The sequence below is a fragment of the Gopherus evgoodei genome, unplaced genomic scaffold (assembly GCF_007399415.2).
Source record: "Gopherus evgoodei ecotype Sinaloan lineage unplaced genomic scaffold, rGopEvg1_v1.p scaffold_32_arrow_ctg1, whole genome shotgun sequence".
In the NCBI taxonomy this organism is placed as follows: domain Eukaryota; kingdom Metazoa; phylum Chordata; order Testudines; family Testudinidae; genus Gopherus; species Gopherus evgoodei.
The window spans coordinates 5,336,982-5,461,481 of NW_022059994.1; the positions used below are offsets into that span (position 1 = coordinate 5,336,982).

General features: G+C 47.9%; 5 protein-coding genes across 10 annotated transcripts; 2 read left to right on the plus strand and 3 right to left on the minus strand.

Moving 5' to 3' along the window:
- Positions 1-28,382: 28,382 nt before the first annotated feature.
- On the minus strand, positions 28,383-32,943 carry LOC115640896 (C-type lectin domain family 2 member B-like). Its single transcript, XM_030543986.1, has 4 exons — positions 32,754-32,943; positions 31,428-31,639; positions 29,125-29,228; positions 28,383-28,506 (listed from the first exon to the last, which is right to left on the minus strand). The coding sequence occupies exons 1-4, from the start codon at positions 32,941-32,943 to the stop codon at positions 28,398-28,400; spliced, it is 615 nt and encodes a 204-aa protein (XP_030399846.1). The 3' UTR covers positions 28,383-28,397.
- Positions 32,944-55,137: 22,194 nt separating this feature from the next.
- On the plus strand, positions 55,138-62,239 carry LOC115640851 (early activation antigen CD69-like). 2 transcript variants are annotated; one of them, XM_030543902.1, is made up of 5 exons: positions 55,138-55,595; positions 56,666-56,782; positions 57,651-57,859; positions 58,565-58,674; positions 60,466-62,239. In XM_030543902.1, exons 1-5 carry the CDS (start codon positions 55,418-55,420, stop codon positions 60,608-60,610), a joined length of 759 nt encoding a protein of 252 aa, XP_030399762.1. In that variant the 5' UTR covers positions 55,138-55,417; the 3' UTR covers positions 60,611-62,239. The 2 variants fall into 2 exon arrangements, with proteins under 2 accessions (XP_030399762.1, XP_030399763.1); XM_030543903.1 differs by having other exon boundaries at positions 58,565-58,678; positions 60,466-60,523.
- A 2,170-nt stretch (positions 62,240-64,409) lies between these two features.
- On the minus strand, positions 64,410-77,061 carry LOC115640856 (killer cell lectin-like receptor subfamily F member 1). Its single transcript, XM_030543912.1, has 6 exons — positions 76,884-77,061; positions 71,525-71,623; positions 70,817-70,990; positions 68,982-69,136; positions 68,481-68,593; positions 64,410-65,338 (listed from the first exon to the last, which is right to left on the minus strand). Exons 1-6 carry the CDS (start codon positions 76,966-76,968, stop codon positions 65,215-65,217), a joined length of 750 nt encoding a protein of 249 aa, XP_030399772.1. The 5' UTR covers positions 76,969-77,061; the 3' UTR covers positions 64,410-65,214.
- Positions 77,062-95,377: 18,316 nt separating this feature from the next.
- LOC115640882 (C-type lectin domain family 2 member D-like) lies at positions 95,378-98,755 on the plus strand. Its single transcript, XM_030543963.1, has 5 exons — positions 95,378-95,483; positions 96,134-96,232; positions 96,757-96,935; positions 97,609-97,712; positions 98,466-98,755. The coding sequence occupies exons 1-5, from the start codon at positions 95,396-95,398 to the stop codon at positions 98,617-98,619; spliced, it is 624 nt and encodes a 207-aa protein (XP_030399823.1). The 5' UTR covers positions 95,378-95,395; the 3' UTR covers positions 98,620-98,755.
- A 2,233-nt stretch (positions 98,756-100,988) lies between these two features.
- Positions 100,989-121,184, minus strand: LOC115640853 (killer cell lectin-like receptor subfamily F member 1). Of its 5 annotated transcripts, none has more exons than XM_030543907.1 (8): positions 120,076-120,903; positions 116,806-116,872; positions 114,080-114,200; positions 109,799-109,897; positions 105,880-106,029; positions 105,223-105,377; positions 104,436-104,548; positions 100,989-101,832 (listed from the first exon to the last, which is right to left on the minus strand). In XM_030543907.1, exons 3-8 carry the CDS (start codon positions 114,150-114,152, stop codon positions 101,709-101,711), a joined length of 714 nt encoding a protein of 237 aa, XP_030399767.1. In that variant the 5' UTR covers positions 114,153-114,200; positions 116,806-116,872; positions 120,076-120,903; the 3' UTR covers positions 100,989-101,708. The 5 variants fall into 5 exon arrangements, with proteins under 5 accessions (XP_030399767.1, XP_030399769.1, XP_030399766.1 ...); XM_030543909.1 differs by having other exon boundaries at positions 120,812-120,897; XM_030543906.1 differs by lacking the exons at positions 114,080-114,200; positions 116,806-116,872 and adding an exon at positions 121,156-121,184 and having other exon boundaries at positions 120,812-120,921.
- Between the last annotated feature and the right edge of the window lie 3,316 nt (positions 121,185-124,500).

Below are 124,500 nucleotides of genomic sequence, written 5' to 3' on the forward strand. Positions count from 1 at the left end.
AGTGGAGTCCGATCTGGATTCTGATCTCAACAACCCCAGTGTAAATCCAGAGTGACTCCAGTGAAGCCAGTGGGGCTGGATTCTGATCTCAACAACTCCAGGATAAATCCAGAGTGACTCCAGTGGAATGGTTCTGAATATGCTCCATTGTGAGACCAGCATTCAGCTCATTGAAGGCGATTACTCTGGATTTACACCAGTCTAGTGGAAAGCAGAATTTGGCCCGTTTCGGGCTCAGCCAGCTGCTGATACTGGAGGCAGGAACGCTATAGAGTTTCTGTTTCTTTTACACGCTGGGGAAATCCCCATGCACTTGGTCTGGCCAGGGTCCTGCTCATCAGGGGTTTCCCAGCCCGTGTTTCCCCTTGGAAAGGTGACGTTAACCCCTGCCTCACCAGTGACCCCATCACCTTACCTTACATTTCACAGCACCGATCAGCTCCCGGGGTCCAGTCTGTTGCTCTGCTCTCCCAACGCGAGCAGGCCCCAGTATAGGAAGGGGAAAAAGGGCACATGTAGGTGTCCCTTAAACTAAAGGCACGGTGCCAGGGCAGGCGCTTATGGGTGGGGAACATGTGCCTGATTAACTGATGGGCCTGCTACCTGCAGAGATGGGCTGTACCCTGGAACTCCTGCAATTAACCAGCTTGACCAGCGGGTGTCCCTGAAATCCAGGAATGACTCCTGGTTTCTGTAACCGCCCCCAGCCTCTGGCAGCTGGCCGAGCCTGAGACATTAGCCATGAAGTGCTTGTGTGCCTCAGGGGGACCAGCCCCCATCAAGCCTCCTCCCCCAGCTCTTCCAGTGTTCACAGTCCCATCTGCCCTTATGCCCATCTTCTGCCCTGCATGCAGATCTGGGCTTGAGGTCCCTCCGCTGGCTCAGGGCCATCTTCTAATGCCAGCTGGGTTGGACTTTTCAAAGTAACCAGCTGCAGACCGAATTTCGATCTATGAATCCCTGTGACAGCTGTGCTCATCTGGGACAACGCAACTCACAGAGAGCACTGGGGGCAAAGCATGCTCCGTCAAGGGGATCTGGCTGTGGAACAATCTTCCAGAGGAGACTGGACCCTGCCGGCATCTGCCCATCTTCAGGAGACGCTGGAAAGCTACTCCACCATAAGTGAGGCTCAGAATTTGAACACCCCGTTTATTCCCAATGCCCTACAAAAAGACTCTCCCTCAAGCAGGGTTCTGATCTCATAAAGAGAGAAGAGCCAGAGACACTGTGAAATCCACTAGGGACTTTGCAGTTGATTTTTTACAGAAGGTGCCCAGATACCATGGTGATGGGCAGCAGGATGCAACTCACCGGGCATGTCTACACTGCAGTAAGGAACCAGCTGCACCAAGTCTCTCAGCCCAAGTCAGCTGACTCGGGCTCACGGGGTTGGGGCTGCATGGCTATAAACCGCAATGTAGACATTCAGGCTCGAGCCAGAATCTGAGATCCTGCCCCCATCCTGGGGTCTGGGAGCCCAAGCTCCAGCCCCAGCCCGAACGTTTACACTGCAGTGTTATAGCCTGGCACCTCAAGTCACCTGACCCGGGCCATTCATGGCCGTGTCACGAGTCTTTTATGGCGGGGTAGCCGTACCCTCAGACGACCAGACCTGCAGAGTGCCGGCAAAGGAGGAGGTGGGGTTGTTAGGCTGAGGACAAGGAGTCGGTAGGTTTTTCTCTCTCACCTTCTAACCTTAACTCTGCCCCTTTTCACTCCTCTGGGAGATCACAGCATCATACCAGCCTCTGCCAGCCAGTAGCAATACCCACCAGATCAATATTACTGCCCAGTTAACAACTCTGGGTCCCAGGGTGTAGCTCAGGAGTGGGGATGGCGAGCAGTGCGGGGCACAGAGAGAATGACAGGTCTATTAGGGGAGGAGTGAATTCTGTTATAATCCCGCACCATTCCCAAGGGAGCAGCGTTAAAATTGGTGTGGCAGTTTCTCCGTTCACTTTGCATTTCCTGATTTTCCCCAAAGTTCACATGTTAGGAATTCTGTTCTTCCATTGCAGACGGGCCCAAGGAGCACAGGGCAGTGGTGAGGCTTCACCCTTAACTCCATCTTCATGATTTTTGTGCATATGAGTCTTAATGTCTTTTTACAGTGCATACATGAATTTAATGCCTTACCCCATCTGCCTAATTATAGCATAGCCTTAAATTTCTCCAGCTCTTTCCCTGGCAACAGCTGATTTCCAGGAAGCTGGCAACAGAGAAAGGTGAGTCAGGCTCTGGGACTGAGTTAACGTCTATTTATGAGAAACCACTGGAGAGAAAATAGACTCTGTCCAGGATCAACGTGACAGAAGGCTAACTTGGCAGCCCAGTGCCGTTCAGCTTTCTCTGTCCACCTCCCTCTTCACTATGGATCCCCGAATGTGGTTTGTTTAGCTAGCAAAGAAAAATAGAAAGTTTAAGGGGATGGGGAGATAGTGTCCCGGGTAAACAAAGGAGACAAAGAGGGTGCATGAATTGGGCAGAAATCCGTTTGCTGTAAGTGTCTGTGGCTGTCAAAAGCCTCTTGTGTCAGGTGGACAGTGATCCCAAAGATCACGACAAGGGAGAAACCCATCTCTTTGCACCACTGCCTTCCCAGCAATGAGGGGATTTTCTCTTGACTCAGCAGATGCAAGTTATCTCAGGGGCTCCCCTACTGCAGGCTCCGGGGAAAGTTGGTTCACTCTAGCACTGCCACGGAAGAGGAAAGATGTCAAAGGGACATCTCCTCTGGCCATTACTGCTGCTCTTGATAGTAACCACCCAAGGGAAGCCAGTCATCACCTCAGGTAAGTGACCTACCGCTTCAGGAAGGATTTTTCTCCCCAGCAGGCAAACCAAGGGGCCTGACCTCACCCTGCCTGCTTGGAGAACACAGTTGCAGTACCCAGCTGAGCATAGGGAACCTTAACCTCCAGCCCTCCAGGGCTCATTTTAGGCAGCCGAGCCCAGAGCCACCTCCACCCCCATGGGGAAACAGAGGAAGGTCCCTCCTATCCTAACCCTACTCCAGTTGGTGAGGAGATAAATGGAGCAGGGAGGCAGAGATGGATTTGAGAGGGACCTGGCTGGAACCAGTGGGAGAGTCAGGGTAGGGGAGGATGGATGATGTGAGGGAGGCAGGAGGGCTGAGAGAATGGGTGAAAGGGGAGCTGGAAGGATTTGGGGAGGCAAAAGGAGACAGGTTCTGAAGGCAGGCCAGGGATGGAGGGGAGTTTCTGACAGGAGGGGCAGTGGGTATGGATGGATTTTTAAGAGCCTGAGGGGGCCATGGCTAGATTAGGGGGTCCCGAGAAGAGAGCTAAAGGGGGATGGATGGATTTCAGGAGTCCCGAGAGTAGGGCTAGGTGGCATGGATAGATTTTAGGATGGTAACATGGATGGCTATTTGGGGGGATTATGGACAGGGCGAAGGGGCCTGGATGGATATGTGAAGGTCAGGCTGAAAGGAAGGGGTGTGTGGATGGTTATTTGGGGGGCTGACAGGATGGGGAGGATGTGTTCCTGGATTGTGTATCTACTAGCTCTTTGGGCCAAGGACTGTCTTACTGGCATATGCATGTACAGCGCCTAGCACTGTGGGGTCCCAATCCCTGATTAGGCTTCTAAACTCTACCACAACAGATGCTGTTTGCGACCCAAACAGCAGGCCAGATGCTTAGTGACTCTGGAACAGAGACATTTGAAAGGGAATTTAATAACATCAAAGGGCTTCTGCGCAGCACAGAGCCAAAGAGAGGGGAGCCGGAAAATCCCCAACTGGGAGGTGTGATTTTCAAAGACTGTTTGGGGGTAGCAAGGAGCCATAGTGGAATACTGGGGGAAACCCAGCATGAGAGAAGTTAGAGATGGTTGGATTTTTTTGGGGGGGGGGGCAGAAAAGGGTTTTCAATGGAAAAATAGCTTTTCGACCCATATGAAAAATATCTACAATAAAAGAATTGTACCACTCAAAATTCTGTGCTTTTTGACAACAGAAGATTTGTACGGAATTGATTCAACATGACAAATATTCAGTTTGATTCATGGAGTTGAAATGATTTTTTGTTTGTTTGTTTCCTTTATTAGTGGGTTCCTTTTTGCCCCCTTTTCATGTGTGTGTGTGTGGAGGGAGGAGGGGGGGTGGATAAAGAGAGGAGGAAGAAAATAGAAAAAGGAAAAAAATCCCCCCCTCCAAAAATGAAAATAAAAACATTTGTTTTGATTCGATTCATTTGATTTAAATGGAATAATAGGTTTTGGTCTGAAATGAGTCGAAATTAAATTTTGGTGAGAATTAGAGATAGTCCAAAATAATGTGTCATGAAGTTTTTTTTTAAAACAGAACAATGTTTTTTCAAACTATATGAAAATTTTCTAGACAAATGTTTGTACCATTCAGATTTTGACAAATTGGAAAATGTATTTTGAATTGATTCAAACTGAATAATATTGGTTTTGATGCAAATCAAATGGAATTATTATGATTAGGTTTTTTTCTTATGTTATTTGGTATTTATTTTTCCTTGATCTCCGCTTTTCCAGATGAAAAAAAAAGAGGGGGAGGAGAGAAAAGGGGAAAATAGCCCTCAAAAATGAAAATCTTTATTTGTTATTGTTGTTTTGATTCCATTTGATTCAAACTGAAACTAATTTTTTTGATTCGTTAAGATTCCATTTGATTCAAACTGAAACTAATATTTTGGTTTGGTTACATTCTAAATGGATTTTTTCTTTTGATGGAAAAAAATCGGAACAAATGCAATGAGAAATTTTCAAGTGAAAATATAGTGATAGCCTGAAAGAGCTCAAGCTTTTTAGCTTAACAAAGAGAAGGCTTGGGGATGACTTGATTACTGTCTGTAAGTATCTACAAAGGCACAAATATTTAATAACGGGCTCGTCAGTCAAACAGAGAAAGATAGAACGCGATCCAATGGCCGGAAGTGGAAGCTAGACAGATTCAGGCTGGAAATAAGGTGTAAATTTTCAAAGAGTGCAAGTAATTAACCGTTGGAACAATTTGTGGTGGAGTCTCAATTACTGACAATTTTTAACTCAAAATTGGATGCTTTTCTAAAAGCTCTGCTCTAGGAATTATTTTGGGCCAGTCTCTGGCCTGGGTTATCCAGGCGGTCAGACTAGATGGTCACGGTAGTTCCTTCTGGCCTTGGCATCTATGAAGCACACATTTTTGGCATAAAGAATCCCTGGTGTTGGCCACCTAGTGGAAAGGTTTGGTTTGGAAACCCAGAAATTCTGGCCAAGAGATATAGGACGCGATCAGCGGCTCTGATTTTGCTGCATGGGAGAATATGGCCCTTGACAGTTTTCATGCCGTATCGTTCTAGAAACCCCAGACCAGCTTCCCTCAACCTCACGCAGCCTCCACCTCATCAGCACACACAAATCTAGCTGCAAGCCCACATCCGACCTACTGGTCAGGGTGATTAACCAATAGCACAAACTCCTAAAGCAAAGTGGTGTCTTCTCCAATGTCTCAGTGCCTTCAGCTCCAGCCTGGATGTCTCGCTGGAAGACACAAGTTTCTGGGTTCAGAACTGGGGGGACTAGGTGAAATTCTCTGTCCTGTAAGATACAGAGATCGGACTAGAGGATCTAACGATCCCGTCTCTGGCCTTGAAATCTACTCATCAAACCCCAAGCTCCACCCACCATCTCTGCCGTGCCACGTGCTCTCCCCTCCCCCTATAATCAGCTTGGTTTTTAACCCTTGCAGTTCCCACGGTTTGTCGGAAGGTCTCCTGGTCCACGACCGTAGGAAGCTCTGTGCGCATCCCCCTTCACACCGTCGAGACGTCCTTTCACGTGTACCGCCTCGATGGCTCTGACTCCCATTGGGAGGAGATCCTGGTCTCCCTCGATGGGATCTCGCAGCCTCCCCGTATCCCTTTCCCCGAGAAGATCTCCGTGTCCAGCAGAGGCTTTGAAGTGCAGCACACGAGCAGAGGAGTGGAAGGCAGCTACCAGGTGGTCTCCATGGTCACGGGGAAGTGTGTGGCTCACATTGACCTGGCAGTGCTGGGTGAGTCCTGTGCTCCCCCCTCCCCAGTCTCCTAGTAATGCCACTCAGTGCAGGGCCTGTATAGAGCGTGTGCATGGGACCAAGCAGCTCAGGGGATTGTTCTTTCCCTCTCTAGCCTGTGGAGGGCTCACGGGCAGGGCCAGTGCAACCATTTAGGCGACCTAGGCGGTCGCTGAGGGTGCTAGGATTTGGGGGGCGGCATTTTCTTCAGCAGCGACCGCGGCGGCCGGATCTTTGGCCACCCTAGTCACTGCCGGCATTTAGGCGGAGGGAGCTGGGGCAGCAGAGCGCAGGAAGGGCCGCCTGCAGCAAGTAAGGGGCGGGCGGGGGGAACTCCCCGCCCCAGCTCACCCCTGCCCCATCTCCTCCCCGAGCACGGGTGGCTGCTTCACTTCTCCCACCTCCCAGGCTTGCAGCGCCTAAGCTGATTAGCGCTGCAAGCCTGGGAGGTGGGAGAAATGAAGCAACGACGGCATGCTCGGGTGGAGGCGGAGCAGGGGTGAGCTGGGGTGGGGGGGGCGCCTCAGGGCAGAGGGTGAGGGGTAAGGAGCTGCTGCGGGGGGGGCCTCAGGGTGGAGAGGGGGAGCTGCTGCAGGAGGGAGCTCAGGGTGGGGGCTCGGGGACGGGGGAGGGTGCAAGGTGCCGCCTAGGGCGTGAAACATCCTTGCACTGGCCCTGCTCACAGGGAGCATAGCAGCTGTGTCCCTGGCTGGACGAACGTAGCTGGAAATGGCTAATCTGTGTTGCACATTCTAGGTTTGTTTCTAAAGGCATAGCTGGCTGCAGAATCTAAGGACGGGGGAGGGTTAAAGAAATAACCAGGTCCTTCCAGCATGAGGCCAGACACAGAAGACCAGAGAGCCCACACCCCCACACAGGAGCAATAAGGGAATCATCTCAGCAGGCTAGAGCCAGCCCTGGGGAAGGGTCAGCATCACAGGGGGAGGCTGTGCCCCAAATCCCCACTCTCATCTCTTACCCCCTTCTTATTTCAGAGCCCACTCCATCTCCACCTGTCCGAGGAGCCCCGCCTCAGGGAGAGGGAGACCTCAGCGAGAATGAAAAGGGAGGTAAGTCAGTGTAAATGCAGCCGATGTTAGACCGTGGGTAGAGACGAGACCTGGGCATCAGGACTCCTGGGTTCTGTCCACAGCTCCAGGAAGGGAGTGAGATCTAATGGGTTGGGAGTGGGGGTGAGGGGCTAGGATTCAGGACTCCTGGCTTCTAACCCCAGCTCTAGGAGAAGAGTGGGATCTATTGGGTTCGTGGGTGGGAGTCAAGACTCCTCTTTCTATTCCCAGCGGTAAGAGAAGGGAAAGGTCTAATGGGTTGTGGGCTGGGGGACTGAGATTCAGGGCTCCTGGGTTCTATCATAGGCTCTGGGAGGGGAGTGAGATGTAATGGGTTGTGGGTGGGGGAAGATACTCAGGACTCCTGGGTTCCATTCCCAGGTCTGGGGGGGTAGTGGGATCTTTCCTGCCAAAAGTTTTAGTTTTGCCAAATCTGCCTTTTTCCAACAGAAAAATGTTTGGTGAAAAATTCCAACCAGTTCCCAGGAACAGAGTTAAGGTGAAGTTGCTGGGTTAGCATGTACCTTAATTGTATGTACTGGTTTCTAGAGGTTTAAGCTTAGCAGCTCTCCATGTGCTGGAAGGGCATGAGGCAGCACTGGGCAACCCTTAACTCTCCATTAACAACGTTTTGGAGGCAGTTCATTTGTATTGCAGCAACGCTGAGGAGATCCCCATTATGGCCCAGGACTCCAGTGCGCTAGGTGCTGTGCAAACACAGAACAAAAAGATGGCGCCTGCCCCAGTGAGCTTACAATCTAAGAACCTCTTCGCAACACTCCTCTTTCATTTCAGGGCCTTTGAGTGATGCTGCCAGGATGGCGCTGGTGGTGGCTGGAGTGATTGGACTGCAATTCCTTCTCTTGCTGCTGGCTGCGCATATGACACTCTCTCTGTGTGTATAAAAAAGGGAGCAGCCCAACGGCGCTGAGTGAAACTGAATCCCTGAGTGGCTACAGATCAGGAGACCGAGTCAACAACTCCTTTGCCAAGCTATCCTGTGACAAGGGATACTGGCTCTTTAGGACAGATGACGGACATTTTGGGGGTCATATTACTTATAAAACCTCTAAGGATGGTGAAATTTCCATTCTTAGAGGTTTTTAAGGCCCAGTTTGACAAAGTCCTAGCTGGGATGATTTAGCTGGGGTTGGTCCTGCTTTGAGCAGGGGGTTGGACTGGATGACCTTCTGAGGTCTCTTCCAACCATAATCTTCTATGATTCTATGATTCATTCCAGGGATTGAGCTGCAAAGAAATGGAAGAAAAGAGATCGACCCTAGAGAAATGGATCCCAGGATGTTGTGCTCTGGGAGAGAACCTAGGCTGTCGACTGTGCCTAGAATGGGGTGCGGGGCAAAGGCCATCCTCTTCCATCAGGCAGAAAGAATCCTGGGAAATGTAGTCCCAAAGGCATGCTGGAGTTTGTAGGCCTCCACAGCAGGGAATGCTGGGAACCAGGGCCAGTATATAAAGAGCCACTTCCTTCATAATGAGGGTGGTAGTGGATGTATGTAGTTGTGGTTGTTCAATAGATGTTTGGAATCTGCGAGCTGCTTTGAAAATTTCAGCCTTCCTCCTGTGGGGTGTTGAGTTAACTGCCCATATGTGGGCATCTGATGCTGTTAAGTGCTTATTCTTGTTTGACTGCACGTCTAATTGTTAGGGCACTTATGGCTTTTTCTATTTGTTTTTATACTTTAATTTATATCCAAATACAAATAAATATTCCTTTACAACAGCCCAGGTTCCTGTTGACTCCTGCCATTAATCTACAATTGCAGGGAGAATAACCACGATTTAGGACTTCAATCACTCAGACATAGGTCAGGGGTTTGTTACAGGAGTGGGTGGGTGAGATTCTGTGGCCTGCACTGTGCAGGAGGTCAGACTAGATGATCATAATGGTCCCTTCTGACCTTAAAGTCTATGAGTCTATAATGTAGACATTCCAAAGGGAAATGAGGGACATGCAGGTACCTTCATCCTTTTCAAGGCCCAGCTATTTGCCATTTATCCTAATACCTTGCCCTTCACTCAAGCCAGGAACCGAAGGCTGTAACCTGATCAGGCCAAAGTTCTGATAATCAGGCCATTTGCTGTCTTTTATGCACCCACTGGAAGGGAATATAGGAACAGCATGATCTAGTGGGTAGGGGCATTGGCTTGCACCTCAGGAAGCTGTAGGTTCTAGTCCTGACTCCTAACTGTCTAAGGCCTACCCATTCTTTCCCCTGTTTCCCAGCACCCTCAGGAAGGAAATCCAGTAGCTAGGGCATGGGATTGGTAATCAAGTCACATATGTTCTATTCCCAGCTCTGACAGGATGCTGCCAAGGTGTGTGACCTTGGGCACGGTGCTTCTCTGCTCTGGGCCTCTGTTTCTCCTAGCCTTGACTCTTGTCAATGGTAAGCTTTTGGGGTAGGGACTGTCTCTCCCTGTGTGTCTGTGCAGCGCTCAGCACAATGGGGCCCTGATCTCAGCTGGGGCAGGGACTGTCTCTCCCTGTGTGTCTATGCAGTGCCCAGCACAACAGGGCCCTGATCTCAGCTGGAGCAGGGACTGTCTCTCCCTGTGTGTCTGTGCAGTACCCAGCACAATGGGGCCCTGATCTCAGCTGGGGCAGGGACTGTCTCTCCCTGTGTGTCTATGCAGCGCCCAGCACAATGGGGCCCTGATCTCAGCTGGGGCAGGGACTGTCTCTCCCTGTGTGTCTGTTCAGTACCCAGCACAATGGGGCCCTGATCTCAGCTGGGGCAGGGACTGTCTCTCCCTGTGTGTCTGTTCAGTACCCAGCACAATGGGGCCCTGATCTCAGCTGGGGCAGGGACTGTCTCGCCCTGTGTGTCTATGCAGCGCCCAGCACAACAGGGCCCTGATCTCAGCTGGGGCAGGGACTGTCTCTCCCTGTGTGTCTGTGCAGCGCCCAGCACAATGGGGCCCTGATCTCAGCTGGGGCAGGGACTGTCTCTCCCTGTGTGTCTGTGCAGCGCCTGGCACTATGGGGCCCTGATCTCAGCTTCCATGTGCTACTGTAATACACATAATAATGAAGCCATCTGTATCATGCATCAGTCTCAGGAAGATCAATTTCACACGGAGAACGTTTCTGTTGCTCATCGGCAATGCAGACACAGGGGGTCTTGACTGACTAAAAGATGAATTTTAAAAATATTTGCTACTTTGAAACCAGAAAATGTTCAATTAAAAAAAAAAACCTGATGGAAATCATTCAAAAAAAACCCCAAATGATGAAATGCTGAAAAATTGCCCTTTTTAAGCACTAACTTGGCTCAGGCTGATACGCAATGGAAAGCCAATATCCTCAGTGCAGATGCAGCCCTGAATTGGGTCTTACTTTGTAGCTGATGGTTTCCCACAAGCAGAACGGTGCAGGGTGAAGGGGTCTCACAGATGCTGCCTCTGGGATGAGAACCTGCCCTAGGCTGGGAGGCAGGGAAAAATGAATGGGAGAGAGCTGCTGTCTAGGGCTTTTCATCTGTAGATCGCAAGGCGCTTTACAGGAGGCCAGTATCATTATCCTCATTTGTCAGATGGGGAAACTGAGGCACGAGGCGGGTACATTGACTTGCCCAAGGTCACCCAGCGGACCCATGACAGAGCTGGGATAGAGCCCAGGTCTCCGGATCCAAAGGCTCGTGGTATTGGAGCTCATTGGAAGCACATGCTGCAGTCCCGCTCAGCTGCTGGGGGAGGGGCCATGACAGGAGGGGGCGTGGCCAGAGTACTCTGCACTCCAGGCTGTGAAGTTGCTATTAGTTACAGCACCCCTGAGGGTGCTCTAACTTATCCTGGGATATGCGCCAGCCCCCAGACCAGCCCAGAGGTGCAAGGGCAGCTAAGTCCAGCACAAGCAGCTTGCATCTCTCTTATTCTTAGATAGCCAGAAGCCGGTTTGGTCCCTTTCACAGCCCAGGGCCGTCCTCACTTGCACCCCTTCTGGGGCATCCCTGGGGAGGAGCAAAATCACCACAGCCCCTTCCACTTCCAGCCTTCTCTGCTCCAGCCACCCATCCCTGCTGTACCCCATGGCCATGCCCCCTACTAGCCCTACCCTCCTCCAGCCCTTAAGCCTGCTCCTCCAAATCCCCCATAGCCATGTCCTTCCCTCTTCCATCCTGCCCCACTCTCTGTGCTGGGGAATTCCTCGGAGGTCTGGGCTTACTAGTGGACCAGTACAGCTGATGCCTAGATGTTGCAGAGCAACAGGGAGCCCATCCCTATGGAGGGATGGGGGCTAGTCTATATCCCACAGCAGGAGCACGTGGGGAGGGAATACAGGGGAACACTGCCCCGCACTCCAGCTGCTGGCTGAGAGATGCAGGACCTGGGGACTCATTGTTGAAGACACCCCGGGGGAATAGAATCCGCCGGGGGTGAGGCTGCTGCATGCTCCTGTGACACAGAGCAGTGCTTCTCAAGGACCAAGGACCGGTCCATGGACCGGTGCCAGTCCCCGAGATCTCCCTGACACAGTTTAGGAAGGCAGCAAGCCGGTGCCTGGTATCAAAAAGATTGAGAACCACTGATGGAGCCTCCCTTTCAGAGCAGGGTTTGTGGGGAGGAGGTGGAAGGGGCTGTGATGACACATTGCATCAGCCATTAGGCAGCTGGGAACATGCCACTGGCTAAAAAGAAATTGACTAGTCCAGAGTCACACCCTTCTGCAGCTCAGAGGGGATGATGCTCTCTCTACACCTCCAAACGGGGCAAGCTGGGGCTTGTACACTCTGATCTGGCCAGGAGGAGTCTCAGCTGGTTTATTTTTCAGCGTGTAGAGGATTATCGGGGAATTGTTGATCCGCCAGCCAGGTGACTATTTGCACCAGCAATGAGCCAGATCCCCAGCTGGTGCAGACAGATCCAAGTGGGGCTACACATGATTGACACGGCAGCTGGGGATCTGCATCTGCTGACTCTCCTGGAGCTGGGGAGATGGAATTTTTATGACGCCACTGAACGTGCTGTGTATATGAAGAGGACAATGGGAGGGGGGAAATGTACGGTAAACCCGCCCTGATGCTACATCTCAGATTCCGGACCCAATGGGAAGCGGGAAGGAGGCCAGGCTGGTGCCTCTGCCTGGAATTGGCACCGTGAGTCTGACCCAGCGACACCCAGCTGGAGAAGCACTGAAGATGCTGGGACCAGGCTGCAGGGAGCCATAGAGATAACATCCATCTCCTTCCTTTCTGCATCCCACGTTCTCTATTTACCATTCCTCTTAGGGGCCCCATTTCAAACTGGGGTCAGGAAGGGTGGCCTTGCAGTGAGGGCACTGGCCTGGGGACCTAGGTTCAAATACCACCTGTGCCAGCAACTCCCTGGGTGACCTTGGGCAAAGTAACTTAAGCGTTGCATGGCCCAGGTCTTCCCCCTCCCTTCTAGGAAATAATCCTGCCTTTGTCTGTCTGTGCCAGGGTGTCCAGATGTCCTGCTTTTATAGGGACAGTCCTGATATCTGGGGCTTTGTCTTATAAAAGTGCCTATTATCCTCCACCCCCGTCCCGAGTTTTCACACTTGCTATCTGGTCACCCTAATCTATGCCCCAGTCCTCCAAACAATTATGCCGTTTACATTAGCTAGAGATCTGACCCCATGGACTCCTATGGAGCAATGGCTGATTAATACCAGCTAGCAGGCCTCTTGAAATCATGGTTCGGCAATCACGGATGTTAGGGGTCTTAGTCTGTAAACTCTTCGGATCCAGCTATACAAACCCTTGCCCAATGGGGCCCCAGCCCTAGCTGCAACATCATAATATAAATAATAATGAATGGGCAACTGTACTGCTGCTCCGTCATGTCAGCACTCAAAGGGTTACGTTTCTGGGCTGCCTTCCAAGAAGTTTTCCCCTTTAAATCCGCCTCCTGCTGCATTATGGGAACCAAATTGTCTCTTTCAAGCTAAAAGAGGATCTAGTTGGGGGCCTACCAGGGGCATGGCTAGGGTAGGGTTTCTGAGGTCCTGGCGCCGCTGTGTGGACACTTGGGGTCACTGATTGAAAAGGCTTTTCTAAACCAAAGGGCCCTGATCTCAGCAGGGGCTTCTACACACCGGTGTTAGGCAGATAATAATGCCCTGTATCGCTAAACCGATGGCCTGTTTCTATGGGGAGTTTGTCTCCTGGCCGGTGCAGTGAAGCCTACGTTCATCACAATGTGCACCAAAAGGCAAAGTAAAGGAAAAGCTCGGGTAATGAGCAAATCCACTTCACGACTTGATGTAGCAGGACAGAACCAGCATCTCAGTCAAATCAAGCTGTGGCCGTAGTGACAATTCTGCTGATCACCCAGAAACACTTCACCCTTTTTCATGCTGACCCCTAGTCCACTGGACTGAGGTTGTGCTGGGCATGGATGGACTGTACTTGCCAACAAGTTAGCCCCGTCCACACAGAATTCTGACCATTAGCAGGAACCGGAGGAGACTGGCAGATTCTGTGCTAGATGCTCTTCACATACTAGGGTGACTCTTCTGACTGCAGTCCATCACTGGCGATTTTTAAATCAAGACTGGGTGTTTTTCTAAAACGCTCTAGTCAAACAGGAATTAGGTCCTACAGCCTGAGAGATGCAGGACATCAGACTAGATGATCCTGGTAGCCCACTCTGGCCTGATAATCTATGAATCTATAACATTTTAGATACTCAGCGTTGCCAGTTCATGAATGAATTGTGCAATATTTGGTGTGTTTCTTAAAACCCCAACTCCTGGAGTCATGTTACTCCTCAAAAATCTCAACTCTCATTTGAAAAAAGAAAGTAATTTTCTGGCCCTTATGATTGAAGAGAAAAGCTTGAAGATGAAACCCCTAAATGTTCCAACACCCAAAGGCAAATAAACAGACCTAAACGTTATTGTTTTTTAAGTCTCCCCCTCTCAGTGCCTTGCTTGTTCCCACAAAAGTTATGAGCTTGATGCGGGAATACTGCTGGTGCGCTCGGACACCTGCCTGTCATGCTGACCAATAGTGTCGCATTGTTTCCTCGTGCTCCTGTCTGTCTGTCTGTATCCATCAGTCGTCGTTTGTCTTATACTCTTTGGGGCAGGGACCATCTTTTGATCTGTGTTTGTGCAGCACCTAACACAACTGGCCCTCTTCCATGACTGGGGGGATGTGTACACAGCAAACAAAAAAGAGCAGCGCCAGTGAGTCACAGAGCCCAGATCAACTGACTCATGCATGCATTACTGGCTAAAAATAGCCGTGCAAGCCTTTGGGGTCAGGAAAGAATCTGGGCTCTGAGACCCCAGGTTGTCACAGCCTGAGCCCAAACATACACACTGCTATTTTTAGCCCCGGGATTGGAGTACCGTGAAGCCGGGCTCTGAGACTTACAGCCATGGGTCTTTTTTTGCAGTGTAGAAAATACTCTGGGGCTCCTAGGTGCTTGTCATGGTATAATTCCCCACACTGAACCTTAGCGTCCAAAAGATGGGGTACCAGCATGAATTCCTCTAAGCTCAATTACCAGCTTACTACTTGTAGCGCTGCCACCAACCAGGAATTCCAGTGCCTGGTACACTCTGGTCCCCCCAAAACCTTGCCTGGGGACTCCCAAGACCCAGTCCCTCTGGATCTTAACACAAGGAAAGTAAACCCTTTCCCTCACCATTGCCTCTCCCAGGCTTCCCCTCCCTGAGTTACCCTGGAAGAGCACTGTGATTCAAACTCCTTGAATCTTAAAACAGAGAGGAAAATTCACCTTCCCCCTCCTCCTTCTCTCTCCCCCTCCCAGACTCTCCCTGAGAGAGAAAGTAATCCTAACACAGAGAGAAAATAACCTTTCTCTCCCCCTTCCCTCCTTTCTCCCCACCAATCCCCTGGTGGATCCAGACCCCGTACCCTGGGGTCTCAACAGAATAAAAAAACAATCAGGTTCTTAAACAAGAAAAGCTTTTAATTAAAGAAAGAAAAAAACAGTAAAAATTATCTTTGTAAATTTAAGATGGAATATGTTACAGGGTCTTTCAGCTATAGACACTGGGAATACCCTCCCAGCCTAAGTATACAAGTACAAATTAAAATCCTTTCAGCAAAATACAAATTTGAACTCCTTCCAGCCAAATACACATTTGCAAATAAAGAAAACAAACATAAGCCTAACTCGCTTTATCTACCTAGTACTTACTATTCTGAGCACATAAGAGCCTGTATCGGAGAGATTGGAGAGAAACCTGGTTGCACGTCTGGTCACTCTCAGAACCCAGAGAGAACAACAACCAAACACTAACAGCACACACAAAAACCTCCCTCCCTCAAGATTTGAAAGTATCCTGTCCCCTGATTAGTGCTCTGATCAGGTGACAGCCAGGCTTATTGATCTTGTTAACCCTTTCCAGGCAAAAGAGACATGAAGTACTCCCGTTCTATTAACCCTTAACTATCTGTTTATGACAGTGTTACCATAACACCCCTAATGTACAGTATCCAACATAACGGGGGTGTGATCCATGACAGGGGCTTCTAGAGGCTACCATAATAGACCTAATAATGTGCCATTGCATGATGCGGGTCCTGATTCATGACTAAGGCTCTTAGGTGCTACGGGACAATAGATAATTAATAATATCTGGGACAAAGGCACCGACTTTGTGATTTTCTGGGGGATGCTCAACCACCGCTCTGCCCCAGACCAAGCCCCCCACTGCACCCTCTCCCCCAAACCTCACCTCCACCCTGCTTCTTCCTGCCCCGCCCCACCTTTCCTGCCCTCTTCTGCCCCCTCCACCGAGCACTTCCTGCACACCGTGGAACAGCTGATCATCAGCAGGCGGAGGCACTGGGGGAGGCCCTGACCTGCAGGGCTGCCGGTGAGTGCTGAGCACCCACTATTTTTTCCCATGGGTGCTCCAGCCCCGAAGCACCCACGGATTCGGTGTCTATGATCCAGGAGGTCATAAAGGTTCCCTCTGGGCCTTGAAATCTACAAATCTATTAAATCATTCTCTGGAACACCCCAGGACAGCAGCAGACTATGCCAGATCCAGGAGGCCCTCCTATTCCAGGAGCATTCAATTCATTCACAAACACATCTTAAAGCCTAAAGCTCAGACTCCTCTGTGCCTCACCGATAAAGCTCGATCCAGTCTTCCAGGAAGCCAAAGCTGTTTCTGGTCCTGATCTTCAAGGTGCTCCGTGGCCTGGGCCCAGGATCTCCAAATGGGTCTACACCTCTAGGGTAAAAACCCTGGGGCATAACTCTGGTCTTCTGGCCCAATCAGACTCTAAAATAAGGGGAAAGCTCATTCATTCAGGAGACAGAATTGTCTCCAGACTGCTGTGAATTCTCCCAGAAACAAAGGATCTTCCCAAACCGTCCCACCTTCTGCTCTAAGGGCAAGGAGCACTTTGAGCAGCCTTCTCTAAATTAAATACATGACCCCAGTGCACCCAGTTTTCCCCCTGGGGACAGGTTGAAAGAACAAACATGTGTGACGGATGTTAGTCATGTTGCTTAATGCACGACTGGAAGGTGCTCAGATGCTATCGTGATGAGCATGGTATAAGAGCCTATATGGAATAGAACAGAATCTCTAGTCCCACGTATTGCTGAAACCCATGGTCCCCTCACGCCTCCAGATGCATGTGAACTGGCAGGTTTTGTTTTAAGCAGGAGGGATTTATTTTTAGAGCAGCTCTGAATTCTCTGTTTTTAGGCCTGTTTGTCTGATGGAAAATCTGCACTGCAGAAGCCGCAGAGAAAATGAAATGCTGCCCTGACCAGCAATTGAGTTCATTGTTTCTTTTCCTGTGTGATCTCAAACCACTGTGGTTCTGCTTGCTTGCAAAAAGTGTCAAAAAAGTGCTCTGGTTTCAGAAAGACTTTGCAAAGGGCCCCCTGCACTCTGCATACTCTTGATAAACAGAACCATTGTGGTAAAGGCCAAGGAAGTTGTTGTGGGAGAGAAATCTACATAGGGCCTCAGAATGGGACAATGAGTGAGAAAAAGGGGTGAGAGGGCTTCATCGGAGGACATGTGAGAGATAACTGGAGGACCCACGGGGATTATTAAGACCTAGAAACTACAGACCCAAGTTTAAGGCTCCAGTTTCTGGAGTCATGTGATTACAGCAGAATCTCAGCCTTCATTTAAAAAAAAAAAGTAGATCTCTAACTCACACGGTTGGGAAGAAAAGCTTGAAAAGTTGACCTGAGTGATGTCCACAAGAGCCTGAGATAATTGCTCTGAGAGGAACTGCCCCATGTGTAACCAGTGCTGCAATGTCTGCCTGAACCTGCAGAGAGCCTGAGACAATTGGTCTGAAAGGAGGGGGGTCTGCACTGGGTTTAACACTGCCTTAGTCTTCAAAAAAGCCTCTGCTAATCGCTCGGAATGGGGGAAGTGCCTCCAGTGTAACCGATGCAGGGATACCTGTCTGAGTTTCCAAAGAGCCTGAGTCAATCGCTCTCAAGGAGGAACTGCCCTGATTTAACCGATGCCGTGACTTAGTGAAATAAACAGGTGCTATGGAAACAGATTGCAGGCTTTGGCTATTTTTCACCTGTGCCTTTTCACTGATGAGGCTGGGGTTACGTTTATTTTTTTAAAATCAGCCTTATAATCGTCCTGCATCTGAAAGAGCTGAGATCTCCAGCCTCATATTCATATGTCCATAGGACTATATCACCTGGGCCAGATTCTCAGTGCTCTATTTGGCCCCTTCTTGCCACTGCAACAGCGCAAAGGGTCCATCATGTTGCCCTCACCGTGCAGCTGAGAATACCTTGGCATGGGGGAGCCAGTGGCTGGCATAGAGGAAGAACGGGCTAGCAATGAAGTTGTTCGTGTAGAACTTCAGCAATCAGTGTCCAAATCCCTGCTCTAACACCTGTGTCCTGTGTAACCTTGGGTGAGTCACTTAGCCTCTCTGTGTCTTCGTTCCCAATCTGTAAAATAGAGATAACGGCATCATCCTACATCACAGGGGTGTTATGAAGAGAAATACAATAGAGATTGTGAGATACTCATAAAGGACCATAGGCAGAGTGGGCATAGACGTCTCTATTCCCTTTGGCACAGAGGATGATAGAGGGGCTGTGGAGATGTGGCCAGAGAGCTGCTGCATTCTGGTGATTCCCAGCTGATATAATGGCTCCTTGGATCCCATTCATTGCCTGGTTTGAGGCTTTACCAGAACATAAGAATGGCCATATTGGATCAGACCAAAGGTCCACCTAGCCCAGTTTCCTGTCTTCCGACAGTGGCCAATGCCAAGTGCCCCAGACGGAATGAACAGAACAGGTCATCATCAAGTGATCCACCCCTGTTGCTCATTCCCAGCTTCTGGAAAACAGAGGCTAGGGACACCATTCCTGTCCATCCTGGCTAATAGCCAATGATGGACCTATCTTCCATGAATTTATCTAGTTCTTTTTTGAACCTTGTTATAGTCTTGGCCTTCACAACATCCTCTGGCAAAGAGTTCCACAGGTTAACTGTGCGTTGTGTGAAGAAATACTTCCTTTTGTTTGTTTGTTTTAAACCTGCTGTCTATTAATACCATTGGGTGACCCCTGGTTCCTGCACTAGAGAAATGCCCTGATTTCAGGCATGCCTGTAGCTGGCCCAATGCAAACCACTCGGGAAGGCAGGCTCTGAGGATATAGAGTATGAAGGTAGCCTGTTGCTGTTCTTGCCCCACTGCCTAAGGTCTAGAGCTTGTTGGAAACAATAACTGCTTTTCACAGAAGATTTTTTAAAAAAATATTTTTTCCAGAAAAAAAGTTTAAAAAAAAGTTAAAGTTTTTGTACCATCCCCACTTTCTCTGCTTTCTCCCCCTCTCTTTTCCCTCCTATTCCAGAGGCAAAAAGGGTAAAAAGGTAAAATAAGAGAGAGAAAGGGGAGGGAAAAAAGCAGAAAAACACTTTTTTTGGTCAAATAACTGCAAATGTTTTCAAAGAAATGAACATTTCCCATGAAGATTTGCAATTAGGGAAAAACAAGCCATTTTCTGTTCAAAAAAGTTTCTGAATGAAAAACAGCAGCACTGAATACATCCATCACCAGAGCACCACTCAGCTGGACCTGAGAATGGAGCCAAATATTTCCACTTACGCATCTAAATTTCCTGTGTGGTCTCACAGTCCCGAGAAGCTGCCAGGACTTTGCGTAAAGGCTGCCGCTGGTCAGTTTCACTCTTGTGGGCACATTTTTGGTCTCATTTTGGTCTTTTTGCTTGACGATAAAGTTCTGTTGCATTTGGGGAGGATGGAGGATGACGAGGGTTACACGGTATTGAACCTCCGACCAAAGAAGGGAAACTCAGCCAGTCCATCTCCAGATGGGAGCCAAGGTATTAACAAAGAGTATCGTTAGTTTGAGGCATACCGCCTTTGAGATTGGGGGTTTTAAGCCAGAGGTTTCAAGGAGGGGATGAGCAGAAAGCATTTTCCCTGGGTATGAGGCCGTGTGGTCTAGTGGGTAGGCGATCTGGGTTCTAATCCTGGTTCTGAGACCTTGGGCATCTCTTCTTCCTTTACCACCATTTGTCTGTCTTGTCTATTTATTTTATAAGCTTTTTGGGGCAGAGATGGTCTCTTACCAAGAATGTATACAGTGTGCAGCACAATTAGGGCCCCAATTTCAGTCAGAACCTCTTGGTGTAATTATATTATTAACATAACATACAGCTGTTAGTGATGACGGAGTTTAGTGTCACTGGCTGTGTGGACAATACTCTGGAGTAGAGAGAGGCCCAGTCTGAAAAATTGGTACTTGAATCTGGACTCTGGTATTGCCGGTGCTAGATGTGCAGTTATTATACTGGTCTGAGGGCTTCCTCTTCTCAGGCAGGTTAGGTTTGCAGAGTTCCAGTATTTCCCGCTGAAGTAATTTTGCAGACTATTGTTTAAAACCTCAGTTTAAATTACAGTATCGCCACCAACCGCTGGACCTGACAATAGTATTTCTTCTTCTTCTTCTTGTGTCTTTGTTTTACAATAGTGCCGAGAGAGGCCATCCATGATCAGGACCTTTATGCGCTCGGACATATAACCAGAAACAGTCTCTCCCCTAAAGAATTTACAACCTAAAGAGAGGATTCTTTTCCCTCTCCAGATGGGGAGAAATGAGACATAGGAGATTCTACCCGATTCCAATCCCACGCTCATCACCGCAGTATCTGAGATTGAGCAAAGTTGCCCAGAGTGAGACAAGGAATCAGTGGCCCTGGCCCAGCAAGGAATTAAACTCCAGTCCACAGTGTTTTAACCACAAGCCCAGGCATCCTCTGGCAAAGCGCTGATTGGCTGCAGGGGGAATTTTGGAATTAAGATTCAGGGCTGATAACATTTGCTTCTGCCCTAGCGTCTTTCCGATTCAGAGCCCTTTGCTGGAGTGAATAAACTAATGATGATGTTTCACTAAATCTTTCATCCTCCAGAGGTTCCTCCGAGTCCCCGTTGTTACGGAATCGCTCTAGGAGCTTTGGGGGCCTGCTGTATCATTCTGACGTTAGCAGGGATTGCACTAGGCATCTGGGGTAAGTGTCCGGGGTCCCAACCATTTTTAAAATCTATCAAATGCAGTCTGTTTTAGATAGATTTCTAGAGTGCTATCACCTTCGCTAAGTAACAGTCTAACTAGATTTGGCAGATTTCAATTGATTTTTATAATTTTGAGGGATAATATCAATGTTTATTTTTAAGTATTTTTAAAATTTTTTCTCAAGTTAAAATTTCACAGTTGTGAAAAATTATGGTATTAAGCTTTTCGTATTTGTATCTATTTAAATGTTCACAGTTGTGGGAAATTATAGGGTGGCAGGACAACAGTGGGGTCAGTCAATAATTATTTAATGACAGCAGACATTGTGATTCTAAAAGTTAAAGCTTTATAACAGTTCACACAGAAATTGTTAGTATCACATGTCAAAATATACAAGTAAAATTAGATTATTATCCATAAATAGTTTTTCATTAGTTTGTGTGTATTTGGTGAAGTCAAAATTTACCGATAAAAGTCAAATTCTTCCAAGCCTATGTACTACAATTTTTTCTCTAACTCAATTAATTGTACTGGGCATTGCACAGATACACAGTGAGACAGACCCTGCCCCAGCTGAGATCAGGGCCCCAGTGTGCCAGGCTCTGCACAGACAAACGCAGAAAAACAGTCCCTGCCCCGAACAATTCACCATCTCGATAGACAAGATAAACAACGGAAGGCCCTGTACTCCCACATCACAGGTGGTATACTGAGGCACAGGTGGCACACAAAGATGCAATGACCTGCCCACAGTCACAGACTGAGTCTGGGGCAGAACTGGGAATTGAAGCCATACCTCCATCCATGACCTTAACCACAAGAACCACCCTACCTCTGTCAAACACTCATCGACTTCATTGGAAATGTTGCCTGAATATGAGCCGCAAACCACCCTTCCTTTCTTTTTGTCCCACCAGCTTTATCTTCTCCAAATATCCAAAAGGAAAACCCAGGACACTAGCTCTTGACAGTTTCAATTTGAAATGTAGGCTGGAGCTAGCAATCATCCAAGGCAGGAGAACCGTAGATTCCCCCCCACTAAAATATTTAATGTCTGGTCTTTTCCCTCTGCCTTTCTGCCTAACTGACCCCGATCCACATTGTCTGATGCTTTATTACAGTCAGACACTGTCAGGCAATTTCCTAACCCCAAATCTGCTGGATGCTGTTAAGTTTTCCAGGGTCATAAAGACTGTCTTTAAGCAGCACGGAACGCATCCCTGGAGGAGCTGGTGTCTCACTTGAGGCAGCGTCTGTGTGAGTCAGCACCCGGCAGTGCTGCAGGTAACCTCACCTCCTTCGGACACTGGGTTGCTATGCCCATTTCACATCACCGGGAAGAAATGTCTGCACATCAGGGTCATCAGTGGGGTTTGAACCCCAGGTCCCATAGCACAGACTTCTACTGGGTGAGCTAAAGGAGTAACTCCAATAGCTGGCAGTAGTAGAAAGTTAGGATCAGACCTATTTAAAATATTCATTCATGATCTGGAAAAAAGGTAAACAGTGAGGAGGCAAAATTTGCAAATGGTACAAAACTACTAAAGATAGTTAGGACCCAGGTAGACTGCGAAGAGCTACATAAGGATCTCTCAAAACTGTGTGACTGGGCAACAAAATGGCAGATGAAATTCAATGTTGGTAAATGCAAAGTAATGCCCATTGGGAAACATAATCCCAACTATACATACAAAATGATGGGGTCTAAATTAGCTGCTACCACTCAAGAAAGAAATCTTGGAGTCATTGTGGATAGTTCTCTGAAAACATCCACTCAATGTGCAGCGGCAGTCAAAAAAGCAAACAGAATGCTGGGAATAATTAAGAAAGGGATAGATAATAGGACAGAAAATATCATCCTGCTTCTATAGAAATCCATGGTACGCCCACATCTTGAATACTGCGTGCAGATGTGGTCACCCCATCTCAAAAAAGATATATTGGAATTGGAAAAGATTCACAAAAGGGCAACAAAAATTATTAGGAGTATCAGTATGGAACAGATTCCGTATGACTGGGACTTTTCAGCTTGGAAAAGAGACGAATAAGAGGAGATATGATTGAGGTCTATAAAATCATGACTGGTGTAGAGAAAGTAGATAAAGAAGTGTTGTTTACTCCTTCTCACAACACAAGTATCAGGGGTCACCCAATTAATTAATAGGGAGCAGGTTTAAAACAAACAAAAGGAAGTATTTCTTCACACAATGTACAGTCAACCTGTGGAACTCCTAGCCAGAGGATGTTTTGAAGGCCAAGATCATAGCAGGGTTCAAAAAAGAACTAGATAAATTCATAGAGGATAAGTCCATCAATGGCTGTTAACCAGGATGGGCAGGGATGGTGTCCCAAGCCTCTGTTTTCCAGAAGCTGGGAATGAGCGACAGGGGATGGATCACTTGATGATTACCTGTTCTGTTCATTTCCTCTGCGGCACCTGGCATTGGCCACTGTCGGAAGACAGGAGACTGGGCTAGGTGGATATTTGGACTGATCCAATATGGTCACTCTTATGTTCTTATGTTAAAATTATTCTCCTTTCTGTGGACTAGCTACTGGAGGGGGATGTGGCACACACTTTGCTAGCATAAAGTAACTGGTTTCCACTGGGAGCTTTAAAGTTCAAACCAACTCCTTGGAATACTTCTGTTAACGTTTGGCTGCGTCTAGATTTGGTGCCTACCCTGATTGGAGAGGTGGAAAGGTGGCATGTCCAGCAGAAATATGCCATAGGCCCATAATTGTATCCTCCTCCACCAGCCCCCATCATTTCTGCTTGGTGCGGCCTTACTGTGAGTAATAACACATTCTTGGGGCCAGTTTTGTGGGTCAGCTGAGACATCTAGCGGTCACTCAGGGTATTTCTCAGTCTTTACTCACATTTTTCCAGTTTTTAGCTAGGTCCTGACCAGAAGCCACCTGCTATCCCAGCCCTGAATTCTCCCCCTCCTCCAACTCTGCCAATGCCCTTCAGTCCCAAACTGCAGATCCCTGCTCTCCCAGCCTGAGCTTCCCCCCAGAATCCTCAATTCTGCTGATAAAGTCCCTGCTTTTCTGTCTCTTTCCAGATGGTTCCGGGTGCAAAGTCTGCCCCCAGGACTGGCTGCCCCACAAGGACGAATGCTATTGGGTCTCTAAAGAGAGTAAGTTCTGGAGCGAGAGCTTTAAAGACTGTGAAATGAGGACGTCTCAGATGCTGGTGATCCAGGACAGGGAGGAGATGGTAAAGAAACGAAGTTGGGGGTTTAACTTTGCCTGGGGAGGTTTTGTTTATGGTTTACTGGGGACGTTGCTAACACAGCGGATGAGGGTGAATTTCAGAGGTGGAATATTTGGTTTAACAAGCTGGGCTAGACTGTTCCATGTCGCCAAACATCCTCAATGGAAAATTCCATGCACCTCATCCCCTGCTGGTTTAAATCTGTGTCTCTCCACTGCAGGCAGTACAGACAGCCCTACTGGGGAAGGGGCTTGTAGGTAAGTGGGAGGGACAGAGGTCGTGGTCTTGCTCCAGGCTGTTGGTCTCAAGAACCATAGGAAAATTTCGCTGACTCTTCCCCCCTACATGCTCCTGCTTCCACTCTCAGGAGTGAGTATGGCCTTCTGGCCTATCCTTGTGCCTTCCTCTATAAGAGGGCTCAGCAATGGGGATTTGTCAGAGTTATAGTGGTGTGGATTCCAGCATATGATGCTGTGTAAAAGTCACTGCTCCACCACTACATCTTTCCAGTCCCATGGGGCTCTCAACAAGATGGGGTTCCTATGGGTCATGAGGAGAACACAAGAAACCAGAGAATTATATTCACCCTGATGCTTCTGTTTCACGCTTTGTAGGAGTTCATACAGAACATTACTCAAGGGACAAACCTTGTTTGGATTGGCCTCACCATTAAATCGCCAGAGAAGAAATGGACCTGGGTGAACACTTCCCCATTAGATCAAAGTCTGTGAGTGTTTGTAAGTGGTTACTGGTTTACATGAGGTAGAAAAGTTGTAGTTGTGTCTGTCCCAGGACGTGAGAGAGAGAAGGTGAGTGAGGTAATAACTTTTACTGGCCCAATCTCTGTTGGTGAAAGGTCTTCTTCATCCTCAAGAATTAGCAATTGCTAAACTCGTTCCTTCCTATGCCTCTACTTCCCCTTCATGGATGCAGGAGGAATGCAACAGAGCTAGGCAAAAACTTTCTGCCAAAACCTTTTTTGGCAAAAAAATAGAGATTCAGTGACACTGAAATGTTCTGCAAATTCATGTAGGCTCCACTGAATTGTTCATTTCAGAAAATCAATCGATTGATCCATCAATCAAAGCGTTCTATGTAGACATTTTCAAAACACTGGGAAATGGTAAATAATGAAGAGGAGAGGTCACTGATTCAGAGCGATCTAGTTCGCTTGTTAAACTGGGTGCAAGCAAACAATATGCATTTTAGTACGGCTAAATGTAAATGTATACATCTAGGAACAAAGAACGCAGGCCCTACTTACAGGATGGGGGACTCTATCCTGAGAAGCAGGGACTCTGACAAAGATTTGGGGGTTGTGGTGAATAATCAGCTGAATATGAGCGTCACACTGTGGCTAAAAAGTTAAAGCGATGCTGGGATGCATAAACAGGGGAATCTCAAGTAGGAGTTGAGAGGTTGTTTTACCTCTGGATTTGGCACTGCGCAACAGTGGCTGGAATCCTGTGTCCCGTTCTGGTGGCCACAATTCAAGCAGGATGTTGATAAATTGGAGAGGGTGCAGGGAAGAGCCATGAGAATGATTAAATGATTTGAATACCTGCCTCATAGTGCTAGACTCAAAGAGCTCAATTAATTTAGCTTAGTAAAGAGACGGTTAAGGGGTGACTTGATTACTGTCTATACATATCTACATGGGGAACAAATATTTAATAATCGGATCTTCAATCTAAAAGAGAGAGGTATAACATGATCCTGTGGTTTGAAGCTGAACCTAGACACATTCAGACTGAAAATAAGGTGTAAATTTTTCACAGTCAGAGTGATTAACCATGGGAACAATTCACCAAGGTCTTGGTGGATTCTCCATCACTGGCAAGTTTTAAATGAAGATTGGATGCTTTCCTAAAAAAATCTGCTCTAGGTAGGAATTATTTCGGGGCAGGTTTCGGGCCTGTGTTATACTGGAGGTCAGACTAAATGATTACAATGGTACTTTCTGCCCGTGGAATCTATGAAAACAAAATATCAATTTTTTGGTTTGAAATCACTTTTCATTTAAAAATTCTCTTTATGTTTTTAAAATTGAAAAAATGTCTTAAAATGGTCAAAATCGAAAGAGAACATGTTTAGTTGGATCCCAAATGACGTTTTTAAAATTTTATTTTATGAATCGCCAAAAATCTCAACAAGTTTTGGTTTCGGTCCAGCAAGAAACAAATTTTTTGTGTGTGGACTAAATTGCCAACAAACTGGAAAATCATTATTCACCCAGCGCCAATTGCAAGCCACATTTGGAGCCATAATCTTGATGCGAAGAGTTGTAAGATATTTAGTGACTGAACATGGCGATATTCTGAACAAAACAAACCCCTGATTCTATCGCTTTACACTGACTCCACGTACATTTTAGACTTCAGAGTGACAAACAGGTGACGCTCCTGAAATCTTCTTATATCAATAGTAATAAATCACATTTTAAATCACAGATCTTTTGGAGGTTCCCAGTAACTGGCTCTGCTGAAGGAAACAGCTGTGGGATGATCAGAAGGAATCGGATTAATTCTGAATCTTGCAACACCGAATTCAAGTGGGTTTGTCAGATGGGAGCCATCCTGCTATAACCCTGGTTGGAAAAAATGAAAGCTTTGTATTTTAGTATATGGGCAGTGATGAGTTTTATGACTTGGAGTTGTACATTTTAAGCCCATGGCTTGATCACCATGTGGTTTTGAAAAAGTAGGAGAAAAAATATTTCCAAATATAAGTGGATGAAATTGTTTGGGGCTTTCTTCTAGAGGGAGGCTGGTCTTGTGGGGTGGGATTCAGGAGATCTGGGATGATCCTTTGTGACCTTCTTAACAGTGAGAGTGATTAACCATTGGAACAACGACCAAAGGAAGTGTTGGATTCTCCATCTCTTGATGCTTTGATGGGCTGCCCTTCTGGAAGATGTATGTTGGCCAAACACAAGTTATGCTTTAATCAAACACAAGTAGCTTAATGGCTTGTATTATGTAGGAGGTCAGACTAGATAATCTAAGGGTCTATGAAACTATCTTCTAAAGCACCTAAGTCATCCTGGAGTAACAGTAACCAAACTGTGGCATTCGCAGTCCGCGAGACATCCTGACATTTCAGAATTTCCTTTTGTCCAGAATTGGAATGCAAAGTAAAAATTTCCTGTGAAATAAAAAAAATTGTTTGGGGAATATCAAGAGAGCCTTCTTAAAGTGCTTCACTTTGTCTTTTAGACTATAAACGTCAAAACGAAGTGCTTCTATAATGTTTCATTGAAAATTTTGATGAAATTAATCTGTTCCAGCAAAACATTTTAAATTTTGTCAAATCAGCATTTTCTGGGGGGACGCTCCAGCGAGTAGCAGACTGAGAGGGACCTCAGGGAAAGTCAATACTCTGTAACAGAACAAGGAAGCACCTAAAGGTAGCCCAAAGGGGACTGAAAACTGAGCCAAGAAGGTGGGCTAAAGAGGAGCCCAAAAGGAAAAGAAGAACCTTTTGTTGGCTTGAACTTTTGTTACCCAGGAAGGGGTTAAATTTGTGTAGTGACTTCACTGCAAGACGGAGTGAAATCGCCAACACAGATCCCTGTGCAGAAGGCCAAGAAGACTTGCCTCAGAGGTGGAAACTGACTCTAAGGCAGGGTTCACCTGCAGAGACATGCTCTACAGCAGGGGGCATGATGGGGCAGTCATGCCCTGTGATAGCCCGTTTCTTAAAGCCCCAGCTCCTGGACTCATGTGATTATAGGATGAACTCAGCTTGAATTAAACAACAGCAAGTCTCTAGCCCAGTGGAGGGCAACCTGCAGCCCACAGGCCGCATGTCACCCATCAAGCTATGAGACATTTTGTTGACATTGACCATCTGCAGGCACCGCTCCCTGCACCGCTGCTTCCCAGGGCTCCCATTGGCCAGGAACAGAGAACCGCAGCCGCTAGCAGCTGCAGGGGGAGGTGCCTGCAGATGATCAACATCAGCAAAACGTCTCACGGCCCGCCAGCAGATTACTCTGACGGGTCACAGCTACCCACCACTACTCTAACCCCTGTGACTGTGACATAACACTTGAAAACAGGGCCCCTTGAAGTCTCAAAACCCAGAAGTCAAATAAAAAGGACCTCCTTTTTTGTTTTTTTTTATTTTTTAATAAAGTCTCATGTTTTTTAAATCACACACTTGATTTTCAGGACTGTTTTGACTCCTGATTTGTGAACACTTGGGATTGAGAAAGGGATGGAAGAACAACATGGGTGTTCACAAAGGGCAGCATCTGTGCCCTGTAGAATTTTTATCACTGGAGATGCTGTACAAAATCGAGAACCCAGCTTGACTCTCAGATCCCAGAGGCGAGCTTGTGGTGCTGGTAGCTAATGGGGGGGTGAGGGAGGGGAGGAAACCCCTGTAGCATCTGTTTATCTGTAAAATGAGCCCATGTGATCTGGAGACACCAAGGGATGATAAATCAGTACTCCTAAAATGTAGGTTTTTGCTCTCGGTTTTCAGAGTCCAACTGTGATTTAAGTCCTTCATTTCTGGCATCTCCCCTGCATGTCCACATACTTTCCCTTCATCTATTACGCATACGGTTTGTTGCAGATCCAGCTTCTCACGGTGTAGCACCTTGAAGAGCTGACAGCAGTCTCCGTCAGAAATGCGCAGTTTGCATCTCCTCTGACTTCAAATCTGGAAAGAACAGCAAGATGCGGCTTGTAAGCACCTCTCATGGCCCTGCCTCAGTTTCCCTCCGAGGTTCCTGCAAATCAGCCACTCGGCACAAAAGTCTTTAAAACTGTATCACCCTCTTCTTGGGGTCTAATGTATTGAACATAGTCCGGCTCCCAAAGTCAGCCTCCTTTTGCCCACCCCTCTAGGTTCAGGGTTTCCACAGCGCTGCTACCTGGGACAGTGTGGTTCAAGTCGGCCTCTCTAGCCTGCACACACACTTCCCTTTAGATCAGAATTTCACGAACCTCCTTCCAGGGACCAGATGCTGGCTGAGTGCTTTTTCCAGCAGCTCAGCCTCTGATTCACCCAAAGCCTCACCCTTATTGCCTGATTGGGTCACATGACCTCCATTTCCCCCACCCAGGAGAGTTGACTGCGTCACAGGTAGGGCTGAGACCCATGTCACCTTAAAGGGCCAGCCACCCAGCGATTTGGTCAAAGCATTATTCTATGACGCAGGCCCCGATCTCTCACACAGCCCGTGGCAAAGCCAGGCATGGAAACCAGACCTCCTGAGTTCCAGTTTTAACCACAGCCCAGCCTGACTCAGCGTTCCAGATTAACAAAGAAACTCACAGGTTGCTGAATTTGGTGCCATTTGCCCATTTCCAGTGATGATTGGAGCCCCTCCGGAGACCAATCCATGGATCTGTGGTGCCTTTATATTGCAGCACGAAGTCCTTACGGTGATAAAGAAGCAAAGAGGAAGCTTGTTATGTATAATGGCCTTCAGTGACTGCACACAGCATGATTCCACCCCACCCTTGTAGAAGACTATAGTTCCATCACTCTATCTAGGCCCATTCCTGAGCATAACGTGGTTTGGTTTTGTGGGAAATGTCACAATGTCGCAAAGATCCGACCTTCCTTCAGTCGCTCATTTTATTCAAAAGCGGTGTTGCAGGCTCTTCAGCCATGTCACCAGATGGACAAAAGTAACCCAGCGCATCATGCTCTCAAACTCTCCAGCAACACGCAAAGAGGACTGTTTCCTGACCCTAGCTGGTGCCACATCCGGGGCCACCCCAGAGATCTGTGGGTTCGCAGGACTGAACAAGATCTAGGAACTTCACCACACAACACCTGGTGCGACGCCAGCTACCACAAGCACTCAGACTGGTGCAATGGTCCTTAGTACACTGTATGTTTGATTATGATGACGATTCTGAATGTACGTCTACATTTTAGAGCAGGGAAAAATGGAAGTTCCATCTGGTGGGAAATTCTGAATTTTAGTTTTCTCCTGAATCAGGAGAAAAAGTTGAAAGTTCGAAATTTTTCATGGAATGAAATACTGCATTTTGAGAAAATCTGAATGTTTCATTTCAGCCTCATCAAACTGATAATTTTCCATCAAAAACTCTAAATTGACAAATTCTAGCAAAATATTTCGATGACCCAGCATTTCCCAACTGTTCCATTTGACAATTTGTGACCTGCTCTAATATATTTCTACAATGCACCATGGATGTGCTTTGGTGCTTTGCGAAAGTCATTAGTGACATTAGTAAAGTCATTAGTCATTAGTGTTGATCCTGAGGAGCTATTTGGATTATAAAATCTTTGCAGCAGAGATTGTCTCTCGCTGTGTGTCTGTGCAGCGCCTTGCACGACGGGGCCATGATCTCTGCGGTAGCCTCTAGATGCTAATAAATAATAACAGAGCTTTTCAGTAAAAAAATAAACCCCTTGGGATCAACTTGCAACAGGAAGCCAAAATGCTTTTTGTGGGGAATAAGTGGCCATGACTCCCATGCAGGGATGGAGCTCCTCTTAAGAGCTCTTCGTGGCAGACACTTTTTTCTGCTCTGCAGCCCTTGCACTGTTTAGCTACTGCCTAGCAAGGGAAGGAAGCGGCTGTGTAGATCATTTGCACATGCACATGGGAGAGGAGCCTGGTTTGTTTACGGGGCTAAGGAAGGATCTGACTGGTCACTATAAATATGTCAGGGGATAAAACACCCCAGAAGGAGAAAAAGCTAGTGACGCTCAAAGAGAATGTTGGCAGAAGAACAAATAGGGACAAACTGGCCATGAATAAATTCAGGCTGGAAATTAGAAGTTGCTACCCATCAAGGAGGGAGGTTGTGGAACAGCTGACCAATAGCAGAAGGAGGGGGGCAAACACCCTAACTAGTTTGAAGATGGACTTTGAGAAGTTCATTAACAAATGGGGTTGCCTGCAATAGCAGGTACTGGACTCAGTGACCCTGCCTGTCTTATGTCCCTATAAAGAGAGACAGTTGCGGCCCCAAGAGCTCACAGACAAGACAGACACCAGTGAAGATTATTAACCCCATTTTACAGAGGGGGAACTGAGGCCCCAGAGAGATCAAGATTTTCAAACGTAACCAGTAATTTTTGGGTGCCCATCGTGAGAAGCCTTAAAGGGCTCTGATTTTTAGAGGGCGGGAGCTCAGCAATTTCTCAAAATCAGGCCCCCTGAAGTCATCTGGTATTAGGCACCCAAAAAATTACCCATCACTTTAGAAAATCTTAGCAATAGAATTATAATGGGAACTGCCTTTCAACTTACACTCAGCCATGATGACACAGTTGCTAGTTTTGAATCTAGCTGCTGAAATTTCCATGCTATTTGGCTTCTTTACCACTACAGGGACCAGAAGCCGTTACGAGCTTCAGGGCTGGAACCCTGGAATGAGTCAGTCACTAGCATTCTAAACCCGGAACCCCGGACTGGGACAGTCACAAGCATTCCAAACCTAGAACCCTGGAATGAGTCAGCCACTAGCATTCCAAACCTGGAACGAGTCAGTCACCAGCATTCCAAACCTGGAACCCCGAAATGAGTCAATCACTAGCATTGCAATCCTAGTCTATTGAGATTGCCATAAAGAACAAATCAGTTTCTTCCTTACCAGGTCCTGCCAGGTGTCAATCACAGCCAGGGAGGCACTGAGGGCAGAGCAGTGGCTCTGGCTGTTGTTCCAGTTCCCTTCAGCCTCTGAGAAATAGTAACATTTCCCTCGGTATCCGACCCAGCCGTCCACACACGAGGGGGTGGAACGGTTCATTGGACATGAGGCAGCGTTGAAGAGTGGACATGACTGCTGGGTTTTAACTCCCATCACTGGAAAAGAGAAAAAAAGAAACTGATTCTCTCCTGCCTCACGTCTCTGTGTCACAGGGGCACGAATCAAAAGAAGACCCCCCAGATTTAGACTCTTCAGTGTCTGGTTGCTGACTGGAGGGCAACTGATAGGAAAGATCAGAAGTGATATCATCTCTGTGCTTGGTTTACCCGTCTTTAAATGGGAGATGATAACTGGAGCCAGCCGGGAAATTTTTAACAAAATGCGTTTTCAATTGGAAAATGCCAATTTGTCAAAACTGAAACTTTTCACCGAAACAGATCGGTTTTGTTGGGAAGGTTTCCTGGGTCCAGGGAGGGATTATGGATCAAAACAAGACACAGAGACGCCCCAGAGTAGCCAATTGGTTAGGGCACTTTCACGGGCTTGCTGGCCTCTTTAAGGGGAGTCTAGGCCCAAGCTACCGGTAAGGAGCTAAATTAAGGGGAATGAACCTATCTAGGCAGTTAATGGAATAACAAGCACGTACGCCTGATAAAAAGCCATCGAGGGCTCTGCTGAGGGGGAAGAACTCCAGAGACTCCAAGCCAGGATTGGGAAATACAAATCCCAAAGACGAGGGCTGTGCAACCCCCTGAGCCCAAGGGGAGAGACTTTATTTCAAGTTTCTTTGGATGTAATAAAGTAGAACCGCAGCCGGGAAATTTTGCCTCATACCTTTTTGGACTGTGCGGAGTTCTCAAGAGGCCCTGAGAGACAGGAAACCGAGACAAGGTCCCTGCAAGGCCACACCTTACTTCTACGGGCACTGATCTGGGAGGTGGGAAACGCATGTTCAAGTCTTTGCTGAGAATAAGGCAGACCTGGAAGTTGAACCTGGCTCTCTATCCATCAGGTTATTGAGTCGGTCTCTAACTGAGGAGGAGAAAAATTCTAAACACTCAACATTTCTCTTGGAAATTCAGTTTTGTCTCCAGGCCAGCTCTACTCATGAGGCAAATGGGGATAATAATGCTGCTCTAACCCAAAGGGGTGGGGGGATGCTGTTACGATGAGGGCTAGACAGGGGGAAGCTGGGAAGACAAGATGCAGGTTTGTAACAGCCCCATGCAGAGAACAAATACCGAGCTAAGCAAAAGGCTGTTTACTCACCTATCAAAGAAATGAGAAGTGCAGCTTCAACTACAATTCTACTCCAGCGTCTAAGAAATCTGATACATGCAGATTTGCCCTCTGGAAGAGAAAAAGCCATTAGTATCCAAATATCTAACAGAGTTAGCCATGCATCAGACTTGCCCGAAACAAACTCCTTTAGTTTGCAGTTACAGTTGCCGTACAACATCCCCCACCTCTTCTAAAAAGGGGATTGAAAAGTTAAAGATCTAGACAGGCTTCCACTGGGCGATATTTATTGCTGATCTAATCTTGATAGCCGCCAACCTCTTGCCATCTCCACTGGCTAAAGCAGGGTCTGGTTCATTTCAGACATCTTTCAGGATCCCTTAGTTAAGTGGTTGTCCAACTCTGCTCTGACAGCCCTTGCTGGTTGTCTGCAGAGAGCTGGGTGGTCACATGGCACTGGCTCCTCTTCTTTGTTTCCAGCTACTAAATTACACGTGGTTAAGGCACTAGAATGGGACTCGGGACACTGGACACAATTCCCAGCTCTACTACTGTGTCCCTGTGTGTTCTTGGATACGTCACGTAACCTTTGTGATTTTGCTCCCCAGCTGTAAAATAGGCAGCTAGAAGTACAAAGAAGGGATCTATTTTCAAAGCAGTGGGCACAAATAGCTGAGACTGAAGCCTACGTGACTACTAACCTGCTGAAAATTAAGCATTAATTTAAGTGTTAGTAGGATTGGGGCCTTCAGACCAAAAACAAAAGAAGAAGATAAGTCTGGCTATTCAGGTGTTCCTGGTGTTTCTGCCTAGGTTAAATTTCAAGGGCTGTTGTTTAGAGTATCTTGGCACCTCTGGCTGGTCCTGCTTCCAGGTGCATTCAGCACCCACAGCTCACACAATGGAAGTTATGAGTTCTCAGAACCTCTGAAAAATCGGCTATTCAAATCTTCCCAGACACTCAGGATCTAATCCTTTACAACACGCTTCACTCCCCATGTCCCCAGAAAGAAAGAGGAAGGAATGGCCATCAGACTACCCTTTTCAATTGAGTTGCAATGTTGCACCTTTTCAGAATGAGAATTAGTTTTCTCCATCTTTCCTGGGAAGCGAGCTGTCCGTGTGTCCCAACCAACTCTTTCACTGATATAGAATTACTCCCGATCAGCTGTGACAGTCCTGGCTTCAGGTTCTTTTCTTCCTAAGATTTCTCCACTTGAGTTATAGTTTGCTCTGTTCTTATACCAGAGGATGAAAGAAAACAGACAAGAGTTCACTGGATGAAATTAATTTAAACTTTCAAGACAAATAAATTGAAATACTTTAGGCAGCATGGAATCATAAAGAGCTGGAAGAAACCTCAAGAGGTCATCTAGTCCATCTCCGAATGCTGAGGCAGGGATAAGTAAACCTAGACCATCTTGACAGGTGTTTCTCTAACCCATTCTTAAATACATGGGGATTCCACAACCTCCATTGGTAACCTGTTTCAGTGCTTAACTATCATTAGAATTAGAAAGTTTATCCTAATAGCCAACCTAACTCTCCTTTGGTGCAGATTGTGTCTATTATTTCTTGTCCTATCTCTGGAAGGCTTGGAGACCAATCGATCACCATCCTCTTTATAATAATCTTTTACATATTTGAAGACTCTTAGCAAGTCCCCCCTCAGCCTTCTCTTCTCTAGACTAAACATGCCCAATTCTTTCAACATTTCCTCATACGTCATGTTTTCTAAGCCTCTGATCTTTTTTGTTCCTCTCCTCTGGATTCTCTCCAATCTTTCTGAAAGCGTGGTGCCCAAAACTGGACATAATACTCCAGCTGAGGCCTCACCAGCGCTGAGTAGAGCGGAACAATGTCCTCCCGTGTCTTACATATGACCTTCCTGCTAATATACCCCAGAATTGCATGTTGTTAATTCATCCCAGCATGGAGTCCATCTGTTGGCTGCACAGCCACAATTAGCTAAAGGAGAATTTGGGGGCTGAGTTTAAAGAAAAATGTTGCTGGTAGAAAAAATCCAATATTTAGTCTTAGTGAGCATTTACTGGCGCTGTTGTAATTGAGGTTGCAAAGCTGTTTCCATTCTAATCACCCTTCCCTGCCAATTTTCAGTCACTCATAACTTCTGAAATATTCATCACAAGGACTGAAATTTTCCTTTACCCCAAAAATCTGTATTTGGGAAGGAAAAGTGTGTTTTGGGCAGTGGAAGGACAGACATCTGAGTTGTTCTCGAGGTCCAGATCTTCAAAGGTATTTAGGTGCTTAACTCATATTGATTTCAGTGGGAGTTAGTGAGAGGTTGGAAAACGGAAGCCCAAGTCAATGGAAGTTAGAGGCCTAACCTGCTTTTGAAAATACCACTAGGTGCCTATCTGCATTTGTAGGTGTCTGAACACCTTTCAAAATTTTTTGCTCATGGTGTTGGTGTCATTTTTGAAAATTTTGCTCTACCTGATGGACCCAAGGGCACACCTGGAGTTTATGGCAGAGTCCAGAATTGAACCCCAGGTCTTTTGGGTCCCAGTCTTAGCCACAAGATTAGTCTTCATCTTATAATACCTGGCTCTTACCTTCAAAAGATCTCAAAACACTTCGATATCACTACTGCCATTGTACAGAGGAGGAAACTAAGGCACTGAGAGAAGTGACTGACCTGTGGTCACCCAGCAGAGCCAGGAATAGAACCCAGCTCTTGCAAATTCCAGTCTAGCTGGCTGCTCACTAGGCCACGCTGTCCCATGCCTTGCAGGCTGAACTCTTTCTCCCCAAACCAGTGTGTTCTCCTTGGGTGCTGTACTAAGCTTACCAGTTTACCAACATTTCCCTATCACCAGGCTGCAATGCTGGAAATGTCCATGCGTGTCAGCATTACATGCAGCTATGACCCCCTTGTTAACCAAGAACACACCAGAATGTTCTGGATAGTTACATGAAATTTATAAGGCCGGTCGAATATTTTCCATCAGAACTTTTTCCCTCACAGAAACTGGATTTTTGACTCAACAAAATTACCCGCCTCACCCAAAATCTACAGTCCCCCACCCAAAACTTCCTCTCACCCAGCAACCCTTTGAATGCTGCACCAACTTTCCCACCTCATCACCCACCCTCCTCTGCATTTCTCTCTCAGAACTCTTCTTTTCACCCCATTCCCTGCCTCTCTGGGCCAGACTTCTGCCTTCCCCTCAACCCCCCCTCCCCACTAGTCTCCTAATATCAGAATCATAACTCACCCTGTTTCCTGCAGCATCAACTCTGAATCCAAAGGAATTGCTCAACCGGGAGAGAATTGTGCAACCGATGTTCAGTCTCACGCTGGTAACTGGATGAAACACCCTAACTGGGGGAGGAGTTGACATGAATGTAAACCAGTGAGAAAGCCGTGAGAGAGCATTCAACAACATAACAACCTGCCACCAAATCAGGCCTCTGTTGTAGTGGTAAATTTACCCTCTTGCTCTTTTGGGAGCACAAGGGAAGGAACTTCCAGCCACAGATGCTGGAACTGGAAGAGACTTTCTGAGCTTGTGTCATAAACAGATAAGTAAGAGTTAATAGAACAGAAGTGCTTCATCTCTCTTTTGCCTGTAAAGGGTTAACAAGCTCAGTGAGCCTGGCTGTCACCTGACCAGAGGACCAGTCAGGGGACAGGACACTTTCAAATCTTGAGGGAGGGAAGTTTTTGTGGGTGCTGTTAGTTTTGATTGTTGTTCACTCTGGGGGCTCAGAGGGATCAGATGTGCAACCAGGTTTCTCTCCAATCTCTCCGAAACAGGCTCTTATAAGTTCAGACTAGTGAGTACTAGGTAGATAAAGCGAGTTAGGCTTATGGTCGGTTTCTTTATTTGCAAATGTGTATTTGGCTGGAAGGAGTTCAAATTGGTGTTTTGCTGAAAAGATTTTAATTTGTACTTGTATACTTAGGCTGGGAGGGTGTTCCCAGTGTCTATAGCTGAAAGACCCTGTACCTATTCCATTTTTTTTAAGTTTACAAAGATAATTTTTACTGTTTTTTCTTTCTTTAATTAAAAGCTTTTCTTGTTTAAGAACCTAATTTTTTTTTATTCTGGTGAGACCCCAGGGGAGTGGGTCTGGATTCACCAGGGAATTGGTGGGGAGAAAGGAGGGAAGAGGGAGAGAGAGGCTGATTTCTCTCTGTGTCAGGATTACTTTCTCTCTCAGGAAGAGTCTGGGAGGGGGAAAGAGAAGGAGGGAGGAAGGTGAATTGTCCTCTCTGTTTTGTGATTCATGGAGTTGAATCACACAGTGATCTTCCAGAGTAACCCAGGGAGGGGAAGCCTGGGAGAGGCAACGGTGGGGGAAAGGGTTTACTTTCCTTGTGTTGAGATCCAGAGGGTCTGGGTCTTGGGGGTCCCCGGGCAAGTTTTTGGGGGGACCAGAGTGTACCAGGCACTGGAATTCCTGGTTGGTGGCAGCGCTACAGGTTCTAAGCTGGTAATTGAGCTTAGAGGAATTCATGCTGGTACCCCATCTTTTGGACGCTAAGGTTCAGAGTGGGAATTGTACCACGACAGCTTGAGAGACATTGGACTAGAAACGCTGATTGAAAACCACAGGAACCAACTACAGCTAGAGGTGGGCAAATAATAGATTTTTTTTGATTCGCTGAGAATTCTTAAAAAAATCAGAGGAAAAATTTATAGATTCAGAGGGCAGAAGGGACCAATGTGATTAGCTACTCTGACCAGCTGTATAACACAGGCTAGAGAACCTCCACAAAGTAATTCCTTTTGTTTCAGGTCAGTTTGTTTCAATGTTGAACTTTTTTTAAACATATGATTGATGTTCTTGAAAAAAAAAAAACTACAGGGACCAAAAACAAACAAGTTTCAAACCAAACAAATCAAAGTGTGTCCTTTTGAAATGAAACTTCTGATTTGTTTTGGAAATTTTTGTTCTCCACCTGCCCAATTAAAGCAATTCAGTGAAATCAACACAAAGTCACAAAATGTTTCAGGGTCACCAAATCTGTATTTTTCAGAGTGGATAAAAATCAATGACTTAAAAAAAAAATCCAATCCAATTTGGGAATATTTGAATGAAGTTCCTCTACTTGTGGGTGAGACAGGCTTTATATTTAACTATTTTAGTTAAAAACAATTTTTAACAAAAACAAACCTGAATTTTAAAAAACTTGAATGTTTAACTAAATTCAAAAATTCATATGCTTGTTTTGTTAAAATATTATGTTTGCTGTTGAAGAAAAAGATCCAGAATACAGAACGTTGTTGTTTTAGTTAAATAAAACAATGTAAATGTTTGTCTGGTGATGTTCTCCTCTTAATACAGCCTAGCAAGAAAATCCTCCAAATATTAATGATTAACCTGTTGAATTGGAGATAATTCACCCCCCAATGACTTCATAAATATCTGCTTCAATTACCTTTGGTAAATGAAATAACCAAACAATCATTCCTTTTCTGATATAGCTGTAAACTGATCTGAAAAGTTTTCAGAATAAATCACGGTTTAAAAATGTATAGTGTGTACCTTCTAAAAATGAAACCTACGTCTGTCTCTGAGTTGTGAAGAATATTAAGGTTATGACAACCAACAAGAACGCATTTTTATGTAGAAATCCGTAATTAAATTGAGTCTTCCTGACCAGTGATTTAAATCCATTTGATTTAAATCAAATCCACCTTGGTATTATTCAATGAAAAGAACTGACCCTTAAAAGCACAGCGTTGTAGTTATTAGCTTTTTCCACCCTGCGTGAGCAAAACAAGTTGCACCAGTAAAAGCACTGTTTGGTTCACAGAACTGCATCTATGCACCCCGAACCGACAGCTATGCCGGAAAAAGTCTGTACTGTAAACACGACACTTGTCTACACAGAAAATTTTTCCCTGTTATATCAGTACAGTTGAACTGATACAGATACAATTTTTGTTGTGGATACTCTTATTCCAGAATAAGGCCTGGTGTACTCTTCACAGGCGCCGACTTTCTGCTTTCCCGATGGGTGCCCCCAGGCCTTGCCCCCACTCTGCCCTTCCCCTAAGGCCCCACCATCGTTCTGCCTCTTTCCGCCTCTGCCCCTCCCCTGAGACCTCACCTCTCCCTGCCCCCTCCCTGAGTGTGCCCTGCCTAGGGATGTAACTAGTGTCTTCAAAAAGTAAATGTTTAAAATATTAAAATTGTTCCGGTTAAACATTTAACCATTAGGCTCCTCTGCTGTTCCATGATCCCAGGATCCTGGCTGCTGTGCTGTGTGCCTGGGCTCTGCTGCTGCCCTCCGCCCAGGGTCCCAGTTGCTGGCTCAGCGCCCAAGGTCCCAGCTGCCGACCCCACGCCCAGGGCTCTGCTGTCTCTCCGTGCCTGGGTATTCCGCTCACTGCTGGTCCCATGCTGGGGACTCCATTGCTGGCTCTGCACAAAGGATCCCAGCTGCCACCCTGTGCAGAGCCCCGGGGGCAAGACCAGCAGCCTGGGGCCCATAAGTGGGGCTGGCAACTGGGACCCCAGGGGCGGGGCAGCAGCTGGGATCTGTGGCCGACAGCTGATACCGTGGGGGCAGGGTCACCAGCAGCTGGGATCCTGGTGTTGGGGGCAGGGCTGGTTCCAGGGGTTTTGCAGCCCCAAGTAGCCAAAAAAAAAAAAAAAGCCATCATCGCGATCTGTGGCAATTCAGTGGGAGGTCCTTTGCTCCGAGAGGGAGCGAGGGACTCTCCGCCAAATTGCCACCAAATACCTGGATGTGCCGCCCCTCTCCTGAGAGGCCGCCCCAAGCACCTGCTTGCTAAGCTGGTGCCTGGAGCCGGCCCTGGTTGGGGGAGCAGAAGCCTGGATCCATCATCCATGGCACAGGGCTGGCAGCGGAATCCCGCAGTGGAGTTTAAATGTTAGCCGGAATACCTTATCGATAAAAATGACGCTTACTGGTTAACTGGCTGACTTTTACATCCCTAGCCCCTCCCTCACTCCTACCTGCCCCCCAGCGCCTCCTGGCTCCCGTCTGCCGCTGAACAGCTGATCAGTGGGTGGCTGTTGAGCACCCATTATTTTTTTCCCATGGGTCGGAGCGCCCCCCGAGTCAGTGCCTGTGATACCCTTAAAACTTAGGGTACATCTACACTACAGCGGCTACAGAAACACAGCTATGGCACTGCAGCTGTACCTCGGTACTGCAGACGCTTCCTACGATACAAGGGGTTTTTCCATCAATGTAGGTAGCCCCTCCACCAAGGAGTAGCTAGATTGACAAGAGAACTCTTCCACCAACCTTGCTGAGTCTCCAGGGGGGGCTCGATCAACCTAACTGTGTCAGAACAGGGTGTGACATTTTATACATTCCTGTGCAATGTGACTAGGTCGGCCTAATTTTTATGTGTAGAGCAGGGCCAGGGCACCTCTATACCTTGCGCTGCTTGTGACGCTTAGAAAAGAAACATGATTCCTGTTTACAAAAATGTAACGTGTCACCACTGTTGCACAACTGTGATCAATCTTATACAAAGTACGCCATGTAAGGTATAGATCTAGGCTAGGGTCCCCACCTTCGGGTGCTGGCGTCACTGCAGCATGCAACCGTGAAACCGCAGCCTAAATAGCATTTCCGTGGAGCCGTTTGGTGAGAGAGGTCGCTAGTTACATATCACTTCTGGAAGGCTTTGCAATACCAGTGATGCCAAGGGATGAAAACCTGGGCAGAATGTTGTAACCAAAGCCTGTGTCCTAACATGTTACCTACCTGTCTGCCATGCAAATCCAAGAGTTGCAGAAGTCGCTTTGTTTGTTTAGATCAATTCCCGGAGAGATTTGTTGGCTGCGCCCTCACTGTCACACAAGTCCATGAAAGGACGAGCCCGTTGAATCCTACAGTCGAGCGGAGAGAATGGATTTATTTTTTGTTGTTTTGTTTAGGGATTGCCCCCTCTGATGTCCCTTCACGTCATGTTCCAGCGGGATGGCTGCCTTCTCGTTCCCTCTGTTCTAGCTCATCTACTCTGTCTCCTTCCTTCTGTCACAGACCAGGGCACAGGCAATCATGGCTAGTGGTCAGGGCTGGAGCCAGAGCCAAGGGTCAGAGCTAGATTTAGGAACCAAGCAGGGGAGCAGGGCTGAAGTGTATGGGAGCAGGAGCGGGACTGGGACCAGTGCAGACACAGGAGGGATCACAGATATAGGCTTAAATATTGAGCAGGTCCTGGTCTGGTGCTGCACAGCTGGGCTTGTCTCTGTTCAGTTCTCCAGTGCTTAGAGCAGGGGTTCTCACAAGAAACTTTTTGGTGGCCTCAGTGTGCGACCACTAACTCTTGCCGGTGGCTGCTCTGACAATTTTTCCTAAAATCTTTCATTAAGAAAAACAAATAAATATGCACACGTACATGTCCAAATCATTGTAATTTATTTATGTAGGATTTTTTTTGCAGACTCAGTAATAAAAATAATGTACAGTCATCTCTATTCTTTGCTGGACCTAATGAGAATAGAATCACGAGGTGCTTTGTACATTCTTGTCTTTTTTCTTATTGTTTCTTTTGCTTTTTTTGGTTGCTTTTTTAAAAGACTTGCTAGCTGGTAAGTCTGTTGTGAAGTGATACTAACAAATATCACTTTTCACCGCAGACTTACTCGGTCCCGGCAAGCCCAGAGACAAATGGAGCCCTGGATAGGGAAGTGGTTACGGAGGCAGTGGGGCAATGGGGGACTGGGGGAGGCAATAGGGGTTTGGGTGATTGAGGAGGGTGAACTCAGGGCCAGAGTCCATCACCTCACAACCAGGGAATGGAGCCTAAAGCCCCATGCCCAAGGATGGGGCCCGGGGATGGAGTCCAAAGCCTCCCGGGGATGGAGTCCAAAGCCTCATGGGTGGAGCCTGCCACCCACCAACCCAGGGCTGAAGCCCAACCCCATTACCCCATGTAAGGTCGGGAACACACACCGGCTGTCTGCTCCTCCAGATTTTCTCTCTTTAGAGGCGGCCAGGGCCCAACCACTGCTGGTAGCTCCGGAGGAGGGGCTGTTGCTTTACTCCACCCCACCCATAACCACCCAGGAGGCTGTGGCTGCAAGAACAGCCCACAGTGGCCGCATTTGAGAAACAGTGGCTTAAAGAATTAACCTAGCTTCTTCAACACAATTTTTTTTCTCTCCACACTGGAAAGAAAAAACCAGCACGTTACACTACCACGTTTAAAAGTTATTTTTGCAGGGTGCGGAGAAGGACTGTCATGTTGACTTTATATGCTTTGCAGTCTTGCATTGAAGCTACGTCCGCCTGTCTCTGTCCAGTCTCTATACAGCCAATAGAATCCATTACAGGATTCTTGTAGCCAGTGGCAGAAGCCAGGCACCACTAGCCTGTAAAAGCAAGAGGTCAGACTAAAAACCAATCAATATCAGCACCCAAAAACACGGACATCCTCACGGAAGAATATCACTTGTAACGGTCAGATAATGCAATCGCTCACTACCACTCCTTACAACAACTATCCTAACCCAGACTAGAACATACACCCACAGGCCCTCCAGCTGTTAAATTGCACTGCAGCTACAGTATAATTAGCAGAGTTATTTTTAGAAGTTGGCAGCATGACAAGTGGGGAAACTTTGTGGTTTTCTTTGACTGGTGTCAAATAAGCAACAGAATGATTGTGGTTTCAGAGATGCCTGGATGACGCCTCATTCTTTACCAGTCTTGCAAAGAGCAGAGTTAAAAAAAAAGAGGGGGGGATTTGGGAACAGTCCCCTATTCTGAAATTTTTCTCAGTCAAAAAAACTTGTTTGGTTTGTCATCTGAACATAAGATCAGCCTTTCTACAACTGACACCCCAATCCTACAATGAGTTCTTTGTGGCGGAATCCCACACCACACAGAAGCTTGCTCCTTTCAGAGGGGAGCTCTGCAGGCTTAAGGGTCTGCTGCAGCACTGCAGGATCAGAACTTAAAAAGTAAAAACAGAATGCCCACATAAGCTTCAAGAAGGCAAATGACCTCAGCGGATAAATGTCGTAATCATACAAGAGTTTAGAAATAAACCAAATCCAAACTCTACGCTAATCCTTTTGCCAGACAGAATACATTCCTTTTCATTTGGCACGAGGGGCCTGGAGGTCTCAGCTGCATTTCAAGCCATTTATCAAATCACAGCGGCATCCCACCCAACATCCTTTTTTCCTTCAGTTTGTTGATTTAAGAGTTTGTCTGTGTGTGTGAGAAAGAGAGAGGGCAACAGCGAGATTTTGTTTGACTGAACCCACACGTAGCGGTTTTACTAACAACACGTGTTTAAAGGAAACCACACTTTAGGGTTTTACTTACTAACACCACATGTTTAGAAAACATGAAAATGAACATTTGTCCTTCAGTTCATTTGGAACCACAAACTCCTCCTTCTTAGATGTCTGTATACTAATGCAAGAAGTATGGGGAATAAACAGGAAGAACTCAAAATGCTAGTAAATAAACACAACTATGTCATAGCTGGCATCATGGAGACCTGGTGGGATAATACACATGACTAGAATATTGGTATAGAAGGATACAGCTTTCTCAGGAAGGACAGGCAGGGGAAAAGGGTGTTGCCTTATATATTAAAAATGTATACACTTGGACTGAGGTTGAGATAGAAATAAGAGACAGACTTGTTGAAAGTGTCTGGGTAAGGATAAAAGGGGTAAAAACCGTGATGTCATGGTAGGGGTTCTACTATAGACCATCAAACCAGGAAGAAGAGGTGGAAGAGGCTTTTTTAAACAACTAACAAAATCATCCAAAGCACAGGACTTGGTGGTGATGAGGGACTTCAACTAGCCAGACATCAGTGGGGAAAATAACACAGCAGGGCACAGATTATCCAACAAGTTCTTGGAATGTATTGGAGACAATTTTTTATTTCAGAAGGTGGAGAAAACTACTGGGGGTGGGCTGTTCTAGATTTGATTTTGACAAACAGGGAGGAACTGGCTGAGAATTTGAAAGCGGAAGGGAACTTGGGTGACAGTGATCATGAAATGGTCGAGTTCATAATTCTAAGGAATGGCAGGAGGGAGAACAGCACAATAAAGACCATGGATTTCAAGAAGGCAGACTTTAGCAAACTCAGGGAGTTGTTAGGTAAAATCCCATAGGAAGCAAATCTAAGGGGAAAAACAATTGAAGACACTTGGCAATTTGTCAAAGAGATATTGAGGACACAAGAGCAAACTATCCCACTGCATAGGAAAAATAGGAAGTCTGGCAAGAGACCACCCTGGCTTAACCAGGAGATCTTCAATGATCTAAAACTCAAAAAAAGAGTCCTACAAAAAGTGGAAACTCAGTCAAATTACAAAGGATGAATATAAACAAATAACACAAATCTGTAGGGACAAAAGTAGAAAAGCCAAGGCACAAAACAAGATCAAACCAGCTAGGGACATAAAAGGAAACAAGAAAACATTCTACAAATTCATTAGAAGCAAGATGAAGACCAAGAACAGAGTAGGCCTGTTACTCAATGAGGGAGGCAAGACAATAACAGAAAATGTGGAAATGGCAGAGCTGCTTAATGACCTCTTTGTTGCAGTTGTCACCAAGAAGGTTGGTGGCAACTGGACATCTAACATAGTAAATGCCAGTGAAAATTAGGCAGGATCAGAGTCTAAACAGGGAAAGAACAAGTCAAAAACTACTTAGACAAGTTAGATGTCTTCAAATCAGGCCCTGATGAAATGCATCCTAGAATACTCAAGGAGCTGACTGAGGAGATATCTGAGCCATTAGCGATTGTCTTTGAAAAGTCATGGAATACAGGAGACATTCCAGAAGACTGGAAAAGGGCAAATCTAGTGCCCATCTATAAAAAGGGAAATAAGGACAACCTGGGGAATTATAGACCTGTCAGCTTAACTTCTTTACCTGGAAAGATAATGGAGCAAATAATTAAGCAATCAATTTGCAAACACCTGGAAGATAATAAGGTAAGAAATAACAGTCAGCATGGATTGGTCAAGAACAAATAGTGTCAAACAACCTGGTAGCTTTCTTTGACAGGGTAACAAGCCTTGTGGATAGGGAGGAAGCAGTAGATGTGGTATATCTTGACTTTAGTAAGCTTTTGATACTGTCTTGCATGACTTTCTCATAAACAAACTAGGGAAATACAGCCTAGATGGAGCTACTATAAGGTGGGTGTATAAGTGGTTGGAAAATCATGCCCAGCGAGTAGTTATCAGTGGTTCACAATCATGCTGGAGGGGCATAACGAGTGGGGTCCTGCAGGGATCAGTTCTGTTCAGTATCTTCATCAATGATTTAGATAATGGCATAGAGACTACACTTATAAAGTGGAGGGGTTGTAAGTGCTTGAGGATAAGATTAAAATTCAAAATGATCTGGACAAACTGGAGAAACAGTCTGAAGTAAAGAGGATGAAATTCAATAAGGACAAATACAAAGTACTCCACTTAGGAAGGAACAATCAGTTGCACACATACAAAATGGGAAATGACTATCTAGGAAGGAGTACTGCAGAAAGGGATCTGGGGGCCATAGTGGATCACATGCTAAATATGAGTCAACAGTGTAAAAAAAAAAAGCAAACATCATTCTGGGATGTATTAGCAGGAGTACTGTAAGCAAGACATGAGAAGTAATTCTTCTGCTCTACTCCACATTGATTAGGCCTCAGCTGGAGTTTTGTGTCCAGTTCTGGGCACCACATTTCAGAAAAGATGTGGACAAATTGGAGAAAGTCCAGAGAAGAGCAACAAAAACGATTAAAGGTCTAGAAAACATGACCTATGAGGGAAGATTGAAAAAATTGGGTTTGTTTAGTGTGGAGAGGAGAAGACTGAGAGGGAAGATGACAACTGTTTTTAAGTACATAAAAGGTTGTTAAAGGAGGAGGGAGAAAAAATGTTCTTCTTGACCTATGATAGGACAAGAAGAAATGGGCTAAAATTGCAGCAAGGGAGGTTTAGGTTGGAAATCAGGGAAAACTTCCTGTCAGAGTGGTTAAGTACTGGAATAAATTTCCTAGGGAGGTCGGGGAATCTCCATCATTGGGAATTTTTAAGAGCAGGTTGGACAAACACTTGTCAGGGATGGTCTAGATAATACTTAGTCCTGTCTCGAGTGTGGGAGACTGGACTAGACAATCTCTCAAGGTTCTTTCCAGTTTTACGATTCTATCTCTGTGTGCCATCATTATATAAACAGTAAATCTTCATTCACAACCCAGCACAGCTATGTTAAAGCAGCAGTTCTCAACTCATGGTATGTGTACCCCTCGGGGTACCCAGAGGCCTTCCAGGGGGTACATCAACTCATCTATTTGCCTAGTTTTACAACAGGCTGCATAAAAACACTAGATAAGTCAGTACAAACTAAAATGTCATACAGACAATGACTTGTTTATATTGCTCTATAGGCTATACACTGAAATGCACACTTCCAAATGATTTATTTTTATAATTACCGGGTAAAAATGAGAAAGGCAGCAATTTTTCAGTAACAGTGGCTGTATCACTTCAGCATTTTTATATCTTGTAAGCAAGCCATTTTTAAGTCAGGTGAAACGTGGGGGTAACACAAGCAAATCAAGACTTTTGAAAGGAGGTACGGCAGTCTGGAAAGGTAGAGAACTGCTGTGTTAAAGAATAACCTCCCTTGGCCCCTCCGCCCCGAACCAAACCCTGCTCTGTTCACTTGGCGAGACACAGTCAAACTGTTAAAAACAAGTGTTGTGGTTTTAGGGTGAATCACTCGCCGGAAACAAGGACAACAAGCACCAGCCAAGGTTTGAAAGGGAGAAGCGGCAGCACGAGATTGGGCCATTTCGAGCAGATGGGAGCCAGGTGGGGCATGCGAGCCCCACATAACGGGCCCGGCCTGGGGGCAGTTTCAGTTACTTTCAACCTCTGAAGCAAAGCCACCCCTGGATCCACGATGGGAGGGGAGGGCCTCCCACAGACCCTCCCCCCCCAAGTCTGGCTCTGACTTGGGAGGTGAGGGGGGCAGCTGTGGGAGGTGCATCCTGATGGGGAGGTGACTTCTAGGCCCCCCCGCCTGGACCCTGGGGTGGGGGCAGGAACTAGGGACGCTGAACTGGGGGGGACACCTGCTAACTGAGGCACAGCTGAGGGCGGCATGAGCCTGAGGGGGGCGGGGCTCTATGGGGCTCACCCAGCTGGGGGGTGTGATTACAGGGTTGGTGGAGCGGCTCCTCCGGCAACACGGGATCCGGGGTGGGGGGTGCGCAGCCCAAAGCACCTCTATTCTCACCTCTAAAAAATGTCAGGGGGGACCGTATATAAAAGAAATGCCTCCGCCCTCTTAGTACGGCGAGCCGGAGGGGAGACGCTGCTCGCCTTTCATGGAACCACCACGGCGCATGCACGGGAGACAGGGCTTGGGTGGGAGGGAGGCGTGTCCTCCTCCCGCCCCTTCGAATTGGCTGGGGGCGTCCCATAAAGGGGGGCATCAACGGGGGACGCTGAAGAGGAGGAGATTAACGGGGAATTCCCAAGGGGAGGGGCTGCTAGTGGGGTCAATGGAGGAATCCCAGATGGAAGGGGTTAATTGGGGGAGGGCTGCTAATAGGTGCCAATGGAGGAATCTTAAGGGAGAGGGTCAATGGGGGGCTGCTAATGGGGGAGTCTAAGTGGGGGTTGCTGCTAACAGGCAGTGGAGGAGTCCCCAAACCACTGTGTTAACAGAGGCATTCTGTCGATATAGCGTCTATGCCAGGTGTTATGTTGGTGTAGCTCTGTTGCTCTGGGATATCTGGGGTTCCCCCCCCACACACTTCTTATCAACATAGCTATGCCAATATCACATTCAAATGTAGACCCAGGCCTGGTCCCTGTTACAGAGTTAGGTCTGCTTAACTCAGAGGTGAAAGTAAGTCAGTACAGCGTACCAGCAAGAGGCAGTATGTCGTGCTGGACCTGACCGGCAGGTGATTTAAAGGGTCTGGGGCTCCCTGCAGCGGCCAGAGCACCGGGCCCTTTAAATCGCCTCCTGACCCCTGCTGCCAGAGCCCTGGGATGGCAGCGGCAGGGCTCCAGCAGTGGGACCCGGGCAGCACTCTAAAAGGCCTATGGCTCTGCTGCGGCAGGGAGCCCTGGGCCCTTTAAATCACCCCTGGGCTCCCAGCTACCTCTGCAGCTGGGAGCTCCTGCGGTGATCTAAAGGGCCCAGGGAATTTCAAGGTTACGCCTCTCCCGGTTCAGGCCATGCCCCTTGCTCAGGACTCTGGAGTACCGGTAAATCCTTTAAATTACTTTCACCCCTGGCTTAATTACGGCGCTCAAGGCTGTGAAAAATGTCACACCCTGTGCAATATCGTTAAGCCAACCTAAGCACACTAGGTGGAGGGAAGAATTCTTCTGTCGACCCAGCTACCACCTCTGGGAGAGGTGAATTTACTACACAGACAGAAGAGCTCCTTCCATCACTGTAGGAAATGTCTATGCTACAGTGCTACAGCAGCACATCTGTAGAGTTTTAACTGTAGACAGACCCCAAGGCTTAGGGCTTGGCTACACTACAGAGTTGCAGCGCTGGTGAGGGGGTTACAGCGCTGCAACTTAGGATGTGTCCACACTTGCACAGCATGGCCAGCGCTGCAACTCCCTGGTTGCAGCGCTGGCTGTACACCTGGTCGAGCCTCGGGTGTAGGGGATCCAGCGCTGGTAATCCAGCGCTGGTCATCAAGTGTGGACACCCACCAGCGCTTTTATTGACCTCCGTGGCATAAGTAGGTATCCCAGCATACCTAAGAAGCCTCTCTGGTAATCATGCAAACTCCACTGCCCTGGGCTCACCTGACCCCTCCTTTAAATGCCCCGGGAATTTTAAAAATCCCCTTCCTGTTTGCTCAGCCAGGTGTGGAGTGCAATCAATCAATCAATCAATCAGCGACCATGCCTCCACACACCAAACGAGCCCCAGCATGGACCAATGCAGAGCTGCAGGACCTCATAAGTGTTTGGGGAGAGGAGGCTGTGCAAGCCCCTCTGCGCTCCAGAAGGGGAAATTATGATACCTATGGGCAGATATCGCAGTCCTTGATGAGAAGGGGCCATGAACGGGACGCGTTGCAGTGCAGGGTCAAAATAAAAGAGCTGAGGAGTGCTTACTGAAAAGCTCGTGAGGGAAATCACTGCTCAGAAGCTGCCCCCACGACCTGCCGTTTTTACCAGAAGCTGGATGCCATACTTGGGTGTGACCCCACTGCCAATCCGAGGACCACGATGGAGAGTTCACAGCACTGAGAAGTGGGGGAGGGTGTAGAGGAAGGCGACAGTGAGGCTACTGGCATGGAGGGAGACACCCCAGAGTCCCAGGACACATGCAGCCAGGAGCTCTTCTCAAGCCCGGAGGAGGCTAGCCAGTCGCAGCAGCAGGAAGTTGATGGTGAGGAAGAAACTGAGGATCGTGCTCGGGGTAAGTAGATTTTTATGTTTTGGGAGAGGAGGGTTGTGGTTATGGCTGCCTGCATGCATGCCTAAACGTGGAATAGCCCATTGATTTGCTCTATCACGTCTCTGTAATCTGCCTCGGTAATCTATTGAAAAGTTGCAGCCAGAGCGTTTGCAATTTGCTTTCTCAAGTTGATCGGGAGAGCCACCGTGGTCCTTGTCCCGGTCAGGCTAACTCGTTCGATCCACTGTGCAGCGAGGGGTGGGGGGACCATGGCTGCACACAGGCAAGCTGCATAGGGGCCAGGGCGGTATCCACATTGCTGTAGAAGACCCTCCCTCTCTTCCCAGGTAACATGCAGCAGTGATATGTCTGGCAGTAGGAAACCCTGTTGAGAATTTAGGGATACTTGAGTGCAGGGTGCCAGGTTTGCATTTCCCCAGCCCATTGTGCTGTTGTTTCCCCCCCCCCCCCTCCAAGCACGTAGCCAGCCACGCGGTGCGCTCCGTTGTTATGCACCCCCCTCCCAGCAGGCATCCAGCACCGCGGTGCGCTCCGGTGTTCCCTACCCCCCCTCTCAGCACATAGCCAGCCCCGCGGTGTGCTCCGGTGTTATGCACCTGTTATGCCCCTCCCAGCAGGCATCCAGCACCGCGGTGCGCTCCGGTATTCCACCCCCCTCCCCAGCACATAGCCAGCCCCACGGTGTGCTCCATTGTTATGCACCCCCCTCCCAGCAGGCATCCAGCACCGCGGTGCACTCTGGTGTTCCCTACCCCCCCTCTCAGCACGTAGCCAGCCCCACGGTGTGCTCCGGTGTTATGCACCCCCCTCCCAGCAGGCATCCGGCCCTGCGGTGCGTTTCCCCCCGCCTCACCAGCAGGACGGCATGAACGCGTACCAAAGCCCAACCCCCCCCCACCCCCGCCAGCAGCACGCCACCTTCCTGTTCACTACTGTCCCCTGTTCAGGACACCAGCTACCTCCTGTACCCATTGCAGATAAACCCCAGTGACCCATTGGTCAATTCCCACTCCCAAGGGGAACTCGGGGGGAAAAACACTCACCCCATTGCTCGCCATGACTTAGCTTCCCTGCTCTCTCTGTGTTATGTGAGGTATGTGAGAAGGATGCTACCAAAAGTCTAAAAAGTCCTTCAACGTGTGATAATAAACAATGCAGCCTCTGTGTATTACGTGGTTCTATCTCTCTTTTTTGACCACAGACAATGTTTGTATCAAGTTTATTATAGGATAATGTATCAAAAAGGAGAGGATTTATTTACATATATACACACACAACTAAACTAGAATCTTAAGTTTCACAAGGTAAGAGAAACATCTACAGCAGTGATGCTCAATGATTCAGAAGCCAAATTAGCAACCGACATTACCCAAAAGAGCCATGGTAGCATGAAACCATTGTTTCATTCACTAAGGTACTATCCATATTTAAACAGGGAGTCCAAATAGCATAGAGATAGTTATTTCTTGTTTGGGGTTTGTATTCCACCCTTTCCCCGGTGCTGAGCTGCTGGAGATCAGCACTTGACGCTGCTTAATGCCCCTCTCCTCTCTGGTGAGTTACAGTCACAGAGGCTCCCAGTATAAACGCTCCAATATCGCCTTACAATGTGGGATACGACTGTCAGAAGTGAATTAATGCTGCAGCAGCTCACAAGCATTCGATACAGGCTAAGCACATTCTTATAATGTTAACACTTATTTTAACACACAGGTGAGCCCGCCTGACCCCAGCTGGGTATTTCTCAGTGTCCTCGTGGAAGGGGGCATCTGCTACAACAGTGTCATGAGAACACCTGTTCTCACTGTCAAGTGACATTGTAAATAAGAAGCCGGGCAGCATTTTATCTCCCTAAATGTAAATGAACTTGTTTGTTTGAGTGATTGGCTGAACAAGAAGTAGGACTGAGTGGACTCTAAAGTTTTACACTGTTTTATTTTTGAATGCAGCTATTTTCCATACATAATTCTACATTTGTAAGTTAACTTTTCATAATAAAGAGATTGCACTGCAGTACTTGTATTAGGTGAATAGAAAAATACTATTTCTTTTGTTTTGTACAGTGCAAATACAGTAAAAGCTTTGTTATCCGGCACGCTGGTGGAATGGAGGGTGCTGGTTAATCAAATATTCTGGTTAACTAAGAGTTATACTTACCCATGGAATACCAATTTTCAAAGAATTAGAATACAATAAAATGAATAAAGTATAAAATAGTAGACAGATACTGACTAATCCAGTAGTAGTACTGCACTGCAGAGTGCTTGGTTTCTTGAAACACTTAGGTGTAGACAGGGAAAGTTTTCTATATAGGAGGTTATCTTATGACACTACATATCCTTATGGGCAGGGCATGGTGTACACCCAGATCACTAAAAATACACTGAACACTAAAACTATACTGAACATAATTTAATCTTTCTTTGATGATTCAGAAGGCACTTCAGGATCTTGCAGTATCTCAGGGTCATCATTATCAATATCAATTAATTGTAGATATAGAAGGGATAGGAGACAGAGTCATTACAGATTCAGCACAATGACATACCCCAGAAGCTGCTTTTTTTGAACAAATCCCTGATATCATCTTGCAGACTTGTCTTCTGCCTCTTTTGCATAAAAGTAGAATGCAGAATGTGCAACTGCGTAACCTCCTGGGCGGTATGAGTCCCGGTTACTAGATTGAAGATTTTTACTGGGAGATATCAGAAATGCTGGTTAATGGAGTTTTCTGGACGGTAAAGTACCAAACAACACAGCTTTTACTGTATTTGTAATAAAAAACAAAGTGAGCACTGTACACTTTGTATTTTGTGTTGTAATTGAAATCAATATATTTGAAAAATGTAGAAAACATCCAAAAATATTTAATTAAATGGTATTCTATTATTAACAGTGCAATTAATTGTGTGATTATTTTTATTAATTGTGCAATCATGATTAAGTTTTTTAATCGCTTGGCAGTCCTAATAAAAATGCACAATTAAGAATTCCAAATTAAAAATCACGGTAAAACCCTAGGAAATGCTATCCTAGAAACACAGATGTCATCGCTAAAACTATTAGCAACTACAACCAGGAGTCCTTGTGGCAGTCCTCCTCATTTTTGCTGATACAGGGCTACCACTCTGAAACCTATTAGCAACTATTTACTTATAAATATTTTCAATGGATTATTTACTATTAAAATGTAAATTAAATAGTACAACCATCCATGTGCACAATGGTGCTAAGAGTAATAAAAATAAAAATTTTAAACGTAAACAGTTAAAAGGAGAAAAACGATATTCATATGGGTTACAAGGAAGCAAGTGCCGTTCAGGGAATCACAGCAGCAGATAAGACAAATGTGTGAACTGTTAGGAGACTACACAGACATATAAACTGATAAGGGAGTCTTCCAAACACCCAAAATGTGAGAGACATTTTTTGGGGCATGTACATAAAATAGTCCATTGACTCAAGCAGCACCTCGGTATGTTAGATCAGACAGAGAGAGCTGCGCGTCTAGGCACTGGAATGCTCTGTGCCTCTAAGCCAAAAGTGGGCAAACTACAGCCCACGGGCCACATCTGGCCCACGGGACCCTCCTGCCCCGCCCCAGAGCTCCTGGCCCGGGAGGATAGTCATCGGCCCCTCCCCTGCTGTTTCCCCTCTCCCGCAGCCTCTAGTAAAGTGCTCTGTTTCTTACAATCTGTAACTGCTACCAGCAGCACATTCCTGCGCGGAGCACTTTAATACAAGTGCTCAACACCCCCACCCCCCGACCAGTCAATGTGCACCCCCTGTTCAGACCCGGGCCACTCCCCTGTTCCGATTCACGCCTTCTGTCACTTTTTAACCCCTGTCAAAAGCAGTCAGCAGAACCCTACGGCTAATAAGGGCAGTGGCTTAGGCAGATGACCTGACGTTGCTCAGTGTGCCGTAAGCAGCACATTCCTATGGAGAGCACTTTTCACCTCTTATTACACTACACTCCTCATGCAATTTTGGAAACCCGATGTGGCCCTCGGACCTGGGAGAGAAGGGACCAGTAGGAGCCTAGAGAGTGGAATGCGCCAGGTTCGGGGGGTGGGGGGAATTGAACCAGCACCCCAAGCTCGGGAGGCCACCTAAAATGTCTGTAACTGGGGTGGAGTGGAACGGGGTGGGGTTCAGGCAAACATGATGTGCCTCAGATTTCTCTAGACAGGCCTGTAGGGTGCATGAATATGTGTCAGGAGAAGGAGATGAGACCTGATTTCATATTCTTGCAACTGCACCATTTTTTCCTTAACTGTGGCCTCACAGCAGGTAGGAATTTCCTCCCTACAGGGAGTGTAGGGGGACTGTCTCTCCCTGTGTGTCTCTGCAGCGCCCGGCAGCTGGGACAGGGACTGTCTTTCATTGTGTGTCTGTTCAGTGCCTGCTACAGGCCCAAATCAACCAAGGTATTTGGGCTCCTGACGTGTATTGACATGGCTGGAGGGATTTGAGGTCAGACTCCTCCCCATGGAAAAAAGAAACAAGGTGAAATCCCCCACTAAAAGGAGCAAAGACTCCTGTGGCACCCTACAGACTAACAGACCTTTTGGAGCATGAGCTTTCCTGGGTGAATATCCACTTCGTCAGATGCATCTGATGAAGTGGGTATTCACCCACGAAAGCTCATGCTCCAAAACGTCTGTTAGTCTATAAGGTGCCACAGGACTCTTTGCTGCTTTTACAGATCCAGACTAACACGGCTCCCCCTCTGATACTTCCCACTAAAACGGTGACACTGTGTGACGGCTTCCAGCGCGTTTCCTTCTAGCCGCTGTATTTGGGGGAAGAAGTGAATCAAGTTACAACCTTCCCGGCCGCTCCGGGCAGGGCCCACACGCAGCACAGGCAGGTAGACTGCGGCTGGCCCGTGGCAGGTGGTTCGAGCCCGCGTGGCTCAGGCTAGGGGCTGACTGCGGGGTAGATGTTGGGGTCGGGCTGCAAAGGTCTCACAAGAAGCGTCTCCATCGCCCTGAGTCCGGCTGTGCCCGGGCAGCGGGTGCTGGGTCTCCGGAAGCAGTTTGTTGGGTAAGGCCACAGGCCGATCCCGGGCAGCCGAAGGGCGATGCTCGTGCAGACGGCGGCAGCTGGGAGGAGATTTGCGCGGGGGGGGGACTGGGGAGGAGCGTTGCGGGGCGCTGAGTGGCGGAGCGGTCCAGGGGGCGGGGCGCTGAGTGATCCAGGGGCGGGGCTCTGAGCGTTGCGCGGCGCTGAGTGGCGGAGCGGTCCAGGGGGCGGGGCGCTGAGTAGCAGGCGAGGCCGGTTCATACAGATGCTCCGCTGAGCTCAGAACTAGCAGCTGAGTCTGGGTGGGAGCGCGGCTCGTTTCTCCCCGTGTCCGGTCCCCGCGATCCCGGCCCCGCCCCGCACGTGCCGCCCGGCCGGAGCCCGCGGGACGCTCGGTAAGAGGCGTCGCCGCCCGGGCCAGACCCAAGGACAGAACGGGCCGGGTGCCGGGAGAAGGGGTGTGTGCGCCCGAGTGTGTGCGCGCGTGCCCGAGTGTGTGCGCGCGTGCGTGTGTGCACGTGCGCGCTTGCGCTTGCGCGCGTGTTCGTGTGTGTGCCTGTGAGTGTTCGTGTGTGCGTGTGTGCGCGTGCATGTGTGTGTGCATGTGTGCGCGCGCGTGTGCGTGTGTGTGTGTGTATGTGTGTGTCGGTCGCGCCCGCGCGCGGAAGCTGGATGACGGAGTCGGGGAGAAAGCCCGCGTCCCCCCCCCCGCTCATGGCTGCGGCGAAGGACCGAGCGGGAGAGCCGGGGTTTCCCCGACGTTCTGGGGTGGCACCAGAGCCAACCTGCGGTTCGACCGTCGCCCATGCGCAGTTAGGGACCGGGGCGTGCGCGCTTTATGCAAATGAGCGGCCTGCCCCGCCCCCCGGTGTTCGGATCTTTAAACCCCCGGGGCGGGGCATCGCGGGTCGCTCCGGCGCTGGCGGGGCTGCTGCCCCCTGCCGGTCTCTGCGCGCGCTGGTTCCCCGGGGGCTCCACTTCCCCTCCAGCTGGGTGCCCGTCACGCGGGGTGGGGCCCGCAGCAGATCGGGTCTCTGAAGCCCTGGGGGGTGGAGGGGTCGATGGCGGTTAAGGGGTTTAATCATCATGGCACCGCCTCTGGCAGGGGGTTGGGCTGCTGGGCAGGGAACGAGAAACCACAAATCGCCCCCGACCTGTCCTGCTGGGTCCGTCTCGGCTTCCAGATCGGCTGGAGAGTCGGAGCAGGCAGGGGGACCAGGGCCAGCACCCCCGCCCGGCTCGGCTTTACTGCTGCTGAATGAGACCCAGTCAGACCGAGAGGAGCCGATCCCAGCCCAGCGCCTGCAGCAGCATCTGTAGCCTGAGTGTCGCTGAGAGACAATGTGCCCAGAAACTCGGAGCTGCTGGGAGGGAGGAGCCGCTGCAGGAGTTGCGTGCTAATGGCAATGGACACCTGCGGACTTACGAGGAGCCAGGTAATGGGGTGTGGCTGCCTGGGAACAGGCTGGAGGAGACACTGAGGCTGCCCCACATGGGGCCATGTTCTCAGTGGCAACAGCCAGTGCCCAGCAACCTCCTGTCCCTGGGCAGCAGGGACTGGATCTCCCCCAGGGGCTCTCAGAGCACCGATCCCTGGCTCACAGTTGCTGTCTGGCGCACACAGCGGTGGCCGTGGGTCTGTGCAGGGGCCTTTTGAGCTGGGTGTGTCAGAACCCCTGTGACAGCCCTGGCCCATCTCTGCCTGGTTCATTCTCCCCCCTTCTGCTGTGTGTGGCCAGTGTGAGACCCCAGTGTGCGGGAACAGTCACGCTCGGCAGTGTGGACCCAGCTAGCGGAGCGGTCCGGGGCGAGTCTCTCTTGTAGGTCTCTTGTCCAGACTTGCTACTGTGATGTCTTCGGCTAAAAGCTCAATGAGCAGGTGATGTGGGGAGAGGAAATGGGTGAAGAAAAATATTGGTATATTTTGGTATCCCTTCTGATAATCTGTCTTGTCAGATTGTAAACTCTCTGGGCAAGGAACCATGTCTTCCCAGGTGTTTGTAAAGTACTTATCACAACAGATCTTGAACCTGACTGTTGACTCGGCACACGAGTATAATTTAAGTAATAAAATAGCCTTATGTATCCCGCTACAGAGCAGGGAGCGTATTGCTAAACCCTTCCTCCTGCCACGGCACTGACTTTGTAGCCATTAGTGTGCTGGGAAAACACAAAGAAACTCCCATGGGTTCAAATGTTGGTTTTCAGTTGAACCGGTGATGGAAGGGCCAGTGGGGATCTGTAGGGTGGACAAAGCTCAGCCAGAGCGATTTTCACCATCGTAATGTACCCTTTCTGCAGGCAAATCAGATGAAGCCAGCAGCAAAGCTAGATAGAACCTATGCAGGAGGGCCAGGTAGATGACCATGGTGGCCCCTTCTGATCTTGTAAATTTCCTCAGTGTAGACCAGGCTTGATTGTAACTAATGATGACCAATTCCGTCTTCTCCTCTCCCTCCCGCCTCCCCAGCAGTACCCAGGCCCATTAATGACTTTTCTTTTTCAGGTGATCAAGCTAACTCCGCAATCTGCCTAGCAAATAAAATCACAATCCCAGTCTGTGTCTTGATCATAATAGCTCTGGGAGCAGCTCTGGTAGGAGCTCTGATAGAAGCTTTCTCAGGTGAGTCCAAGCCCTCCCTGGCCAAGTTTCTGTGTCCTGTTCCCCCCATTTAGCCATCACAGTCTCTCATTCTCTCCACTTCAGCTTTAAACAGAAAACTTTCAACTCCCTGTGGTGAAATACTAGGTCTCTCTGGAGCTAGATTGGGTTTACTGGACTGAATTCAGACCCCACGCCCAGCTGTGCAGCAGTTGTGCCACGCCTCGGAAGGTTATGAGGAGACTGCTGGACTTGCCTTTCTACCAGCTTCTCAGTCAGTCAGTCAGTCCCGAGCTGAGCTTGCTGTCAGGAGAGGCAGTGCCACCTACAGGGTACTTTATTATTTGGTGCAAAAGCCTTATTTAGCAAAAGGTTGTGGCTGAGAACCTAAACAAAAGTCCAGTTTCAAAGCATATTTATCTTGCTGCCCATCACTGCAGTATCTGGGCACCTCCCATGTAAAATCCTCAGCAATACTGAAGTCCCTCGTGGACTTCCTGGAGTTTTTGGCATTCTTCCCCTTGTGGAATCAGAACTCAGCTTGAGAGAGGGAATTTTCTCTTTTGTGGAGGTTTATGGGCAGAAGGAGGTGTCTCTTTTCTGGAAGAGAACCAGCCTGCCCCGCCCCAGGATAGCCATCCCAGCTGATTATTCTGAACTCCCATCTTTAACTGGGTTTTGGCATCCTCCTGCTTTAAGTATGAGTTTGGGCGTAGTTCTCTGTGCAGGGCACTGGGACGGTTATCGCCTCACTGAATTAACCGCTGGGGCTTAAGTTCTGAGCATCTGACAGAGGGTTCAGGAACCTCTGAGGCCTGGATCTGAGGGCCTTGTTCCCCCTGGATGCAGGAAGAGACAAGCTCTTAGTATGTTACTTTCTCATTTTCAGGAATAGCAAACCTATATTCAGTCCATCCTGGCTCCACAGTGGTCCACTCTCTGGATCCCCCTCCTGGCCCCTGGTGTCTGGATGGTTGGGTCGGATACCAAGGGAAATGCTACTATTTCTCCGAGGCCAAAGAGAACTGGACCTACAGCCAGAGCAACTGCTCTGCGCATGGTGCTTCCCTGGCTGTGATTGACAGTGAGCAGGAAATGGTGAGAGAGAGAGAGACCAGCATGGATGCTTGATAATGACCTAGACTGGGCTTGACTGGACAGACATGACTTCACTGGGGTAGGGCCCAGCCTGTGTAGTTCCAGAAGGAGCTCTGGTCCCTTTCCTGCTGGGAGGCCAAAGGGAACGAAAGCCCAGCAGCTGAAATCCAGCTGCACTCAGTATGCTGTTGTCCTTTCTTCATAGCTCCTGGCAGGAGAAGCACTTCCTGTGGGTTGGGCTGAGTCAGCCAGAGCCTGGCCGCAGTGAGGAATTTATAGCTGAGCAGGATGCCTGCTTTATGCCTACATAGACCCCCACTGGGCGCTGCAAAGGGTCAGGGCTCTGCTCCCGGTCCAGCTCTGTCCTAGCCCCACTCCAGTGATGGGTAGACAGGATACAAGGTACAGGGTGGCCTTGCAGAGTGGGACTAGAGCTTATATCCTTATTGAGCCATGCAGCTTTCCCTCCCCTACAGGAAATTATTGGAGGGGAGTGATCAGGAGACAAGAGCAGAGGTATAGCATGAATGCAAAGGAGGTGCATTCACCCACTGAACACCTCAGCCTCCTGGAATGTGAGTGGGCAGTCCCTTTTGAAAAAACTGATTCCCTGTTGTGCAGAGCTGTCTGGGGTGGGTGAGATTCAGTCCCATGATCTCAGAGTCCCATTCATGCTGTCCCTTTGCCTTTGTATTTCTAATACAGAGGTTCCTGCGGCGCTGTAAAGGCAAACTTGACCATTGGCTCGGCCTTTGGAGGGAGCAGGACCAGGACCCGCCCTGGAAATGGGTCAATGGCACCAAATTCAACAACTGGTGAGTCCCTCTATATAGTAATGTTGCCCCGGAATTTGACATTCCTGCGTGTGTCCCAGAACTTGGCAGCACTGAAGTCAGCCGTTTTGTATGTGCAGCCACTGCCAGCTGATAACCAAACATCACATAGCGAGGAATAACCTTAGGCCTTTATGAGACAAGCTCAGACAGCTGCATATTTGCAGTTTGTTAAACAAAAAGAAGAATAAAATAAAAACCTATGGAAAAGAGTAAGTAAATAGCAACCATGGTTTTAGGTGCCCCATATATATTGTCAAGGCTAAAAATACTAAAAACGTTTTGCAATAATTTGTTGAAACTGGGGAAATTGGTGACCCAACCCAGTGGAGGTTATTGTGCCGATGCATTAAAATAAGTTTCCTTGGACTGTTCTGAAGTATTTATTCTCTGGGAAAGGATCTGACATCTTGATCCCTGTCAGCGGGATGGAAGGAGGGTCCCTGGAAGTCCGGCTGGTGATTACTTAAAACCATCTCAGAATGTGGGTAACTATATCTCAGGTGTCCTAAACTGTGTGTGTGCTTAATAGCTACTACATAGTAGTTAAGAGCACTCTTACTTGTATTAATCTTCCATCGGGCAAAATTGCTGTGTTTGCATTTGCTTATTCCTGACACCATCTGGCGTGAAACAGTTCCATTACCACTGCTTTGGGTTCTGAAACTGCCCCAGTAATACTAATACCCTGAAGATGGTCTTAGGGATAACAAGCATCCTAACCAGCCCTCCATGGAACCAGTTGTGAAGCTGGAGGCTTTTGTGAGCAGTCCCTGAGCTCTGTCGGGATCTGTCTCTGGACTCATCCAACTCTTGGGATAGTGTGTGAAGGTGCCGAGTGGAGCATGGGACTCTTACTCCTGGGGTGGTGGCTTTGAGATCTGTTGGACATGGTGGTGGCTGTGATAAAAGGTGCTGAACTTCGGTCAGTAACAAATCCATCTATCCTGGCATGCCTCAGGGGTCGAAATGGATTCTCAGTGGTTCTCAACCAGGGCTACACGTTCCCCTGCGGTACATCAGCTCATCTAGATATTTGCCTAGTTTTACAACAGCTTACATAAAAAGCACTAGCCAAGGCAGTCACTAAAGTTTCCTACAGACAGTGACTTGTTTATACTGCTCTATAGACTGTGCACTGAAATGTAAGTACAATATTTATAAGCCAATCAATTTTATTTTATAATTGTGTGCTAAAAATTAGAAAGTAGCAAGACACTTCTTTGTATTTCTATCTCTGATTTTGTAAGCCAAGTAGTTTTGCAGTGAGGTGAAACTTGGGATATGCCAGACAAATCAGACTCCTGAAAGGGGTACAGAGTCCAGAAAGGTTGAGAGCCACTGATCTAAGAAGCATCCCTGCTGTGGAGGTCCTAGTGAGCATGTGTAGGCTCTGTGTTCAATGCCACGTGGGAACGGTCCCTGGAATCCTCGTTTTGGGACACTGTGGCTGGAATCTGGGCCTGCAAGAGCCAATTGTACGTCCAGAAATGACCAGGAATTGGGATTTAAAAAAAAACTACCTGGAATAAAAACTGGGGCTGCCCCTTTCTCTGCCCTGTTAACCCCAAACTGGCTCTGTTTAATTCCTTCTTCTCTGTTTGTTTCCTTTCTGCCAGGGAGGAATTGCAGTGGGCCTCTTTGCTCCCTGTACAATGGAGGCTTGTTCACTAATTGAGATGTTTCATTAACGTGGAGCACCTCCCTCCCTTTGGGAGGGGCAGGCAGCGCCCAGACTCTGCCTGATTCTAGCTCCTGGCTTCTGTGTTGCAGGTTTGAAATTAGAGGAGGAGGACACTGTGCATATCTGAGCGATCAACTTGTTGGCTCTTCAAGATGCACCTCACTCACAAACTGGATCTGCAGCAAACATGACGCGTATACAGTGGGAAAGGGAACTGCACAGCCTAGGATATAAAAGCTTGAGAATCATCGAAATGTGATCTGGAAAAGCCTGAAGACAGGGCGGGATGAGTATTTATTCCCTACAGTCTGTTCCTCCAGGATTCCCATGTTCTTTATAGCTTGATCAAAAGTGTAACAGAGCTGTTACTTTCTAGGGAAACTTTCCTGTTATTAACTAGCCCTCTTTACTCTGTTCTCCTGCTTATACCCCATGTGTACACAATCTCTCTAGTGTTTTCCCCATGTCCTGCTCCAGGTCAATCCTCTTCCCCTTAGGAGTATGCTTATAGGTGCTTGTTTTCTGGAGACACTCGGTTTACCTCATCACTGATTTGTAATGTGACAGCAGAGCTAAAGGGAAAGGAAACTGGCACAAGAATTCATAACTGCAGTAATTTTTTTAAATGGAAGTAGGCAGTGGATTAGGTACATCTTCATATATGTCTCCTGACCGATCAAACTGCATTCATGAACTTGTGTAACCCTGGTATTTCTTTTTGCTTACTTGGATTTTTACTGTGCTGTCACACAGGAGCACCCATCCCACTCTCTGTCTCTGACAATCTTTTATAACTACATTATTAGGTAGGCCATCAGTTACCTCGGATCAAATCCAAGAACCCAGTGCCGCATCAGTATAACAAATTAGTTTAACTCCCTCCCAGTGTTACCCTCCTCCTCCTCCTCCTCCTCAATTCTTCCTCCTAGTTATTAAATGGACTTGTTGCACTTTTGTTATTCAATTAGATAGTTAGCTGCTTGGGGAAGGTTCCGTGCAGAAATGGTTACTTACTGTAACTGTGGTTCTTTAGGTTGCGATGCAGATATGTACAGGCAACCCTCGGACTTATGACACCATTGGTTCCTGCAAATCGCGTCTTAAGTCAAAAACGTTGTAACTTGAATTTCCCATAGGAACAATGTCAGATCGAGAATCATAAAGTCATAACCGATGTCATAAAGTTGAAACAGGATGTCAATTTATAAACGTCGAAAACTGCCTGTGTTCCCCAACCCCTCTGCATTGATGTCTGTTCCCCTGAGCATTCAGCAAGAAGGAAGTGAGGAGGGTCGGGGTGGCACAGCCTCATATAGCCAGGGAGGGGCTACAGGCACAAGGTGCAAGTGTCATTCCTCCTACAGGCTCTGCTAGGCGAAAGTCTCCAGTTCACAAGGTGCATGCACACCTACTTGGAATATACATCTGCATCACATCTCAAAGAACCACAGTTTAAGTAGTCGTTTCTTCTCACCCTGGTTGCTTAACACAGCTGAACAGTGGTGCTCTTATTGATGGGTATTATCAGTGCCTTAAGGAGGGGAAGTGCCAACCATCCTTTGATTTCTGGGACGATTTTCGATATTAAAATATTAAACTTGTCTCAGGGCAGCTCTTTGAGTGGCTTCTTTTAAGGAACTGAATGTAAATGCCTTCCTTGGCTTCACCAGACTTTTTAAGCATATTTACCTTTGCACATTTATAAACTGTAAAATTAAAATGTATAATCGATGATAAACCAAACAAGCCTCGCCTTTAGTCAGCGTCTTTTGCACAGCTACAAACTTAGAGCAGAGATTGTCACTGAAGTAGCAATTGGATGTGTCTTTGTTTGTTTTAATAAAATAATGTTATTTTTGGTGATTTTTGTTTGTTTTTTTTTAACCATGATGTCCCCTAAGGCAAGACAAAAACCTCATGTGATCAACATAGCATGGAGTCAGCCTGAACTGTCAGTGAGACGCTGTTAAGATTTGATCGCTGCCACGTCTCAAGTCCCTGGACTAAATATTAGTAATTTTAGGGATAAAGACATTTGATGTTCAACAAGCCCCCTTCTCACCCATTGAGGCTTTGGGAAGGCCCTTCATGACTTTAGCTGCACCCTACTCAGATGATCTAGTAACCTATTGTGACATTGACCTCTGCTAACATTCCCACCCAGCATCTCTGGTTGCTCAGAGGTCATCTTCCATAACATCTTCTTAGTTCTTAGCAGTAGGCTGGATTTTATAGACCACTAGCTATGATTCTTCTTCTTTTACACTGCTTCCTTTTCTCCACCTCTAACCCAACTAAACAAATGCTACTGCCCCTCTAACAAAGTCACTACCCCTTCTTCCTCAGATTCATTTGCTCACCCTTCATCTGGCTGTGTCTTTTGACTGTAAGCCATTCTGGATGGATCATTTCCTTTCTGTTTATGCCAGTGGCATAGCCAGACTAGGAAAATGGGGTGGGCCCAGCATTCAGGTGAGCAGGCAACAATGGGTGCTGCCTTGCCCCCATGGGGCTTATGGTTTATGGGGCCTGGACCAGGACAAGTGGAGGGTCCCCTCCTCTACAGTCCCCATGCACTCCTGGGAAAATGGTGTGTGTGTGGGGGGAGGCTTGCCTTATCCTCCCACCTGACACTCCCTTGGGGCAGGATTGGGGGCTTGCCCTACTCTGCCTGCACACCCCGCACTCTCCTCAGAGCATGGGGACTTGCCCCACTCAGCCCATGGGGGAGCTGGCTCCAGGCACGGGAACTCGCCCAAGTCTGCTTGCCTGCTTGGGAGCATTTGAGGGGGCCTGGATGGTAAATGAATGGGCTATGGCCCACTCAGGTCCACTTGTGGCTATGCCCCTGGGTTATGCAGTGCTAGCACACCAGGGCCCTACTTCTCACTCAGGCCCTTGGGCTCCTGTTAGTAAACATTTTATACTATGCTGGCATCCAATCTGCCTTGTGTTTTCATTATCTAGAATGTGTTTGTTTCCTTGCCAAAAGTTCTTTCGTTTTGAGGAACTTGGCCATAGCCAAACTTGGCCACAAACTTTTAAAGGTTTATTTGGCCTTGTGCTTTACCTGGGGTTTAACACTGGCCTTGGAAGAATGGTATTAGCAGGGGCGGCTCCAGGCTCCAGCATGCCAATCGCGTACTTGGGGCGGCATGCCGCGGGGGGCGCTCTGCCGGTCACCGGGAAGGCGGCAGGCACGGCTCCAGTGGAGGGTCCGCTGTTTCCGTGGAGCTGCGGGACCAGTGGACCCTCTGCAGGCATGCCTGCGGGAGGTCCACCGGAGCCACAGGACCGGTGGAGTGCCCCCCACTGCATGCCACCGTGCTTGGGCGGCAAAATGTCTACAGCCGCCCCTGGGTACGAGGAGACTTTCTCAGATGGTGCAGCCCCAGCAGTACAGCACATGGCCATTTTGGTTCATCCTCATCTGCCTTATTTGAGGAGCAGGGTTTGATCACTGATCCAGTTCTGCTGTAGTTGCTGATTAATTCTTTGTATTCAGCACTACTCCATGGTTTCCTCGTTTTTTAGATCCTGGGCAGGCTAGAGCTCAAACCCTCTAAGAAGGAAGGGTTTTTAGTTGTTAACATCCCTTGAGTTATAGCCACAACCCAATATTCTCTGTAACTATAAAAGCACATTTTTGAAGACTTTTGATTGTAGGAATATAGGCCCAAGTTGGGTCTGAGTGGAGTATGGTTATTAACTGAGTTTGGATATTAGCCTTAGCAATAGACTCAAAGCGTGTGACTAAAAAGAATAAACCCAAGAGAAAGGATTGTTTGTGTTAAACTTGGAGTGTCCCTTCAGAATACCAGCATCATCTTATTTGAGATTTTGGAAATAAAGAACCAATAATTAATGGGGCACCGGGTGCAGTAATTAATTTGCTAGAAATGCTTAGCTCAATCCTTAGGAAAAAGTATAGCAAAGTAAGGTAAGGAGGGGGGGGAACCTAGAAGAAAGCAGAGTACAGCCCTAAAGTGCTTCAGCTACAGTCCAATAACCAGCAATGACATCACTTGTTTGTTATAGTGTATAAAACAAACATGGTTTTCTAAGGGTACTTCAGCAGAGCTCTTCCGTACCCCTATGGAGTCAGGCAGGGGAGCTGGAACAATTTGTACAGTGGGGGTGCTGAGAGCCATTGGATGAAGCTTTAAACTCTGTAGCTAATGAAAACCAATTCAAGGTGGGGACTGCAGCACTTATGGTTCTAGCACCTATGGTATCAGGCCCTGATGGGAAGATACCTCTTGGGCCTGAACCTACTGTAAGTATTTTGGCCGGTGCTTAAACAGCAATGGTGCTAGGGCCTAGAATATGGGTGTATATGCTTATATCTGTACTGATGTAACCCACTCCAGTGGTCTTTGGGACTAATAAAGGCAAGTGTGGATGGAAAGTGAGTCAGGGTAACCTTAAACTTATTTGGGAAATTATTTCCAACACTGGACTCAAAGAAATGCAACAGTTAAGTGCTAAATGCTCTGGCAGTCTCCATCTTCATTATGCAAACTTTCAAAACAAAACTTTTCACAACTGCGCACGCACACCTGTATGTGGTGAGAGACTTTTCAGGGAGTCAATCCCAGCTCCTCTTAGCCCAGAACAATAGAAGTGGAGGTAGCAATTAAGGCCCCAATCCTCAAAACTATTGAGGCTCCTAACTTCTGTTGAGTGCAACATTTTTCTTTTGAACTTTTTTATTCCAGCTTTGAAATGAAAAAAAAACCACAAAAAATGATCCCTTAAACTATTGAACCAGTGACAGATTACAACTAAACCTGCTTTCTGCTTCATTTCTACATATAGGGGGTTATTAATGCCTTTGATTACATCAGGATAGCTTCCTTCTCACAAATCCATTTAACAACAGCATTGCAGGTTTCAGAATGAATCTGCTTCCCTTTTATCACTCCACAGCTGTTCCTTTCACCAGGGCCGACTACTGGGAACCTGCAGACCAAAGGAGAAACTCATAATTCGTGCATTTGAATGTATTAAACAAAACTAGAACAGCTCTTTCACTTCACTTCAAGAACGCACATCTCATCCTAGCTGTTAGTTCAAAAAAACAAACCAACCCACTCATCATCTGAGGATAATTTACTCCAGAGGGAATTCTGCACAGAATTCATATCGCCCCCAGACTTTTTCCCCCACAGAGTAATATATTCTGACAGGAAGGTGCTACAATTACACCTTTCACCCACCAAGGGCTGCTGTGGCACCAGAAGAGAGGGCAGCAGCTCAGGGCTGGAGTACCCAGCTGTGGAGAGAGAGGGGCAGAGGTTGCCTTCCTCATAGTGCCTTGCAGGTGGGGCCAGGTGAGGAGGCACAGGGTATGGGGGTGGACAGCCTGAGGCTGCTGGGAAGTCACACAGACTGGGGTTCAGAAGGGCTAGTGGGGGAACAGACTGGGGCAGGGGCACAGGAACTAGTGGGGTGACAACACTGAGCAGAGGCTGAATGGGAGTAGGGGCGCAAGGCCACCTGGGGACAGGGGTGCAGGGGCGGCTCCAGATCCCAGCACGCCAAGCGTGTGCTTGGGGTGGCATGCTGCAGGGGGCGCTCTACCGGTCACCGGGAGGGCGGCAGGCGGCTCCGGTGGACCTCTTGCAGACACACCTGTGGAGGGCCCACTGGTCCCATGGCTCCGGTGGTCAACCAAAGCTGCGGGACAAGGGGACCCTCCACAGGCACGCCTGCGGGAGGTCCACCGGAGCCATCTGCCGCCCTCCCAGCGACCGGCAGAGCGCCCCTCCGTGGCATGCCGCCCTGCTTGGGGCAGTGAAATGTCTAGAGCCGCCCCTGCAGGGGTGAGGGGGTGTGGCTGAATGGGCAGGCAGGGGCAGATGTGCCTGACTGAATGGGAGACGATGGCTCTGCATGAGGGAGGATCCCTAACAACCCCTGCACTCCTCCCTCCCTCACCCCCCCAAAAAAACCCAAACACAACAACCCTGTTCTATGCTTCTCCCACCCACACCCAACTCCCTCCAGGGTCACTCTAGCCTCTGTTACCCCAGAATCCCTCAAGCCTTTGCACTACTTCTCAGGGGTGCGGGAAATACATTTATGTATTGTAGTTTAAATTAATTATCCCTCAAAGGTCTGCATAAATATGCTTAGTAAGGAATTAATTTGTCAAAAAACATTTCTTGAATCTTTTTTGTTGTCTGTATTGTTACAGACATACTTGCTCACAGGTATTTTGAAATAAATTACCAAAATAATTGAAATGGCCATGATTATATTGTGTTATTTTGACAAAATGTGCAGAATTTTAAAATATTGTGTACAGAATTTTTTTATTTTTTGGCACAGAATTTCCCAAGGAATAATAATTGCAACAAATGTGTAGTAATTCCCAGACACAAATGACCAGGTTAAGCTGGAGTGAAGACTGAGTACACACGTCAGTAATTTAGAGTGAAATATATTAGAGGGATTTGTAATTATCCCCAAAATCAGTGTTATAAACCCAGAAAATCCACAATTAAGGTTATATTTAAAAGACCTGTTGAGGCATGGAAATATGGAGTTGGCAAATTCAACAACCTTAACACTGCCCTGTAGTGACACTATGCAAGAACCAGACAATTAAGGTATTTTAGTGTTTGTAATCTTAGCTTAGATTAATAGATCTTAAGTTTCAAAGGACCATTAGGATCATCTAGTCCGCATTTCAGTGTCCAGAAAGACCCATTATGATCATCACGGCCACACAATAGCACCCAGAGATTCCAGCATCAAGCTCAGATTTGTGGCTGAGCCAGATGGAATTGACGTTTAAAGACACATTCGATTTTTTCCTTCCCCCTTTTCCCCACTTCAGCTTTAAGTTACATTGGGGTTAGCAACTGCCACCCACTCTTTCCACTGTGCCGGAGCAGAGGTTGAGCAAGGAGGGGGAATCAAATCCTGAACATTTCAAGCTTTGATCAGATGGTATTTTGACACAGTGTCTCTGTGGCTGGGAGCAGAAGGTACATTAAAATGCAGGCCCCTTTGTGTTTTGAATGCACGATCTAGTCCCATTAATGGGTGTGTTCTCTTAAAATCCTGAAATAGGAGTATATTTGTGTTCTTCATGGAAACAGGTCATCGAATGATGTGGGGGAGTTTGGGCTTATGCAGCTGAGAGGAGTCTAGGGTTTGTTTACCATCACAGGGTGGGGAAAGGCATGGGTGGTTCTTGCCCACTTGGAGATATGTAACAGGCAAAAGCATAGTAAATACATGGACGTATAAGGGAGCTTTGCAGAGACTGGCTACCTGCCACAATCAGCACTGCCATGAAGAGTGGGCGTATGGGCTGATCCACAAGCAGACTAAGTAACTCTGAGTCCAATGGCAAGATCAGAGCCAGAAAACCTAGGTCACCAGTTATCTGAGCTGAGTTGCAGACACAGAGATGTGACGTTTTGAGAGGGTTCTGGATACGCATGCCCAGAGAATCTAGCCTGTCCAACTTGCAACCAAAGACTGCTCTGGCCAGGTTCTGTTTCGTAACTGGCTGGATGTCAGGTAACAAGGTGAAGTTAGTCAATCGTAGCAAGTGCTGTTACACTCAGTCTAGGATAGGGGAAGACGTATCCACCTCGCTCTCTGAGTACCCCCATGATAGCTGCAGAAGAAAGATCTTAGATCCATAGTTAGCCAAGTAATAGGTGAAACCCGCAAGTCATATACCTATATGGTGAGAGCTTTGTGGGGGAGGGACCCTCTTTATTATAGGTGTGTGTACAATGCTTAGCACAGTGGGTCACCAGTCCCTCAGTCAGTGGAGCTCTGGCCAATTCATACCAGCTGGGGATCTGGCAGAACTGACTACAGCTACCACTGATCCATATTGACTGGAGGTCTGGCCCCATTGACTCCAATGGCACTCCGGCAGATTTGCCCCAACTCAAATAGGGCAAAGTACATAGTAATACCTTAGAGAAAATTACCCTTCTACTGACCTGTGTCATGACCTTCAATTCCTATTAGTGACAGAGGAGATAGTGTATCACTTTGTGTCCCTGTCAAAATCAGAAAATTAAACTATTTTTTCCTAAGGTGATAGAAAATAGTAAACCCTGCAAACTCTCACAGTGTTTGATCTAGAAGGGAGTTGTCCAGCCAGGTCCACTTCCACTCTGGGGGTGTCATGGTGAGTCCCAGCCAAACTGGATTTGTGTCCTGTGTAACACTGGATATGAAATCCTGTGAAGTGTAAAGTAGAAGGGAATGAGTGAACGTGCCATAATTTGCTAGAATTCCCTTCCTTCCAAAGACAGGTCAATTCTGGAGGCAGAGGCGCTCACTGGGAACCGGCCATTGGTGTTGGGCTTAGATGCCTGGGAGAAAGGATTGTCCTCCATGCCGTTTGACCATCTCTGTTCCAGGATTGGTGCTTGTGTGTGAATATAGCAAATAGTCCCAGACTCCATGTCATTGACTTCTCCTGCACTGGAAATCACCCAATGAGCTGCTGGCATGCTGCTTCTGCTTGGCAGAGGAGCAGCAGCGCTGTTAGAAATAGGGTCAATATTATTATAACTAGTGACCCATTACCCCAGCTGAAGTTGATGTAAATTTCCTTTTACTTTACCATCTCCTTTTGATCCTGAATCACCAGGAGGCGAGAACTCTTTGCTGAGCAATCATCATGGCTCTTGTGCCAAATTTGACTCTCTTTAGATGCCCAGTAACATTTTCCCTCATGCATGAGCCATTCCGTGGGGCAGAGTCTGCAGCTGGAGCCCTCTGGAGTGGGGAATGAAGACAGAGATGTCTGTATAGAATCTTCATTTTCAACATTCATAGAATCATAGATAGACTATCAGGGTTGGAAAGGACCTCAAGAGGTCATCTAGTCCAACCCCCCCTGCTCAAAGCAGGGCCAATCCAATTCCATCGAGGCCATTTCTCTCTAGTTTTGTTTAAAGTCAGACCTGGTATTCACATGGCAGGACACATTGCAGCCCAGGGTGGAGGTGCACTGGTAGAGGGGTCAGCCAGCCCCCTGGTACTGGATAATGGCACTTCATGAGTGGAACTGTGTGGGGATCTGGTGCTTTTATCTGAACGGAGAAATCATTAGATTGTGGATGTATGAAAATCCAAGTTATGGACTGTTGGTGAATGCAATCTCCCCCGTTCACCCAAAGATCATGCAAAATAGGAAATGAGAGCCGTCCAGCAAAAAGGTTGCTTTTCCCATTGGTGGTCTTCTGGTGCATCTTAAAGGTAGGTGGTGGGGAAGCATGCTGGAGAGTGATGATCTGCTGGTGTGCAGGAAACACCCTGACAATTGAGGGTTGTGTGGAGATACATATACATTTATTCATGCATGTCTCTGGATAGCTGCACCCATAAAATCAGGAGAAAAGGCAGCACTGGCCTATTTTGGACCTCTATCCAAGTAGAGGTCCTGGGAATTGGGCTATGTTGGTTCTAATCCCAACTTTGACACTGACCCCATTGCTTAACCTTGGGCAAGTTACTTCATTGGTGCATGCCTCAGTTTCCCCTGCAGTGAAAATGGGATAATGACCTCCAGGGGTTGGGAAGCTTAATCTATTTAGATGTAAAGCACCTTGTGATGCTCAGATGGAAGGGGATCTAAATGCTAAACATTAATAAAAATCCCATTTTTTGCCGGCGCATGATGATGTTTTCAATCAATAACTTAAACTGATTTCTTAAGCAATTCTTTCCTGGCACAGCAAAGCCACATTTCTCACTGAGAGCTCCCTACAGACCCTCTCATTTCACATCTTTCGGATGAGTTATGGGAAGGCCGTTCTTTGGGAAATAAAGAAAATCTAGTTCATGGAGTTCAACTCTTGTCAAACTCACTTGTTAGAAAAATAACTTGTTTCTGGGCTGTCAGCTGCTGCCATTCCAAATGCAGCAGAATGGCTTGGGACACTGAAAATTAGCACCTCTGTGTTTTGATCTCATCAGCTCTTCCAGCCTTTCAGATGGTAAAATCAAACAGGTTATTAAATCTCATTGCCTCTTTTGAACAGCACCATTGCTTCACCAGTCTGGATAGCTACATTTCCCCCTTCCCTTAATTCCCCCCTGAAATGTCAGCTGGACATTTCTGCTCCTTAATGTACTGTGTTGCTGTGTGCTGCTAAAGAGCCAGAAGGTTTCTCCCCAGAGATGGCTGCACATTGTTGCCAGATGTTTTAAGGTAGAGCAATAGCTAAGCCATAAGGCAACCTCTTTCCCCTGCAGGGCACTGGTGTATATAAAATGGGATACAGGAAAGGGATTAGGGGATCTCTTAACCCTTGGGATGCAAGATTCATAAGCAATAGGATATTTACAGCACATATTGAAGTTACCTGTTCTGTGCACCCTGAATTACAAATTCACCACTAGATGTCACTGCAATGCAGGAAGAGGCACTGGTACCGAATGAATTGAGGTTACCTGGTGAACTGCTGTAGGTAGGTTCACACAGAAATTGTTTCAAGTGAGACAGGAAATCCTCCTGGCCAGTGTCACTCTTAGTTCCATTGGTGGGTCTGTGACTGGCCCCATCGCTATGCCGGATATTCACTGCTGCTCTGGTCCGTTCTTCACAAGGTACTTGTAACTGGAAAACTTCAAAACAGTACCCGCGTCAATGACAAGAGGGACTGCAGAAAACGGAGTGTTTAATGGGGTTGTCACCTTTGAGGAACAAAAACCTGGGACATCCAGGATGATCCTGAGCCCGTATAACTAGACACCTGGTAGTGTGTACTAAGCACCTGCACAGATTTAAAGGGACGATCCTGGGAAAACCTGGTCAGGTGTTACAGTATTTAGTGGGTTTAACACTAGGGTTTGCATCTGTTGAATCTAGGGTAGGGTTAGCTGGAGTGAGACACAGAACGAAGGAGACTCTTTTGTCACACATTGTAAGGTGCAGTCCCCTTTTCCCTACACATTTAACAGTGACATGGTCTAGGCAGGTCCCAGGACTCTCACATAGCCAGCTCTGAAGTACACCTGACCATGAGGATGTGCCTGGAGTTTTAGTCACAGACACACTGGAAGCAGAAGTGGAATCTTGAGGGCATTGTGGAGGAAGGAGAATTCATGGTGCGCTGTTACATACCTGTGCAAAGGGATACGTGTCCTGGAACTACTCACCCCGCACGCCCAGTGCTATCACAGTTGCCAGCAAAACAATATTCCCAGCCCATCCGACCCCTAGAGCAATTCGAATCCAGTGGGGACACTGAAGGGAATCTGCAATTGTCAATGTTTGAAGCACAGTCAACATTCAGGGGAAGGTATAACCAGGGCCGTCCTTAGGATTTATGGGGCCCTAGGCAGTATTATTAAACTGGTGCCCCTATGCCGGATGGCAGCCCAAGCTCACAGCCTGGTGGGGGAGGGGGAGGAGGGACTTGACAGCAAAGGATAATGAGATGCCCAGCCTGCCTCATGGTGGCGGAGAGTCACAGTTCCCCGCAGAGACTTCCATGCCCTCTCCCTCATGCAGAATGGACATGAAGAAAGTACCTCATTAAAAGCACTAAAATTTGGGAATAAAAAATGTCAGTCACAGGTTTTTCGATATGCCCTGAAGTTTGTCAGAGATTTATTTGCAAAAACTTCATAGTAAGGTGAGTCAGCTGTCCTGCTGAATACAACATTACATATAATGGAATACATGATGCAGCTCTTCTCTGTTTTACATTTTCTTCATCAGTATTTCCTAAGTTGAATTTATATTTTAAATGTACTCAAATCTTAAGCCAGCATTCCAGATTATTACATATTTAACTCACTGAAACAAAGGCATTCTTTTAAATTAATCAGAGAGGTTTAGTGTGTTCTTAACAATGTTCATTGCTTTTAGAAAAAGGGAACAGTAATTTACTTTGTGTGATCTCCATAACAAGATACATGGTTATGAAATTTCACCAACTTTAAAAAAGTTCACCAACTAAAAAAAAATTCCAAAGATTTTAGGTATAACAAGGATTTTGTCTTACTAAGGTACTGATTTTGCTGGAGGGTTCTTTTAAAACTAGTTCATCGGATAGTCAGAAGTAAAGAAAGGGAAACTCTTTGTCCAGCTATCTGGAAGGGAAGGACTGTTGTCCCTTTAAGGGCTCTCTTCAGTGGGGAATGGGGGGAGAAGTGGTGAAGGGATGGACAGAAAGGACAGGAAGACTTGGAAGCACTTTTTTTTTTAACTATAGTAATTAAAATGTGTATTTTAGATAAGGGAGGTCTTTTGAAGGATGTCTTTAAAAAACTGTATGTCTGAAGATCCACGCATTTAAGGCTAAAGATGATTGTGCATCTAAAACTCTATGCAAGCATTTTTTAGAAATGTGATTTTATAATCTTCACCAGCTAACTAATGAAATATTTTTAAAGCAAATTTTAAACTAAGATCCTGTAGACTGACATGTTCTGTGTAAATATTACATTAATGCACAACTGTTTTTGTCAGTAAAGTCAGAAACTGACAGTATAAAAATTTATTTGGGCATAAGCTTTCATGGACATCGGATGAAATAGGTTCTAGTCAACAAAAGCTTATGCTCAAATAATGTGTTAGTCTTTGAGGTGACACAAGGACTCGTCCTTGTTTTTGCTGATACAGACTAACAGGACTACCACTCTGAAACCTGTCAGTATATACCTTGGGGTTGGCAAATGCCTGTTAAATGGCTTTATTACCCCTTGAATGTCTCTTTAACAGTTTCAATGTTGTGCTAATAGGTCTGGCAGGCTGGAGGTTTTTCACTATTAACTACTAGATTCCCTCCCAAGGAAGACTCACCAGGCTAGAGCAGCCATCTGTGGGAGCCTGCAGGAAGGGTCAGAATAGGGATAGTAAAACAAGAGGGTGGACACTAAGACCCAGTGGTGCCCCAAATTTTCAGGTGCCCTACGCAGCTGTCTATGTTGCCTATGCCTAAGGACGGCCCTGGGTATAACGGTGAGACATGAGACTCTGCTGTGGAGCTCAGGCAGTATCCAGATAATATCAAGGACAACCAGAATAATGTACAAGGAAGCTGAAGCACAGACTAGTGATACCTCCGAGAGAGACAAGGCAAGTGAGGTAACTTCGTTTAATGGACCAACTTCTGTTGGTGAGAGACAAGATTTTGAGATTCCCAAAGCTCTTCTTCAGAGCTTGTCTCTTCCACCAAGAGAAGTTGGTCCAATAAAAGGTATTACCTCACCCACTTTGTCACGCTAATATCCTGGGACCAACACGGCTATCCACCACTGCAAACAATAATACCGCCTACTGTCAGCCAGGTAACTAATTAACATTCACTCTGACTCACTGACGGTGTTACATAAATGGGGTGGTGATGGGTATCTGCCCATGTGGCTACACAGAGAATCTGTGCTTCAGCCATCCCAGTTGTGGCATGTGGAAAGCTGTTTTAAAATTACAAGCTATCCCTTTAAATCCTCAGGGGTTTTCCTGGTCCTGCTTGCAGGCTAGTGAGTGCTGTATGGAAATGTGCCATTACAGTCAGTCTGCCTTGAGTAAGGTAGAGTGAGCTGTGCAGCTGTGTCTTAGGGAGCAGCCTGCTTTGTCTCTCTCTGGTTTTGGTTCTTGTGCATTCTCATTATGAATGCTACGAAGTTAAGTCATATTACATAACTACTCTTGCTGGAAGGTTGCAATGTTTTTATCTATCTTTTCGTGTACACTGTGAACAGCTTGTATAGAAAGCCACTCTGTCTTATGTAGAATTGGCAATTCCAAATTTTCAAGGCTGTCTTCCATAGGAAGAGTACCAGAGGTTTACTTTTCACTTTGAACTAGAGATGGTAGGAATTTTTGTTCCAATCATTTTTTTTTTTTTTACAAATTTTAAATGAAAATATTGGCAAAATCTGTTGCTTCAAAAATGATTTTTTTGATGAAAGGGAAAAGGTTTATTTTTTCCCTTCACCCTTTCCGCCCCCACCCCCTTCTTTCCCTACATCCTTTTTTCTTCCCATTTTCAGTGGCAAAATGGGAAAGAGAAAAAGAAAAAGGGGGTAATACTACAGAAATTTAAAATTTTCAATTCAATATTTTGATGAAAAATTTTAAAACTTAAAAAAAAAATTCCCCTTCAAACCAGCAAAGAATTTTGTAAAAAATTTTTAGCATTTCCAACCAGCTCTACTTTAAATGAAGCTTGTTTAGTCTTGGGCCTTCCAGCAACACTTATAATTGCCCTGGAAGAAGTCACAATGCTCCCAGCATTAAATAATCTGACTTTGAGTAACAGCTGGATTAATAGATTTCAAAGCCAGGAGGGACACCACTGCAATCTGATCTCCTGTTTTACCCAGGCCAGAGAGCTGCCCCAGATTTATTCCTTTTGAACTACCTTTTAAAATTGGAGCCCATATTTCATAGAAGTTGGATGTGTTGGTTTGAATTTTTATTGACACACAAGTTTAGTTAATTACTAATGTTACGGTAAATCCAGCCAATATCAGGAGCCCATTTAGATTCTTATAGTTCACCCATCAGTAGGCTATTTGAACATCATTGCACTACACACCACACAAACACAATACGAGAGCATGTGATCTGAATAGACCAGGCATAGAAAGGACTATGATCCTTATGCAAGGATCCCCTTCATTTTCAGATTTACTCATTTTTCTCTGAAAGTTTCAAGTTTTGAAAATGCCGAGATTCAGTTGTACCAATTTTCCACTCAAATTTGCCTTTTTTGGGACCCAAGGATTTTTTGCAGAAGTAGAACCGAAACTTCAAACGAAGGGCAGGGGAGGAGGGAAGACTGCACACATTTAGTGCTGAGTGCTCTGCCAGACCCTGGCCCTTCAGCATAGTCCCATCTACTTCTCCTGCCCAGGTTCTATCTGACAGGGGAAGCAGACGGGTCTCTCTGCCTTGGAGAACGAGATGGGCAGGGAGCCTGGTCCTGGCAGCCAAGACCAGTGCACAGAATCTCTCCTAATTCTGCAGAGAGCCCCCTCCTGACCTCACCCCTTCAGCACGGCCCCAGGAAGCAGAAGGGGCTGTGGTGAAGGATCGGTATCAGGAGGAGGATTTGTCTGGCAGGAGAGCCAGCACTCAGCATGAAGCCTTCTATTCCTCTCATGACCCCAGGCCTTCACATTGGCCCTGTCCGCTTCCCCTGAGCTGTGCGGGAACAAGATGAGCAGGAACTCGATAGCTGAGACTACCTAACTGCTACATCTTGAGTATCCCCTTTCCCTGGCTCCCAAGAGGCCGAGCCCCCTCTGACCCACCCACTGCCTTGTTTTCAGTTTGTTTATCGATTTGAACCCATTTAAAAATTTTTAGAACACACACTGATAAATTCTCAGGAAATATTTTTTAAAAAGAAGGGCCTTCATTTTCATCCCCATGCTGCAGCAGGGAAAACTGAGGCCCAGAGATGCAGTAACTCGCCCCAAGTTGCCCAGGGAGCCAGTGGCACAGCTGGGAATTGAACCCAGTTTTCTCTCTAAGGAATAAAACTATTATGGATTTTACAGAACAAATTATATGGCAGTCTGCATGGAGAAAAAACAACCCCTTTTTGTCTGCCTTTGAACTGAAAATACAGCTTGTCAATTTGCTCCAAACTTTTCAATGAAAATTCTCCCCTAGCCTCAGAACGATGCACATATTTCAGGGAGACAAGGGGGATGAGAGTATCCTTTATTGGATCACTTGATCATTCCCTGTTCTGTTCATTCCCTCTGGGAATCTGGTGTTGGCCACTGTCAGTAGACAGGATACTGGACTGGATGGACCTTTGGTCTGATGCAGTATGGCCGTTCTTATGTTCTTATTGGCTTTACTTCATCTGGTGGAAGAGACAAGCTTTCATGCTAGAGACTTGAAGGAAAGTTCCATGTGGCTGGAAAGTTTGTCTCTTCCACCAACCGAAGTTGGTCCAATAAAAGATATTACTCACCCACCTTGTCTCTCTCATATCCTGGTACCAACATAGCTACAACAACACTCATACCTACAATTCGGGAGAGATTTCCTAACCTCTAAGAAAGTTACAAGGGGAGGTGAAGGTCACTCAGAATCAGGCTTGTGCTGAAAACTGTCTTCTGCTTAATGTCTGTATGGAGACACTGCTGGAGCACCACTGATTTCATCTTCAGCTTGTGAGAAATGTTAGTTATCGTTTGAGGCGTAGGCCCTGAACGGTGCTCTGCAGTGTAGCGAACCCTACACCAAGGAGTAAGTATTTGCTGGGCCAAGTCCTTAGCTGTGACATCGGAAATACAGTATTAAGGGCCAGATTCTGCCACTCTTACTCCCAGGGAGTCATCTACTTGCCCTGAATCGCTTTCACTCATCTCTTCTGAAATGCAGCATGCAAAGGCCCAGGCTGGGACTGTCAGAGCCCTCCAGTGGAGTTGGGTGTCCAGGTCCAAGTAAATTTCTACTCCTGTGGGTCTCTGTGAAGCCCCAGTCACCCCCTGTAATTGCTGCATTGTGAAAGTAGATGCCCTGGGAGGATGCCCAGTCACTTACCTTGTGGCCCAACTCCCAGGGGGCAGCCTGGTTGTCTCTGCTTCGGCCGGAGGTTTAATACCGTGTAGCCTTCTTCGTCCTCCATTGGCCAAGTGCGTCTCTGGTTCGATTTCCCAGCAGGTGCTCAGAGGGGGGAAAGGAGGCCCCCCATTAACTGGCCTCAGACTCGGTCTGTGCAGCTCAGGGCTCCCACCAGCACTGACCGTTCTTCAAGGGAAACCATACAGGAAATGGAGCTCAGACCACACAGCGCTTGGTACCTGCATCTCTCCTCCAATCTCCCTGGACTGTGCTGGAGACCTGAACTGTTTGGACAGAACAGCTTTGAATACAAGCAGATCAGGGCCCCTCAGCTTGCTTTGCTGAACCGGGTTTCAAACTGATGCAAGTTGGCCCTGCGTCCGCACTAGCGGCGTCCTAAACCGTTTCCACTGCCATGTCCTCTGGGTACTGATCCCACTCTTCTCAGCTCAACCCCCAGAAGCAGTGCAGTCTGGGAAACTCTGAAACTGCCCAGAGCATTGAGGGGCAACAGCAGGAGGGGACGTGTGGACCTGTATAGATCACTGTTCCATAGCCTCAGCTGTACGTGATCTGCAGAGGATGTGGGTCTGTTACAGCCCCCCATACAGCCCCTGGCTCTCTTGTTCACACTGTAGAGAGGCTCAATGCTTTTAGCTCTGAAGCTGCCTGGTTCAGTTCCTGCTGGTGCTTATCATACGTGCCTGCCTGCATTTTCCAATCCTTTAACCATCCTGGATTGTGGGCACCAGAACTGGACGCAGGATCCCGGCAGGAGTCACACCAATGCCAAATCCAGAGGTAAAATAACCTCCTAGCTCCTACTCGAGATTCCCATTTATACACCCCAGGATCACATTAGCCCTTTTGTCCACAGTGTCGCCCTGGGAGCTTATGTTCAGCTGATCATCCACCACAACCCAGCAAAGTTTCCTGCCCTACCGCGCTCATGGTCTTTGTGCTTAGTGTGTCCTGCAGCATATCTAAAAGCAGAGTGCTGGTATGTGTGTTAGTGGCAGGCTGGGGCAGGGCTCAAAGAGGGCAGAGTTAAGGCTGTGTTGTGGGGTGGGGATTTTCTTTCAGTGTTTATGTATCAGTGACCTGCATTCATTTGCTAGAATAGCTGCGTATCACACTGTGTGTTGTTTGACCAACTTGTGCTGCTACAATCCGGCAGGTCAATAGAGAGGTTTTCGGATTTAGCGCAGGCAGTTCAACACTAGGAAGAATTGCAGCCAGCCAGAGAGCTCCCTGGAAATTTTTGTAGACACTTCAGCAAACACATGAGCCTGACCCAAGGGTTTTCACAGGAAATTGCCTTTGGTCAAGAAACTGCGTAGCACCTGGGCGGGTTGTTCACACCATCAGCATCCTCTGATGCTGCGGGTTAGCTCAGATCAATGCTTCCTGTCCATGGTGGGTGCTGCCATTTGCTGTTCTCACCTCCCACTCCCCGGGCTCTGCCTGTGTCCCAAAGACCAGCCTCACCCACTGCTGAGATGGGCAGGGCTGCAGGGGATGGGGGTGGGGATGGGCAAAGGGTAATGACAGGAAGATGCCAAACCAGTGTTGTGTAGCATGAAAGGGCAGGTCATGAAACCCAAGACTGAGGTTGGGCCCCGGGGGAGGAGCCAGTAGCAGCAGAGCAAAGGGCGGTGATGGGAGCTGGCCCTGTGAAGTGGGGTTTGAAGAGGGATCTGAAGGTGGATTGAAAGGCTCCTTTGAGCTCCAGGAGAGAGAGGCCAATCCAGACACTGGGGGCTGCATGAACAAACCCTGTAGGCCCAAGGGGGAGAAGATGAAGGACCAAGGAGGGAGGAGGTGGTGGAGTGGGGTCAGGAGGGACCTTCCCTTGGGCACAGGTTATCATAGAATTGTGGGGTGTCTTGCTCCTTCCTCTGGTGCTGGCCAATGTCACAGACAAGAGAGTGGGTAGAGGGACCCCCGGTCTGGCAAGATCTGGGAGTGCAGCCCAAGAACTGGAATGGGGGAAGAGCTAGGAATGAAGATTTGGGCAGGGGCAGGACCATGCAGCAGCATCAAATTAGGATGAGCAGCATGATCCGCTCTTGCCTTGAACCTTGTAGAGTCAGTTACACAATGGGTGAGACACTGATGGCTTTACAAAGATAAACTCAACCTGGGAAGGGAGGGAGGGAGAGAGAGCCTGGCCTTGGGGTTACGGCACCGGCCTGGGACTTAGCAGATGTAGGCTCAGCTTCCAGCTCTGTGCGACCATGGGCAAGTCACAGCCATCAAGCTCAAACTTTGCACATGCGCACAAGGGATCTCCTCTGGCTAGAGAAGGTGCACGGGAAACTTCCAGGGGAAAGCAGCCTCTCTGAAACAGATGGAGCAGCCTGACAAGATGAAGTTGATCACTGGACGTAGTTCATTAGAAGCTTAGCTATGGGGTCACCACAAGGTGTGTCTGGCTCTCATCCTGCCTGTCGGGCCATGTGTCTTTACTTCCTGTGTGGTTTCACACTCACTTTCATGGAGAAGCAAAGATCCTACCACAGGCATGAGCCTGAAGCTACAGCCTGAGTCCAAATGCAGTTAATCACTGTTACCGTCACTCCCACATGTGAAGGAGACAAGCACACGCCAACTGCTGTGGAGACTTTGATTGTTCTGGCACTAATACTCCTGGAGGAATTCTGCACCAATTGCACTGCCACATTCATGACCCCCGCAGAATTTTTGCTTTCCCACAGAAAAATGACAGGGAAGCAAAGGGAAGAGGCAAAAGTGGTCAAGCACCTCTCCCCAGCAGCACAGGTATGTCGTTTCAAGTGCCCAGAGCAGCTGGAAGAAAAGTAAATCACCACGGGAGTGGGGGGCAGGGCTGGGGACATCCCAGCCGATGCCTCCTACCCTGCACCAAGTTCAGGTGCTAATCCCAGCTGGGGAAGATTGAGCTTCCTCTACCTTCCATGGAGCAGCCTCTTCCCCAGAGGAGCTGGGCCAGGTCAGGTCTGCACACCCCCGTAACCCCTGCTTCCTGCCCCCCAACCACAGGGGGAGGGATCACTGTACAGGGAGCTGCTTTCCCTTCTGCCCAAGCCCTGTGCATCCAGACCCCTCCATCCCCAGATCCCCAAGCTGAACCTCAAACTCCAACAGCCAGATCCCCCCGACTAAGCTCCCCCAACAGCCAGACACCCAGTCCTGCATCCCAGCGAGCCCTGTGCCTGGACCCCTACCCCAATGAACCCTTTCCCCCTGGCACCTGGACCAACCTGATGGGCCCCAACCACCTTCACCTGGATCCCCTGCGGAGACCCATTGCTCCTGCACCCAGAACCCCCCCGCCACCATGAGTCTCTGTGCATCCACCTCCCTCCTACAGCCAGACCTTCCACGGAGCTTTTTGCACCCAGATTGTCCCACACAGAACCCTCTGGATCCCCCCTCCCACTCCACACTTAGATCCTGCTGGGCTGAGCCCCACTCCTGGTGCAGAGGGGCAGGACCCCAGGGTGTTTCTGGGACATGCCCAGCCTTTGCACTGTCAGGGTCGGGTGCAGCCTCACTGGTACATCTGTGTCCTGGGGGAGGAGGGGAAGGGGCTTGTAGACGAGCAGACTCACCCCTGCGGTGCCTCCTGCTGGTCATCCTCTGGGAATTAGCCTGTTCCTGCTCTGGAGCACCCTCTGCAGGGCGGTGATCTGTCTGTCCTCTGGCCCCTGTGTCTCTCCCTGGACCCGGTGCCCTTTACCTGGGGAGCTGCCCCCTGGCAGTAACCCCTTTCTCTCAGGGTCTCCGCCTCTCTTGGAAATCCCCACCCTCTATCCCCACCTCATCTCAGTGTATGGCTACTGCCAATCATCATCTAACCCCATGCCCTGGGGCAGACTGCAGTATCAGCCACTCATCTCTGGCAAGGAGGGTTTGCACCTGCTGCCTCGGCCTACCCCTGGGCTGCCCTCTGCAACCCCCAATATCCTTTGACCTTATGCTAGGCCACAGCCTGGGGCTTTGCAGGCTGGAGCTCCCCAGCTCCTCTGCCTTTCCCCAGCCCTGCTCCACTCAGGTACTGTGTCTCTAGCTCCCTGCAGCCAGGCCCTCTACAGCTAGAGAGAGACTTTTTGGGCTTCTGGCTCACAGCCACTTATAGGGGCCAGCCTGGCCTGACTGGGATATGGCCACAGATGAGCCTACTTTCCCCAATCAGCCCAGGCTTCTTGCCCCAGCCACAGCCCTCTCCTGGGCTGTTTTAAACCCTTCAGGGCAGGAACAGGGGACCACCCTGCTACAGGCTCTGGGAGGGAGTCAGGGTGCTGGAGGGGGCTCTGGGCTGGGGCACAGGGTTGGGGTGCAGGAGGGGGTTCCGACCTGGGACGGGGGTCGGAGTGTGGGCTTCGGCCAGGTGGTGCTTACCTCAGGCAGCTCCCGATTGGTGGCGCAGTATGGCTAAGGCTCCTGGAAGTGGCTGCCATGTCCAGCCCCTAGGCGGAGGCACGGCCAGGCAGCTCTGTGCGGTGCAGACTGCCTGTGCACACAGGCGCCGCCCCTGCAGCTCCCGTTGGCTGCGGTTCCTGCTGTCGCTCGGGGCAGGGGCAGTGCGCTGAGCTTCCCTAGGGGCTGCAGGAACCAGGGCAGGCAGGGAGTCTGCCTTAGCCCCACTGCGCCATCAGCCTTTTAATGGCCTAGCCAGGGTGCTGATTGGAGCCGCCAGGGACCCTTTTCGACTAGACATTCTGGTCAAAAACCAAACGCCCGGCGACCCTATCTCATGGGCAGTGGTGAGAGAGCCTGCTCCAGAGAACTTTTCCTCCAAAATGCAGTCAGGCCCCAAAGCAGGAGAGTTCATAGTTCTTCTACTCGTATCCTGATTCAGAGAGAGAATAACCTGCCCAGAGGGGTCAGGAGGACACTTCTGTCTGCCAGTGGCTGGCTCCTGGCCTGAAGCAGGAGGGTTCCTACCCCTTAGACACTGAACCCTCTCCAGGATAACTCTGCATGGTCTCATTATATGTGTCAAGGTCCCATCCTTTTATGAATCCTGCTGAGTTCTGGACCTTAGTAACAGCCTGTGGCAGTGAGTTACCCTGGCTGTGAGGCTTCTATGTGTCTTATGCAACAGGGGAGGGAAGAACAGATTTAAGGATGGTGTGTAATTCAGTCAATTCTATGGAATGGTCACTAGAGGGAATCAGACCCCCATGAGTGGGGGTGACCTGCTGTCCTTAATGCTGAGGGTTTTGCTCCCAAAGATCATTTACACCTTGATCCAGGTTTCTTTTGCCAGGTAAAGCAGCAGGGAGAGGGTTAAACAAAACCACTTGAAGTCCCTCCCTGAAATTTAACCCCTCCACTGCAAAGAAAGTCACCTCTGAGCAATCCCTGGCGATGTTTAAAGTTCCTGGCTTGGGGGAAGGGGTTTGACTTTCTAATTTTTACCATATAATTATAAAATCAATTTTGTGTGTGAATGAGGAACATGTGGTTTAAGAGATAAGTGTGAAGGCCATTGCTGAACCAGATGGTCTAGAGAGGAGCTGGAGATGCAAGGGTGCCAGGAGGCTGCAACACGCCCCCAGTGGAACAACAGAGGAGGGCAGATTGACGACTCTAGAGAAGAGAAAGGCACCTATCAATGGGGACAAGATAGCTATGATCAAAACCAGCATGGGACAACTCCCTGAGTTACAAATGTTATCAAGATGATGTTAAAAAAAAGTGAACGGTACAGAGTTTAAGGATAGAAGTTTCCGGTTATCAGGGAATAACATACAGATTATCAAGGGGTGTGAAGTTCGGTTTAAAATTGAGTAGTGTAAGGAATAAATAATCTGCAATATCCCCAATTGGGGGTAAAAGGTTGAGGGGTCAAAGTACAGACATTGAGATATGAGGGTATGTGGTTCATAGAATGGCTACGTTCAGGTGTGGAGTATAATGAGTGGATACAATGATGAGGATGGATTGACCCTCATTTGGTGAGATTTATGGTTCCAGTTCATATGGTCCAATGGACAAAGTCTCTCGGTCCCTTTCTTGTAGTAGATGCACGGTGTGTACTACATCAGGGATGCAGTTATATGGCTCGGTTGGCACGGCTGAGTCTGTTGCTGTTTAAGGGGCTGCTGTAGGTGCTGGTGCGATCCCACGAAAGGGGCGGCTAGTTCATCCCAGATGTAGTGTGATAGACCCAGGCCAGTTGGGAACAGCAGAGTAGTAGAAGGGAGATATACTGGCCACTGGATAAGCAGTTTTCTGTTCCCTGAGTGACCAGAGCAGGGGCTGCTCCAGGCTAATGAGAACACCTGACTCCAATTAACCTGCTAAGAGTCAGGTGAGGCTGTTAAGCACCTGACTCTAATTAAGGCCCCTCTGATGCTATAAAAGGGCTCACTCCAGTCAGGCCAAAGGGAGCCACAGGAGAGGAAGTGAGTGTGAGGAACTGGGAGCAAGAGGCGTACCAGAAGCTGAGAGTGAGTAGGCATACTGCTGGAGGACTGAGAAGTGCAAGCATTATCAGACATCAGGAGGAAGGTCTGGTGGTGAGGACACAGAGGGTGTTGGGAGGAGGCTGTGGGGAAGTAGCCCAGGGAGTTGTAGATGTCACACAGCTGTACCAGAAGGGACTATAGACAGCTGCAGTCCACAGGGCCCTGGGCTGGAACCTGGAGTCGAGGACAGGCCTGGGTTCCCCCCAAACCTCCCAACTCCTGATCAAACACAGGAGGAATTGACCTGGACTGTGGCTTCTACCAGAGGGGAAGGGCTCTGGGCTGTTTCCTGACCCACAGGGTGAATCTGTGAGGTGAGAAAAACTGCCAATAAGTGCAGGACCCACCAAGGTAGAGGAGGAACTTTGTCACAGTAGGCATAGATATCTCTGTGGCAGGACCGGCACTAGGGGTTTGAGCGCCCCAGCCGGACGGCAATTTCGCCGCCCCACGCGCTGGTCCTGCAGCTCCACTGGAGCTGCTGCAGTGGTGCCTGCGGAGGGTCCGGTGCTCCGTGGCTCCGGTGGAGCTGCCACAGTGGTGCCTGCGGGCGGTCCACCAGAGCCGTGCGAGCAGCCGACTGTCCGCAGGCACGACTGAGGCAGCTCCACTGGAGCCGCAGAGCATCAGACCCTCCGCAGGCACCACTGCGGCAGCTCCACCGGAGGCGCCTGCCGCCCCTTCCGGCAAAACGGCGCCCACCATTTATTCTGGCGCCCTAGGCGATTGCCTAGGCTGCCTAAATGGTAGCGCCAGCCCTGCTCTGTGGGTACTGGGCTGTGAGCCTTGGTAAATCAAACCACCATCACCACCAACCAATCACAGACCTGGGACTGACCATTGCCACGGATAGCCAATCAGCACCAGAGTGGAAAAGTTTCCAAGAGACGCCTACCATCAGCATTTTAATAGGTATCCTTACAGGCTAGGCAAACAAAGCACCCAGCACAGACTGGGCATCTGACTCAACAAGTTATCACCGTGACTCGGGCCTAGGTGAGAGACTCCAGGATTCCAACCCCCGTACTGCCCCTGTAACCCCCCTGCCACGCTTGCCACACTGCATTTGGAGAGACAACTATGTCTATGGGGTCTACAAAAGGTTGTCATTACCGTAGAACAGTGGTTTTTAGCCTGTGGTCCGTGGACCAGTAAGGGTCCTCAGACTACATCTAAGATCTCTAAAAGGATCCGCACCTACATTGGAAATTTTGTAGGGGTCTGCAAATGAAAAAAGGTTGAAACCCAATGGTTTAGAGTTCATTTCTAATGTTGTTTGTTTGTTATAATGCAGCCATTTCTTTAGCACACCAATAAACCTGATATTTCCCCAGGCTTTTATTTTAAACAGCTCTTAAGGGAACATCCCTCCGAGGAAAGTCAACTCAAACTGTTCTGTCCCCTTTTCATTAAATGTAAGCAGGGTCTGAGTGAATGCTTCCCTGACACCTAGCTGGAAGGGGGGAAGAGACCCTGGGTGTGTTTATGTAAATACAGTTTGCTCCTGCTTTGCTTAGATTTGCTAGATGTTCAGCTGATGGAGCTGTGTTTTGCTCATGGTAATCAACTTGGTTGGTGTTGAGTCACAAATTATGTTAGTACTGAATATGACAGTAATGAAATTATGGTTACCAGTGTTTGTAATTCTTGTGGGAATACAGAAAAGGAGTACTGTGCCTAACTTGTCCCAAAGGAAGGAGTCACTTTCAGTTAAAGAACCTTGTTAAAACAAGGGTTTCAATGTCCGGTTTCTGTGAAAGAAAAAGGGGTGGGGCAAGAATATTAGCCACGAGGCTGCATACTCTGGAAGGTCCTTCCTAGGCTGGTTTAACCTATTCCCCCATCCCACGGGACCTCACTGTTTAAAGAATAGACCTAAATAGGTTTCATTAGGAGCCACTTTTGTTGTGTTAAATGGCTCACTGAGAGCTGAAGTCATTTGTGGTGAGACTGTTTCTGCAGTGTTAGGATATAGATATTCAGGCCTGTCTGCAAAGGACTATACTTTAAGAATTTAGGTAGATGTTTATCATTTAGCTAGTTATAGAGGTATAAAAGAGAGAATTTGTGTAAGGGCCTTTTTTTACTGTGACAGTCTGAGGCCCTGTTCATAGGCTAAGGCCTTTGGCCAAGCAGCAGAGGCAGCCATAAACTGGGAAGCAAATGGTCACATCCTCACATTCTAGACTAGTCATATTGAATTAAGGCAATCTGAGGCTGTTAAGAAGGTGATTTGATCTATCACCTCGAGAGAAAGGGAAGAGCCTAGAAGATGTAAAAGGAAATTTAGTTTGATAGTTTTCTGTCTGGTAAGAACTCACTTATCAATAGACACAGCTGGGAAGCCCTTATATCTGTATAGATGTAGTTGTGAAATCCTCACCTCTGTATTGTTCTGTTATTATGGTTCCTACTTTGCTATGTTTATTTACAGGGTCTCTGTCTGGTTCTATCTATGATTGTTTCTGTCTGCTGCATAATTAATTTAGCTAGGTGTAAACTAATGAAGGTGGTGGAATAAGGTTAGCTAATCGTGTTACAATATGTTAGGTAAATTTCAGTAGAATGATTGGTGAAGGTAGAGCTGAGAATATGATTATATAAATGAGAGGGAAACAGGAAGTAAGCTGGGATTGGAAAATAAGGAAAAAGGAACTTGGATTGAAGCTTGCTGGAAGCTCACCCCAATAAACATTGAATTGTTTGCACCTTCGGACGTCGGGTATTGTTACTCTCTGTGCATGCGAGAAGGACCAGAGAAGTGGGAGAGTGAAGGAATGAAGTCACTTGTGGTGAGACTGTGTATCTGCCCAGAGTTGAAGTCAGTGGTGTGGGACTGTTTCTGCACAGAGCTAAAATCTCTAAAAGACTGCCCGGTGGGAGCAGGTGGCTGGTGAAAGCGGCCAGCAGGGCAGGGTAGAAAGGTGCGATGAGCGAGTAAGATGCCTTTTTACTCCCCTCGCCACCGCCTCAGCCAGGGTGGGAGGTGAACTCTGCACATGCACCTCTGAACTCTGCGTCTGCACTGACCAAGACCAGCAACTGTGAGTGGGGTGCATAAGGGCAGAAAAACTCCCCCACTGATTCCTGCTTCAAACTCAATAAGCCGTAGCTGCTTAGATCACATGCTGTGCAGCCCTCTGGAGAATGGAATGGTGCCTATAGTCTGATCCCCTGCACTTCACCGGGCTCCAGTTTTGCTCCTTTCCTGGGGAGACTGTTACTTAGTCCAGTAAAGATCCTCTTGCCAGTAAGAAATATTTTCAGAATGTTTCTGTTTTCTCTGTTCATCTGTTACTAGTTCTAGTCCTACCACTACCAAGGAGTCTTTGTGTGACTTTTCATCTCCCTGGGCCTCATTTCCCCACCTCTAATAAGGGGATAACACTTCCCTACCTAACTCACAGTGGGGTTATGAGGGTCTCTAGAAACTGCAGGGCTCCCTGTAGCAGAGAGAAGATGGAGGAAACGTAGAGCTCTGTCTGTTTAGTTTATCGAACAGAAGATCAAGAGGTGACGTGATTCCTGTGTGCAGGTATCTTCACATGGAGAAAGTACTAACGGGCTCTTCACTGTAGTGGAGACAGGCAGAAGAAGAGCCAGCGGTTGAAGCCAGACAAATTCAAAGGCTAAATCAGGCACAAATATTTAACAGTGAGGGTGATTAACCACTGGAAAAAAGCAGCCAAGGAAAACGGTGGATTCTCCATCACTTAATATCTTCAACTCAAGCCTGGATGTCTTTCTGGAAGATGCGTTAATCAAATACAAGTTACTAGGCTCACTAGGCAGATAAAAAGGTGTCGTGCTCTAGCCTATGATATGCACGAGGTCCAGCTACATGATCTGATGGTCCCTCCTGACCTTAACATCCATGAATCAGGCAGGTCTTGGTTCCAAGTCCATTGACATCAGGGATTAACTTCCTTGGGGTTTGGATCAGGGTCCCAGAGCACAGACACTGGCTATGCAGAAGAGTTGGAACTGAGCTCCCTTGAGCTTTGGCTTAGCTGGTCCCACCATCACCAAAAGCTGTTCCTTGGGAGTCATCTGGCTCTAACTTCACCCATGGGTCCCACCAGCAAGCCTCAGGTTAGCCAGTGAAGCTGGTGGTGTCATGGCAATGCTCCCTCCTCCTGGATGTTTGCCTCAGCAACTCTCTCCTCTTTACTGGGGGAAGAGTGTGTGTGTGTGTGGCGGGGGGAGCAGAGGAGGGATCCACTGTTATTATGGGATGGATTCATCTGGGTGCACAATAATTATCCTGTGTAGTGCTTTATATACTCAAATCCTTCCGACACCCTGCTCCTCACAGCATCTCTGTCACTAGCAATCCCACCTTGTAGTATTTGTCAGTCGTGTAGTAGTTACAGTAGGGGGGCTTGGAGCCAGGACTCCTGGGTTCTATCCCCAGCTCTGGAAGGGGAGGGGAGTCTAGTAGTTAGAGCAGGGGGAGATAGGAACTAGGACTCCTGGGTTCTAGCTCCAGCTCTGGAAGGGGAGTGGGGTCTAATGGCTAGAATGGGGATGGGGGTTGGGTTCTGTCCCCAGTTCTGACTCCCTGTGGCACTTTGGGCAAGTCATTTTCCCTCTCTTGTGCCTCAGTTTTCCTCACTGTTAAATATTGATACTGACCCACCTTTATAAAGTTCTTTGGGAGCAGAGATTTTTCTTGGAAAAAATATGCCCCTTCCACCAAAACCAAATGTGGCGTGAGCGGTTTCGATCCTGCCAGCATTCTTTAATTTTTGACATTGTGGTTCACCCTGAAATAACATTTTTTACTTTGTTCTGGTTTTTGAAAATCGAAAAAAAAAATCTCGGGTTTTGATTTGTTTTTTTTCCCTTTCCTCTCCCCTTTCTTTTCCCTTCCCCGTTCATTTCCCCACCAGAAAACATGGCAAAAGACTAGGGCAGGTGGGGTGGAAACTCAGACACGTTGTACTTTATCCTGCCAATCAGTAACAGCCAGCTGGACGGAATTCCATCTCTTCCTTGTTTCTCCTCCACCCTGTATCATAAACCAGACTCTCATTGCCATATGCTGCTCCGACTGCCACTATAAATTTTATGTTGTATGTCAGGTTCCTGCTTGGCCTCAGGGCCAGCGCTTCCATTAGGTGACCCTAGGCGGTCGCTTAGGGCTCCAGGATTCAGGGGGCGGCCTTTTTCACGGGAGCTTCCGGTTCCGCTCCCATCGCGCCGTCGAAGGAGGACCTTCTGCCGACGTGCCGTGGGAAACAGCGGCCGGCAGTTGAGCAGCTCAATGACTGCCACTGTCGCCTGCGGCATTTTGGTGGAGGGTCCTTCTTCGGCAGTGCGATGGGAGTGGAACCAGAAGCTCCCGCGTGCCCCGTGCGGAGTGCACAAAATGCAGCCTCCCAAATTCTGCCACCTCTCCTGCTTGGCCTGGGTTTCTGCACGACCTCTCCTCTTACCCCAACCTTTAAACGCTAGCTCGCCTGGCGTTTCCCAACAAGGAATTATTGCAGTGAGTGAACAATGGGATTGTGGGATGAGAGGGGCACCTCTAAGGATTAAGTAGCTGTATTCCACTCATATTCCATTGGGGTCCTTTGGAGACCGGCTCACTGGCATAACTGCAGGGAAAGGGAGAGGGCACAGATTTTATATCTCCTTGTTCTCAGCATCCTGTAAAAGATTCACCCCTGTGTGTAGGGTTTGGTCTGTCCTGGTTCTTTCCTCTTTTGTGCTTTTCCACACTGATCTTCTCTAGCTTTCCTCTTGACTCCGCGCTATGGTCCCTATTTCTAAAGCCAGACTGTTCTTAAGGCCTGGAATATTTCTACCCATCCACCACCCTTGTAACTTTCTTCTTCACTTCCCTTTGGCAGGAGTGGGGTTGATTCTGGCCTCCTGTCTCTTTCTTATTCTGAGAGATCTGTAGACGCCTGTTTGGATCTATGGACAAAAATATCAAGTTGTTTGCAGCATTGTTGTAGCTGTGTTGGCTCCAGGAGGTGAGAGACAAGGTGGGTGAGGTCATATCTTCTATTGGACCAACTCCTTCCCCTGGAGGAGAGCTGTGTGTAGTTCAAAAGTTTGTCTCTTCCACCAACAGAGGTTGATCCAACAAAAGATATGACCGTGCCCATGTTGTTCCTAAAATATTTAGGTCCAAATTCTCTGCTGCAGCCAGTGGCAATAGCCAGAGGTAGGGCTGCGAAAGGGGAGACTGGGGATCACTGATTCTGAAGGCTTTAGTCTGCACAGATTGACTGCCTGGCAGGAGCATCCAGAGAGCAGCAGTGGGCACCTTCCCTGGAGGCAGCAAGAGCACATGGTCAGCCAGCTCCATGAAGCTGATGGATTCTGATCTCAGTGGCTCCAGAGTGACCCCCCAGTTTACTCCAGGTTTGCACTGACCAGAGAGCGGAGCCTCCTTATTCCTTAAGCATTTGTGGGTGGAGATTGTCTAACTGAACAAAGCACTGCAACAAATTGCCTACAGAGGCTGTGGAATCTCCATCATTGGGGATTTTTAAGAGCAGGTTGGACAGACTCCTTCTAGGGATGGGCTAAATAATACTTAGTTCTGCCTCAGGGCAAGGGACTGGACTAGATAACCTCACAAGTTCCTGTTCAGTCCTACATTTCTATGTTAGATCTGAAAGTTTTCAATTCTGAGTACCTTTCCCAGCCTTGAAGAAGAGCTCCATGTGCCTTGAAAGCTTGCCTGTCTCCCCACGGAAGTTCATCCAATAAAAGATATTACCTGTTCCACCAGGTCTCCGAATGTAATTACGATTGGTGACAATTCCCCATTTACATCTGTTTACTGCGGGGTCCTGCAGGATTGGTTCTTGGCCCTACACTAGTTAACAATTTTATCAGTGACCTGGAAGAAAACAGCATCCTCACTCACAAAGTCTGCAGGTGACACAAACACTGGGGGAGTGGTACATAATGAAGAGGACTAGTCACTGATAGAGAGTGGGCTGGATCACTTGGTAAACTGGATGAAGGAAACAACGTACATTTTAATACGAGCAAAGGTAAAGTCATATCCCTGGGAAAAGCATGCAGGCCATACGTACAGGATCGAGGACTCTACCCTGAGAAGCAGGAACTCTGAAAAAAGATTTGGGGGTCATGGTGGATAATCAGCCAACATGAGCTCCCAGTATGACACTGTGGCTGAAGGAGCTAATGCGACCCTGGGAGATATAAACAGTGGAATCTCGAGCAGGAGCAGAAGATTATTTTGCCTCTGTGTTCGGCACTGGTGTGACCGCTGCAGGAGTCCTGTGTCCAGTTCTGGTGCCAACAATTGAGGGATGTTGATAAATTGGAGAAGGTTCAGAGAACCATGAGAATCACTGAAGGATTCAAACACCTGCCTTATAGAAGAACTCAATCTATTAAGCTTAACAAAAGGAAGTGTAACATGTCCTCTGCCCACCCCTCTTCCTGGGGCCCACTGGCTGCCCCAATAAAGCACAGAGAGGCTTCTCTCCTTCTGCAGCACCTGTGGCTTTATTTACACATTTCTCCCACCACCAGTGATATACTATATACAGTTTGCAGGCCTTACAATCTCCTCTTCCACCCAGAGTCTGCCCTCAGCCAGGAGACTGACCTTCCCCTGGCCATCTCCTCCTTCTGGCTGCCAGCCAGCCTTTATAGCCCTTTAACCCTCAGGTCCGCAGGTGCAGCCAGTTCTAAAGGCCAGGCACCAGACTTCTCCCCAGCCCCAATCTATTTCCCCTGATTGGGGCTGGCTGAGCAGGGGCTAATTAGGTGCCCTTGCACCAGCGCCCTGCTACAGGACTGTTAAGAGGTGACTTGATTACAGTCTATCAGTATCTACATGGGGAACAAATATATAATAATGGGCTCTTCAATGGAGCAGGGAAAGGTGGGACATGATCCAATGGCTGGAAGTTGAGGCTAGACAAGTTCAGACTGGAAATAACAGGACATTTGGTTAATTGTACTCACCGTTAACACTGGAACACTTTACCAAGGGTCCTGAGGGATTCTCCATTCCTGACAATTTTAAAATCCAGCTTAGAAGTTGTTCTAAAAGCTCGGCTCTGTGGATTATTTTCAGAGCAGACCTTTGGCCTGCATCATCCAAGAGGTTGGACTAGATGATCACAATGGTCTGTCCTGGCTTTGGAATCTACGAGGGGATCTGCTACTCGCAGTTATTGCCAAGAGACAATGTTGTGTTTGGATTGTAAGCTCTTTGGAGAAGAGAGCGCCTCTCGCTTTACATGACCACAGCACCTTCCACAGTGATACCCTGATCTCTGCCAGGGCCTCGGTGCTCTGTGATAAGCATGTGCTGTGCCTCTGCCCTAGCTCATGATTTTGCCCTGAGGCAGGATTTGTGTTGGTGTTTTTGGAACAGAGAATTGAAAATTGCTTTCCCCCCCTTGGGTTTCCTCGTTGAACTGTTTCCAAAAAGTAAAGATGAGACTGTGTCACAACATTCCTTCTTAGACAACCCCCGATCACCTACACAATTCTCCATCTATGGTACTTTTCCTGCCACTGTTGGCATCTCGCAATCTTGACTGTATTTACACTGCGAGGCAGGGCAGGGCTGTTGTCCTTATAGAGGGCTAATGGTCAGACAGGGAGTCAGGTATGGAGCTGAGACCCAAATCCAGGTGTCCAGCCAGTGCCCTACTCACAGTGCCAGCTTTGTGCTTCACTCCACCACTGTCCCTTGCTCCCCACAAATAACATTGATGCCTTTGTCCCCTCCCCAGCTAGCAACTGCCACTCCACTCACTGCTGCTGCTTGCTTGGGGGTGGAGTTTCCCAGATATAGTTCAGCACCCACAATTTTCTTTCTCTTTCAGTTCTCAGACTCGGTGAGTACAATTGTCCGGGACCAGGGCTAAGTGGGGAGCAGGGGCCTGTTTCTGATGCTTGTTCATTATTTAAGGAGTAGGGAGAGGGGAATTTGAACTATACTGCAAAGCCTAGGGGTGATTTAGCTGAGGAGTGGAGAGAGGCAGAGAGAGGGGAGAGCCAGGGGTTGGGGAGGGGATGATATAAGCGCACACCTGTGTACTAGGCAGTATTGACACCAAGAATAGGGATGGGCCAGGTCTGGTCTCTAAACTGAGCCTCTTTTGGGGACTGCCATGAGTTTCAGACCAAAGAGAAGATGCCATGAGTTTCAGACCAAAGAGAAGCTGGGGGAGGGGGGGCCCTTGCCTTGTGATTCAGATCAGTAGTAAAAGTGAAAGCATTTTGAAGGGTGTACTGCTTTTGAACTGACCTTTGCTTGAAGGGAGTGTTCCTCAGCCTATTTGTGCTGACGACACCCTTTGGACTTAAAATAAAATTGTGACCCTCCCACCCTCAAATATCATTAGGTAAATTCTGGCTCCGACTCGGCTGGCATCAGGGGGCGGCAAGCAGGGCAATCACCCAGGGCCACAGGAAGTTAAGTTACATGGTTCTGGCCTGGACGTGGGGCTCAGGCTTCAGCCCCACCGCTCAGGGTGGAAGCACGAAACTCAGTTTCGTGGGGCCCCCTTGTGGAGGGGGCCATGACCAACTGCCCTGCGTGCCACCCCTAACACTGACCCTGCGCTTGTGACCTCCTAAGCCCATCCCGCTACCAGGGCCCTCCCTAGGGGGGTGCAGGGCCTGGGACAAATCAACCGCCACTGGCTAGGGGCCCTGCTCTGCATTGGTGGGGTGACCAGATATCCCATTTTTATAGGAACAGTCCTGGTTTTGGGGACTTTTTCTTATATATTCGCCTATAACCCCTCAACCCCCATCACATTTTGTCACAGTTGCTATCTAGTCACTCTGTGTATTGGTGGCTGGGCCAGCGGGATGGATCCGGCCTGGTGCTGGGCCACCTGCTGCTCCTGGTAGTGCCGGCGCCTACTGTGGGGGGCTATTGTTGGCCATAGCACCACAGTGGCTCAGGGCTCCGGCCGGGGCGGGGAACTCGCTGCTCCAAAACACGGGCGGCCAAGCCGGGTGCTATCTCTGCTAACTGCCAACAAGATGGCGGGCCCTGTGGAAGTGACAGATTCACCTTCCGGGACTAACCGTGCTGGCCAATTGCACCAGCCCACAGAGCCCCAAAAGCGTGGGGTCCGGAGAGGTTGCCCCGATTCGCCCTACCCAAGGGATGGCTCTGCCCGTGACCCGCCCCAGGGGCTCACAACCCCCAGGTTGAGAAACACTACTTTAGGGTGACCCCTTTACTTCCCCATAACTGACATTACCCCCTGCAATTCCCTGTCTCGGCCCTTGGAAGCAATGTATTGTCTGGTATGAAACAAATCTGGAAGGGAGAAAAACTTCAGGTTCCCCTAGATACAGTCATCCTGAAACCAAATCAGTTTTAATAAATAAGATAAAATTGGCTGCGGTTTTCTGCATTTAACCCAGTGTCTCCCTGCCATTTTCTATTACAGCCAAATATCTTTTTGTCATTAGCTGGTTTTTTGCTCCCTTTTTGCTGAGTTGAAAGACACATATGAAACAAACCAGGAACTTGACTGAATATACAGGGGAGCCGACAGAATCAATGATGTATTAGTTACAGTGACAGAATCATTTCAGGGGCTCCTCCCATCTGTTGTTGGATTCACTTGCTGGCTCTTGTCTTATAGGTGGGCTCTTATCCTGCTCAAATGAATGCACATAGTTAGCTTTATGTGCTGCAAGTAGCCCCATTGGCTTCAGGGAGACTGCTCAGTGTGTGACGTTAAATAGGCATAAGTGTTTGCAGGGTTGGGGGCTTTAGGGCAGTTCTACACTACACTCGTATATTGGTATAATTACGTCATTCAGGGGGTGTGAAAAATCCACACCCCTGAGCGACGTAGTTATACTAACCTACCCCTAGTATAGACAGTGCTATGTCAATGGGAGAACTACTCTTGTTAACATATCTACTGCCTCTGGTGGAGTAAGTATCCGATTGGCTGACTGGAGAGTTCTCACCCATTGGCTTAGAGCATCTTCGTTAAACTGCTACAGCAGCGCAACTGCGCTGATGCAGCATTTTAAGCGTAGACCTGCCTTTAAACTGTAAGTTCTTTGGGGCAGAGAACAGCTTTTAGTTATTTGTGTGTGGAGCATGGAGCACAAAGGGGCACTAATGTAATGCAGATAACAAATAATAACACCACAAGCTGCTGTCCAACGCACAAAGGAAACACACCACAGAGAATGCTTCCCCTCTAATCATTCAGTTCCATCATCTTCATTGTGTCGTGGAAAGTGACCACCACCGTGTTGAGTTGATCAGACAGCCTGAGGCTCCTTTATTGATCAATCAGAGATACATGTGTACACACGGAGAGACGACAAATCCCCTAGCAAGGGGTAAGTCGCTCTTCCTTACAGCAGTGATACCTGGGTTTATAAAGCCGAAAACCACAAATTATCCTATGAACTCATACATCCGATGATACCTTATTTGGTTAATACAATAACATCTTCTAACCATCTGCTAAAAACGATTGCAATTAATATACCGGTTATGAGCTAATTTGCAAGCCTGCTCCTTTGTTACTTCCCCATTTTACAGGTTTCGCGATCGTCAGGACATTGACACCTGGTTTTCCACCTACTTGTGCTTACGCTATTGCACGTAGCTCAGGCCTTTTTGAGGAACTTGGGTCCAAAAATACCTATTGGTGTACCTTTGGTCAAATGATCATGAGTTATATTTTACGCCCACACAAGCAACTTAATAAACCATGATAAACTAAAAGCTGTTATAATTTAACAGATTTTCTGGTTCCCCTTTATCCGATTCTAGTTCCTCTTTTTGGGGCCCTGGCCACATTTTTTTGCCTCAGCGTGCCCTTTGTACAGAAAAACAAGTTTAGCAGGAGTTAAAACTCTTGCTTCTAGCTAAGGGCCTACTCTTACTTTATTTTCAGCAAAAAAGCCTGGGGCCTTGGGTAAGGTGGGGTCGGGGGGGGTTCCCTATCAATTGTTACTGTGACTATAGTAAGTTCAAGCAGAATTGTGATTTATTTTTTTTAAATAGAGAATGACACAGAAAGTCAAAGGATGTACAATGGCCTGGGGATCTGTAAGGAACAGCAGCTGGACATGCCCCTTAATAGCAATGGAGACCAAGAGCGAGGAAAGGAACCAGGTAGGTGGAGCCCCTCTGCCTGGGAGAAACACTGCGGCTTATGCAGATGAAGCCGTATTTTCAATTTTGGGTGCAGAAGCCCAAACGCCTGCCTGCGAATACAGCAGGGATCTGATCACCCCACCGGCTTCCTGTGAGCACCACCGCTTGCTTCACATCTATTGCTACAACTTTCCCTGCAGCCAGGTACTTATGGCTGTGTAACAGGGTGTAGGGGCATTTTGTGGGCTTGCTAGCTGCACCTGTTTGGTACTATGGCCCTGTCTCTCTCGCTCCGGTTCATGGCTGAATATCCCAGTTTGTTTCACTGGGACATGATGGCAAAGGCATAACTGTGCAGGGAGCAGGTTGGCTTGTTCCATGCCAATCTCTAACCGTTACTTGTTTAAATCTCTTCTCGAGTTACTACAGTGATAAGTGCTGTCGAAAAGCTCAGGAGGAAATTTGTAATCCCATATTCAGTGCAGTGTAGATCAGAGATAGCTACAAACTTGGATCTACCATGAAGCTAGTGACTGGCCATTTGCTTGACTAGGGGGTGTGCAAACTGTCCTCTGTCTCTGCACTAGGCCACAGTAAATAAATAACTCAGATTCTTCTCCCCTGCGGCAGCCCCAGGCCAGGAGTGTTAATATGTTGGTCTCTTTCAGGTTACGGATTCAGGAAAACTAGACCACTTAAAATCCTTGCAACAGTCACAGTCACAGTCCTTATCTTGGGTTTAATCTCTACTGCAGCTGCCCTGGCAGGTGAGTGCGCAGCTCTTATGGATTCACTCTCTGTATTTTCTGTTTGGATCTGGAGCTGGCTCGAGCGCACATTTCCAGGGCCTGGAGCTGACGTCCTCGCGACTCGAGGTTTGGGGGAGCCAGCAGAGCGCTGCAGACACTAGCGAACGCTTAGCCAAACGGCTTCCCGGGTCTTAGCTCCTGTAGTTGCGTCCTATTTCTTTTCTAATGCTGGTTGAAAAATGTGAAGGGGGCTGGCCCAGGGCTAGTCCTAGAGCTAATGACATCCCAAGTGAGGTGCATTTTCGGAAGCCCCCTACCCCCTTCATTTGTTAAGCATTTGGAAGGTGAGGTCATGTCCTGCATGCGAGTGTGGAATTGCCTTACTGAAAACGTCACAACCCACCACTGCATCCATGTAATTGCCAGAGCTGCTTAGGGGATTCTCTGAGGCCTTGGTCTGAGGGGATTATTTCTACGTGTTCCCCTTGGATACAGAGATGAGGAGAGGGCAGCCTCTTACCCCGTGCTACTTTCTGTTTCAGTCAGAACCGCTGAACCATGTTTGGACTGTGCAAATGTCCCATCGTGCCCGGATGGCTGGGTCGGCTACCAAAGACAGTGCTACTTCTTCTCTGAGGACGAAAGGAATTGGACCGCCAGCCAGAGCTACTGCTCTTCACACAGCGCCTCCCTGGCTGGGATTGACAGTGGCCTGGAGATGGTGAGGGGCCCAGGTGTTTTGTGAGCGCAATAGACGGGCCTTGGCACGACAGACCATGAGCCAATGGGACAGTGCCCAGGCCCTGCTGTGTGAGGCACCCCTGTGTGTCTCGTGCTGGGAGGGCAGAGTGAATGATCTTTCCCAGGTCCCTGTCTGGAGCTGGAGCTTTGCAGCCAGTGCATGATTGAAATTGCTCATTGGCAGCCTGCCCCCGAGCAGGAATTCAGTGGGGAACTCCAGCTCCAGCCCTGCTCATCTCCTGGGAGTTCACTCCCCGCCCAGCTCAGCACAGCCAGTGGTTCCGGATGGATGGATGGTCAGGAGATGTGGCTGGTTCAAGAGATGGCCTGATTTTGCCTGGCTCTTGAGTGTTGTAGGCATTTCCCCTGTACTATAAAGCCACCCTTTGCCTGCCACTACACAGAGCAACACGCTTTCCCTTATACGTTCCCTCTAAAGCAAAGACACAGGGGCTTGTGCCCTGTTTTGCTTTGTGACAATAGAGGAAGGCGACCTAAAAAGTTGTTCTTTTTTTAAATGCCCTCCGCTCCTCCTCCTCCTGGGTTTTTTTCACATGATAGATACTGTCTAGGTGGAAGACGTTATGGGCAAGGTGTCAAACATAAACCATTCATCCATGCAATACAATGGTCCCCCTTTGTTTGTTTTGAAGACGTTCCTTCTGCGGTACAAAGGCAGCGTTTACCATTGGATTGGCCTCAGAAAGGAGCCCAGTCAGTCTTGGAAGTGGCCCAACGGCATTGAATTTGACAACCGGTGAGCTTGTTTCTGGGTCTAAATTTTCTCAGTGCTAAGTCACTGGTGTTGGAAGTGCTGAGTGCAGAGAGATCAACAATGGAGATCAACCTGACAAATGTACATGGGTCAAAAACAGGTGAAAAGTCAGCATTTCCATCCCTTGTGGGTTTAGTTTGTTACTCCATTCATAGAATCATCAAAATCATAAAAATGTAGGGTCGGAAGGGGACTCATAAGCGGTCATCTAGTCCAGTCCCCTGCACTGAGGAAGGACCATGTGCACCTAGACCATCCCTGACAGGGGATTGACCAACTTTCTAACTGTCAGGGTAGTTATGCCCTGGAATAGGTTACCAGGGAGGTTGTGAAATCCCTGTCATGGGAGATTTTTAAGAACAGATAAGACACTGCCTCTAGGACTCTGTTTTGGTGCAGAGAATTCCACTGTCTCTCTCGGGGCTGGTCTACAAGCAGAATAGTCCCTGTTAAACTCAAGGTGTGACTTTAAACTGCTTTAGTTAAATCAGTGCAAAAGGCAGTGTGGACATTCTTCTTTCAGTTTCCGTTGCTTATTCTGGTTTAGCATCAGTCAGCTGGGAATTTGTATAAGATAAAACAAAATAAAATGCTCTTTAACTGGAATAATAGCTTCCATCCACCCAGGGGGCTTCCCCAGTTTAACAAAATCCATGCAAGTTTATGCTTTTCTGTGGTTATGACCAACAAGCCTTGGCTTCGGACTGATTCTAGCTCTGCGGCTTCTGGTTGCAGGTTCGAAGTAAGGGGAGGAGGAAACTGTGCATATCTGAATGACATAGGCGTCAGCTCGTCAAACTGTGAGACGGAAAAGAACTGGATCTGTGCCAGACCTGATCGATGCGGGAAACGAAAAGAGAATAGTTTGGAAGGGACGGAAAAGCAGTGACACTCTGTTGCTGCTCCCAAAAAACTCTTCTAGTTAAAGATGCAAACTGTCTTACAATCATTCATAATGCATAGATGAGCAGTAGGTACCTATTCCAAGTAATAAATAAATCAAATCAAGAGGACAGTCAATGAAATGGAAAGGCAGCACATTTAAAACAGATGAAAATAAATATTTTATTGACACACGGCTGAATTATCCTGTGGAACTCAAGGCCACAAGATGTTACTGAGGCCATGAGCTCAGCGGGATTCAAAACCAGACTGGACATTTAGATGGAAAATGGGTGGGTGGCACTTTAAATGGAGGCAGGTCCTAGCCCCACCTGTTACACTCAGCTTGCTTTTCGGGTGGAAAAAATAAGGAAAGTCACATGACAGACAGGTCATGGGGTTAAATCAGGCCTCTGGGGATGGAGAGAGGACAGAAGCTTGCGGAGCAGAAGATGGGAGATGGCAGGTAGGAAGCCCTGGGGGTTGGTGCTTGGTAGAGACTCTAAGAACCCCAGGAGGGTCTATGGGGAGAATGGTGAATCAGAAGAACTGGAAGTAAGAAGACAGATCCTGAGAAAGGAGAGGCTGTGCCCAGCCTGAGGCTGGGGTAGCAGCCACTGTTGTGTTTGTTTATGGCCTCGGAGACATTGGAAGGGGTGGGCTTTTCTTTTACAACTTAGCTGGAGGGCCAGGTCCCTGCAACAACCAAGCTAGGCTGGAAGGTCAGGAGATTCTTACCTGAGAGAGGGGAAACTGAGGCAGCAGCTAGCCCAACACCATATCAGGCAGGCGATGCTGCAACAAGGAACTTTTGCTGCTTAGAAAAAAGATACAAGGACCCCAAACCCTCCTGCTTTAGAGCTCACAACAGTCTCCCCAGCTGCCAGGCTGGAGAGAAATGTCCCCCAGAATGCAGCAGTTTAGAATAACGGTTCCTAAAGGACAGTGGTTTTCAAACTTTTTTTCTGGTGACTCAGTTGAACAAAATTGTTGAGCTAGGAATGAGGGGTTTGGGGTGTGGGAGGGGCTCAGGGTTGGGGCAGAGGGTTGGAGTGCGAGGGTGAGGGCTGCGGGCTGGGGCCAGAAGGGGCTCTGGGTTGGGGGGTGGGGAGCTCAGGGCTGGGGCAGGGAACTGGAGTGTGGGGTTGGGGCGCAGGCTTACCTCAGGCGGCTCCCGGTCAGTGGCGCACCAGGGGTGCTAAGGCAGGTTTCCTGCCTGTCCTGGAACTGCGGACAATGTTGTGCCCTGAAATCAGTCAGCAGCAGGTCTGGCTCCTAGGTGAAGGCGTGCAAGTGGCTCCACGCGGCTCTCATCTGCAGGCACCTCCTCCCAGCTCCCATTGTCCGGGAACTGGCCAACGGGAGTGTGGAGCTGATGTTCGGGGCAGAGGCAGCACACGGAGGCCCGTGGCCCCTTGCCTAGGAGCTGGACCTGCTGCTGGCCGCTTCTGGGGCACAGCGTGGTGTTGGACCAGGTAGGGACTAGCCGGCCTTAGCTGGGCAGCACCACTGCCAGGACTTTTAATGGCCCAGATGGCATTGCTAACCAGAGTCGCCGAGACCCAGTGCCTTACATTCTGACACTCAGAACTGAATTGCAACCCACAGTGTCAAGGTTCTTTCCCTACTCTGAACTTTAGGGTACAGATGTAGGGACCTGCATGAGAACCTCTAAGCTTAATTACCAGCTTCGATCTGGTTTTACTGCCACCACACAAATCCTTTAAGAGTTATTTGGGAAACTCTGTCTACCATCCCCCTAGACTATCTCCCTCCCAGTAGCCTTGAGAGACTTCTCCACCAAGTTCCTGGTGAACACAGATCCAAAACCCTGGATTTTAAAACAAGGAGAAATTAACCATCTCTCCTCCTCTCCTCTCCAACAATTCCTGGCGAGTGCAGATCCAACCCCCTTGAATCTTAAAACAAAGAAAAATCAATCAGGTCCTAAAAAGAAGGCTTTTAATTAAAGAAAGAAAGGTAAAAACCATCTCTGTAAAATCAGGATGGAAAATAACTTTACAGGGTAATCAGATTCATAGAGCCAGGGGAACCCCCTGTAGCCTTAGGTTCAAAGTTACAGCAAACAGAGGTAAACCCTCTTAGCAAACAGGAACATTTACAAGTTGAGAAAACAAAGATAAAGCTAATACGCCTTGCCTGGCTGTTACTTACAAGTTTGAAATATGAGAGATTGGTTCAGAAAGATTTGGAGAGCCTGGATGGATGTCTGGTCCCTCTTACTCGCAAGAGCGAACCACCCCCAAAACAAACAGCACAAACAAAAGACTCCCCCCCCCCACCGAGATGTGAAAGTATCCTGTCCCTTATTGGTCCTTTGGGTCAGGTGTCAGCCAGGTTTCCTGACCTCCTTAACCCTTTACAGGTAAAAGAATTTTGGTGTCTCTGGCCAGGAGGGATTTTGTAGTATTGTACACAGGAGAGTTGTTCCCTTCCCTTTCTAGTTATGACACACAGTTTTAAAATCACGGCTCCAGGAGATTGCCCCAGAAAAAGGAATCAGTGGCTGCTGTCAGAGAGGATCCCGGCTAGACAGACCATTGAATTGAACTGACATCTTCAGACAATACATTTTTTTAGAGTGCTGCGGGATCGGGGTCTGAGTTGAACACACCTGTAGAGAGTGAGTGCCATAAACAGCAGGGAGGCAATTAGTGAGGACCGTGCTTAAAAAACCTGGCAGCCCCAGGTTGGCAGCAGGGCTCCTTCCTGCTATCCGCGGTTTTTGGAAGCCGTGACAGCCTTCAAGGGAGTTGCTTAATGTCCAGTCCCCACAGTGAATCTCACAGCGAGATGGAACTGGGGAAAAGACTCTTAGCACAACATGAGACCACGCAGCCAGAGCAGTGAATTAACCATGGTGCATCACCCCCATCTCATGTAAACTGGTCCCCAGGTCTGCTGACTTCAACGAGGCCCTGCTGATATACGTCAGCTGAGGATCCGACCCCAGATGTTTCAAACCATGGAACAAAGGAAGTTACACAGCCCTTGCGATAATCTTCACAGGACAGACCAAGACAGAAGGCCTTTTCTCCGTCAATTGCACCAACAACAGATTTGGACCAGCCTTGCTTATATCAGGAGCGCATCTTTCTGGCAAATCCATTTTAATTCAGCGCTGCAGGTTTCCGACGCAATCTGGTTTCTTTTTAACACCCCGCAGTCTCTTTCACTGGGCCTCCCTACTCTGGGGAACCTGCAGAATCAAGGAGACAATCACTGCCAATGTGTATAGACTTCACAGGGACTTGGGTCTGTAGCGGCCCCGTGGGGCAGGAAACTGTGATTTCTTTTTTCCCAGGCTGCACTGGGCAGGGACCCAGATCAGCATTCAGTTCTAGGCTCTGCCACAGATTCCCTACATGACCTTGGGCAAGTCACTCAGATCTTGATCCTCAAAGGTAGTTAGGCTCCAAACTCTCACGGATTTCAATGGAAATTAGGGCCCCTAATCCCTTCTACCTAAATACTGAAATCCATGGGAGTTAGGAGCCAAGATATCTCTGGGATTCTGGGTCTTAATCTCTGATTCAGGGGTGCGTGCTTGAGGGGTAGAGATGGTGTGACTGTGTGTTCAGCTGAGATGGGGGGAGAGAGACGGGTGTTTTAAGCAGCAGGGAATGGCACATGCCACTTCAAAATTCTTCCTGGTTTCCCTGCACTTATATTTGGTGATGTCCCCTTCCCCTTAGCTTCCAAAGCTTCCCTATTTCTGACTGGCTCTGGCCTTCAGGCAGAGAAAGAAGATCCCACCTCCCCTTCCTTGTCTCCTCCCAAAACTCCAGGAGAAAAGGTACCAGAGAGGAAGGGGCTAGGAGGCAGTAGGGGGGAGCCAGGGAAGGGGGAATCTGATGGAGGAGGTAAAGAGTTAGGGAGAGTGGGGGAATTTGAGAGAAGGAGGGGAGCCATGGGGGGCGGGGGGACAGGGACAAGAGGAGACTGAAGGGGAAATGGGGGAGTTGCAGAAAGTGGAGGGGGGAACTGAAGGGGAAACTCATGGGCCTCTGCAGAACCAGTTTCTATATGTCCACCAAGGTTGGGGTGAAAATTCCTCCATCTCCATCACCCTCCAGTTTCCAGCCAGGTCCCTCGTTCCACAGCTGTGGGAGATCAAATCGCTCAGGAACTAACGAAGCGCTGGGGAGGAAGGGGCAATATTACAGTAAACGGAAAGAAACAAAGCTGCTCTTGCAATATTGCAATTGCAAATGTAGCCGCCCAGACGGCTGGAAGCTCAGAGGCCCCGGCACCTTATGGGGTCACACCGGCATTATGGGCTTCCATTAGGTGCTCACCAGCACTGGTTAGGGACATAGGCTCTGGGAGCAGCGAGTTGGCCAAGAAGATGTAACTGGGCGAGGGGTGATCAGGTCTCATGTGAGGATTTCTCTAGGAGCAGGAACTCCCAGTCTCTGCCTTATAATGGGGGGGAAAAAACCAAGGAAACGGCTATAGAAAAAATGCAGGCAAGCGATCAAGAAAGCGGCATTCCTCCCTGCCCAGCAGTGCTTCAGGCATTGAACAGACCATGTGGGTACCCTGAGTGGGGATACAAACATTTAGTCTTTTGCCCAGACAGCTGGCTAATGATGGTAGAGCAAAGACTGAGCAGCCTTATGGTTTGATCCTGTTACATCAATTCAGCTGGGCTCTAGCTTTCAGCTACACACCAACCCCCGTCTGCTTTAGCCCGGCGTTGGTTTAAACCTACAAAGCTTTGCCACTTTGGCTGCAGTCGTATAATCCGAGCAGTGAAATTCCCACCACAGCGGATGCAATTAGACAGGGCTGCAATTATATCAGTCCAGCTACGTCTCGCAGGGGTGTGAACAATCCACGCTCCGTGAGACGCAGCTATCCCGACCTAACTCCCGGTGTAGACAGCACGAGGTTGAGAGAACAATTCTTCAGTCGACCTGCCCGCCACCTCTTGGAGATAGATTAACTACACGGATGGGAAAACCCCTCCTGTTGGCATAGGTAGTGGCTACACTGAAGTGAAGCAGCCGTGGCGCTGTATGTAGCGTTTTAAGTCTAGACATGCCCACAGGAACAAAAGTGCGTATACTGGTATAGCTATTCCTGTATGGGAATATGCTGGCCTGGTTTAAGGCGCCTTTAGATCAGTGTAACTGTGTTCCCAGTACAGCTCATAATAATGTAGTTATATCAGTAACAATTCACACTCCCCAACTAATATAGTTATATTGGTACAACTTTTAGGTGTATATCAGGCCTCGTTAGCTGCAAACAAACTCCCATGTTTGATCACCTGGGAAGGATGAGCTGGGGTTTGGGTTATGTCCCTAGAATCTGCAAGTATGTTATGTTGAATCTGGCTCTCTGATTATCATGATACCTGAAATACACACGAAAACCCAAACTTTTTCAGTGACGCCTGTTGTGACCTTCACTTCTGCAGTGCTGGGAGCTCTTGCAGTTTTACTGCGAGTCTCATGCTATTTTGTACTTTTCTTTAAGTCCCAGCTCTCGGAGTAAGGTGATTATGGGAGAATCTCAGCTTGTTTTTTAAAAAACAAAGTTTCTGCCCTTCCTGTGGTTTGAAAACATGACCCTGAAAACAGGAAGGCAAAGAACCCTAAATGCATTATTTTTTAAAAAAACTCATGATTTTTAAACAAATCTCACAATTTGGGGGACCAGACTCATGGGTTTGAGTTTTCCCATACTGTAATAATTTCAAAGAGGTGAAGGGCGACATTTTGTGGCTTCTGAATCTGCAAATGAGGCAATAAGATTGTTTGCAAACATAAATAGTACAAACATTAGGAAACTCACAGGTTTTCATTGAAGGAGGAGCCGTCTACCCAAATCCATGTCCTCTCAGGAGATTTAAAGTTTAATCCGATCCAAACAGAATTTTTCTCGGATGTGATTGTCTGTATGTAATCCTGTAAAGGGTACAAGACAGGCATTTGAGTGAATAAATGGTGCTTTAATTCTCTGAAGTCTGCTCCAATGTTGACAGCACCACACTCAAATGCCGCACTGGAGAAAATCACAAGGGTGATAAAAAAAAACAAACACCACAACATACTGTTATGGCCAGGTGCCTGGTTTTCGATCAGAAAGGGGACCTGACAATGTCCGGTCAGATCTACTGACCGGACACCCAAAGTCCGGTTATTGCAGGCAGGGGGAGTGGGGAGGCCCTGGGTCATCACCTGTGCCATCCCCTACTCAGCTGGGGCCACCTCCTATCTTCATTGGGCAGCTGCAGCTCCCAGCCCCCGCTCTGCAGACATATCCCTCCTGACCCAGGCCCGAGGGCTGGGAGGGGAAAAGCAATGAGTGATGGGGGGAGAGGGGAAGAGGAATGGATGGGGGTGGGGATTTGGGGGAAGAGGCGGGGCAGGGGAGGTTCCGGCATTCCTGCTGGAGTGTCAAGTTTTTAAATATTACCAAGTTGGCAACCCTACGTACTGTCCCTCGGATCTTAGCACTCCAAGCTGCTGACCTTCAAACAAAATATCTGCTGGCTTATCGACGGGGTTGGAAGTACATTTTCCCACAGAGGTTTATTACGGGGCAGTGCTCCAATATCCTACAAGAAAATTAACTTTACCATCTCCTCCTGGTCCTGGGTCACCAGTAAATGAGACCTCTTTGTTATGCAGTCCTCATGGCTGCTGTTCCACATTCTAGTTTCTTTAGACACCCAGTAACATTTTCCCTTGTATGGCAGCCAGTACCTGGGGCAAAGTACACACCTGGAGCCCTCTGGAGGGGGAATTGGAAAGAGTCATCATTAATGAGTTATTTATATTACTGTAGCACCTACTGTAGCTGCTGATCAGCTGTTTGGCAGGTCAGTGAGGGGGTTGGAGGAGGGTGGAGAATGGTGAGCGGGTGGTGGCATCGGGGAGAGGGTGGAGTGGGGACAGGAAGAGAGAGAGCGAGGGTGGGGCCTCAGGGGAGGGGGCATTGACATTATCAAACCAAAATATTGGATTGAAATTGTTTGGAATTTTCGTTTCCCAGGAAATGTCAAGAATTCAGCTCTTGGTTCTGAGTCTGATGGGAAAAAAAATTCCAAATGGCTGGAATTTCCCACAGAACAGAAATTTCCATTTCCCAGCAAGCTCCAATACCAGCACAGGGGCTTCGGAGCTGGGAGCGAATGGCTAAAAGCAGGTCCTACAAGCAGCATGGAGAAAAACAGGTTAAATAACAATCCACTGAAGATGCACCTACCTAGAAAAATGAGTGCCTGTGACGTTACCTGTTGAGCTGCTTTGGGGTGGGTCACACAGGTGCTGTTTCAGATAAGACAATTTCTCCAGGCTGGCGATGCATTTACTTTCATTTCTGGGTCTCTCGGGGGCCGCCTCACCTTCAGCGGCCAGTCCACTCCCTGAGGAGCCCTGAAAAACTTTAGTGCAACATCCACGTGAATGAGCATTGCTGACTGCGCTTTAAACCATCACGAATGCAGGTCTGTATATTACACCTCATTCAGCAGTGGCTAGTCACTGCGCTAGGGAAAGAGACGGGGGGACTGAAAGAAACAGATGGGCTGGGCATCTCCTTCACTACAACCGTTCAGCGCCTTCTCGCTTTTCCTGTCTGTGTAACAAAGGTAAGGCCTTCTGAGCAGCTCAGGAGAATTCATGAACTGGGATCCCTTTTGTTTCATTTTGTCCTGCTGTTGCGAATGACCAAGTTGTTTCTTGGCAAGTGTAACGGGCATGAAAATAAGCAAGAAAATGCCGACAATTCCCTGGCTTTTTCTATGTTCAAAGACAGGGGAGGTTACAGAGGGCAGCGCTCAGGTTAGGCAAATGTCTTGGCTGAGCTTGCTTGTGCAACTTCACGTCTGCCCCCCGGGTGCCTCTGCATTAGTACGATACTCAGGTTGTCCACACAGAACCCTGGCTTATTCAGTGCACAGCTTGGATGGTGGCTGTAGCAGGGATGTGGGGTGGCCTTTGATTCACAGAAGGGGTTGGACGGTGGGCAGTGTGTGACAAGCAAGGGGCTGCATATTGCACCGCTGCCTCTTGCACTCAGCCCTGGGGCCATTCAGTTTCCTGGGTTGCCTGGAGCACCCCTGATTTCAGGCATCACCTCTTCAGCACCTGCTTCTATCTCCCATTTTCACTGAGCCGGGGAGCTGGGTGAGTGGGCATTTATGTGGGAGGTGCTCTAGGCCAGAGGTGGACAAACTACGGCCTGCGGGACCGGGCTGCCTGGCTCTTGAGCTTCTGGCCAGGGAGGCTAGCCCCCCCTTCTCCCCCAGCTGTCCCCCATCCCCTGCAGCCTCACCAGACTGCAACACCAGCACTCTGGCCTGCCTCTCCTACTGAGCAGTGCGGTGGAATGGCTGGCTCCAGCCAGGTGGCAGGGTGTGAGCTTCTGCTGCTCTGAGTGGTATGGTAAGGGGATGGGGGGGGGGGGGTTGGATAAGGGGCCAGGAGTTTGGGGGGGCAGTCAGGGTCCAGGGAACGGGGGTTGGGGTTGGATAGGTGTAGAAGTTCTGGGTGGGCCTGTCAGGGGGCGGGGGTGTGGATAGGGGTCGGGGCAGTCAGGGGACAGGGATCAGGGGGGAATGGATAGGGATGGGGTCCCAGGGAGGCGGTTAGGGTTGGGGGGTCCTGGGAGGGGGTAGTCAGGTGACAGAGAATGGAGGGGTTGCATAGGCATGGAAGTCCTGGGGGGCAGGCTGTCAGGGGCGGGGGTGTGGATAGGGGTTGACGTGGTCAGGGGACAGAGAACATGAGGGCGGTTGGATAGGGGGTGGAGTCCAGAGGGGAAGTTAGTGGTGGGGGGTCCTGGGAGGGGCAACACACAAGGGGGGCTGAATTCAGGTTTTGCACAGGCATCACTGGCATTTCCTAGTTCCTGACTGCTTGACTTGGCCACCTCAATAAGGTCCTTGCAATCTTTCTATGGCATTGCCTGAGTTTTTATTTTTTTTTAAATTGCAACTCTCCCCTGAACTGTAACAAAGCCATTCCATGATGGGATACTTACTATTTTCTTCTACCTTGCACAAAATGGGCACCATGGCGGAGCCCTGCCTCATTGTGTGCCCAATTTTGAGCATTAAAAGGAGCTGAGCTTCTAAACAGCCCTATGTAATTCACTGCCTACGTTCATTGGTCGCGGAGACTGAAGTGGGATCCTTCAAACCTCTACCTTATCCCAAGCGCATCTTCACATCAGCAATGAAATGCTTCTTACCCTTTTTACACACGCATGTGTAGAGCCAATGCAATGCTTACGGGTTATACAAGCCTTGTCCACACACAAACTTGCACTGGTGTAATTAGTGGAGATGCCTGTTAGGAGTGTTAGGCTAGGTCTACACTGGGGTGTGTAGGGGGTGTCGACCTAAGATACGCAACAGCATATCTTAGGTCGATTTACCTGGCCGTGAGAACGGCAGTGAGTCGACCGCTGCCACTCCCGTGTCGAGTTCCGGAGTCGACGGCAGAGCAATCGGGGATCCATTTTATCATGTCTACACTAGACACAATAAATCGATCCTCGATAGATCGATTGCTACCACCGATCCGGTGGGTAATGTAGATGTACCCTTAGTGATGATAATGTAGTATTCAGGCCTGTATATTTGCCTGAGATAGAATGTGGGGTCTTGAGTTGTTTGCCCATTTGCCTTTTGATATTTTTATAGTCTTACTAATGTGCGTGAACAAAGAACAAAGACAGCATGTGTTACATCTGCCCACACGCAGATGGGGTGAAAAGAGATACGCGATAGAGCTAGCGTGTTGCTGGATAGAGTGGGAGTGTAATATACAAGTGTACACTTGAAGACTGCCTCGACGCCTACCTCAGGCAAATATACCGGCCTGAATACTACATGATCATCACTAGCACTCCTAGCAATGCCCTTATTTCAGTTTTGCTTATATCTGCTCCCAATCAAGTTAAGCCAAAAAAAGACAGTCCGCAACTGGGGTTGTGTCATTCACACCTTTAGTTAAACTGGAGAAACCCTCCACGTCGGCACTGGAGAAATTTCATTTAAATTCTATCTGCAAGCAAAGTACTAAAGGAGCAGATCTGCTATTAAAAACCATCCCCCTAGTATAACAAAAATCACAGTGCATGCACACTGATCTATTAAAAAACAGCAACAGCAAATCCTTAGAACTTCCCCAAACCAAAACGTTAAGGAACCACAGAAGGAACGTTGATGACCCATATGTTCAAGGCCTAGAACTTTTAAATGTCTCTCCCAAACTGATGAGTAGAGTGGGTCAACATTCACATTTCTGTGCCACTGTTTATGACGACATTTTCAGTCCAAAATTGTTTGGAACAAAAAGTAGAAATTTTGCAATTTTCTGTGGAGTGGAAATTCTAAAAAGCATTGTCATTTAGGGAAAAAAATGAAATGCTGAAATATTTCAAAATTTTGAAATAAAATTTTTATTTTTATTGTTTATCATAATTTTTTTTGAGTTTTTATATTTAGTTCTATTTTTCAATTTCTTTTCATTTCATTTTCTTTCTAAAATTATTAAAAGCAGCAGCTACCAGCTGTCTTAAATAGCCTGAGCACTTATCTTATTTCCTTGTTGGATGTGTCCCCTGTTTGATGTTATGAAACGTTTGATACATTGAGCAAGAAAATCAGAGAAGCCCTGAGTACTAACTACAACAGCAAGTTGGTTTCAGTGCCTTGTGTTACCGAGAAATTTTTTTCTAGCACATCAAAAACAACTGCTGCTTAGAAAAGTAGCACTTTTAACCAATTTTAAAAATAAAACATAAATTGCAATAAAATGTAATGCCTCACTTCTGGACTGCCCAATTCCTAGGGGAGCTGGTTCTCTGGTTCCCCAACTCATTTCTAGGGCAAATTCCCTGTCAAGCTCTCAGAGCTGTTAAAAAAATTAAAAATAAAAATAAATTTAAAAAAATCATAAGCCTATTTTCCCCTCCCCACTTTTGTCGTATCCAAGAACAGCTGAGCTACTTTGGCTCAAACTTTAAAAAAAAATATTGCTAAGAATGAATGGGGAAAATTTAGCTCAAAATGTGAAAACTGTGGGAAATTATAAGAACCAAAAAATGTCCCTTGTAATAAAAATGCTTTAACAATAGATGTTATTGTGATCTGACTGTCTGTGATATGCTTACAAGTGAATAACTGGTGTGGTGCGACTTACCCCAAACACTCAGCACTATGATTGTCATCAGCAGGACAACGTACCCAGCCGCTCCGATCTTTAAGACAAGTTGATGCCAGTGTGGACACTGATGGAAATCTGGCCAATTCAATATTTGGGGAAATTATAATAAAAAAGGAAATATTGTGATTACTTGATGATTTACATTCTCTTTTAAACAAGTATCAGGGAGTAGCTGTGTTAGTCTGTATCTACAAAAACAACAAGGAGTCCGATGGCACCTTAAAGACTAACAGATTTATTTAGGCATAAGCTTTCGAGGGTGAAAAACCCACTTCTTCAGATGCATGGAGACTGCATCTGAAGAAGTGGGTTTTTACCCACGAAAGTTTATGCCCAAATAAATTGGCTAGTTTTTAAGGTGCCACTGGACTCCTCGTTATTCTCTTTTAAAGCTTGTCCAGAAACCTCTGCAAGAGGATGGCGCCAGCAGATACGCTCCCCACAACTGCTCACTGCACTCCTATGTAGTAGAGAAGCACTGACACCTTGATGTTACAGCTGAGAACTCAGGCCCAGAGAGATTGGAGCGGCTTGCCCATGATCCCACAGGAAGTCTACCTAGGACAGAGTAAGCTCAGATCTTTAGACTCACAGCTCAGCATCTTAGCCACCAGACCACCCTACCTTGGCTCATCGAACGATAAATTAATCATGATTCTGGGGGCTATGATACAGCTGTCCGTCAGGCGAATGTCCATTTTAAGAGCCTCCTTGAAACTGTCTGGACAGAATTATGCACCCCCTAATATTATCACAAAGTAGTAAAACAATAGCAATTGTTCTGCAGCGTATTGTGGAAGAACTTGTCTGTCCTTGAACCTTGGTGTGAGCCTGTGACCAGCCAGCAGCGTGTTGGGGCTTCCCCTGAGGCCCCGCTCCTGCACTGCCTCTTCTTCCCAAGACCCCGTCCCCTGTTCACTCCTCTCTGCTCCCTCCCCTGTTGCTTGCCCTTCTGGCCCTCTAGACCCCCCATCCTGGCACCCCAAGAGTTACCAATTTTGGACATATTCCTGGAGGTTTCATCACATGACCTAAGATTTAATCTGTAATTCCTGGAGACTGCAGGACAATCTTGGAGGTTTGTTCACCCTAGTGAGAAGCAGCTGAATTGAGGTGTTGGTCTGTGTGACTCCCTGGAGAGGGACAGAGGCACGATAGCTGTTTCTTTGGGCCCAGGCAGAGGAAAGCTGGCTTGGCAGGCTGTGAATATGGCTACCGCTCAGCCAAAGGGGTAAGGTTTTTATCCGAGAACAAAGAAAACCACAAAGAGCAAAAATAGTCTTCATGAGAGAGACAACAGAGGGTGTCTCCTGCTTTTTAAGATCCTGTTTCTCAAATCCCTTCACAATGTCTTACATGTAACAGTCCAGAAAACAAGATTAGGGCAACAAACACCAAAACTAAACAGCTCTGCCTGTGCCCTTATTACACTAACATTTGTACATCAAATCCGCAGATGACACCAGAATTGGATGGGGACATAACTAATTAAATAAGATCAGAGCTCTGAAGGCTGCCGGCAGCCGAAGAAAATGTCAGAGTGAATAAATGTAATGTCCTTGCCCCAAAAGAAGAAATCAACAGCTTAGGGAGAGCATGGAGGGGGTGGCTTTAAACTGAGCTCATTTTTGTTTTGTTTTATCGGACTCGTGGATGGACCGGCGTAGCAGGATGCAGAAAACCACAGTTCTTTCCCAGCTACTGCACTGACCACATGGGTGATGCCGGGCAAATAATTTTCTTTCTCTGTGCCTCAGTTTCCTCATGTATAAAACAGGGATAATGATACTGACCATTGTAAAGCACTTTGAGATCTAGAGGTGAAAAGCTCTAGGTAAGATCTAAGGATTGGTACTTATTTCAGACCTAGTATCACTAAGCAGTTTAACACTGTTGCAAAAAACCTCAATCCTAACATTGTGCTGGGATGTATTATCAGGAGTGTTGTAAGCAAGACCCAAGAAGTAATTCTTCTGTTCTACTCCATGCTGATTAGGCCTCAGCTGGAGTATTGTGTTCAGTTCTGGGCGCCACATTTCAGGAAAGATGTGGACAAACTGGAGAAAGTCCAGAGAAGAGCAACAAAAATGATTAAAGGTCTAGAGAAAATGACCTATGAGGGAAGATTGAAAGAACTGGGTTTGTTTAGTCAGGAGAAGAAAAGACTGAGAGGGGACCTGATAACAGTTTTCAAGTACCTAAAAGCTTGTTACAAGGAGGAGGGAGAACAATTTGTTCTTTGTAACCTCCGAGGATAGGAGAAGCAGCAATGGGCTTAAACAGCAGCAAGGATGGATTAGGTTGGACATTAGGAAAAATTTCCTAACTGTCAGAGTGGTTAAGCACTGAATAAATTGCCCAGGGAGGTTGTGGAATCTCCATCACTGGAGATTTTTGAGAGCAAGTTAGACAAACACCTCTCAAGGATGTTACAAAAGGTGCTGGTCCTGCCATGAATGCAGGGGACTGGACTAGATGGACCACTCAAGGTCCCTTCCAATCCTATGATTCTATGATTAATTGTTCATGTAACCAAGTGTGGAAACGCTGAACTGGGACTGGGTGAGGACCGAATACATCAGTTTTCAAAAAGGAAAATATTTGAGAACCACTGGGCTGTACTCTCAGCCAGTTCTTCTAAAGGAAAAATGGTCCATCTCCATTAGCCCATGTCATTCTCTGTTAGCACAGTGAAATCTCTTTGTTGCAAATGTGAGTGTCTTACCTGAAGGATTCAGGGCTAAATTCTGATCTCACCGACCCTGGTGTAAATCCAGAGTGAGCTCACTGCAATCAATGGAGTCGGGGTTGGATCCTGATCTCAGTGACTGTGGTGTCAATCCACAGTGACTCCAGAACTAGTTAGTCTGGGTTTACACTGGTTTAAATGAGAGCAGAGTCTTTGCCCTGCTTTCTAAAATAACACATTTAAATTCACTCTCTGAGCATCCCGAATCTCAATGCTCATTCTTGCTCATTCTGCCCCAAACTCAACCGTGGAAACTTTTTTTCATCCCTTCTGTGACAAAGTGGGAAAAATTTGTAATATTTTCATGATTCCTATGCGTGCCTCAGTTTTTCTCTGAACTTTGCATTGCCACCTATGTGTTTGGCAGGAGGGGAATTAACACTGCTCCTGGAAAAGTGCAGGAGACATGTGTGTGTCATCCGGCTGCCTGGCTGGAATGAACTGGGTCCTCAATGCACTAGCTGAAACAGACCCAGATCAACAGAAGGTTTGGAAAGAAGTCCCAAGGACTGAACCATCAATGCCTAAGAGCAGGAAACTTCATTAGGTAAGACATGTGAACAGAGCTGGAGAACAAAAGGGAAAATGGTGCTGGGTGGCTGGAATAGGGGCTTCCCTATGCAGGGAATGAGAAGCTCTCCCCTGGGGAGGACAAAGGGCCAGAGAAAGGGCCAGAGATGAAATCCATTGCAGCTTGGCTGGTTCATAGCACTGCCTTGACCAGGATGGACGATGGTGTAACTTTTGCTTCTTTGCCAACCCAAGGATGTTCAGAGTCTGTAGCCAGGTGACTAATAACTGTTACCTTGTTCTGAAAAGGTTGCCTGCGTTGCTGCAAATACTCCCTGAATGCATTGCACCCTGGAGGGGTACAGAACAAGCCACCCACAGGGGTCTGGCTTGGCTGGATTTGTGGCAGGGATGGATCACTGGTGTCAGAAGACTCAGTCTTGGGGTCCATGGACCGCTGAGGCACTGTGTGAGCCCTGGGGGTCTGGGATGCCAAAGGGGCACAGATAGACCCTGTGAATCCGTGCCAGCCTCCACCTACACCGTTATTCTAGAGGCATTCGGCAGGAAACATTGTCACCTACAGCGTTAACTTCTTTCCCCCCAGAGTCTGTAAATAAGAAACTAAACTAAGCATTAAAGATACTCTGACAAAACAATACTCTGCTTGTCTTTCTGTGCTAGGGCTACAATTAGCTCTGAAGCAGCCTGGGAGACATGTACATTGACACAGTACAAAGTTTAAAAGATACTGTACTATTAAATAGTCATTTACTTGGCTAGACCCAAGGCCCAGATTTGGTCCTGTCCAGCATGGGGGGATGGACGACAGACCCAGCAAGGTCCCTTCTACTCCTACATTTCTATGACTCTGTATTACACAAATTAGTGCCTCTATTCCAGACCCTGTCTCTGCACACTCATCTCCAAGCAGAAACTGGGGATGTAGCTGAAAATCCCAATCTTAGCACAAAAGTAGGAAGTAAGGACACACTCACTGTGGGGTTGAGATGAACGAGGTAAGCAGGCTCCCGGGATATTTAAATCAGCATAGACAACCTCCCCAGCCATGGCACGTAGAGATGAGAGCACGCCAGTAAGTAGAGTTATGAATGAGAACTATCTATTATGAATAAAACAAAATGAACTACACATCCAAAGCCAGGAAGTGTTATCTATCAGAAGCTGCTGAATTTCTTTCCTATCACCGCTCTGTGGATTTCCTTCGCCGTTTCAGGCTAAGGACTGAACCGATCGTGTAGTTTTAATCAAGGCATTTGCACTTGCAGAGCTGGGAGGCATTGAATTGATTGGCTTTCAGACGCCCCCATGCTTTCCTGTAAACAGCAGCTCTGTGAGCTAGAGGGGGCCCAACATTTCCAACACTTGAAAAAGAGTGTGGAAATGAAATCACAACGGGCATTTCCCAGACCTGCTGGGAGCAGCCCAATCCAGACCTGTCCCCTCTCCCTTTCCAACAGCTTTGGGATAGTCAAGCTCTTGTACCGATGCTCCCTGTGAAAAGAGTTGGTGTTGGGTAGATGACACATCACGGCTGATTTCTTCTTTTCTGTCTCTGTGGGTTGGGGGCGGGGAGTTAACTTGAGAGTCAGGGATCTGTGCACAAGTTTCATAGAGTTCCCAATGCACAGGGACTGGCCCACAGGTATAGAGTTGGAGTGTATGTAGGCTACCTTGCATAAGCTCTGAAAACCTTAGTGAGCAAGGATGCTCTTGTGTATAAGGAACAAGCTTGTGAGCTAGAGGTTCAAATCCTAGCTCTGTGACACAGACTCACTAAGTGACCTTGGGCAAGTCACTTAAATCTCTGGGCCTCAGTCCTTCATTTCTCCTTCCCATTTAGATTGGAAGCTCTTTGGGGCACGGGCTGTCTCTTACTATGTATTTGTACAGTGTGTGTTGTCAGATATTGGGCTGTGTGTTTGTTTTCTCTATGTGCCATCCCATCTCTGTGCAGACAGCTGGCACAGCAGACCTCGAGTGAACCACCTAATGACCACAAGATCTGTTAAGGTATGAAGGCACCCGGCCTGGTTTATTGTCAATGAAGCACTGTATAGATGCCTTATAATTGCTACAAGTATACTCAGTGAGCGTATGCCCATGACAATGGATGCAGCTCAATTAGTGGCTGGACTTTTCAGTATCTGTTCAGCTGGCCAAAGACACTCTCTTTGAGACTCCATTTCGTTATCAAGGTGTTCTGGTACCACCCTTCTGGAATGTCCTTGCATGAGTATGCTGTGCCTAGTACCTCTCAGGAATGTGTGTTTCTGCACTATCAGCCCTGTTCTTGCCAGATTCTATGAGCAGGGCCTGCCTCTTGCTCACAACCTGACTTTGCTTTATATCAGCAAAGCTTGGACCACTACTTTAGCCCAGGCCTCACCCCTCATACCAGGCCTCTGATTCAAAGGTTTATGTTTCAGGCCCTCTTCCTACACAATGTGCAGTGCAATGGAGGCCTGATTTCAGTTGTGTTCTGTAGATGCTACCAAAATGCACACAAACAAAATTGAGTAGCTGGTTGTTTACAGCTATATGTGTATATATATATATATATATACGCGCTGCGGAAGTTGAATTTCTGTTCCATTGCAACAAACTCAGCCCCTATCTCTGCTTAGCTGCTACCCAGATACGTGTGGCTTTGACCTGAACGTGTACCAAACCCATACGGAAAATAACTCGACCCACCTCTGTGGTGATCAGACAAAAAATAGTCTTAATATTTTGTCGCTTCAGTTGCACAAACCACTATATCCTCCAAATGCTTGATAGGGGTTAAAACGTGCAAATACGTAATCTGCCAAATGCCAGTTGTAATGTTGTCAAAGTGTTTTCCAGTTTGTATGTAGCAAGAAGTGCTTCTTGTTTCTGGAGCGTTCAGAGCAGCTGCTGCAACGGTAACAGATTTCTTTAAATCAAAGTGGTTATTTCACAGGGGAGTTTCAAAAACCATTTTAAGTGAAACCAAATATTATTTTCAAGGAGAGAGTGTCCATTGTCACAGTATGACCTGGCAAACACAATCAATTCATGAAGGCAGACAGGCCAGAAACTCATCACCGGAAACAATATCAGAAGGAGAAAGAAATTAAGAACTATGGGCATGCTGGAAAAGAGTTTGTGTGAATGTATATAAACGAAATACCTATAACTGTTACAGCTTTTCAAACATAGAGGGCAAAACATACACTTTGGAGCTAACATTTTACATAGACCTGCTCAGCAATGTCTCCCCTTCCTCTCCAGGAAAAAAAGTTGTGAAAATGAGATATTTTTTATCTTCATTGATGTTTTTCTTTGTGTGTGTGTGTGTGTGTGTGTGTTTGAAGTTTAATATTATGCACCATTTTGATAGGACAGCTAATACATTGGTTATACAACCCAAATGCAAGAAAAACAGAAGCTTGGACCTAAACGTGAGATGAAAGACTTAAACTGATGCTAGCAACTTAAAAGATAGAAGAGAAAGACAAAGAGTAGAAAAGCATCAACCACAATATGTGATCAAGATCACAAAGCTGAGGAAAGTGACTGGTAGCAGGTCTTGTCAATGCAGCTCTAGGGACTTACATAGGCCAGTTTATAAATGTGTATTTGTGTATAACACACTGGGAGGGGGAGGGGAAATCGATCTAAGATATGCAACTTCAGCTATGCTATTCGCGTAGCTGAAGTTAAAGTATCTTCGTTTGACTTAGCTGGCCGTCCTCACGGCTGCGAGTCGACTGCCGCGGCTCCCTTGTCGATGCTGCTTACTCCTCCTGCTAAGGTGGAGTATGGGCATCGATTCGGGGATCAATTTATCGCGTCAAGACAAGACGCGATAAATCCATCCCCGATAGATCAATTACTACCCGCCGATCCGGCCTGTAGTACAGACATACTCTAAGTATCTCTATTTAAGTTATAAGATTTCTGTTATAAAAGAATGTTAATAAAAACAAAGAAAAAAATCTGAAAAAACTAACATTTTTTGGTTTTAAACTGAATTTTAGATTTGTTTTTCAATGAAATTCCAAACAGTTTGAATTAAAATGATTTTTTGGAAAGAAAATGTCTGTTTTGCACATAATCCATTTTGCATTGGAAAAAGTAACATTTTGACAGAAAATTTTTGATGAGCTAAATTAAGTGCAAAGCAGGTTAACCCAGTGTGTCTCCATGTCTCCCTCTAGTGACTGAACCAGATTTAGAGGTTTATGAGTCTGCGACTGCCTCAGGGCTAACAAAACAGCCCTTTAGCTCAGGCAGCAGAGGCTCAGGGCTTCACAGGATTCCAGGTTCAATCCTCCCAGGCAACCCTGCCAGGAGCTTCAGAGTTGATGTCACAGCTGGACAGACCAGTAACGGTCTCACTAATGTTGCACACAGATGTATCACTTATTCCTACTTGATTTGCCCTGCCTTATACATCCAAGGATGTCTTTGGCCTTCTTAGCCCCAGTGTCACACTGAGAGCTGGTGTGGAGTTGATCTCCACCATGACCAATGTGACCTTCTCAATGTCACTGTTTTTTCTCTGAAACACTGCATGGGTTTCAGCAATGCCAAATGGTATCCTTACATAACCGAACACTGTCAGCTGTCCCTGTTCTCATGAGCAATACATTCATGTACACATTTTAAAAAATAAATAGAAAAGTCTTCCATATTCAGCACTGCCTGTCATTAACCAATAAGTTCTGATTCAGTCTCTGACCAGAAAAAAAAGACCATTTGTATATCTTCCTTTGTGTTGCTGGTTTGTTGAGACCCAAGCCTGATGTCAGCTGCTTCAATAGTAGTATTTTTCTTAGGATAGAGTGACGAAATCACAGAGTATGGTTATGGCAAGAGATGAAAACTTCTACTGTTATGTACACAGAAATTTCAAGATTAGTAGCCAGGCCATCTCCTGAGGCCATCTTAGATGTGCGACTTCTATTTGGTCATTTATCAGGTGTAAAATCCAGTTACTGAGGAAGGAAATGGGCCACAGAGTGGTTTAAGAAGTTAGATTTGTGCAAGCGTCCACTGGTTACATCCTCACTTCAAAGCTAACTCATCTGACCTGCACTGGAGTGACTCCTCCCAAGTAGAATTGCGGGGAGGAGAGGGGGGAACATGGGAAATTTTTCAACCAAAACTGTTTTTTATGGAAAATGCAGACTTGGGGCAACTGAAAGATTTTGTGAAATTGTGCTGAATTTACCAAATTGTTTCAGTTAAAAAAAATTCTGAAAATATTTTGATTTGAAACAACTTTTCAGTTTGAAATTTCCTTCAATTTTATTCAACATAAAAACTCAAAATCAAAACAAAACCGTTCCATTGTGAGTGAAATGAACCATTTTTCTTTGACCCCAAATGAATTTTTTCTGACTTTTCGGTATGCTGAAAATTTTGAAAAATTTTCATTTTGAGTTGATCTGAAACTAATGTTTTCCTGATATTTCAGGAGTACATGCAAATTGAGAAACCAATCAGCTGCAGAGCTCTACCCTTGAGTTAGCCTAGCTCCGGTGAGGGTGCCCATGCTGCAAAAATAGCACTCATGTTGCCCTGTCCATAATGGCTCTGTTTTCACCTGAATGTGGTGCTAGCACTTCTCGGGATACATCCTACAGCTCTTCAGTGAGCTGAGCTGCTCTAGGAATTCTTTCCCAGTGAATTGTTGGAGAACTTGTCTGTCCTTTTGGGGCATGCTGGGGAATTGTGGGAAGGCATTGGAGGACTAGTGGCACTGAAGTTGTGCTAGCCTGCATCCACACTACAGAGCAGCTGTGTTAGCAGCTGATGAGTTGTGATCAGTCAAGTTGTACTCTCCGATAGGGCAACAATGTGAGCTACAAGCAACATTGCATTTGAATTAAAGGCTTTTGTATGGAACAAGACTAAAGTTAGAGCTGCATTTGAATTATAACTTCAGCTGACTTTGCAGTGAAGACAAACTCCAAGAAAGACAAAGCTGCTCCTTGTTGACAGGTTTTTTAGCATATGTCTATACTCAGGGCCGGCTCTAACTTTTTTGCTGCCCCAAGCAAAAAAAAGAGTGCTGCCCCGCCCTACTCCCCCCGTGAGTGCCGCCTTACCATAACATACCTCTCGCGAGTGCCACACCACCGAACCCCCTGAGCGCCGCGCCGCCCAAGTCCCCGCCCCCCCTGAGCGCCACGTCGCACCACCCAAGTCCCCACCCCCCCCAAAGCCCCCCGAGCGCCACCCAGACCCGCCCCCCCAGTGTCACCTGGTGGAAACAAAAATAAACAAACAAAAAAAACCCTCCAGCACCGCCCGGTCGAACCAAAACCAAAAACAAAAACCCGAGTGCCGCCCCGCCCCAAAGTGCTGCCCCAAGCACGTGCATGGTCGGCTGTGCCTGGAACCGGCCCTGTCTATACTGAAAAATAAAAGGTGTGTTCATAGGGTGACCAGATGTCATGATTTTATAGGGACAGTCATGATTTTTGGGTCTTTTTCTTATATAGGCTCCTATTATCCCTCCACTCCCTGTCCCAATTTTTCACGTTTTCTGCCTGGTCACTCTGTGGGTTCTTAACCTGGGTTACCTAACTCAGATTAAAACAGCAGTGAAGACACATCAACTTGGCTTTTAACTTGCGTTGACAGCTCAAATTAAAGCCTATAGAGGAGCCTGTGGTAGAATTTGAGCTGCTAACCCTGAGTTAAAACCCAAGTTGCTTTGTCTTCACTACTATTTTAACCCAAGTTAGCTAATGTGAGTTAAAAGACACACCTTTTTTTGGAGCGTAGACATAACCTTAGCTGGTGTTTCTGCAAGGGCTGCCTGGGAAGTGTTTGCAATCTCTTTTTTTCAAGAAAGAGGACTAGAAGAGCACGTCTCTGCTTTGTGGGTGCCCCTTTGTTTCTGGCCCAATGTTGCATGGGGTTCTCCACTTTGGTGCTCCTACTGGGCTCTCCCACAGATGTGCCATGGCCCAGCCTGCATCATCTCCCAACTCACCCTCAGAGTGTTCTCCTCCAGCAGAGTCACACAACGGTTCACTCCACTTCTGGGGTACTCAGCGTCCCAGCTGATATTCACAAAAGGTCCTTTAACCCTCCTGGGCTTCTCTCATTTCTCCTCACTCTCATCAAGGCACTGACTTCCCAGGCTTTTTCCCAGTTGGGAGTCCAAAATTCCACACGAACTGGTTTCCTACCCTTTCTGGGCCTCTCTTCTCTTCCCTGATGTAGGGCTTCTCTCAGGGCTACCCCTCAGGAGCCGATTCTGCCCGAGGTGGGTCTCTCCACTTGACTTCCTCAGGCTGTTCCCAGAGGAGAACCTGCTTTGTTCCTTTCTCCACGATCTTCCTCCTCTGCTGAGTCCCCAGCCCTAGTGAAGTAGTGCTCTGCCAGCTTCACCACCACAGCTGGGCTTGGTTTCTAATTATGCCCCATTACATCCAACTGAGGTCACTAATTAGCTAGTATGTTGCCAGTTCATCAGAGAGGCTGAAGAATAGCTGCTAAGTCCTGGGCAGGGGCATTTGTACCTTCTGTAAATAAACAAACCATACCAAGAAAATCCTCTTATTAGGCACTGCCCCTTTCTCCTCTGAGGGGAAACTAGCCCTCGGCTTTGCCAGCACAATGCTTTATTTTTACATGATTTGGCCTGAGGCCTGTCTCCTTTACTGGAAAGTCTCTACTTCAGAAGCCTCAACAGCGTAATGAATGTTGCCTGATTCGTCACTGACCTTTAGCCTTCCTTTCCTGTGTGATCTCTTTGGTCTGCTGCTCACAGAAGGTGTCAATTGTGCTCCCACGACAGAGATGGCTTAGGAAGGGCTCCCTCACACTGCATCTCCTGTAAAACAGAACCAATGTGGTGTGTTAGAGGGTTTTCCCTTCACCCTCTCCTCTGGTTCTCCTCACACAGAAAGCAGAAGACCAGAAGTCCGAAGCGCAGACAATGCGGTTTATTGGGGTTACTTTCCAAGCAAGCATATTCCGAAGCCCTTCACTCCGGTTGGGCTTATCTGTACATGATAGTCTGTTCCCCAGCGTTCCCTTCCTGGCTGTGATGCCGCAGAGCGTTTACCCCATGTCCCCCTTCCCAGTTCTAACACCGCAGAGCGTTTACCCCGCATCTCCCTTCCCAGCTCTGATGCCACAGAGCCTTGCCTGTGTCTCTGTTCCCTGTTCCCTATTTCCTGTTCCCGTTCCCCCCCCTTAGCAAATGTGATTCCAATTTCCCTTCCCCCACTTCCTGTTTGACCCCAGTTTATATAGTAATAGTCTCAGCTCTATCATTCTTAACCAATCATTTCACTGAAATGTAACTAACCAATCCTAACATATTGTAACATAATTCTCTAACCAATCATATCCCACTACCCTCATTAACTTACACCAAGCAAAATTAATTCTACAGCAGGCAGAAACAATTAGAGAACCGGACAGATTAATAGAAAAGTGGGGGCCATAAAGATAAAATAATACAGAAATGAGGGTTTCACAGCCACAGCCATTGAGAAGTGATTTCTTGCCAGACTGGATGCTAGGAAACTATGTTTTCTTTAAAAAGGATAAGGGGGCCGAGGTTGGGACTCCAGCTGCGGGTGGATCTGAGCCAGGAGTGAGGCTGTGGCCAGGGGCTGAGGTTGGGGGCGGGGACGGAGCCACAGCCGGGCTGTGGTGGGGGCCAGCAGCCAGGCTCCGCTCCTGGCCTCACCCCCAGCCTCAGCCCTGGGCCAAAAACGGAGCTGCAGCGAGCGGTCGAGGCTTGGGGCTGGCGTGGGGCTGGGAGCAGAGCTGCACCGAGGCTGGGGGACGGGGTTAGGGATGGGGACACAGTTGGGGGGAGGGACCGGAGAAGAGCTGGGGGCAGAGTGGGACTGGGTGGAACTAGGGGGGCTTGCCCCACATTTTGGAGACCTCTGGAGCACATGGACCACTGATCCAATCTGGACTGGACAGTCCTATGTTCCCAATTACCAACCAATCAGGATTCACAGCCATGTAACAGAGACTGATTTTACGTCTTGGCAAATGTGTGAATAAGAAACTGACTCATAGATTGTAGCAGGAAACGCTCTCTGATCAATGAGCCCTGCGGTAATTCAGTGGCATAGCTACCAACAGGTGTTACTGCAGCTATCAGCGATCAGTCCTTCCTGGCACCACTCTGTGATCTCTGTGCATGAGCATAAGTACGGCTGGCTTCTGCATTGGTTTGAAAGAACGATGGGAAGGGTGCAGCTACCTATATCTCCAGTGGGACTGTGTTACTGCAGTCGGCTTCTGCAGCAGTCTTAGCCACTTTACAGGCAACTCCTCTCTGTAAAATGCCTCTATAAAAGCAGTCCTTTTTTTTGCTCAGCAGATGTGCTCCCTGTAGGTATCCACATCCCATCTCCTGACTACAGAGGCTCAGATAACTTGTTGGTGCCTTCGCCTCTGTGTAGAATGAGTCCAGCTCTGGGAGCGGGAGCTGGATTCAGTTCAGGCTCATGCATCAGTGAGATCCAGCTGTGCAAATCCACTGATGGCACCAGGACTGCAGAGGGGTCACTGAGGGCAGGATTGGAAGGCAACAGGGGCCATAGATTGCAGACAGCACCATGGTCCCTGAGCTAGTCAGAAATCAGGCAAAGCTTAAGTTGCTTGCATCAGCTCTGCTTTATTGTCAGTCTGAATCAAACTTGCTGTGCAAAATAATACCTACAAGAGTTTCCCACGGCCTCACTGAGACTCTTTGGCAGGGAAGCTCAGCACTTACGGGAACAGCCCCTCCCTCCCAGTACCACATCTCTCCTTCTAAGCAAAACTTAGTAACACCTAGAAAAACCCTAAGTGAAACCAACGTACAGTTACTAAGAATGTTCAGCTAGTCTCTGAAGTGCACAGTCTCCCCTGGAACATCAGCTCTACAGCTGTCAGGAGGCAGCAAGTCCACTTGTCTGGTTGTTCCCTGTCTGCAGGGCCAGTGCAAGGATATTTTGCGCCCTAGGCCAAACTTCCATCTTGGCCCTCTGCCCCCACCCGTCCCCCCAGAGCATTGCTTGTTATAAACGTTCAAAAATGAATACTGCATAATGTGGCATTGTTCATTAGAATTAATACATATTCGGCTTGAAAATTTATTAATTTCATTATTTAGCCTACATATTTAATGAAAATAATTGAATAACCTGACAGGGTGTGGGGCTGGCTGGCTCTGGGCAGGGCAGGGGATGCAAAGCTGGTTGGAGATGGGATGTGGGGTTGGCTGGAGACAGGGGGTGCGGGACTGGCTGCATGCAGGGCAGGGGGTGTGAGGCTGGCTGCAGGCAGGGCAGGGGCTGCAGCAGGGGCTGGATGGAGACAGGTGATGTGGGGTTGGCTATGGACAGGGCAAGGAGTGCAGCAGGGGCTGGCTGCATGCAGGGCAGGGAGTGAGGGGCTGGCTGTGGGCAGGGCAGGGGGTGTGGGGTGGCTGGAGATAGGAGGTGTGGGGTTGGCTGTGGGCAGCGCAGGAGGTGTGGGGCTCGCTGCAGGCAGGGCAGGGGGTGCAGCAGGGGCTGGCTGCGGGCAGAGCAGGGGGTGCGGGGCTGGCTGAGGCAGGGAAGGGGGTGCGGGGCTGGCTGGAGGGGCTGGCTAGAGACAGGGCAGGGAGTGTGAGGCTGGCTGTGGGCAGGGCAGGGGGTGCAGCAGGGGTGGCTGCGGGTAGGGCAGGGGGTGAGGGGCTGGCTGGAGGCAGGGGAAGGGGTGTGGGGCTGACTGGAGGCAGGGCAGGGGATGAGAGGTTGGCTGCAGTCAGGACAGGGGGTTCAGCTGCCATGGATGGAGCTGGAGCACAAAGAGCAGCTGCAGAAGGAAGAGCTGTTGAACAGAAGCTTCTGTGAGGAACCGGCTCTGTCTCATGGAGAGGTACCACTGCGGGATCTGCATTTTAAATTGCAGTGGGGACGTCTCTGCAGCCCCTTGCCCTCTCAGCCTCCTGGGCACTGGCTCTTTGCGGCTCACTCCCGAGGGGCTCAGCCCTGCTCCTCTTGCCCCAAGTCCCTCATTAGGCCTGGGTGCCTGTAAAGCATGCAGCATATCTTTGTACTGTGTTAATGACTCCTGAACTGGTGGGGGCTATGCCTAATTGCTGCCACTATTTCTTTCTTTGCTGGGCTGTTAGATGACAATTAACTTGGAATAGCCCAGAGGGGTCAGAGCAGGGCTGTCCTTAGGCATAGGCAACATAGGCAGCTGCGTAGGGCACCTGAAAATTTGGGGCACCACTGGGTCTTAGTGTCCACCCCCTTGTTTTCCTATCCCTGTTCTGACCCTTCCTGCAGGCTCCCACAGATGGCTGCTCTAGCCTGGTGAGTCTTCCTTGGGAGGGAATCTAGTAGTTAAAAGTGAAAAAACCTCCAGCCTGCCAGACCTATTAGCACAACATTGAAACTGTTAAAGA

Coding starts and splice junctions, on each gene's coding strand:
- LOC115640853 (XM_030543906.1), bottom strand. Junction 109,898..120,811: donor ACAGGAAAGGAAGGCTAAAG/GTCAGTGACGAA, acceptor TGAATTGGCCAG/ATTTCCATCAGTGTCCACAC. Junction 104,549..105,222: donor CCCAGGACCAGGAGGAGATG/GTAAAGTTAATT, acceptor TACCCTTTACAG/GATTACATACAGACAATCAC.
- LOC115640856 (XM_030543912.1), bottom strand. CDS start 76,968: ATGGAGGACGAAGAAGGCTACACGGTATTAAACCTCCGGCCGAAGCAG. Junction 70,991..71,524: donor GATAGCACTGGGCGTGCGGG/GTGAGTAGTTCC, acceptor ACTGTTTTGAAG/TTTTCCAGTTACAAGTACCT. Junction 68,594..68,981: donor TTCAGGATCAAAAGGAGATG/GTAAAGTAAAAG, acceptor TACACTTCACAG/GATTTCATATCCAGTGTTAC.
- LOC115640896 (XM_030543986.1), bottom strand. CDS start 32,943: ATGTTGTACGGCAACTGTAACTGCAAACTAAAGGAGTTTGTTTCGGGC. Junction 29,229..31,427: donor TTGACACCTGGCAGGACCTG/GTAAGGAAGAAA, acceptor TATCACCGTAAG/GACTTCGTGCTGCAATATAA. Junction 28,507..29,124: donor GGCACCAAATTCAGCAACCT/GTGAGTTTCTTT, acceptor TGTTCTTTCCAG/ATTTGAAGTCAGAGGAGATG.
- LOC115640882 (XM_030543963.1), top strand. CDS start 95,396: ATGTACAATGGCCTGGGGATCTGTAAGGAACAGCAGCTGGACATGCCC. Junction 95,484..96,133: donor AGAGCGAGGAAAGGAACCAG/GTAGGTGGAGCC, acceptor GGTCTCTTTCAG/GTTACGGATTCAGGAAAACT. Junction 96,936..97,608: donor TTGACAGTGGCCTGGAGATG/GTGAGGGGCCCA, acceptor TTTGTTTTGAAG/ACGTTCCTTCTGCGGTACAA.
- LOC115640851 (XM_030543902.1), top strand. CDS start 55,418: ATGAGACCCAGTCAGACCGAGAGGAGCCGATCCCAGCCCAGCGCCTGC. Junction 55,596..56,665: donor GCGGACTTACGAGGAGCCAG/GTAATGGGGTGT, acceptor TTTCTTTTTCAG/GTGATCAAGCTAACTCCGCA. Junction 58,675..60,465: donor GGCACCAAATTCAACAACTG/GTGAGTCCCTCT, acceptor TCTGTGTTGCAG/GTTTGAAATTAGAGGAGGAG.